Below are 144,179 nucleotides of genomic sequence, written 5' to 3' on the forward strand. Positions count from 1 at the left end.
TATCCATGACATCTTTTCCCTGGGCACATGACTACTCTATGTTTCCCACAGTCAGGTTTTGCCATGTGGCTGAGTTTTAATCAACAGACTATGAGCAGAAATGCTGTGTGTCATTTCCAGGCTCAGACTTTCAAAAAAAAAAAGGTAATTCCTCCACTGTTTCCCCTCACACTTTCAGCAGGTGGGTGTAATGATGCCCTGGTGGGAAGGGCAGATCCATTAGATGGAAGGAGCCTGGGTCCCCAGGTCACTGTAAAGAAAACCCACCAGACCAGGGAAAAACACCCATCTTAAACTCTTGCATATACAAGCAATAAAGTTCTGTTGTATTCTACCATTATACATTTGGTAGGTCTATTTTTTACCACAAACTAAAATGAAAACATATTTATAACTTTTTGAGCTCATTTCTCACTAGGGTATGCTACAAGTTTTATTATTTGAAATGTTTATCTCCATCACAAGGGCTAGACATAACTAATAATAAATTTGGCAAGTACAAAGAGCTGCTGATTGCAGTATCTGTCAAAGGGAGAAACTGAATATATAACTCTTCATTATATGACTTGAGTTTATTTTCCTGGAATATATCCAATCACAAAAGAATATTGTTTTCCTCAGAAAAACTGAGCCAAGTAGATTCTTCTTTATATCATACTGGTAAAGGAGAAAAAGCAATACTACTAAGTTCCAGTAAGAAATTTTCCCCATCTCTATGTTAATCTACCTTCATAATCATTCGGGTGGAAAAGGCTGATAAGACAATGTTGGGCAATTCTTTCTAATTACTCACTTTGAAATGTCTACTATTAACAGGACTGATCAATATTCTCATTATGCAAATGTTTCTTGTCTATTGTTCAACTTTCATATGACCACTGGATTATCAGAGATGTATGAGAATGTACTATATAACAGACACTATGAAGAGTTAGTAAATTTAGAAGACACAGATCCTTGCCTCAAAGATTTTACAATGTATGATTCATTCCAGCTAACAAATATACAAGGAAAATTAAACAGGAAAAAAATGTGTTTTATGGTAACCTGAGAACAAGATGGGAAAATCACCTTCCTGGTCCTATTGATAAAACTTAAATAAGTACTTTAAATATTTTATCACCTCAAAATCAATGCCATACATTTAAATTCCTTTGTGGGAGAGGCTCAATACAAATCCCCGCTGCTCCCACCCCCACCATTACCCATTCCAGAAACACCCTTGTTCTCAGGAGAACCTTAACCCTGCAGGCATTCGGTGGGTATTGGCTTCTAATACAGGCATCAGAGAATGCTGGGATGGACCCCTAACCTTGTGAAGTTAAAAAAAATGAAAATGTTGTATTCATTCAGCTCTACTCTACATAGCAATATGACTTTAGTCTAGTTCCTTAACCGTGCTAGGTCAGTTTCCTCATCTGTATACAATTATGACTGGATTAAATGACTGTCTAGCTCTGCCACTTGAGTTGTTGATATAATTATTTTGAGAAATAACATCAAACTGCTAGCTTCCCAGCACTCTCATTTTTTAAGATTCCATTGGACATAATAATAAATATATTCAGGCCTGGCACCGTGGCTCATGCCTGTAATCCCAGGACTTTGGGAGGCCAAGGTGGTCAGATCACTTGAGCACAGAAGTTCAAGACCAGCCTGAGCAACATGGCAAAACCCCGTCTCCACTTAAAGTACAAAAATTAGCCAGGCGTGGTGGCGCATGCCTGTAATTCCAGCTACTCGGGAGGCTGAGGCATGAAAATCACTTGAACCTGGGAGGAGGAGGCTGCAGTGAGCCAAGATTGTGCCACTGCCCTCCAACCTAGGTGAAGGAGTGAGACTGTCTCAAATAAAAAAGATATTCAACATTCGAGCAATTCGTTTCCCCAAATAAGTACTCCATATATAATTTATAATGCCAATCTAATGGCATAATAGAAGAAAACTCAAACTTCAGGATGGCTACTGAGTGATCATATGGACAAGACCAGATGAGTCCAGCTCCAAAAAACTTCTGTTATAGCTCATGTGCATTCACTCAACAAATATTGACTGAGGACTCACTATGTCCAGGACACTGCTCTAGATGCTTCAGTTTTACTGGTAGACAAAACAGACAAAAATTCCCTGCCCTTATGCTGCTTACATTCTAGTAGGAGAGTCAGAATTAATTAATTAATAAAAAATTAATTAATTAAAAAGTGAAAGTACTATGAGAAAAAAATTAAACAGGGGAAGACCGGAAGGTGGAATATAAGAAGGAGTCATTTTAATAAGATGATCATATAAGCCTTGTCTGGAGTTTAGCATAGAGTTCTATGCTAGTCTCAGTTTTATTGGTGATACACTATGTGCCCTTAGGCAAAGAATATAAAGTCCTGTGCCTTATTCACTCTTCAGATAAATGGATAAAGTCATAAACCCCACTCCTTGCCAACAACCCACTTCAGGAGTAAGAACTCTTGTTTCCTTGGAAGAAGACTGTGTCTACATCTAGGATAGGAATAAAAAAAATCAATAGAATCCAGAACATTCTGTTGTTGACAGAGAGCAATGATGCTTTCAAGAATGTCAACACAATAGAGGCTTTCAAGAACTCACACAAAGCCAGACTGTGACAATCCGAGCTTCAAATATGTAATAGTTATACTGTGGTTAATTGGAATATATTAAACCTATGAAAGATCCTGTGTTCATAGTGATACTCTAAGGTTAAAAGGTAATATAGGGTATTGAGAAAGGTAGTCATAATATAAAATGATAAAGTAATAGAATATATGCTATATTTTATTTTATTTACGTATTTATTTATCTTATTTTATTTTTATTTATTTATTTATTTATTTTGAGATGGGCTCTTGCTCTGTCGCCCAGGTTGGAGTGCAGTGGCGCAATCTCAGCTCACTGCAACCTCCGCCTCCCAGATTGAAGCAATTCTCCTGCCTCAGCCTCCCAAGTAGCTGGGATTACAGGCTCAGGTCACCATGTCCGGCTAATTTTTGTATTTTTAGTAGAGACGGGGATTCACCATGTTGGACAGGCTGGTCTCAAACTCCTGACCTCAGGTGATCCACCTGCCTCGGCCTCCCCAAGTACTGGGATTACAGATGTGAGCCACTGCGCCTGGCCTATATGCTACATTTTAATAAGTAAAAGAGTATGACTATAAGAACTTTGTTTCTTCTATTAATAATATACATCTTTATAAATTATGAATATATACTTTTTCTGTTTAGGCACAACAGAAAACATAGAGGAGGGAACCACTTCAGAAGGTTATGATAAAAATCCAAAGAGAGATAGGAGACAGTATTTTAGAAAAATTTTAACTCACCATAAAATGGAAAGGATTAGCAGTTGTCTCTTCTTCTCCCATTCAGGGGGAAATAAATATACATTTAGATTTCTCACACTCCTGGCAATGCTTCCACATCACTCTTCCTTCAAATCTTCACCTGCCATATTTGCTATGGACCCACTGCAGAGAGATGGGATAAGATCTATCCATTAATGAACTCCTTCTAGTTAAAACTTAGAGATTTTAGGTAATTCTTCTAACAGATGATCAATCCACTGGAAGCCCGGTTACTTTCCATACTTTATTGACACTTCACTGGGCTTCACAAACCTGGAACAGTCTCTTCCTCTGACATCATCTCCTGAACTTGCATACCACAGATGAATTTTTAAACATACAACGGAAAAACCTGAGTTTTAAGAATGGAAAAACCAAAGAAACACCAAGTATGGTCCTAAGAATGAAGCAACCAATTAAAGGGCACCCTTTGTCAAAGCCATCACAGCACTAACAGATCGTTGGCATGCATCAAGGGTTTGTTCTATAGAGACAGCGTGCTGAGGAGCTGAGAATGCCAAAAAAACATAAACCGCGATCTCTACCCTCAAAAAGTAAGCTGCAATTTTCCTTTTCATAGAAGCTACCCTCCAGAAAAAATAAACACACTGCAGAGAAACCTCTGTATCATTCCAGTGCCCAGTGGTCATACCAATGACCCAAGTATACAATGTGAGATCATGGGTAATGACTGCAGGATCCCTGAGGCAATCATACAAGTTTAGAGGAACTCATTTTGAATAATGTTCTGTGTGTATTTGCTGACAAACACTGACATTATGGCTACCACTCGTGGTGGCACAGATTCTCACTTCTTTTGCGTTCCTAGTATGAATGAACACTGTCTGTAAACATGGACTTCTTTTGTAAATTCACAAAGCTTTGGAAGCAAAAGAAATTATTTCTTAAAAAATAACAAACCTTCAATGGTTACAATTTCATTTCTGGGTGGGCCACTTAATGCCTCCAAATACAGCAATTTCCTTCTGAGCATGGTTCACTGTTTTTACCACCAACGAGCTAAATGCCATTTCCTTTCCTTGCACTCATCTATCAAAACTCTCTAATATCCTCAGAACTAGGTTAAGTGCTCCTGTAATACATTCTCAACACACCCTGAATGTTTCATTCAAAGTGTTCCTTTCAGTTAATAATTGTAGAATTATTAGCTACATGAATGCCTCCACTGCCAGATTATAGATTGCATATAGCAGAAATACCATCATTAAAGCTTAGCATAAAGCCTGGCACTTAGTAAGCTTAAATGAATAAATAATTGACTCTTATGTGATACTTATAATTCAGTACAACCACATTTCTTACCCTAAACCACTAACAAGTGACCAATGCATCCAGCCTTCGACATTCTCGCCTCCTTTTTCCCTTCTAAGAGTGCTGTTAGCATAGGAGAAAATTTAAGTGGTCAATGAAACCATATACAGTATGGTTTTAAAACACAGAGAAATGGTATAGCAGTACGAGATGCTAAATAAGAAATATCAATGTGAATTCATGTTATTTTTCAGCTCTATTACTACCAAAAACAGTCCAACAACAGCTGCAGAAGCTGTACTTTTGCCCTATGTTCACTCTCATATGTTTTGGTAGTATCCAGACTATGGTACCTTATACTATTCTTTACTATGAGGAGCAAGAACTCTTGTTTCCTTGGAAGGAGGTTGTGTCTATACCTAAGGCAGGAAAAATCAGCAGAGTCTGGAACATTCTGTTGTTGCCAGACAGCAATGATGCTTTCAAGAATGTCAACACAATAGGAGGCTTTCAAGGGCTCACACAAAGCCAGACTGTGACAATCTGAGCTTCAAATATGTAATAGTTATATTGTGGTTAATTGGAATATATTAAACCTGTGAAAGGTTCTATGTTCATAGTGATACTCTAAGCATAAAGGGTAATAGAGGGTGTTGATAAAGGTAGCTGTAATATAAAAGGATAAAGTAATAGAATATATGCTATATTTTAATGAGTAGAAGGGTATTAATATATAATACCCTTTGTTTCTTCTATTAATGATATATTTCTTTAAAAATTATAAATATATTTTCTTCGTGTAGGCACAACAGTAAACATAGGGAAGGGGACAGTGAGTGAACTGAGTCATACTGGGAAAAGCAGATATAGTACCCAAGATAGGGAGGACTGAGATCACCAATGACCACATACAGTTACTGGGAAGAAAGGGTGTTCAACATTTTATCAGCACCTGTGGTCGTGCGCAATTACCAAGTAAAAGAAAGATTTGACTGTGTATCAAAACTGATGAATTTGCTAAATTTCTAAATAGAGAGGATAATTACAGAGCCAATCCCCATCTCCTAGGAGAAAATAATCTTCTGGATGATCTTACCCATTATACTAAAATTCTTTAAAGAATGAATATGTTTTCATAATGCCAACATACCCAGGCATTAAAATATAGTAACAGGACAATGGTTCAGGTACTGCTGGCTATGGGAAATCTAAAGACTAAATTGTTTTTGTGATAAACACCATTTAAAAGTTAAAATCAGTATGAACAAGAAGTACTTAAGAGTCTTATGATACAATACATAAAACTTCACTATTAAAAGAAAAGGAACTCCATCTAATGTTCCTATAAGCAGGTCCAATATCTCAACTAATAATTAACTTGATATTCAGTTCCTATAACATCACATGAAATTACAAAATCCCGGAGAAAAAAAATTAAAATAATAAAACCCTAGGAAGCTATCAAAGTAAGTATAACACTTGGAAAATATAAAATCTAATACATGAGTATGAATTAAAATCATGGTGCTGATGTTTTAGGTTTAAGCATAACTTTAGAAATAGTTTTGAAATGATTGTGTTTGTGTATAGTTTATCCCCTGTTAAAAGAATCAGATATACTAGTTTGAGTATAATCTAAATTGCTTCAGGGAATTAATCAACTTGCAATTGTTGTTTAAATGCTTGGAAAGGTTGGATTTTTAAATTTTATGTATTTAATAATTCATCATCAAACCACATAGTGGTTGGTGTTGCTTTCCATGTTCAAAGATCTCTGGGACAAAAGACCTATCAATAAGAATTTAAAATATATAGAAAACTTCAGGCCTTAGGCTGCAATTGAGTCCCCACAAGAATATAAGTATTCATATACATTTCTGCCATGACTTAAAAGGTTACTTCAAACCTATATTCTAAGAACATTCTGCCAGAGCAGAGGTTTAGGCTTTGTTGTTCAAGAACTAAAATCAAAGATACTATGTAGGTACTTACATGCCAAGAGAGAACATTAATTTCAAAACAACTTTATAGATAAAATTTAAAATATAATAATAATGGAGTATAATTTTTTGTAATAAAAGTCTACTAATGAGAAAAATTGAACTCTTCTTTCTCTTCTTTAGGAGATAACATTTTGCTTAATTGGGGTTCAAAGTTAGTGCTCCTTGTCATAAATGTTCATCCGTTAATGATGAACAGTTGCAATTTCATCTTTGAAAATGTTTTTGTACACAGATAGGTACTGCCCAATACTAATGTCAGTCTATAAACATATTATTTTAGTTGGACATATTCATGATTAGAAAGCATTTATGAATTCTATTAGATTCTTCTCTTGATATTTGCTTTTCGGCATGTCATTACATTAATAACCTCTGATTGAAGGTAAGGTGAAAGTTCCTCAATTGCACAATTAAATGAATGCTTAAATATGGAAAGTCCCTTTGCATTTGAATTGAGGTCCAAAAGTGCTGCTGAAATATAATTTGATCTTGGAAATTACATCCACTGCAAGTCTGTGTAGGAGTGGAGATTTCACTTCTTGTTTTACCGTTTGGAAACATGAGAACTGATGACATTACTTGTGATTCAAATGTTAACTGTCATCAAAACAACTTTACCACAGTATAATATTTGCATGTATGTGATGTTTTACCTTGTAATTTTAAGTTGAATTCATTAAGAAACATTATGAAGTCTACCTTAAGTGTTAATTTCAAAGCCATATAGTGTTCCTTAAGAGTTGAAGCTAATTTTTCTCGTTCTGAAAAATTTTAATTTTCCCCTAAACACAAAAGTATCACACAAAACTTGACAACTACTAAGTTATCAAACTGCTGTGTAGTAGGGCAAGAGAGAAGATTAAACTCCTATTTCTGACCCCCCAAAAATACAGAACTGATGATGGTTAAATCTACAAGAGTAAATGAAGTTCACTGTTGATACTATTGGTTCAGTAACATATGGTAGATCTAAATATTTTCTCCAAAGAATGCTAATGAATAATGCCATGAATAGGGCTTCAACATCCTACATTTTGATATGATTTGTAAATTTGTCCAACTAAACTTTTTTTCTGCTTCACACATATTTTTACCACAATGAATTGTGATAAATCTTAGCAAATTCCATTTCAAGTTTCCTGGTTAGTTTTTCTCAACTTCTTTGAATATACTCCCCCTGAACTTGCAACTTGCAGACTATTCATAGAGACTAATTCTTTAGACACTTCAAACTTGGGATTGACTCCTTAAATAAAAAACAACTAAGTAGTATCAGTAACATCACTGACTCATCAAGAAACAAACAAAACCATTAAAATGAATTTTTCTCTGCTTTTTATTTGACTATTGATGTTCCTTTCAATGTCTTCAACTCTTTGAACAACTATTCTCCCCAACCGGCTAATAGTCTTAAACACGAGTATTTTCTCTGTACACATTCCTTCAGTTGCTGCAGTCAAACTCAGTTTAAATAACCTAGCACTGATAAACAGATTTCCTTACTTGACCCACAAATGAGCCACTCAAAACTTAGTGGCCTCATTTCAATTTTTTATTTTTGTAAAGAAATTCAACAGTGATTCTATTAAATGTTCTAGTTTATCTCACGGTTGCTTTCCCGTGAGTTGGAAATACCGTGACAGACCGGGCCAGGTGTGGTGGCTCACGCCTGTAATCCCAGCACTTTGGGAGGCCAAGGCGGGCAGATCACGAGGTCAGGAGATCGAGACCATCCTGGTTAACACAGTGAAATCCCGTCTCTACTAAAATTACAAAAACTTAGCCGGGCATAGTGGCAGGCGCCTGTAGTCCCAGCTACTCAGGAGGCTGCGGCAGGAGAATGGCATGAACTCAGGAGGCAGAACTTGCAGTGAGCCAAGATTGTACCACAGCACTCCAGCCTGGGCAATAGAGCGAGACTCCATCTCAAAAAAAAAAAAAAAAAAAAATACTGTGATGGATCTTCAGCCTAGTAAATGTTAATGTATATTTGTATTCTTTTAGTACAGCTGCAGTGTCAGTGCATAACAAACACAATGATTTGCCATCTAATTTAATAACAAAATAATCTACATGCCACCATGCCTAAAAATATGACATTTGAAGTTCACTTTTCCCATCTTGTTTTGACATGATGGGTATGCACTGGCAATAACAAATAAATAAAATGTTATTGTGGCAGGCCAATTCTCCCCAACAATCACACAGACAGGTCTGCACAGCACTTCAGTTACACAGACAGATTCCCACCGCACTGCCTTAACATTGAGCAAATAGTTAAATCTAGGGAAACCGGTGCCCAGACATCAAAGCTAGAAATGAAACGTATGGTCACTAGGAGCTTTGCATGGGCTTCTCCCTAACCTGGAGGAAGTCAAAATAATAGAGGCAATATTAAATTCTTAGTGCCGGGATCTGTCTGAGAGTCAAGGTAACAGAGGCAGCTGTTTGAATAAATTCATTGGAGAGTGCAAGGCAGCTCTCCAGACCAAGCTATAAAGGAGATAAGATAGAAATAATCACTCCAGTACCACCATAGACAAGCCTGAAAGTACTGGGGTCCTTTTAAACAGACTTAGCAAGCATTTTTTGCCTCTGACCTTGTAGTTGAAATAAAATTAGTTACTAATAGACTTAGGTGAATGATATACTGCATATAGGCACATAACCTCAACCTATATAAGCACTAAGAAAATTGTAACACTTTGAGTGAGTTGGTCTGATGGAATTATCTCTGACCTTCTCCCTGTATCCAGTTACAATAATAAATTCCCTTCTTTCCTAGTTTGTCTGCTTCTCATTATTGGGCCTCAAGAAAATGCAGCCAGAGCCGGCTTGGTTCTGGGAACACTGTGGTACAGTTATATGGACAGAATTCAAAATGCTGTCAAGTGATAACTATGTCACTTTAATTCGTAGTGCATGGAGCAGCAGTGCAGTGATGAAAATACCATATATGGTCTCTGTTGCAACTAATCTGTACTACCGGTAGTACAAAAGGTGGCCTGTAATCCCAGCACTTTGGGAGGCCGAGGCAGGTGAATCACTTGAGGTCAGGAGTTCAAGACCAGCCTGGCCAACATGGTAAAACCCCGTCTCTACTAAAAATACACAAATTAGCCAGCTGTGGTGGTGCACACCTGTACTCTGAACTGTTCGGGAGGCTGAGGCAAGAAAACCGCTTGAACCTGGGAGGCAGAGATTGCAGTGAGCAGACATCGCACCACTGTACTTCAGCCTGGGTGACAGAGTGAAACTGTCGCAGAAAGAAAGAAAGGAAGGGAGGGAGGGAGGGGTAAAAGAGAGGGAGGGAGGGAGGGAGGGACAGAGGAAGGAAGGAAGGAAGGAAGGAAGGAAGGAAGGAAGGAAGGAAGGAAGGAAGGAAGGAAGGAAGGAAGGGAAGAGGGGGAGGGAGGGAGGAAGGGAGGAAGGAGAAAGGAAAGGAAGGAAGGAAGGAAGGAGAAAAGAAAAGAAAGAAAGAAAGAAAGAAAGAAAGAAAGAAAGAAAGAAAGAAAGAAAGAAAGAAAGAAAGAAAGAAAGAAAGAAAGAAAGAAAGAAAGAAGGAAAGAAAGAGAAAAGGAAAGAGAGAGAAAGAGAAAGAGAAAGAGAGAGAAAGAAAAAGGGAAGGAAGGGAAGGAAAGAAAGGAATTGGCCAGACACTCACACCTGTAATCCCATCACTGGGAGCCAAGGAGGGATGACAGCTTGAGCCCAGGAATTCGAGATCATCCTGTCAATATGGAAAAAATCTCATCTCTACAAAAAATAAAAAATTAGCCAGGCATGGTGGCATGTGCCTGTAGTCCCTTCTACTCTGGAGGTTAATATGGGAGGATCCTGTGAGCCTCGAGTTCAAGGCTGCAGTGAGCTGTGATCGCACCATTGCACTCCAGCCTGGGCACAGAGCAAGACCTTGTCTGAAAGAAGAGAAAATACATAAATGATTAACTGTGATTATGTTCCAATAAAACTTTATGAACACTAAACCAATAAAACTTTATGAACACTAAAGTTGAAATTTATTTTGTCATAAAATATGACACATCTTTTAATTTTTATCCAACTATTTCAAAATGTAGAAACCATTCTTAGCTGGAAGGCCATATAAAAACTGGTAGTAGGCTAGAGTCAGACTGTAGTTTACTTACCCCTGATTTGACCTTACTTCTCCCCACTTCCTGGTTCAGGACCTATGATGATCTAGAAAGGTGCATGATCAGAACCAGTTAATCAGCATTGTTAGGCTCCTCTTCCAGGCAGGGTAGATCCTGCTTTATTAAAAGGATGATTATTTCTACTAGATTGCTAATAATCTAGTTCCAGCAGAACCAGTGATTGACCATTTTTAATTACCTTTTGGAAAGCCTCTAGTAATGTCTCAATTTTGACCTTTATTACAAATCTGTCAACATCAAAATCATTCCTAACTTGCCCTCTTTTTGTTCAAGGTGAGATGTGTGGTCCTGAGAAGATGCTGTTCAAATTATTGAACCAGATCCTTGATTTACTTGTGTCTCCCAGATAAGGAGGCCTGTGGAAGGATTTGGCTCATTCTTAACAAGCGAGGACTTCCAATAGCCAAGGAACCCCTAGTACACAGTTGGTGCTATGTTTACACTTTTTCATTTGAACCTAAGATCACGGGTCATAGAGAATGTGGCTTTCCAGAAACTAGAGCAGGGACTGCATCTCCCAGGTACAATTCAAGATCTGTCATTTATAAATAGTGATGTTCTCAAAGTTTGTATCTCATCCTTTTTCCCCCTGTCTCTGCCTGCCTCTTTCCCCATCCCACATTTTCTGGTTTTTTCCCTGACTTAAAATAGGAGAGATGTTGGGGAGGCTACCCCACTGGTTCAGTCCACTAGGTAGACTTGGTTTAATCATGCATATGGGAGGGAGAATGCTCAGGGTAAGAAGTAATAAGGATGTTTCCTTTGAATCCCTACTCCTAGCTCACTATATCAAACCTGTGTCTTGCTGAACACCCAAAGCCAATTATTATTACATGTTTTACATGTAATAAAGGACCGCCCTTTACACTGGCAAAAGCATATGCCAAGGCTAAAACATCCTTCCATTACGTGGGTGTGGGGAGGATAACCAGGGAGAGACCCGGCACAATGTGAGGTTATTAGTGGTCTAACAGAAATCATAGGGCTGAGGATGGTAAAGGGAAGGGGAGTGAGTTGGGGCCAGAGTCATAATGCTTTATGGCTGCCATCAGGTTTACAGAAGGAGAAACGTGCCCTCTAGTGGAATAAAAAAGCGTAACAGCTCTTAGTATTAACACTTCGGTGTCTACAGGTAGTCATTACTGGCTGAAATTCTGACACCATGTACTGGCATAATTCTTCTTACCAGCAACAACTAACACAGGTCACTTATTATATTCCGGGAACTGTGCTAAGTAAGTAAGCACTTTACAAGCATTACCTCACTTAATCTTCACAACTGTATGAGATAGATACCATAGCTCCACTTAAGAAATTGAAGATCAGAGGTTTAATTTGCCTAAGGTACTCTAGCTAATAAGAGAAGGAAAAGATTACATTTAAATGTTAAACCCTCCTAAGAAATCTGCCTCATAAAACTATGCACATGCACACAGAGAGAGAGAGACAGAGACAGAGAGAGAGAGAACAAGAACTAAAGTTTTGAAATATCTGCTACTCTGCTAATTTTTTCTTCTATCTTTTTAAAAATCATTTTATTAAAGTATGATTGATGTTGCTTTGCTCACTTTTAATAGAATATCTATTCTGCTGTGGCTTGGAATGAGCAAATCTGTTTCTGAATAAAATTCTATGTTTCCCCAGGTTTCTCTTTAAAAAATTATTGAATACTTGTGATTTAAAGCAGCATTGACTTTTTAATTGTTAGGGGCACCATCTTGAGCCAGGTCATGCACAATATTATTCCTCATTGTCACCAGTGCTTCTGGATCACCTGCGAAAAGAAACTTCTTTGTGTTCATTTCTGTTTTCTTTTACTTGTGTCCCCCACCCCCCAAAAAGTAAATTGTTCAATAAATTAAATATTATCTACTACTGCAACCTAAAATAAATGAATAGCCCTCTTAACATCGTTATTAAAATACTATATTCTGGGAACTTATTTTACACTAAAACATCACAGAAACCTCACGAAGAGTAGCTCTATCTCTGAACAAAAACAATAAGCCTTCATTCTACCTTTCATTACTATCTAAAGAAATTAATATAATGTGTTATTGCCATGGCATCAGGTTTTAAGGACTGGCTACTGGAAAGAAAAAAAAATGGTTTTAGTTTCTGAAAAAAAGTTCCACTTACTGCAAGCACAAATCAATATAGGGACTAACAAAAAATTAATATGCATTTTAGGTTGCATCAAAAATGCTAATCCCCTTCCTTTTGTCCACAGAATAAATCCAAAATTCTTGGCTGAGTATATCAAGTGCCTCAGATGGGCCCCCAAGTCACCTTCTCAGCCTCATTCATTCAGAGAACAAGTATTTTTGGAGCTTTTTACATAAATGCTAAGCGCTCTTCCAATTGTTAGGGATACAGCAGTGAATGAAACAAAGGCCCTAACCTCAATATTAATTAAAGAAAAATAAAGGAGGAAAGGGGCAAAGAGTAATGGTATGAGCAATGGTGGTGGTCAGGGTCGGCCTCTGGTAAATGATGTTTGAGCATACACCTGAAGTGAGGAAGTGAATCACGGAATATTTGAGGAAAGACTATCCAGGTGGAGGAAACAGCGCAAAGGTCTGAAAGCAGACACTCATGTTCATAGTAATTGAGAACAGCAAGACCAATGTGGCTGAATTATACAGCAAATGGAATGGTAGAAAATGCACTGGTTTTGTTAGGTGAGGGGACTGAAAGATATTGGCATACCATGGAGCTTTCTAGACTATGGCAGGAATTTCCATTTTACTCTGAAAAGAAGGCACAGGAAATTTTAAGAAGAGATACAACATCACATGACATGTTTGTAAAAGATTCTTCTTGCTGTAATGTGGAGAACAGAATGGAGAGGGCATTTTATTGCCTTAGAGGCAAAAGCAGCTTTATGTCTTATTCGTAGTGTCTCCTTCAACTAAATGTATTACCCCCTTGGCAATTAGTATTTTCTGAGCTCATATGTGCCAGACATACATTTTCTCATTTAATGCTCAAAACAAAACTGCAAAGTAGATATGAAAAAAGAGACGGAAAACAAAAAAGGCCTGGGCAAGGTCAGGACACTAGTCCACAGTAAAGAGCTAATAAAATAGTGGAATCATAAATCTGCTGTTTCTGAAGCCAGACTTCTTTTACAGCACACACTATTCTGATTCAACAAATTCTGTAGCAGGCTTTTCACTACTCAATCTTTGCACACATATTATCTCCTGGCTAGAAAAAACACCCTTCAAGCTGGGCGCGGTGGCTCACATTTGTAATCCCAGCACTTTGGGAGGCTAAGGCGGGTGGATCACCCGAGGTCAGGAGTTCAAGACCAGCCTGGCCAACATGGTGAAACCCTGTCTCTACTGAAAATAGAAAAATTAGCCGGGCATGGTGGCAAGCGCCTGTAATCCCAGCTACTCAGGAGGATGAGGCAGGAGAATCTCTTGAACCCAGGAGGTGGAGGTTGCAGTGAGCCGAGATCGTGCCATTGCACTCCAGCCTGGGCAACAAGAGTGAAACTGTGTCTCAAAAAACAACAGCAAACAAACAAACAAATAAAACACCTTCTACCTAATTTCTTTGATGGCAAACTTCTGTTCATTTTTCTGTATCAGCTCAAGTATCCTCTCCTGAGTGAAATCTTTCCCGGTTTTCCCCAGGCCACTTAGCTGATCCATGTTCTGTGCAATTCTTTATCAGTTGTTCTAGCTTCATTTCTCTGAAGCAATACTTACCTGGTTATAGTATACATTTCTCCATTTATATATTTCCTCCACTGAGTTCCTCATGATAGAGTGATGCCTTATTTGTGATCAACCCCCCACCCCAACCCCCACCACACACACACCCTAGAACAGTGCCAGTAGCCAAATAAATACTAGTCAAATAAAGTACTGTAATAAACTATTAAACATAGAGTCCCCATATTCTACTCTATGAATTCTGGACATCTGGTGCCACATTAAAAAAAAAAAATTAAAAGCTGGAAAGCATCTAGAAAGGTGAAACAATAATAAAGAAATAAAACTTTTACCACAGAAATAATTTAGAAACATTGAGCCTAAAGTATGGAACATTACTTCTGTTGATTTCAACAGAAATTGGGAAGACTGAAATATGTATATGAAATTGTCTTAAGAGGCAAAATTAAGAGTAAAATGTGAAGACAGAAATGTAAATCATGACTTAACTGAAGCAAGTATATGCTAAAAAACAAAGCATTCCAACTGCAGAGAATTTTCCACTTCCAGAATTGCTTATATAAAACTATATGACCATCTTGATGAAAAGTAATGAAAGGAATGCTCTATGCTCCTGCTATATTGAGGGTGCCATTCATGTAACTCCAGAATATATATAGTAGTCTCGATTTCTAGTTCATAAACTATATTATGAAGTTATCAAATTCATTAGATTTTGAAAATATTGGCTCAAGGTTTTTCACGGTTCCTCAGTTTTCTAAATGACCTGATATTTTCACTACCTTACCCGTATGCCCACATTTCTTGGACAGGCTATGCAATATGTTGCAAAACAAGGAGGGCAAAGGAGGATAAGTGAGACATTTTATATTTACTTTGTGATGATGTCTCTCATCAAAACCTTCCTACAGCCTAATCAACTTCTGCACTAGTCATCAATGTATGGTCTCTCAGCTTCAAATTCACCCCGAAGGGACTCTCCTGCTGCTTTCTGGCAGCTACACCATCAGTAAGAAGTGTGGGTGTGAAGACATCTGGGGCAGCTCTGCCCTAGCCATGCTTCGGGAATGTATTATTCTAGTGACTTTACAGACCTCATCCGGGCTGGTGATCACCTTCTGCCACCCTCCCAAAACAGACGCCTCACGCTCCAGATGTGCTGCCAGCACCAGTGCCCCTCCCCCAACTCCTTCTGCGTTTGCACACACTGAGTCACCAGTGTGGCTTCCTGCTGGCCTAGTAACTAAACGCCAGCACCGGTCTGAGCAAACCATAACTTTCACTGCAATCCAGTGGGCCACAGTTACCCTTTTTTCAACAAGGTCTGAATCCAGACTTTAGGCTCCCTCTTCCAAGTCTGCCCTTTCTTGGGTACTCTCCCTCAGCTAGTTTAAAACTTTTATATTAAACTTCCCTTGTTTAAAATCACGATTTGGTTTGCTTCTAGATTACACCCAAACTGATAGTGACCAACAAGCCAGGCTTGAAAAAGCAACACAATGCAAAACCAGTGCTGTGGTCTGCATGTGTTCCGTAAATTCATGTGTTGGAAACTTAATCCCCAATGCAACAGTATTGGAAGCTGGAGACTTTTGGAAGGTATTTAAGTCATGAGTAGAATCAATGTCATTATAAAAGAGCTTGGTGAAGGAAGCTGGTGGGTCCTTTTGCTTTCTGTCCCTTCCATCTGTAATGACACAAAGTTCCTCCTCTCCAGAGAATGCAGCATTAAGATATCATTTTAGAAGCAGACAGCAGCTATCACCAGACAGCCAAACATCTGCCAGCACCTTGGACTTCCCTGCCTCCAGAACTATGAGAAATATATTTATGTTCTCTATAAATTACCCAGTCTCAGGCATTTTGCTGTAGCAACATAAATGGACTTGACCCTTTATAACAGACTGAATTTTCCTAGATTTAGTCCTAAAGCTGTAAAATTGAATATATAACTGGTGAAATGGAAAACACTTAAAAACTCAAAAATCTCAGTTTTGAGGACTCAAGAGGTCAGAAGGCTACAGCTATGTCATCCAAAATACACAACTGTTGCTCCTATTTAATGAATAGGAGCAGCAACATCAAAAAAAAGAAATAGCTCCTCCAAAATAGATTTAATTTACCTCATTTTAGGTGGATTTTCAGGCAGTTGGAGTTGGGACCAATAGGTGGAGCACAGAGGATTTTCAGGGCAATGAAAATAGTCTATACTGAGACAGCCAGGTGGGAATGGGTCCCCAGAGAAACTCCAACAGGCCTGTGCACGGGGATGAGTGTGCACTGGGGTGGAGCCACAGAAGTTCATGCCATTTGCAGCAGGGAAAAGCCTGGCCCCTCCTCTTCCTGGGTGAAACCTGGAATTCTATCTGCAAAACAGGAAGCACACTAGTAGGGACTCTGGTTTTTCAGAGAGTCCCTGTTTCCCTTTTTTCCTTTTTGCCCGATAAATTCCATTATTCTCACCCTTCAAAGTGTCTGCAAGCCTAATATTTCATGGCTGTGTCACAAGGACCCAGCTCTTAGCTGAACTAAGGAGTAAGTCCTACAACAGCTTTGGTGCCCCCTGTGAGGCTTAAGAAGTGAATGAAATAGGGACTCAAAGCCTCTCACTATCCTAAGCCTTTTCATCGTGGGACTTCTAAGGGTAGGGGAAACTGTACTCATACCCCTGTCACTCCCAGGGGTCGGGGGCATTTTCATGGCCTTTTCCTTTCTGTTTTGGGATAGACAAGCAAGCAGGCCTTCTCACTCCTCCTCCCCTCCTGGTATTACCAGGGGGTCCTTGCTCCTAGAGCTCCCAAGATGGTGGTGGGCCGCTTCCAAGATGGTGGCAAGCCTCCTGTTCTCTGACCTGGGGTTCTTGGCCTCAGGGATTCCAAGGAATGGAATCTTGGGCCATGCGGTGAGTGAAATAGCTCTATTAGAAGTTGTGGGTCATGGAAGAGAATGTGGAACCCAATGACTAGTGTTCAGCTGGATTAGGACAAACCTGGGCACTTAGCTGTGCGGGAACAATGGCAAACCTTTAGTCTGATTAGGAGCAGCAATGGGCGCCTTGCTGGATCAGGAGCACAGTGGACACCCTGCTGGATCCGGAGGGATGGAAGTCAGCGGCGGGTCTGCGACTGCGGCAAACAGCAGTGGTGGACGGTGAGCAAAAGTTCAGCTGGAGCCGTAACAAACACTGACCAGAAGAGAGTGCAGTTGCAAGATTTAATAGGGTGAAAACAGAGCTCCCATACAAAGGGAGGGGACCTAAAGAGGGTAGCCGTTGCCTGGGTTTATATCCCGATCACTGTCCCTCCTGCTGTGCTCTCAAGTGATAGATGCTTGGCTATTTCTTTATCTCCTGTTTTTGCCTAATTAGAATTCTAGTGAGCTCTCTTTATTACCTGATTGGTCAGGTGTGAGCTAAGTTGCAAACCCTGTGTTTAAAGGTGGTTGAGGTCACCTTCCCAGCTAGGCTTAGGGATTCTTAGTCAGCCTAGGAAATCCAGCTAGTCCTGTCTCTCACTGGCTGGGGCTGGGGAATGCCATGAGATCTTCCCCTTCCCCTGCCAAGGGGTTCAACTCCAACAGATAGTAATTAAGCTTTTCTTCCTGGTGGAGGAACCAGTTGTATAAGAATAAGATGCTCTTCCTCAGGCATTTTTAAATTGTTTCTTTTCTTCCCCTTCTCCACCCCACCAGCAGTTAACTTTTAAGCAAGAATTTTCTTTTTAGAAGATGTTTTACTAGGCTAGGAATGATAAGGATCACTGTTTATATTCTCTGTAAAGTTTTGTGAAAAAGGATTTGTGAGGCTGGTCTTAAGCTGTAGCCAATCTGGTGTGCTTTGCACGTGTGTATGGTTAGTAGCAAACTTCGCTGCAGGCCTCCATCTTGTTTTACATCCTGGGGGTGTGGCAAGGCTTTGTTTAGCAATCCTGCCTTAGGGAAGAAGTCCTTTCTGGTTTGATATCTGCATGTTTTCCTAGCCCGGTCTCTTACAGGGCTCCACCAGGGGATTCAGTTTTCTCCTGCCTGTCTATGTAGCTATATGTGTTGTGTGGATGATGTCTGTAAAAAGAGCTCTAATTTGACCTAAAGAAATACAGCGCTTAGATCAAATATTTTTTAAAGGGAAGATAAAAGCTGTGGTACCTCTCAGTTCACATGACTTTAATCTTTGAGGAAACAATAAAATAGCCCTAAAGATTATTGGTTAAAAGCACATGCCATCAAAATGTAAATAGGTGGACTAAATTATGCAAGTTAGATGTAAGGTTTGCTAAGTGTTTTGAGGTTATAAGCTGCTTTTTGGGTTTTGAGAACTATCTGACTTGCCTGGTCCACAACTGTTAAGGCCTGGGGACATATGGAACTAACTACCCCTTCTATTATGCTTGAAGGAGTCAAATCTTGGTTGTACCTGGCATAAAATTAAAACAACTTACCAGGTTTTACATTAAAGTTAAAATTGCTAGGAGTTACCATTATAACATGTAACTGAAACTACTATAAATATATTTACATACAAGATGTGTAAGAACAGTAAAATGTGTTTTTTAGTAAAAGGTTATGAGAAGGCATGGAAATGTAAGTTTTTGCCTATGGATAAAGGATTGTTTTAAATTAGATAAGATAAAGCTGAAGGGTCAAACAAGTGGCAAAAGGATTTTAAGAATTAATCTTGCAGAAGAGGTTCTCTGTTTGAACATATTGACTAAATTTTAAAAAGGTATTATATGTTTTTTCTATAAATTGAGCATTAAAATAAAAGCACAACAAGGTATTCTTAAGGTGCTAATCTGCTCTTTAGCAAAATTCATAAAGGGTTATAAAAGGTTTTTGTTTCTTTAAAATTTTGGAGTCATCATTTTGGCAAAATAAATAACTTATGGTAATCTGAAATTCTATTTCATAATACCAAGTGCTTTGAACTTCTAACATACTTAATAGGCTTCCCCAAAATCAAACTTCAGTTTCAAAATTGTCTTTCCTGATGCCTGGCTTTTTGGATGGATCAGAGGGCCCCTGAAACATGCACAAAAGAGGTAAACATGGTTATTTGACATATTTAGTTACATGGGATTGCCAAGATGATGTTCGATCTTCTTTAGGTTATATTTTGGTGAATAATACTATTACATATTCCAAAATTATATGGGACTTCTAAAATTCTAATGTCTAAGTATATGCTATCAAACATAATTAAGGTTGTAAACCACAGAGATAAACTTGTCAATTATGTTTCTAACCATCCTGGACATTTTGCTAGTGACAATTATTACCTTGTTTTAATCCTTTTCAAAAGATGGTTTATTATAAGCCATAGGACTCTGACAGGTGCTCTCAAGTACAGGTTTCTGATAACTTTGGAGATCGTGACATTGGAATTAAGGAAAAATGTACAGGACTCAAAGAGCTGAAGTGTTCATGAATATCAGGCAAAACAAGAGTTCACTAAATGGACTGAACTCAGGAAACTGAAGCAAATCTTTTTGATTTTTGCTTCGAACATTGCTGATCCATGTTTTGTTTCTCAAAGTCAAGGAAATTTATTTTACACTCCTATGGCCTTTAATTAAATTACACTCCTGTGAACAAAAATTTGGAGTATGTTTGTTTCTCTCTGCCTGGTTCCTCTAGAATTTGGAAACTATCTGTGAGTATTCTTAACTTATGGCAATATAGTTATTTGGATCAGTGCAATAAGGATCCACTTTTCTTTTGCAACAGGATGCAATTGGAGAAACTGGTTATTTTACTAAGGCATTGACTGGAAGGGTATGCTTCCCTTTAAGGAGTCAATCTTCACTTGCAGAGCTGCTAAAAGCCCCATAGGAAGAACTGGCCTCATACCCTTGCCTACACAGTCCCTGTACAGGGTTCCTGACCTGTGATCAGTAAACAATGTCACTTTATAACAGGCCTAGGAGCTCCAAGTTTATCTTAGGACCTTAAAAGGAGAGAATCACCCAACTCACAGGTAGTTGAGGATACAAACCCATGGCTGGGCTCAGCTTTAAAAAGTCTCAACTGAGATTCCTTGTGGAACAGAGTTCCATCAAAGCCAATTCAAAAGGACTATGTAGAAATAATTACTCTTGCTGCACCTTATGCGAATAATCAGGCCAATTATAAGACTAAAGTTCATTTTGGAAACCACTTAGTCCTACGATGATTTATGTTTTTTAAAGAAAAATGAGGACTGGTGACAGAGAAATTAGGTTTCAAAAATTATCATACATTTGTTATTAAATTCTCAACTCATTAGTTGTTTTTAAGTTTTCACCTACATTTTAGAATAACCCTACTTGTTCCTGTGAACCAACCAGCAATCTCCAGCTGCAGCTCAGAAAGAACAGAGGAATGGGTAACGTAAAAATCTGGATCAATACTCTAGTTCTGAGCAGTTATCCTGCAAATCCTGCCAGTTGATAGGAATAAATAGGATGCCCATCACTTGGAGGTTTCCTTTATGGGAAAGTAAGACCAAGGGAGCTAACCAAAGCCAATCACAATGCACCCAAATCTTAGCAGCATAACTATAGCCACCAGTTATCTGGATGTATCACAAGACATCCTTTTCTCTCCCTTGTTGGAGGAGGACTCAACTCCACAGCTTCACCTTAGCATTTGGCTTATAAGAAGTCCATGCAAATCCCCGAGACATATTTCTGTCCCAAACTCAATTCCAAGCTTCAGGTCAAAGCCCTAGGAAGGAAAACTGGATCTGAGGGATCCAGAGGCAGATGATAATGGAAAAGACACAACACAGGTGAATGTGGCTGATTGCTCTCAATTAAGCTACCCTTCCCATTTCATAGATAAAGGCCATGCTAGTATCCATGGCATAAATGAGGTCTCGGGAATTCAAGGCTATGGACAGCAGGGGAAACAGAACATACGAGGGAAGAGTGGATAATTCCCACCTCCAAGGTACCCTGTTAACATGAGTGAAAGCCGCTTTAACATCCGTGGCAGTACCTGCCAAGGTTGCCGGGACTCAGGGATACAAGGACAAGAGAATGCTCTTCCTTCTCTCTCACGTACCCTGGGTATCTGCTAAAAAGAGAACTAGGGATGCCTGCTCCCCTCTTTGTAGATGGATGGTCTTTCTTCTTCAGTTTGTACCCCTTTCAAATGCATCCTGAACTCCTAGGACTCCTTTGAAAAGAGGCTTTTTCTTTTTCCCTCCTTTGTCCTCTCTTCACAGAGAGGTAATTGTGTCTCCAAACTACAAGACACTCCCCTCAGATGCACCCTTCACAGTGGGAAAAGTTAATTTCCCAAACCTTAAACTGTTTGGCTTAGGACTGGGCTCAGGGGAAGGGAATCCAGAAGCCCAACATGCTGGTAAAAACATAAAAGTGTTTATTACGTCAGGCTTTTGACCTCTCTATCCCTGTGCAGACTGGTAAAAGGCCTTGGGATCTTTGAGCTGTCCTTACCTCTCCCTTTGTTTCGTTTTGACATATACTTTTTAATAACCCAGTTTGTCTATTCTTGCCCTTAGGCCATCAAACTCCAAATGGCCATGCAGCCAGAGCCTCCATGATGGCCCCTTCTGCTGGGAACCCTAAGACAGGCCTATGAGGAATCTCTGACTGCCGTTTTCCCAAAACAGCACCCCCTGTCAGGAAGAAGCGGTTAAGATGGGTCTTCGTCCTTATCCTTCTAACGGCAGTTAGATGTACTTTAGAGGGAAATGAGACAGCCAGGTGGGAAGGGGTCCCCAGAATCCAACTGGCCTGTACACTGAGAGGACTGCACACCGGGGTGGAGCCACAGTTTATTATACGTCTGTCCAAACTCACAGAATGTACATCAAGAGTGAACCCTGACGTGAACTATGGACTCTCGGTGATTATGATGATTCAGTGTGGGTTTATCAATTGTTCACCACTCTGGTGGCAGACAATGAAAAGGGGAGGTCGTGCATATGCAGGAGCAGGAGGTATATGGGAAATCTCTGTGCAGATTATTTTCCTCTTCATTTTGCTGTGAGCCTCAAATTGCTCTTAAAAAGGTTTAAATTTTTCAAAAAGTTATCAAAATGTTTTAAAAAAAGAAATAAAGGATTTCCAGAACCTCAAATAAGAATGTGGTCTCTTTATCTTGAACTTACAACTTTATACAGGAAACCAGGTTTAGAATATCAATCAGTCAATACTTAAAACCACTATGTAAAATACACTTTACTTTTTCTTGATTCTGTAAAGCAGTATAAAAAGTTCTATCATCGAGGAGATAAAACCATCAATCATCTAACATATTTTGATATACATTTCCTTGTCTAGGAATACAACATAGTATAAGAGGTACCATCCAAAATATTAAAATGAAATATAACAGGTAAATAAATGACAGGGGAAGGAAAAAGAAAAGCCAACTTACCACAGTTTGGTGGATAGTTAGAATGTTTAGGGACAAAATAAAATACTTGGTCAGAGCTTTAAAGAAATGTAGAGTAAGCTTTAGATAAAAGAATAAAAATTGAGTATTTCATGCATGAGAAATAATATACACAAAGGTGAGAATACACATATAAAGTTTGGGGGAATCTGAGTAAAGCAATTGAACTACAGCAAATTTGCTGAAACAAATCACTAAGGTTACAGTGGTGATACACAACAGAGTCTTGCCAAGACCAGTCACTCTGGCTTCTGTGTAAAAGACAAAGACAGGAGAGGTTAAAGGTTGAAATAGCTATTTGAAAATGAATGAACTAGTCCCAGTGAAGGTACTGAAGGGTAGATAAAAGTTGCTACATTGTGAGAAAAACTGTTACACAGAAGGGGCTGATCTAGGGTAAGGACAATGCAGAATACACTGGGAGGATAAAAAGCTAAGTTTTTGTTTTTGTTTTTGGTCCAAAAAAGGAAAACAATCTTAGGGACATATGATTACAAAGAAAAAAAGAAAAAGGAAATGGGAAAATAATAACTTCAAATATCACAGGAAAAATATCTAACAATATGCTCTACAATATGTTCAGGATTAGGCCTCAATTTACTCCAATCGCTGTATGATAGGCACTGCAATCCAACACATTTAATTAGGCATGAAATATCCAATTCATACATCTAATAGGAAGACACACAGTCTTGCACATTTGAAGAAACTTCAAGTGCTCAGAAATTATCCTCTGTATTGGCCTGTTGCTTCTTCTGTCTCCTTTCATGCTACTTGCCTTTTGACAAGTTCACTTCTGGATAGCACTTCTACCAAAAATGTTCTGAGATATACAGAGCGAAGGGTGGGACAGAAAAAAATGAAACAAAAATTCAAATCTACAAGATCAATTCCAGGTATCTATAACATAGAAATAAACATGGGACCTTGTCATGATTTATCTTCAGGCAACATTTTGGTATAACTACATATAATTTAATAACACATTATACACCATTAAATACTAAAACAATAAAAAAAACCCCACAATTATAAATTTCAATAAGAAATAACATAACTATAATGACATATACCCAAAACAAACCCAAGAAAACAGTGTTTTTTAATTTGGTCAGAAAACTCTATGAAGCTGAAATTAACTGTGAGAAAAAACTGAAAGTAGAGTTCTTGATAGTAAAGACAATATATTTCAGTCTTGACCCTTCATACTGGTCACACCATTGTCCCTTGATCTCAAATAGTCTTTTGAAATTAGGCTTTTTTGTTATATTTTTCATACTCAAAGATCTGAAACATCTTATTAAAATTTCTTACTTTTTTCTATTTAACATTTTCTCAACACATCTAAAAGAGTGAGAGCAAAAGATAAAAATTTTACATTCACAATGCAATTTAAAAAATTTTATGTTCTCATTTCTTTTAAATTCTCAACTTAGCAGTCTCCACACTATTATCCTGCTCTTTTCCCCTGGAAACCTAAAAAGAACCCTGAGATATTAAAATTGTAATTAAATCTCTTACTTAGAGTATTTCTTGAATGTTTATTACTTAGATTCGTTGTTTTTCTTAGTTGACTCTCCCAGAGATTTCTTATAAGAAGGTTGGAATGAATCATTTTGCTAAAATTAATTCCTTTGTTAGGTAAAGGATTAAACCTCTCCATATTTAAAACAAGAGAAAACAATGTTCCTTTGGTAAGTATAATCAAGTTTCTTAAAATACTGGCTATAAGATTTTAGAACAGGCTTATCTCATTTAGTATTGGAGATACAGTCTCATGAATAGGAGCACTAACCAAATAGGTGCTTTTCAGTCATTACAATTTCCAGGCATAGTATATATTATGTATGATCAACATATAATATTCAATTAGAAGTTACCACCTGATGCCTTTATCTCCTTGCCTTCTTTAGAACTTGTCTAACAGTGGATTTTTCTAGGCCTAGAACATGACCCACCCAGACCTACCTGATGTTTACCCACCTAAACTCTGCATTTTTAATAGTCAGGCATACTTTAATTTCAAAGTAATTCCTTGTTTGTTTATGCAGGCTATTTTCTATGAAGCAGACTATAATCAGAAAACAGTGTCAGTGGCAAAAACATCTCCACAGAATAAAGAAAACAAATCCGTTGGTGATTGCCTCTCAAACTGGTCAGAGCAGCATGGTAAAAAACTCACTGGCAAAAAAAAAAAAAAAAAAAAAAAAAAAAAAACAACAAAAAATCCCACAGAGCTCACTGTAGTGTTTGACGTGTCACCTCTAACAAAGATGTTAAATGATGCTTTATTAACTTGGAAAAAATGCTTTGACTCAATGTGCTTAGAAATTCCTATTTGACAATAAATCTACTGAGGAAAAACGCTATCATTTGGGTGAAGTGTTAATCTGTGCTAGTTATATATACACATTCTTTAATTTCATCAGGCTGTAATGTGCTGTATTAGTTATGTTTTATGACTTAATTCTCAGTTGTGTTAATAAAGATGCTTACTACTTATAAGAAGTATCAATAATAAGTGCTTGGTAAAAATTACAGAGCTTTGTTCGGTTCCAGCTAGAGACAAACTTAAGACTAGAGATTGTGTTAAAGAAAATACAACTCTTACAAAATTGCTCTAAAATACAGAGTTGCTTTCTGATTTTCCATATTCATTTTAAGTTTTAATTATCAAATTTCATAAAGCAATTGGCCATTGAGTCATAGTTTTCACCAGTTTGAGCTAACCCCAAAATTAAAATCTGAGAAACAACCTAATATTGAAATATTAAATTCTTAAATATCCCTCCAAAAAAAGGTTTGGAAACTGTCAAGCATTATCAATATTATCTTACACAGAATCAAAGTACTAATTAAATGAGGAGGTTCTCTTGAATGTCACAACATTCCTTTTAACACTGTATCACTCCACTATTAATGCAATTTTCAAATACAATGTATCTTAAATATTAAATTTATGAAAATTTCAAAGTAACAGACTTCTGCATAGATGACATATACAATAACAATTTTGATATTCCTTTAAGCTGTTTAAGTGATGCTAACTATATCTAAAAAAAAGTCTATTTCACATAAAAGATTTTGGATAAAAACCAGTAAGTTTCTTAATGATCCTGAACCAGATAATAAAATGTTGAGGATGCTGAAGAAGGTTAAATCCAGGTAGGCTTCAAGAATAGAAGTCATCCATCTTTAAATATGAGACATTTGCTGGCGAGAAGATGAAAGTAAGACTTTAGGATATATTGTGGATCCTCGCAGTTCACATTCTAGTATGTTGGCACAAAATGAAGACAGGTCCTAAAACCTATGGGTATTTTCAAGTTTAGTGTTTTAGAAATACATAATCCTTGAACCAATCAAAAAATAATGTATGGCTTATATTTACTTTGTCAGTTTAAGTAACAGAAAAAATGCCTATTTGTTCTGTGGTGACTATTGTGGTAACAGTTTCATTTTCCTCTTCACATTTTCGGTGACTGTTCTCCATTGGTATCATCAACCAGGTCTCTCAGGCGAGATAAATGGTGCAAAGCCCTTCATTAAAAAGTATAAAACACACTGTAAACCAATTATTAAGAACTGAATAGCCAATGCAGACAGCAAAATAAAATAAAATAAAGTTGATTATTAACTTCAAAATTGGTATGAGAAGTAAATTTATATAAACGTTGAGACTTATTTCTTATAAAACCTTGAGATGTGAATAACTGAGGGTTAAAATAATTTAAAGTTCTATAAACATTTACTTTAACAATTACATTTTTTGACATTAACTTTTTTTAAGATAGTCTGCCAAGTGCCCTAACAAGAAACAATAGGTATCAGTTGTATCACACTTAACAAATACACTTTTTTCAAGTAATTTTCACTAGAGCTCTGTGAAATGACACCTTTGCTTTTGGTATCCTGTGTATTAGTTAAGAAGTAAAATACAGAAATTATTTTTAACATTTATATTCAAGATAGCTATTTTTTAAATAGCATTTAAGGATTAGTTACAGATCTAAACAAAACTCATTTTTATTGAGTGTAGGAGAAGCTGCTAACTACTCCAACAAGCCTATATAATATGGTGTTATACCAACAACCTAGATTTTTCTCTAAAATAATGCCAAGACTGTATTGCAGGTCTCAGTGGAGAAAACTCAATCATTCCTCAAACCAAGAAAAGAGGCCCTTAACTTTCCAAGCCTTCTCTAATTATATTTTTTCAGTTTTTCTCTCCCCTATCTTTCAGTTCCTGGAGGACCACTCAGAAAACGTCAGTTAATTAGTCATATTTCAGATCTTTAATAAATATGAAAGATATTAAGGAAAAACAGAGTGACAATATAGTAATTAAGATGTGCAGGAAGGGCCAGAAGCAGTGGCTCACACCTGTAATCCATGCACTTTGGGAGACTGGGATGGGCAGATCACCTGAGGTCAGGAGTTTGAGACCAACCTGGCCAACGTGGTGAAACCCCATCTCTATTAAAAATACAAAAGACAATTAGCCAGGCGTGGTGGCAGGCGTCTGCAATCCCAGCTACTCAGGAGGCTGACGCAGGAGAATCGCTTGAACCCAGGAGGTGGAGATTGCAGTGAGCCAAGATCGTGCCACTGTACTCCAGCCTCCAGCCTGGGCAACAAAAGCGAAACTCCATCTAAAAAAAAAACACAATTAAATGTAAAAAAGAAAAAAAACATAAGCTGTGTAATAACCTCTAATGTCAGTAATTTCCACTTATGGTGAGCAGAAAGGTAACGACTACAACACTCTATTCTATAGTCTCTAACACATAGAAGTTGTTCAATAAATGTATAATAAACTGCATCTTCCAGTTTATCCAGGACAAGGAGATGGAAGGAAACTAGTAGCATTAATTACTGCATGTATATCTATTTCCCTGTACTCTATACTTCTTGGACACTTTTACTCAAATGTAATAAGAAGACTCTCAATTCTCCCACCTTTCTTGGCAACTTCAGTTAATTTTTGAGATTCCCACCTTCATTGACTAAGTGACAATAATTCACCCAAAGCTACTAACCAATCAGAGGCAAAATAACTAAAATTTTAAAACATTCGGCTGGAGGTGGTGGCCAGTCCTGTAATCTCAGCACTTTGGGAGGCTGAGGTGGGTGGATCACCCTAGGTCAGAAGTTCAAGACCAGCCTGGCCAACATGGCGAAACCCCATCTCTACTAAAAATACAAAAATTAGCCGGGCGTGGTGGCATGCACCTGTAATCCCAGCTCCAATGAGTCTTCCTAGAGAGCACATGTTTCCACTTAAAGAATATAAGAAAACTGAGTACTTAAGGGACTAAACAAAGGCCAGACTACTAGCTTACAGTTCCCTATGGGTAATGAAAGATATCTTAAAACTGGTTAGCCACCCAAATTATTATTATTATTTTATTATTATTATACTTTAAGTTCTAGGGTACATGTGCACAACGTGCAGGTTTGTTACATATGTACACATGTGCCATGTTGGTGTGCTGCACCCATTAACTCATCATTTACATTAGGTATATCTCCTAATGCTGTCCCTTCCCCCTCCCCCCTCCCCACAACAGGCCCCGGTGTGTGATGTTCCCCTTCCTGTGTCCAAGTGATCTCATTGTTCAATTTCCACCTATGAAGCCACCCAAATTATTAAAAACAAAAACTGTTATTTGAGGAATGTAAAGAGCCATAATAGGACTTTTAGCTTAGGAAAGGCCAATAAAACCTACAAAGTATAATCAGTAACTTTTGAAAGATTTTGGAAATATTTTAGAAATTTTGAAATACATTTGAAATAGCTGAAGTATGAAAAGATGACCATATAGCTAACCAGAATATTTTGCAGCCAGAAAAAGGAATTCTGAGAAAGAATTAAATTTAAATTGTCCTTAAAACAGTTAATCTTGAGACTGAAAATAACTTTTCTAAGTGTAAGCTTACTTCATTACAGTACAAATGTCTTACTGATAATACTTCTGAATGTAAAGACAAATTAAGAGTGCTCCAATTAATACAACAGAATTAATAACTAAAGGCCATGTAACAAAACATAAAACTTACTCTCTCTAAAAATGAAACTCCATATACAGGTAAGACTTGATTGCTTATAGTAGTAAAAAAGTTACTATTAAAAAAATTCTAGCAAATGGTAAAAGCACTTATAGATCAGTATTGATTTTTGTGGTGATTTAATGACTTGCAATACAGTGTTTGTTTTCACCAGGAAAAACATCTAGGATATGTACATTACCTCAGAAAACACATTTAGGTCTGTGACAAGTTCAGTATCAATGCTTTAAAGAGCAATGGAAAACCTATGGTCATTCACCTCAAATTTTAAAGCAGAATGAAGTCTTCATACTAGATGATCAACTGAGGCCCTGTACTTAGTCTCAATGAATAATTCATCACTATTATTAATGAGACGAGTGTTAAAAATACAGACTTTCAAATCAGACTACCTAGTCTGAATCACCCTTCTTCCTCTTACTAGCTATGCAACACTGGACAAGTTACTTTACTACTCCATGCCTATTCTCTGATCTGTATTATGAAAATAATAATAATACCGCATAAGGTTGTGAAGATCACATGAATTATATTCAATAACACTTAGAATACTGACGTTTGGTAAATATTCAATGTTAGCTACTACTATCATTATTCACTGAATTCTATTAGGTATGGAACATTATACCCCAGTACTATGGCAAGCTACAAACAAAGGTGCATTATTTATACCCTAAAGATAATAAATTAAGTAGAGAGAAAAAAATTATCTTACATGATATATTTTAACTATGAAAACTATATACACATTTGTGACAATTAGATTCATAAGTTTACATGTCTAGTGTTTTATTTTTCCACCATTTCCTTAGATCACAGAAGCCTAAGCAAATTCTCAAAGTTTAAAAGGCAGCCACGTCAAACGGTGTGATTAGAGCAGAAACTTTTAATCTCAGTATTTCCTAAGCTCAGTATTCCATCTTCTGAGGACACTTTATAGTCACACAAAAACTCCAAAATAAATACCATTCTTTTCTGTCGATATTATGACTATAGAAACAACTTGTATTTTTCTCCATTTTATTATTTAAGATAATGTAACTAAGAAAATTAGACCTATCTTTATATCCAGGTCATTATATCTACTTTAGATTTCTGTAGTGATGTTCCAAATAATGATCCATTTATTATTAAATTTATTCTAGGGAGAATATATGAAAACACATTTCATACAAGTTCCTGTTATAGGATACTCACAAAAATACTATCATAAATTGTTGCTATTACTACTCAAAAATGAGTCATTCATATCCATTATATTTTAGAGGTCTAAGGCTATCTCATTAGGTCCTTAGGACATTTTGAATGGAAAAAGCACAAGTTTAAAAGAAAACAATGTTTTTTAGTGTAATTAAACAGTGTGCTCCAAGAAGCTTAAATATGCCTAGTAGTGCTACTCTTAAAACTACTTATTTCTACCCTGTAACTTTGATTTGAGTCAGAGGAATGGCTAAGATGGATTCACATCCATATTAGTAAAGAATACTTACTTCTGAAGCGACCTGGTAATAGGAATCATACTTTCCTTCAACTGTAATTTAGAGAAATCATCTTCTGAAACCTATTATTAAAAACACCAAATATTAAAAAATATTAAAAATATTATATAACTATAAAATTAAATGGTATTTACAATGTGATTAAAACATTAAAAAATATTTTCTACATTTCCAAAGAATTCTAATAATTTTCAAAAGAACATTAAATATTTTTATTTTTCATTTATTGTAAAAACATTCCAACTAACAACCATTTTTCAACTGTCCTAAAGTATACTTCTACACATGTGTCCATTAAAAATCAAGTCTTGGCTTAAAATTATGACTTTACTGAACAGGTTTGTATCTCAATGATGTTTAAAACAAGAGGGGAAAGAAGGATAGATTACATATTAACGTTATGATTATTAGAATGTAAGGACAGAAATTAAGAAATACAACTCAAATGAGCAGACTATGAAGGTTCTCAAAAGCTGATCCACTCATTTGTAATGAAAACTGAATTTCATATATCTACTGAATAACAATAAAACAATGACAATAAAAACAGCCATCATTTATTGAGTATTTACCATGTACCAAGCACTATACTAAGTACTTTATATAGTTTGTCTCAACAAACTATATATATACACATATATCTATCTATATTTTTATATATATATATATATATATATATCTTCTCAACATCCTCACTGTACAGAAAAAGAAATTGATCAATAAAATAAGCCCAGCATAGAAAGACAGACACTAAATAATAATCTCACTTCTAGGTAGAATCTGGGTGTGGGGACAGGGGAGTTGCAGAGATGTTTGTCAGAGGATACAACATTTCAGTTAGGTGAGAAGAATAAGGTCAAGAGATCTATTCTACAACACGGTGACTAAAATTAAAAACAACATATCGTATACTTGAAAATTACTAATGGAGTAGATTTTACATGTTCTCCACAAAAAGTACGTGAGGTAATTAGCTCCCCTAGCCATTCCATGATGTTTCAAAACATCATGTTGTACATCCAAAATATATATATATTGTCAATTAAAAATCAGTAATTTTTTAAATAGGAAACTGAAACTAAAGAGGTTAAATGATTTGCACAAATATTGCACTTGCTAGTAAGTGACAGAATTATAATTCACTATCACATTTGGGAAAACAGAAACTCTATGTTCTTAAACACTATACCTTTGTGGGAAAAAATTCATCATGTAGAATGGCAGTCCAAAACAGAAACAGATTTTCAAATTCCCGGGAAATACACAAATTGAAAAAATAAAATGGCTTTAAAATAAAACTTGATATGACTGTATTCATAACAGCCAATAAACACACAGCAACAAAATTAAATTTCAAATGACAAAGGTGTGTGGAGGAATCTAATGTTGAAAAAGTTTTCCAGGTCTCCCCGAATATAACTACCAGAAGATGGGCCATATAGATTAATTTTGTAGAGCATTACAAAACAACTCTTAAAACCCTTTGATACTATAGTTGTAACATCATCATAACTAAATAAGATGTTGGATTTATAACCATAAGTTAAATAGAACAATCTGTTTAGAGATAAACACCTACAGAAATCAAACAGAATTAAATGTTGAGTACATTACTTCCTAACAAAAAAGAATACTACTGCCACTTACAACATGTGTATATGGCATGCTTACTAACATGAAACTATAAGTAGGTCTATTAAGAAATGTAGAAAAAATCTTTATACAAATTCACAAATCTCAATTCATAAATCATGTTTGTGCTTACTTGTTTAATCTCTTCTTTTGGCTCTGTGGCCTTATTTTGATTAAAACGTTCTTGTACTGCTTGAAGGTTAAATAACATTTGTTTCAGGGCTTCAACAGGACCATGATGTTTGCCTCCAGAAAGAGTACAGCTCTAAGGTTAAAACAGTTGATAGTATAAGGTTAACCATCCAAACTCAGGGAAAGAAGAGTTTTATTTTGTATTAATTTCCCCTAATAGAAAACCAATGTAAAAATCCAAACAATATATGTCAATATTTTAAAAAATCAAAATTGTAACTCACCACTTCCCTATTCCGAAGCCCCAGGTGAAGTTACTTAGAGACAATCATGATTAACAGTTTGGCATATCCTTTCTAGTCACTGCTTTTTTAAAATAAATAATGCACGTTTATATTTATGACAAATTAATTTAGAACATTCAAAATCACAAATTTTAAATGAAATGAAAGGTCTTCAGAGGACAGGTAAGCCAACATGTTCTTTTCAGCTGATCAAGGACCAAAATTTCAAATACAGTATTCTCTGCACACTTTAAAACATGTTTTTATAACAGAATGCTAGCTTTTCACCTCTTCATGAGCCATACGTTCCTTCTACCTAAATAACACTCACAGCTCGATTACCACTGACCTTATTTGTGTTCAAAGAATGCAGCAGTGCTTCAGACACATAAGATGGTCAGGATTCTTTTAAGATAATTGGTGAGGGATATTTTAAAATTTCTTTTTAAAAGTCTTATCAGTCTATTAGTTTACATCTTTCAAATGAGTTTCTGTGTCCTAATAGCTATTTACCACGTAGCAAATAGGACTCTACAGATGTCTGTAATTTAATATATTTTAGCATAGACTGTGCACCATAAGTACTATTTAAACTTCAATTCTATAGAAAGTTGTTGATTAGCATAAGATACTCAAAGTAAGCAGTATGGCTAAAAAGATTTTAAAGACATTTCCACAGTTACAGAACAGGATATAAGAAACAGGGAGTGAAAAGGTAAAATGCCATAGCCATTGTAGAAAACAGTACAGGAATTCCACAAGAAATTAAACATAGAATTACTGAATGATCTTGCAATTTCCCTCCTAGGTATATATCCAAAAGAAGTGAAAGCAGGGATTTGGGTAGATATTTGTATACCCATGTTCACAGCAAAATTATTCACAATAGCCAAAAGATGGAGGCAACCCAAGAGTCCAACAACGGGTAAATGAATAAACAAAATGTGGCACATACATACAATGGAAAATTGTTCAATCTAAAAAAGAAAGGAAATTTTGACAAATGCTACAACATACATGATCCTTAAAGACATTATGCTAATCAAAATAAGCCAGTCACAACAAGATACATATATAATGATTATTCTTATACAAGGTTCCTACAGTACCAAGTCCATAGGGACAGAAAGTAAAAAGCTACTTACCAGGGGCTGGGGAGAGGGGGAAATAGGGAGTTAGAGTTTAATGAGTACAAAGTTTCAGTTTGAGAAGATAAAGTTCTGGTGATGGACAATGGTGATAGCTACACACAATGTGAAGGTACTTAATGCCACAGAACTGTACACTTAAAAATGATTAAAATGGTAAATTCTATGTTATGTATATTTTACCACAACAATATAAAAACATTAAAAAAAAAAAAAAAAAAAAAAAAAAACAGGGTAAAAGGATCCAGTTAGGATATACTCCTACACCCTGGGAGACAGCATCTGAGGCATAATCTCCAAATGTTCTGCATCCAGCCACTATCTTATTTTAGAACTTCGGCTGCCTTATGCCAACCATAATAGTTACAAAAGGCTGCCTCTGGAATTTATGCCTGAGCTGAGTGATTTTCATGCAAAGTAGTGGTCACAGTATCAAAAGAAGACAGAAAACTAGAAAACATACGAACTGTTTGTGCCACTGTTAATGAATGTTTTAAAAATATTGTATGGATAATACAATTTGTTCTGAGACTTGTCATTGACACCTGCTAGTAAATGTCTCTGGGTACATCTCTGTATATCTCTGACTCTTAGAACCATAGTGACATTTCATACATTCAAAAAACAAATTATTTAAACCAAGCAGAACAAGAGGAGAACCCAATATACAGTCATCGCTGGCTTCTTGGGAGACTGTTTGCAGGACCTTGTGTGAATATAAAAGTTCAAGGAAGGCCGGGTGTGGTGGCTCACGCCTGTAATCCCAGCACTTTGGGAGGCCAAGGTGGGCGGATCACGAGGTCAGGAGATCGAGACCATCCTGGCTAACATGGTGAAACCCCATCTCTACTGAAAATACAAAAAAAATTAGCCAGGCGTGGTGGTGGACGCCCATAGTCTCAGCTACTCAGGGGGCTGAGGCAGGAGAATGGCCAGAACCCGGGAGGTGGAGCTTGCAGTGAGCCGAAATCGTGCCACTGCACTCCAGCCTGGGCAGCAGGGTGAGACTCCGTCTCAAAAAAAAAAAAAAAAAAAAAAAAAAAAGTTCAAGGAAGTTCAAGTCCCTGATTATAAAATGGCACAGTATTTCTATATAACCTATGCATATCTTCCTGTAAACTTTAAATCATCTCTAGATTACTTTTAATAAATAATATACAACGTCAACAGTACATAAATACTTGCATACTGTGTTTTAAATTATGTTTTACTGTTGTATTGTTATGTTTATTATTATTCTCCACATTTTCAATTTGCAGTTGGTTGAATCTACGGATGTGGAACCCACACATACAGAGGACCAACTGTATACAAAGACAAATGAACCAACTAACAGTATTATAAATAAACAGCACAACCACACCAAAGGGAGTTGGGAAGAAAATAATTAACCTAAGTAACTCTGGAAAACAGTATTTTGATATGATGTTATAAGGCTAAAGATCAAAAGAGCAATATTTAGCTGGGTGTGGTGGCTCACGCATGTAATCCCAACACTTTGGGAGGTTGAGGCAGGTGGATCACTTGAGGTCAGGAGTTCAAGACCAGCCTGGCCAATATGGTGAAACCCTGCCTCTACTAAAAATATAAAAATTAGGCGGGTATGGTGGGTGCCTGTAATTCCAGCTACTCGGGAGGCTAAGGCAGGAGAATTGCTTGAACCTGGGAGCAAAGGCTGCAGTGAGCAGAGATTGTGCCACTGTGCTCTAGCCTAGGGAGACAGAGTGAGACTCTGTCACAAAAAAAAAAAAAAAAAAAAAAAAAAAAAAAAAAGCAATAGACAAATAATGTAATCTAGTTAGTAAATTCGTTAATTAGAGGAATATGGGTTAGCAATTCTAAAACTACTTTGCATGTATAATAAGACTGAACAAACAAACTTACTGTAGATAATGAAAGGATTCTCATAGGAGGAGAAAGTTACAAATAGGGAGTGGGAAAAGCTAAAACAAACCATGGTATTAGACTGGAATCAGAGGTATCAATACAAACTCATGATTTTATACATATATGTGTTTATTTATAGGTACACACACATATACACATATATGTACACAGATCAACAGATTAAAAAATGTACATATGTGAGTATGTGTGGGTTGGTAAACTTGTTTCCTAGATCTTCCTGCTGACATAGTTTATAATGAACAACACCTTAGTAGCACTCAGCACAACTAATGCCTAGATCCTAGTTTCTAAATGCCGTTTTCCAACACAAAGAACCATGGGTCCTCAAAGAACTGCTCAAAAAAGAATGGAGACATGTAAAAAGGACACAGGAGCCAACATGAAGGAACTCCTAATGGCCTAACCTGAAACAATTTCAACAGCAGCATAACTAATTATACTGTACTCTAAACCAAGAATAAAATAAATTAGTGAATCTGTATAATATAATTTACTAAACAAATATAAAGGAAAAGATAGTTTTTCATTATACAAGGTTTTCAGTTAATATAGAAACAAGACAGGATTCACAAATGGATACTAAAATTAGTAGACGAAAGTTTGAGGAGAAACAGGATATCTGCAAAGTCTCAAAGTTCTTTCTAAGATATTTAATAATTACAAGTAGAATCAGTATCTTTACTAAGGATAAAGATCACCTTTAACTAAGTGTTCAAAGTTAATACAACCAGTTTTTACATATTCTATCTTTATTACATATTACTATTATTGCATTAATTTATCAATATATTAATGATATAAATATATAATGAGCATGATGCAGTGAGAACAGCACATCACTTCTTCAGCATTCTTGCCAAAAATGCATAACCTCATTCTAATCATGAGAAAACTTCAGACAAATCCAAACAGAAAACCTCTACAAAACAAGTGACTGATCCTACAGACCTGCAGATGATCTGGCAAACAAAGAATTCAAAATAGCTGTTCAAAGAAAACACAGCAAACATCAACAAAACACACAGAAAATAATTCAGAAAGATGCACAGATACCAACAAACAAACACAAGAAACATGAAAAACCAAGAAAATATGACACCACCAAAGGAATATAATAACTCTAGTAACAGACTCCAATGAAAAGGAAATCAGCAGATTGGTGGGAAAAGAATTCAAAATCTTTTTTTTTTTTTTTAAATCAATGATACAAAAAAACCACAGAGAGATAATTTGACCAAATCAGGAAAACGATTCACAATATGAGCAACAAAGTCAACAAACAGAAAACATAAAAAAGAACCAAACAGAAAATATGCAGTGAAGAATTCAATGAATGAAATTTTAAAATACAATAGAGAGCTTAATAGACTTGATAAAATAGACAAAGAATCTCTGAACTTGAGGATAAGTCACTTGAAATTACCCCATCAGAGAAGGAAAAAGAGTAAAGAAAGCCTACAAGACTTGAAGGGTACTATAAAATGAACAAATGTCTTACCATGGGAATTCCACAAGGAGAAGAGAAGTCAAAAGGCACAGAAAACCTATTTAATGAAATCATAGCTGAAAATTTCCCACATCTGGGAAGAGATATGGACATTCAAATCCAGTAAGCTCAATGGCCCCCAGTAGATTTAAGCTAAAAACAGCCTCCCAGAGGCACATTATGGTTACACCGCAAAGGCAATTCTAAAAACAGCAAGAGAAAACCATCAAGTCACATGTAAGGGAGTTCCCATTAGACCGACAGTGGATATCTCTGCAGAAACCTTAAAGGCCAGGAGAGGATGGGATGATATATTAAAAGGGTCGAAAAAAATATCACAAGCCAAGATACTATGTCCAGCCAAGCTTTCCTTCAGAAATGAAAGAGAAATAAACTCTTTCTTATGTAACCAAAACCAACAGAATTCACCACTACTAGACCTGCCTTACAAGAAATGCTCAGGGGAATTCTACATCTGGAAGCAAAAAGATAATCACTATCATGAAAACACATGGAAATATAAAACTTACTAGCAGAGGGAAAAGAATAAAACACTACTACAGAAAACCACCAAACCATAATGATAATATGAGGGGAAAAAAGGAAGAAAGAACATATAAAATGACCAGAGTACAGTAAACAAAATGACAGGAATATGTCCTCACTTATCAATATTAACCTTGAATGTGAACAAATTGAATTCCCCAGTTAAAATTTGAAATGGACTTCCTGAGTAGATAAAAATAACATTGTCCAACTATATGTTGCCTACAAGAAACTCCATTCACCTTTAAAGATACACATAGACTTAAAGTGAAAGAATGGAGAAAGATATTCCACACAAGTGGTAACCAAAAGCAAGTAGGAGTAGCTTTACTTATATAAGACAAATCAGACTAAGTCAACAATTGTAGAAAGAGACAAAGAAGGTCATTATTATGGTTTAAGATTTCCCATTACAACTTACCTTTAAGAAATAATCACTTGTGGAATATAAATTAGTATTATCCATTACTGCAGCATTATTCACAATAGTCAAGATACAGACTCAACTTAAGTATCCATCAACAGATAGAAGGGTAAAGAAAATGTGACATATATATACAACAGAATATTGTTCAGCTGGGCCAGGCGCAGCGGCTGAAGCCTGTAAACCCGGCACTTTGGGAGGCCAAGGCGGGCGGATCACAAGGTCAGGAGATCAAGACCATCCTGGCTGACACGGTGAAACCCCGTCTCTACTAAAAATACAAAAAAAAAAAAAAAAAAAAAAAAAAAAAATCAGCCAGGTGTGGTGGTGGGCGCCTGTAGTCCCAGCTACTCAGGAGGCTGAAGCAGGAGAATGGCATTAACCCGGGAGGCAGGGCTTGCAGTGAGCCGAGATCGCACCACTCTTCTCCACTCTGGGTGACAGAGCAAGACTCTGTCTCAAAAAAAAAAAAAAAAAAAAAAAATATATATATATATATATATATATATATATTCAAAAAGAAAGAAATCCTGTCATTCGTGACAAAATGTATCACTCTGGAGGACATTATGTTAGGTAAAATAAGCTAGGAGCAGAAAGATAAATATCATAGTTCCCATTTACATGGGAAAGCTTACTAGCTTATCTCATAGAAGTAAAGAGTAGAACAGTGGTTACTGGAGACTGGGAAAGGTAGGAGGGAGGTAAGGAATAGAGAGAGATTGCTTAAAGGATAAAAAAATTATAGCTAGATAGAAAAAATAAGTCCTAGTGTTCTAAAGCAGTATCAGCTAACTATAACTAACAATAAATTATTATATATTTCCAAATACATTAAAGAGAGGATTTTTGAAAGTTCCCAACACAAAGAAATGATAAATATTTGCGCTGATGGTATGCAAATTACCCTGATTTGATCACTGTATATTCATGGTGTATCACATCACCATGTATCCCAGATATGTATGATCATTATGTGTTAATTTTAAAATCTTAAATATTATAAAAAATAATATAATCAATAATTCTGGAAGGAATTATGTGTATTTGAGAGGAGATTTGAGTCTCTTTTACTTTAAATTATCTAAGTAACTTAAAAATTAGTATCTACATATTATTCATAAATTTTTTAATAAGTTTTAAAACTTTTAATTTCACCTACCTGATTATCATTATTTAGAAAGTCTTCAAGAACCCCTGTAGCACTCTTTGCCCTTGAAGTTTGTTGAGGACTATCATCAGAGTTAACAGGAATAGGAGATTTGCTAAACAGGATTTAAAGGATGCAAGATAGTAATTACGTTCCCAATTTCTAAAAAGTAAACAGTACATGATTTAAGAATTCTCATTTAAATACAAGTAATCACCAAGAAATAATCATCATGGATATGATCCATATTAATGTTGTATGGTAATTCCCTTACCTTCTCCCTAAACTGATACCAGAATCCAACCCCTTCTTATCTCCCTGCTTCTCTTTTCAAGTTTTAAGTAAACACTATGAAGAAACTGAAGATATCAGCATTCAGCTAAACAAGGCCTGAACTATAGACTATGCTCCACAAGTTCACCTTGTTTGAAATAAACAGTACATTTTTCCAATTAAACATTGTTACCAGATAATAATCAACAACCCCATGAACTATTAAAAGTTTTTACTAGAATGGCAGTTAAATGTTCTCCTACTTGAAGGCAACAGAACAGACTTCCCCTTTATAACTGGTATTAACATAAAGGACAGATTATTCTGGAAAAAGAATTCTGAAATTAACATTCCTGCATGCAATCTCAGTCCCACTCATTGTATGACCTTAGGTAATTTATCTGAATTTCAGTTTCAACATTTGTAGTCCCATCTATCTCACAGATATATTGCATAAACTGAATTAATTTTCTATGTACCTAGTACATTTAATAAATACCCATTTTTTTCCTGATATTCACGGGGTAGTAGAGGAAAGGGTATCCCCAGCAAAAATAAGAATGTTCCAAGAATCCAATTCTATTAATCACAAAAATGAATTCAACCTATTTCTCTCTTATTCTTACATCACTATAAGGTATGTTTGTAACTCAAGAACTCAGATATCTAAGAATCTTTTTTTAACATTTACACAATGCTGATGTTTTTCTTAATAAGCATGCTTCTTTATTGACATATTTGATTTCTAATTCACAAGCTCTTTCATACTATCAGGTAGTCCTTTCTCCGATTCTTTACTAACACTTTGTAGATCTGCCCATCTGTTATTAAAAAACATTTACCACACTGTTGAAGACGGGTAAAGAGTACATAGAGGTTCATTATGTTATTCTACTTTCGTAATTTATTTGAGCTTTTCCATAATAGCTGTTTTAAAAAAGCAATGATCTGATTGTGGTTTTGCTCTACCACTTAAAATACTACCTTGAGTACTCCTATTCCATTTTGTTTTTGATGACAGGTTGATAATAATTTGTCAATCTCAAACTGAGATCTATTCCTTCTCAGCAATTCATCACTAGTTTTATCTACAAACATTCCCATCACAATATAAATTCAGTCTTCCAAATTGAATTGTTATATGCAAGGTACTCAGCCAAACTATTGATAGTATTAATTATACAAGTTAGAAGTTACATTATCAAATTATAAAATACATTAAGTACATTCAAAAATTTTAAGCACCTCTGATACTACTTGCTTGCCCATTTTGGTTCCAATTAAAATCAAAGTATTGCAGCTATGATACTTTATTAATACACAGAACAAGTGATAAAATAAGCAACTAGGAAACAAGAAGGATAAGAGAAGTTAAGCATTACATGAACTCATTATCAACCTAAGTTTAAATATATATATCTCAACATATATATGAAATATATGATATATATGTGATATATATGAAATATATATGGAGAAATTAAGCTAAAAGGAGAAAACAAAATATTCTAGATAATCATCATCACTACTAAAATTTATAAGAGAGCTCATTCTAGGTCAGAAACTTTATATTCATTTTCTAGTCAAATTAATCCTCACAATAACCCTGAAGCAGACATTATTTCTCCATCTTTAAAGTTTAGAGAAGTCAAGTAAATTGTACAAGGCCATAGGTAGGCTTCTAAATTGGAATTATAGTCAATGTCTACATTCTGAAAACAGACAATCAACTGAGAATAAAAAAAAAGAATCCAGGAACTAATAGACTCTGTCTATAACAGAATGAAAGTTTAGACAACTAAAGATAATAAATTATCAAAGCCTAAGGCATGATATGGGGTTAGCAATAAGGCATTTCTGATAATAAAAAATGTACCATCATTTAAGGAAAACAACAACTAAAAGGGAAAGTAAAATGTAAACAATAAGAAATCTGTAACTCTAGGCCAGGCACAGTGGCTCAAGCCTGTAATCCCAGCACTTTGGGAGGCCGAGGCAGGAGGATCACGAGGTCAGGAGTTCGAGACCAGCCTGGCCAACATGGTGAAACCCCGTCTCTACTAAAACTACAAAAATTAGCTGGGCATGGTGGTGCAGGCCTGTAATCCCAGCTACTGGGGAGGCTGAGGCAGGAGGGCAGGAGAATGGCTTGAACCCAGGAAGCGGAGGTTGCAGTGAGCCGAGATGGTGCCACTGCATTCCAGCCTGGGTGACAGAACAAGACTCCATCTCAAAAAAAAAAAAAAAAAAGAAATTTGTAACTCCATTATATGGAGAGAATATAGAGGAACAGAGGAAAAGCTTTAAGTCAGAAGAAAATAACAAGAATTTCATAACCCTACTCTGCAAAATAATTGTTTCTGGTTCTAATCCCTCATATTAAGATGCTTATCAATATTTTATAATGAAACAAAATGAACACGTAACCAAGACAGATGTTATATAAAGTACCTAAGGTTATGAAACATCATACCATCTTGTGGTAATAAACGAAAAATGAAATTTAAAGCAAGTAACACAAAGCTATGTTCTATGGAATTACAATATTATTAATCACCATTCATTTAAATATAAATCAGATATTCACATGACATTTTTCATTTGGAAAACTAAACAGTTTTTCCATTGTCACTTACTTACAAAGTAACAGGAATATTTTCCCATGATCTTTCTGCTTCAAGTTTATCTAATGAGCAAGGACTGTCATCCTTTTTCATGGACTTTGGTAATTCTTCAGTACACTGCTCTAGATTTCTCTTGGCCTTCAAGATAAGCAATTCAATTTTGTCACCTAATTGTAAAAGATGACTATTAATCCTTAAAGAAAAAAATTAATGTAAAGCATAGCAAGATCTCACAAAGTCAACAAGAGTTCTGATCATTTGGAATGTACATTCATCTATAACAGCAAATTATGTTACAATGTGACATCTCAAGCAAAGAAAAAAATGGGAGAAAAGACATATTCTAGGTACAAAATGCTGTATGTGAAGATTATAAGCATTTTAAAAAGATGTATGACATGAAAACAAAACATAAAAGCTCCCAGATATCACATCAACTTACAGCATTTCTTTTGGTTTAAAAAAAAAGAAAAAGAACTATAAGCTATAAACAAAGTATTACCACTGAATGGCTTTGTGGATTGTCCTGGGAGAAGTGGATTCTCACATTCACATTGACTATGTTCAAAATCACATTTGTATTCATTAACTAATTCTTTATCATCGCTCAAGGAATTTGAAAAGTTTGAGGGTTCAAAAGCATATTCAAAACAATCTAATTTATTCATAAGCTGAGAAGTTCCTTGTGCCTGATGACTGTGTCTATGGGAACACTGATCATCTTTAAATATTTGACAAACCCTTTGACTATTTGCATCAGGTAGCAAGTCTTGATTGTGGAGCCAGACTGGGTATTTGAAATCAGGTATACTAGTTATCCCTGAAACATTAAGGTCAGATTTCTGGCTAGTGAGCCATCTTGGATAATTCTTTTCAAGACTGTGTTCTGAACTGTCCTTGAAAGACGATTTCTTGGGAAAAGACAAAGATGATTCAGAAATGCAATTATTAGTCCTATTCATAAGTTTTGGGTTTTTTAGCCTACCACATTGCTTTCCATTTATATTTGTGCATACAACAGGAGTAACAAAGTTATCCTTGCCCACGGGAGTGGAGGGTCCTTGAAAATTTGGATTCTTCTCAACGTCCGATGAACCCAGTCTTCCATGGCATTTCTTGTTTTTCTTGTTCGTTCGGTGACTCGGTCCAACATAAGTATAAGAAAATGATCCATCTGCTGGGAGTCTTAATAGATCATCAGTTGTTAGGCTCATGGAGTCTATGTCATTAATAGTCTGTCTTCTACAGGAGATGAAGTTTGAGTGCTTTTTGTGATCAAGGTTTTCAAAAGCTGAAAAACAAAGAACAGTTCTGTTTATTACATACAAATATTTTATAATATCCAACAGTAAATGAGAATTAAGAATTTAAGAGTCATTTTGCTGCTTTCCCCTTATCCTCACTAAAGTTTCGATTAAAAGTATAAAAAGGTATAGGTTGATAAAATAGGATGTGCTTTTCTCACGATTCTTCATTCTGTGTTAATTTCTGCATGTTTCTCTCCAACCTCCTGAATTTTCCTGTGTTCTCGAATTTACTGTTTCTTCAACTTTTTTCATCTAGACATATTTGATACACTAATATAATCACAGTAACACTGGTCACTCAATATTGGCTGTAGCTTAGAAAAAAATATGCTATTAAACTAGGTGGAAAAATAACTTGTTTTCTCACCTACAAACCCTGCAATGGCATGGATTACACATAGATAACAGCTCTTCTCATTCTTTTCTTCTGGAATATACTGACCACATACCCCTAAGAACTGAACACAAACTTTTTCTATTCTAGGGTCGTTCTGTAAGTGTTCAGTAAAGTAGTAATTGGCTTATCAACAACTGCATTTTCCAAACCTGTCTTCAAGGAAGCTTTATTATGGACAAACTCTTAACATCTTGTGAATATTACTGTTCCATAGAGAATTATATAATCATTTTACAAAAATACCCAGATCTCAATATTATAAGTTATTTTTACTCAAAAATAACAAAAATAATGTCAAACTTTACAATACTACAGTACATCTCTCAAATGCTTCAAAACATATGAACATAAAGAAAACATAAAAAATAAAAGCATACCATTGTTTGGTTTGTAAATATAGTTGCAGAACTGTGACATATTAGTAAAATCCTCATCAATGTTAATTTTTCCAGTACTGGTACCAGGATACATTTGGCTTAGATCAAAATCATCAATATAAGCCTGTAGAGCTTGAGAAGCAGATCTGTACAGCTTATCTTTATAGTGATAAGAGCCATCAGAATTAGAGGAATTACTATCACTCAGGCTGCAGCTTGCCAGCAGCGAAGATACTGAAGATTCTCGAGAACAAAGTCTATGTTTTGTCTTTGATTTTGCCATGGCTTCTTCACAGTGGATTATTTCTATTCATTTCCCTTAAAAACAACTGTAATACAAAAACAAAATGTTAAGGTGCCAATTAAAATAGTGACCATATACAAACAAAATTACTAAATATGTAAACCTTTCATAATTTTCTTTAAAGAATAAAATCCATTATCTATAACAGACACTCCTTGTTTGGAATTGTAGATTTTTTGTTATCTTTATTATTGTGAATTTCTTAATCAATGATTTAGAAAACATTTTGTGAGTACCTACCACGTGCCTGGAAGTATGTATACAAAAATAATCTGAGAATATACATGGAAAAGACCAAGGAAAGAGTACTCACTCCTTAAAAAGTCCTAAAAACTACTTACGAATAGTCTTTTCCCTTATGGTGATATATTCTATGACATCACAATACCTAAAATTCCCCTATACACAATATTTTTCAAATCATAAGCCTACCACCATGTGCTGCAGATAATAGTGCTCAATAATTTTTTAAAGCCATCAAATGAAGTATTCAAAAGAAGAAGGAACAAAGGAGAATATTTACTTTCAATGTTATAAATGCTAGTACATTTACAACATTTAACTGTAAATAAACTGTAGGTCTTATTCTGGAATGAGCTAGCAATATGCACGTTTCCTAACATAGTTAATAACCATTTCCTGACCTTCGTTTTTTGCTACCACCCTCCCTATTTTCAATTCTTATGTTAAATGGATTCAGCTCACCTCTTTTAAAGGAAGCTTAAATAATGTGAAAATCAACTCAACGTGTTCTTCTTACTGCTTGTCCGTTCTTAAAATTGAGAGAATCCCTGTCCACCTCAGTACAGTAATAGGATGCATATTTGAAAACCTAAGAAATAACAGAACGAACCGGCACTAATTCAGTCCATGATGACATTCTTTTTAAAATTAAAGCAATTGATTTCCTATACTAAAAAAGTATTGTTGAGGACTTAACATATGCTATGATGTTATAATGTTTAATTTTTGGCTATAATTTTAGAAATATTTAAGTTATAACAACTTGTAATCTTAGTAACTATTAAATTTGGCTTTAAAATATCGAAACTTTTCTTATTAAATAAGAGACAAAGTAAAACATCATCCTACCACAGCGTTAGAGCATACAATGGCCATTACAAGAGATCTGACCGTGGTCAGTGCAAATGGCAGAACATAAGGAGGTAACAGTTGTTTCGTCTCATTGATTTCTCTGAATGCTGTAATACTGGTATTATCTCTGACGAATGGCTAAACTAAGCCAGCTTCACCTTTTTCGTATCCCTTTTATTTAAAGAAGTTTAAATTCACTCAAATAAATTTGTTTGGATAAGCCTGACCAAACGTTTTCCCTCTTTGAATGCCGAACAGGCTACTGATTTTATTTTACAAAACCTTAAAAGAGAAAGCTGTTGTATTGGTATCCGTAAGTGGATGATAACATTTACTAGTTATTTCAGCACACAGGACAGACAAAAAGAAAATGCAAAATTTAAGTTTTATTATGAAAAGTTTTCCAACTTTTCCCCAAAAGTGTACGCAAAAGTAGAATCATTCAATAAACCCCTATGCACTCATTATCCTGCTTCCAACAATCACTGAACAGATCCCAATTGTGGCTGAAGGTGGGTATGGACCCACCCACTTCTTCCCACTTCAGCCACAGGATTATTTTGAATCCCATATATCTCACGCAAATCCCATATATCTTACCATTTCCTCTGTACAGGCTTCAGTTCGAATCTTCAAAAGAAAATCCATCACGCAGAAAAACAGAATTTTAAACTTATTGACAAGAAATTTCAACTACCTTTGATTCAAAAACAGAACGTTCAGTGTCAAATAGCCAATGGGAATATCGCACAGGAAATTAAGAACAACTCTTGGAAATAGCTGTGACTCCTAAGTTAGGAAAGGGAACGTTTGTTTACTCAGCAGCAGAAAGCCAGGAACCCACGACTGGTCAGCGAAGGTCGCCCGCACCCCGCGCTGCGCATCTTTCCCCTACCGGGCGCTCTGAATTCCAACTTTTCCAGCCCCAATCAGGCGACACCCTCCCTTTGATGTTCCACCGCCCGGCAGTCACAGACACAGACAAGGTCTTCAAAGAGGTGCTTTTCACTCCGAAACCATTTATTCAGCAACCAGGGCGAGCGCCGCAATGGACTGAAGGAGAAGTGTTCGGAAGCGACAGACCCAGAGCGCAAGCCTCTTCCCGTCGCCGCCTCAGGTCCCCAAACGCCTGTGTCAGGCCCCTCCGCCGCGTACCGCGACCCTGCCTCGTCCGGGGGGCACTCCCCCTACAGTGTTCCTCCTTCCACAGAGACTCCACAAGCGCCCTCCCTCAGGAAACGTCTCCTCCTCTTTCCTCGCCACTCTCCTTTCGCCTTTTCTCGGCTGTCACAGGATGGGACAACCCTCGAAAAGACACCGTCCTTCCCGGCCTAACTCACCTCTAAGGCCCCAAAATAAAAATAAAACAAAACAAAAAAACCGCACACTTCCACAGCTCTCCGCCGAAAGCTCAGGCCTTTACCCAACTCGAGACACCGCAAAGCATCCCGAACCCGGACACCGCCCCGCCTCAAGGCTCGCCTCACTCGCAGCTTACTCAGCCGTCACAGCAGAGCTCAACGCCCGCCCTCGCTTTCAAACCGCCCCAACATGGCGCCGGCCTGCGGTGCGCACGCGCGGCAGTGGGGCGCCGGGCGCTAGGGGAGGCGAGGAAGCGGCCAGAGCGGAGAAGAGGATGCTGTGGAGCGTTAGGTCGCGACCCCTGCTGGAAGGTGCTGTTTCTCCCTCCTTTCTGGGGCTGGGAGGGGGCGGATGTGGGCTGCATCCAAGTCGCTGCCCCCCACGCCCTCCCAACCTCCGTCACAGCTAGTCTTGGCCAGTTTGCGCGGGGACTGGCTGATCTCCCTTCGGCCGGCCCCGGGGTCTGCGGGAGGGCACTGGATGGGTAGGGAGACTTAAGGGCGCTGGCGGTCGTCGTTCCGGTTGCTGAGAGTCGGCCCCACAGCTCCAGTTTTTCCAAGTGAGCTCAGCCTCCCCGCTTTCAGAGCATCCCCCGCCAAAAATAAGACATCATCTCAGCTAGTAGGCAGCCTCCCTCACCACTTCTTTCACTCCCTCTTCAGTGCCTTTCCTATCACACCCCGGAGCCTCTCACACACAAAGCAGATGGGAGATTGGAGAGCCGAGTTTAGCCAGGGATGGGATTTAACAAACTCCTAGGGAACCTTGATTCCCAGGGAAGAATAGCAGTGACCCAGCACGGATTGGGTACCCAGTCAGGCAGCCCAGACAGAGGGACATTATACAAACAGATGTAAAGACTAACATGTGTAAACCTGATTGCAAGTCTGGAAAGAATCCAGTTTCAACCAATTGGTGTATACAAAAAAGAGGCCATCCCAATCTTGGTTTATGTTTATTTTCCACTGACCCTATGAGTGAAGATATCCTTGACCATGACTCCATCTGAATATGTTCCAGCTCATCCGATGTTCCATCACCAGGTAATACAACTGTAGTCTTACTGTTTGTGCTTTCTTCTTTTTACTCTTTGTGGCCTACTAAATTTTACCTTCCCTTTTCTCTTAACAAATGAAAAAGCCCGGAAGCTATAACGTTCAGTTTAGTGGTTAAACACAAGTCTATTGTGGCAGTAATAGTTGGTGATTTGAAAATAAGACATACCCTCCTAGCGGTATGTCCCAATAATCTTCAAAGTGTCTGGATCAGTTAATATCAAGTAGGTTTCTAATAGGAAATCAAGAACGGTGTTTTATGCTAAGACAAGCCCTGTTCAGGGATTAAACAAGGATTGTTAATGACATGAGCTTAAAAAGTTAGATTTTGGTATCCACGTTCCACCTAAATGTCTTTTTAAACTGAGTTTCTTTAAAACGGTTTCTTGGCCGCGGCCGGTGGCTCAGGCCTGTAATCCCAGCACTTTGGGAGGCCGAAGCGGGTGGATCACGAGGTCAGGAGATCGAGACCATCCTGGCTAACACGGTGAAACCCCGTCTCTACTAAAAAATAGAAAATATTAGCCGGGCGTGGTGGCGGGCGCCTATAGTCCTAGCTGTTGGGGAGCCTGAGGCAGGAGAATGGCGTGAAACTGGGAGGCGGGGCTTGCAGTGAACCGAGATGGCGCCACTGCACTCCAGCCTGGGAGCGAGACTTCGTCTCAAAAAAAAAAAAAAAAAAAAAAAAAAAAAAAGTTTCTTAAAGATTCTAAGTTTTATCTTTTAAAGTTTTTTGTACTAACTTTTTCTTTCATCTTGGGGCGCATATATAGCAAATGTTTCCTAGTGAAGACAAAGTATAGACAAAGGGCATTGAGAAGATATAAAGGAAATTATCAAATATATTACCTAATTCATGGATCTAAATAATTCTACTTCTGCTTTGTTTCCTCGCAGGTTAAGAAATATGGAGATTTCCACAGGGATTTGGAGAGGAGCCCCAGTGGTTACTAAAATTCTGAATTAAATCTGTGAGGAAAGGTAAAGAAACCAGGACTCTGCTAGGAAAAAGGAGGTTATAATAATGGTTTACTAAAACTTTTCAAATATAGAGGCTATCAACTACTTGTTGTGCCTTGCTGGAGAATTAAATAAGAGAAAATAGATTTATGTCCAACCTAAAGAGTTTTAGGTGAGAGCTAAGGAAGAAATGTTGTAATAATTAAACTTTAAGAAGGTTTATTTAAGTGCTTAAGGAGGCAGATCTTTGGAGACTTTTTTAAATGATGGATTTACATGTGTCCATTTTTTAAAGAGAAACTAACCATTTTGATAACCTAGTAAAGGGCTCCACACTGTTTCAAGCATTTTTACATATATTAATTCTCATAATGATTCAGTGAGATAGATATTATTATCCCCATTCTATAGATGTGGAAATTGAAGTTCAAAGATTAAGCAATTTACCCAAAATAATATAGCTGGTGCTAAGTGACAAAGTCAGGATTTGAATCCAGTTCTGCTTTCAACTTACCGGCCAGCTTCCCCTAACTGAAAGCTGGATGATGAACCAAACGACCAGTGAGACTACAGCTTCCTGAACTCATTCACAGCAGAAATAGTATCTAGTATCTTACTCAATTGTTGTTGCTACACCTACCATGGTGCCTGTCTCAGTCCTTTTGGGCTGCCATAAGAAATTACCAAAGACTGAATGACTTGTAAACAATAAATTTAATTCTCAGCGTTCTGGATCGTGGAAGTCTGAAATCTGGGTGCCAGAGTGGTTAGGTTCTGATGAGAGCCCTCTTCTTGTTGCAGACTGCTACCACTTCTGGCAGTGTCCTCACATGGCAGAAAGGGCCAGTGAGCTCCCTGGGGTTTCTTTTGTGAGGGCACTAATCCCATTCATAAGGGCTTTGCCCTCATGACCTAATCATCTCCTAATATCACCCTGGGAGTTAGGATTTCAACATATGAATTTTAGGGAGACATAAACATTCAGTCCATTGCAGTTTCTAACTTCAAGTAGGGTTTAGTACATTTAAATTCAGTTGATTTAAACTTGATCCTATCTGAGGAGGTGACATTTAAGCAAAGATATCTATGAAAGAGTTATATGAACACATTGCAGAAGAAAGTGACAAGCAGAAAGAACAGCAAGTACAAAGAACCTGAAGTCAGAAATTGCTTGATTGTATTTGAGGAACAGCCAGGAGATCAAATGATTGGAGCTAAGTGAACAAGAAGAAGCCCGGTAGGAGGTATATTTGAAGAGGAAGCCAGGGGCAAGATCATGTAGTGCCACTGGCTACTCACTTTAAAAAGATTAATCCTCAAGAACACATAACCAACAGCTCATGATGCTTCAGAAGAGAAAGGATGCATGATTAAACTGTTAGAAATTAAAATTATTTTTTGAATGTCTATAATATGCCAGGCACTGGATAGAACCTTAAGCATATCATCTCATTTAATCCTCACACTAATTCTACAAGACAGATATTATCCTGATTTTATACCTTGAGAAAAATGGAAAAACAGAAATACTAAGTAACATGCTTCACAGAATTAATAGGTGGCAGAGACAAGATATGACCCAGGTTTCTGATTCCAAAGTCTAGATTTTTCTACTATACCACAGTTTCTTGTTTGAAAGACTGTAAGCAGAGATGGGTTCATGCATACATGCATTCATCAAGTAATTGTGTTCATTTCTATGTGATAGGCACTATAGAAATAATATTAAAATGTAAGATAGCACTTCTTAAGTTTTTATATGATTATATTCTTACCAGTTGTTTGTTTTTAAAACTTTGCAGACAGATGGACTACAAGGCAATTGCCCAAAAAACTGTCCAAGAAGTTTTAGGTTATACTCAAGATACATCAGGCTGGAAAGTGGTTAAAATTTCAGTAAGAAAATAAGTTAAAATATGTTTCAAGAGTTTGTTTTTAAGTAAGAAACAATTCATTGTAAAGATTTTTTTAAAGTATTTTCTGTGCCAGGTGCAGTGGTGTGCACCTATAGTACCAACTACTCAGGAGGCTGAGACAGGAGGACTGCTTGAGCACAGGAGTTTGAGGCTGTCATGCACTATGATTGTGCCTGTGAACAGCCACTACACTACAGACTGGGCAACATAGTGAGACCCTGTCTCTGAAATATATATATATATATATATATATTTTTTTTTTTCTTTTACCAACCAGAAAAAACGTTTTTTTACTTTTGTTTTTCATTTTTATTTTTCCTGCATTTGACAGCTAATTATTTGTGGATTTTTATTCCCCTTTGAGAAAAAGATAACTGTTTCCAGTAAGGCTTCTAGAAAATTCCATGGAAACCTGTGAGTACAATCTTCTATTTGCAAGTACTGTTTTAAATTCAATGCCATTGATATATCTGGAATTTCAGTGCTGCTTCATTAGCTATAATAAATTATTTTATAGTAATAAATAGAAATTATTGTCACTAGGCTGAAATGTGATATTAATACAGCAATTAGATACCATCTAATCTTCTATTTTCGAATCTGATGACAATCAGATAAAAAATCTCTTATAATTACTAATTCACTAAAATAGGAAATTTTCACTTCAAGAAATAATTACTATAAGAGCAGATTGGTATTTTCTTGCTAACAGTAATATTTTATGGAATTTTAAACCCTTCATATGTCCATTAAATGAACCATTAACAAGTAAAGTTTATTTCTTCATTTTATTTTATTTTTTTGAGACAGGGTCTGGCTGTCACTAGACTGGAGTGCAGTGGCATAATCTCGGCTCACTGCTATCTCTGTCTCCTGGGCTCAAGCAGTCCTTCCACCTCGGCCTCCTGAATAGCTGGGACTACAGGTGCACACCACCACGCCCAACTAATTTTTATATGTTTTTGTAGAGATGGGGTTGCCCAGGCTGGTCTCGAACTCCTAAGCTCAAGCGATCTGCCTGTCTTCGCTTCCCAAAGTGCTGGGATTACAGGTGTGGGCCACTGTGCCCGGCCTACTTCCTCATTTTAAATATGCATTTTTTTCTGTGTGCTTCTTTTAAATATACTTTTAAGGATCAAATTATTTCAAATACAAGTACCCTAAGGGAAAGTCTGTTGACTTTTTTTAGCTTAATCTTTCAGAGTTCATTTATTGCTCATGATAGTACATCAGGGCCATCAGATCATCATAAATTTTATTCATTTCCTTTCCTTTTGGTGTCCACTCCTTCTTTCAACTACCTCATTTTATGTTTCTTGGTTTTTTTAAATTTCACTAAAATTTACCTATATTATATTTCAACTCAATTTTTTACCATTGGACAAAGCTGATATGCTTTCTCCCACTCACTTTAACAATTATCAGGAAAATAATCCCTACCTTATCGAAATAATGATTCCAATAGAGGCACTTTCAAAAATAAACTGAGGGAGGAGTGGGTATGGTCAAGCCTAGGTACACTAGGGGAATTAACTTTTGGATAATATGGCTTTTTGGTATCTTACAGATCAGACCAGTGCAGACAGCAACCTTGGCATTTTTTAAAAGCTTGGAAGTTATTCATTTAGTCTACAAGTAATTATTGAGTATTTATATACAGGGTGCTATACAAATGCCTAGAGCCAAAGAATAGGTTCTGTTAAGCTGTTCTAAAGCTTTATTGGAAATTTTCATCAGAGGTATTTTACTCTTACATGCAAAACTAAACAGTTGGTACTTTTTGCACTCACAGTTTGAGTGAAATTTATATGCACTGTGTACTAGGTATTTATTGGTGCACAACAAATTATCCTATAACTTAGCTACTTAAACATTTATTATCTTATGGCTTCTCCGGATCAGGAATCCAGGAACAGCTTTGCTAGGTGCCTCTGCCTCAAGGAATCCACAAGGCTGTAATCAAGATGTCAACTGGGCTTAGGTCTCATCTGAAGACTCGATTGAAGGAGGCTATGCCCCAAACTCACTCACATTGTTGTTGGCAAGATTCAGTCCCTCACGGGCTTGTTGGACTAAGGTCGTCAGTTCCTTGATGGCTCTTGGCTGGAAACTTCCTTAGTTCCTTGGCATATAGCCTCTCCATAGGGCTATTCAAAACATAGCAGTTTACTTCCCTCACAATGAGGGGGCTAGGAGACAGCAAGAAAGAGCAAATAAGGCAGAAGCCAATGTCTTTCTGCAGCCTAATTGCATAAGTGACATCCATCACTTTTGCAATATTCCTTATATTACAAGTGAATCACTAGATCCAGCCCTGACACAAAGGGAGGAGATTACACAGAATGTCAGTACCAGGAGGTGGGGTTTATTGGGGATCACTTTAGAGGCTGCCTACTGCACAATGGTTTTGGAAAACTGTCTTTTGATTCTGTTTTATAGTTGAGCTATAGTCTATTAAGTATCAAACAGCTTTAAATTTAACATTGATTTTAAAAGTACATGAAGCTCCATTTTACATGCATATTTTCTCCAGCATGACTCACTGCCTAGCCTAATTTTGTACATTTTTATGTACGTAAGGAGAGTATAATGAAAGTAGTTTATATTTGTCAATATGTATTTTTTTCAAAATCAGCTATGGCAAGTATTTAGGTTCTTGTAAAATAAATCAAGCAGAATATGTTAGCTCATTTGAAGTTTACCTTCCCCAACCAGAAGTGAAAAAAAAGTGAGATTTTTATCAAATAGGGAGCAAAGATAGGGAACCTTAAAATTTTTTGGTGCTTCAAACAAAGCTTCATGGCTTTATTTTAAAAGTCAGGAATAAAAAGGAAACAAGAAATATGTGCATATGAATTTAGAATGGGCAACTAAATATAAACACTATACACTTTGGAGATATATGGTAGGTCCAGTGCAGTCTGCCAAACTAGCATCTGAGAGAAATGTAATACCTTAAAATGCCTTTTGGAAAAAAAGTGGGTTGCGCTGTCAAATAAGTTTCTAAAACACTTCATACTATATTATCTTTTTATTTTTCTATTTTCTTTTTTTGAAATAGGGTCTTGCTCTGTCACCCAAGCTGGAGTACAGTGGTGCCATCGTAGCTCACTGCAGCCTCTATCTCTCACCTAAGCCTCCCAAGTAGCTGGGACTACACGTGTGCACCACCACACCTGGATAATTATTATTATTATTTTTAGTAGAGATAAAGTCTCACTGTATTGCCTAAGCTGACCTTCAGCTCCTGAGCTCAAGCACTCCTCCCATTCCATCCTCCCAAAGTGCTGGGATTACAGGTGTAGGCCACCATGCCAGGAAAGATTCACTCTAAGGTTCAGAGAAGTCCTGAAGTAAAAAATTTGTTTAACTTCAATTCAAATTTTTCCAATTTTTCCAATTTCTTTTTTTTTAACCAAGAAGGTGCTTATAAAACGTTGGCCAACAGAAAGGATGATTGACCTCAGATTTGGATTCTGATAGAGGCTTTAAGTGACCAAATATGTACAGAGAAAAGGAGGTTAATTTTCGTTATTATTCTGTTGCCATCCTAGTGCAAGCTGCCATCATCTCTCAATGGATTATTTTAGTAACCTCCTAATCTCCTTGTGTCTACTCTTATTCAACTACATCCCACTCTTCACACAATGGCTAAAGTATATTTTTAAAATTATCATTCAGATTGTGTCACTTTGCTGCCTAAAATCTTCTAAAGGTATCCCATTGTATCTAAAAGTCCAGAAGAATTCTGCAAACTGAGACTTTGGGATAAGATGGGAGATAAGAGGCAGGGCCAATATGCAGCTCCCACTTGGACATACAGAACAGCCTGTGGGGTCTCACACCATGAACTTGTGCTCCAAGAACTACTGCAGGAACATACCAAGAAAACCAAAGGAATACACAGACCTTTGAAAGAAGCAGCACACCGCTGCAAATTCCATGAGACAGGTGAAAAACTGTGAGTTCCCAAAGTGTGGGAGGGGGAAAACCTGCCTCCAAACACACATCCCCACTGGGGAATCTGAAAATCCAGATCATGGGAGAGGGATATAACCATACCTAGAGATGAAATGTATTTAAGAAGCTGAGTGAAATATAAAAGCAAAAGCAGTGGCAGGAAGTGCTTTGCAGGCACTCTCAGTGTCCAGCTTGAGCCCAGGGAAGCCATCCATGACTATATGTCACAGGGGCCCTCAGAGAAGGCAGCCAGTGGAATTAGGGAGGGGTCACAGGGTGAAAGAAACTCCCAACTGAAATTAGGAATAATTTTGATGAGGCAAAAATTTTGTTGAGCAGAATCAGTGGGGTTGGGGCCGCCCGGAGTGCTGCAAATGGGAACTGCTACAGACACAAGTGTGGGAGTCACCACCAACGGAGTGGGCAGGCAGGGAGGGGCAAGTTCCAAAAACCTTGCTTACCTTCTTAGCAGGGAAGCTCATGACCTGGGGCAAAGTCCGAGTAGGGCACTATGGGAGCAAGACCGGCCTCACCAACTGCGTGGGAGCTGGGTGAGACCCTTCCTACCTGCTATCACTTATTTCTCTGCCAAACTATATGACACAGCAGAAGGCAGCCACAGTTGCCTCTATAACATAACCCCATTGGCTGAGGACCACCCCCCTATTCCCCACAGTGGCCACAGCAAGCCCTTCCCAAGGAGAGTCTGAGGCCAGATCTGCCTAATCCTGACCCCACCTTATGGTATTCCTCCCCCCTGGTAATCGAACACAAAAGACAGAAACTCTTGAGAGCTTTATGGCCCTGCCCATTGCCTGAGAAACCAAAATACCTACCCTGGCCAACTTGGGGCAAGCTTAGATCCCCCTACTACTGGTGCTTTCTTGAAAGCACCACCTCCTGGCTGGGGGCCAACTAAGGCCATTACAGCAACTCATGACAGTATAACCCTTATCCTAGGGGAAGACAAGAGCTACTTCCAGGATGTTCCTGGAACATCCTGTCTAACCAGAGGTCCTGAGTGCGTCCACATGACATCTTCACTGCACCATAACCAGCATTTGAGAAAGCCAGCACCCGAAACATATCTACAACCAAGGACTCTCACAAAGTCTACTTTACTTCCCTGCCGCTTCCACCAGAGCAGATGTGGTATCTATGGCTGCAGACCTGAAGACTGATCACATTACAGGCCTCTTAACAGACATTCCCCAGCCACAGCCCAGAGCCTTGTAGCCCTGCTGGGTGGCTAGACCAAGAAAAGCAATAACAATCACTTCAATCTGGCTCTCAGGAAGCCCCATCCCTAGGGTAAGGGTAAAGAGCATTCCACTGAAATAGTAGACCCAAATAAGAAGAAACAAAAAAAGTAATTCTGGTAATCTGACAAAACAGGGTTCTATAACACCTCCAAAAGATCATACCAGTTCTCTAGCAATGGATCCAACCCAAGAAGAAATCTGTGGGTTGCCATATAAAGAATTCAGAAGGTTGATTATTAAGCTACTCAAGGAGATACCAGAGAAAGATGAAAAGCAACTTAAAGAAATTTTTTCAAAAATACAGGAAATGGATGAAAAAATCTCCAGAGAAATAGATATCATAAAAAAAACACAACTTCTGGAAATGAAAGACACAGAGAAATACAAAATGTACTGGAAAGTTTCAACAACAGACTAGAACAAGTAGAAGAAAGAACTTCAGAACTCAAAGACAAGCCTTTCAAATCAACCCAAAGACACAGAAAAAAAGAATTTTTAAAAGCTGGGACCAGGCACAGTGGCTCACACCCATAATCCCAGCATTTTGGGAGGCTGAGGTGGGTGGATCACCTGAACTCAGGAGTTTGAGACCAGTCTGGGCAACATGGCAAAACCTATCTCTAGTAAAAATACAGAATATTAGCTGGGCATGGTAGTGGATGCCTGTGCTCCCAGCTGCTTGAGAAGCTGAGATGGGAGGATCACTTGAGCTTGGAAGGTGGAGGTTGCAGTGAACCAAGATCACACCACTGCACTCCAGCCTGGGTGACAGAGTGAGACCTTGTCTCAAAGAAACAAAAAACAAAAAAAATGGACAAAGCCTCCAAGGTATTTGGAATTATGTTAAATGGCCAAACCTAAGAATAATTGGTGTTCCTGAGGAAGAAGAGAAATCTAAAAGTTTGCAAAACTTATTTGAGGGAATAATTGAGAAAAACTTCCCTGGCCTTGCTAGAGATCTATACATCTAAATATGAGAAGCTCAAAGAACACCTGGAAAATTCATTGCAAAAAGATCATCACCTAAGCACATAGTCATTAGGTTATCTAAAGTCAAAATGAAGGAAAAAATCTTAAGAGCTGTGAGACAAAAGCGTCAGATAACCTATAAAGGAAAACCTATCAGATTAACAGCAGATATTTCAGCAGAAACCTTCCAAGCCAGAAGGAAGTGTTGTCCCATCTTTAGCCTCCTGAAACAAAATAATTGTCAGCCAAGAATTTTGTATTCAGCAAAAGTTAGCTTCATAAATGAAGGAGAGCTGAAGTCTTTTTCAGACAAACAAATGCTGAGAGAATTTGCCACTACCAAGCCAGCACTACAAGAAATGCTACAAGGAGTTCTAAATCTTGAAACAAAACCTTGAAATACACCAAAATAGGACTTCCTTAAAGCATAAATCTCACAGGGCCTATAAAACAATAACATACACACACACCAAAAAAGGTATTAAAACAATAACTAGCATGATGAATAGAACATTACCTCACATCTCAGTACTAACATTGAATGTAAATGTCTCAAATGCTTCACTGAAAAAATACAGAATTCAGAAAGGACAAAAATTTATCAACCAAGTATCTGCTGTCTTCAAGAGACCTAACACATAAGGTCTCACATAAAATTAAGGTAAGGGGGTGGAAAAAGATATTCCATGCAAACGAAAACCAAAAGCAGCAGGAATAGCTATTCTTATATCAGAAAAAAACAGACTTTAAAGCAAAAACAGCTTTAAGATACAAAGAGGGACATTGTATAATAATAAAAGGATTAGTCTAATAGGAAAATATCACAATCCTAAATATATACACACCTAACACTGGAACTCCCACATTTATAAGACAATTACTACTAGACCTAAGATACAAGATAGACAGCAGCACAATAATAGTGGGAGATTTCAATACTCCACTGATAGCACTAGATAGGTCATCAAGACAGAAAGTCAACAAGGAGACAATGGGCTTAAACTAGTAGCATATAACAAATGGACTTAACAGATATTTACAGAAAATTCTTTTTTTTTTTTTTTTTTTGAGACAGAGTCTTGCTCTGTCCCCCAGGCTGGAGTGCAGTGGCGTGATCTCAGCTCACTGCAAGCTCTGCCTCCCGGGTTCCTGCCATTCTCCTGCCTCAGCCTCCTGAGTAGCTGGGACTACAGGCGCCCGCCACCGCGCTCGGCTAATTTTTTTTGTATTTTTAGTAGAGACGGGGTTTCACCATTTTAGCCAGGATGGTCTCCATCTCCTGACCTTGTGATCCACCCGCCTCGGCCTCCCAAAGTGCTGTGATTACAGGCGTGAGCCACCACGCCCGGCCTTATTTACAGAAAATTCTACCCAACAACTGCAGAATATGTGTTCTTTTCATCAGCACATGGAACATTCTCTAAGACCATATGATAGGTCATAAAACAAGTGTCAATAAATTTAAGAAAATCAAAATTACATCAAATATCCTCTCACACCATATCTAATTTGTTGACACATCATTATTCTCTTACAACCCTTTTTATTTGTATAGGGTCAGTAGTCCTCACTTTCAGTCTTCATTTTAGTTGAGTCTATTCTCTTTTTTTGCTTAGTCCATCTAGCTAAACATTTATCAATTCTGTTTATCTTTTTCAGAGATACAACTTGTGTTTTTGTTGATTTTCTTATTTTTCTATTCTCAATTTCAGTACTTTCTACTGTAATCCTTATTATTTCCTGCCTTCTGCTAGCTTTGGGTTTAGGTTGCTCTTCTTTTTCTAGTTTCCTAAAATTAAAGGCTAGGTTATTGATTTCAGAACTTTAAAAAAAAAAATAGACATTTACAGCTATAAATTTTCCTGTAAGTACTGCTTTTGCAGCATCCTGTAAGTTTTGGCATGCTGGGTTTTCATTTTTATTTATCTCAAATTATTGCCTAATTTTTCTTTGACTTAATTTTTCTTCTTTGACTTACTGGTTATTTAAGAATGTTTTGTTTAATTTCTGCATATTTGTGAATTTCCCAAATTTCTGTTGTTAAAATTTAATTCCACTGTGATGGAAAAAAATACTGTGTAAAATTTCAATCCTTGAATTTGAGACTTGTTTCATTGCCTGAATGATGGTCTCTCTTGGAGAATGTACCAGATGCACTTGAGAAGAATATGTATTCCGCTATTTTTAGGAGTATTCCATAGGTGTCTCTTAGATCTAGTGTTGTTCAAGTCTTCGATATTCTTGCTGATTTTCTTCTGATTGTTTCGTTCACTATTGAACATGACCTGGGCCTGGCGCAGTGGCTCACGCCTGTAATCCCAGCACTTTGGGAGGCCGAGGTGGGCAGATCATGAGGTCCCGAGATCGAGACCATCCTGGCTAACACGGTGAAATCCGTCTCTACTAAAAACACAAAAAATTAGCCGGGTGTGGTGGTGGGCGCCTGTAGTCCCAGCTACTTGGGAGGCTGAGGTAGGAGAATGGCTTGAACCTGGGAGGGGGAGCCTGCAGTGAGCCGATATTGCGCCCCTGCATTCCAGCCTGGGCGACGGAGGGAGACTCCATCTCAAAAAAGAAAAAAGAAAATGACCTATTGAGGTCTCTAATTATTATTGTGAAATTATCTATTTCTCCCTTGAGATATGTCCATTTTCTCTTTATGTATTTGGGCTCTATCATTAGATGAATATATGTTTATAATTATTACATCTTCCGAACCGGTTAACCCTTTTATCATTATAATATATCTCTCTTTATCTCTGCTAATAGTTTTTATCTTAAAGTCTACTTCATCTGATACCAGTAGAGTCACCTCAGCTCACTATGGTTCCATTTGCATGGTGTATCTTTTTAAGACCTTTTACATTCACCTATATGTATCTTTGAATTTAAAGAGTATCTTTTGTAGACAGCAAGCATATAGTTGGAACTTGTTTGGGGTTAAAAGAAATACTGTCGACAATCTCTACCTCCTGAGTGGCTTGTTTAATCCTGTCACACCTAATGTTATTGTTATGTGGTTGTATTTATGTCTGTCATTTTTCCTGTATTTCAAAAATTTATTTTGTTTTCTGTATGTCTCATGACTATTTTGTTCCTCTGCTCTTTTACTATCTTTTGTATTAAGTAGGCTTTGTCAAGTGTAACATCTTTAATTCCTTTAATAATTTTTTGAACTACATTTTTTGGTTATTTTCTCAGTAATAACTCTAGGAGCTACAATATATATTTTAACTCATCAGAATCTACTGCAGATGTATACAAACTTAATTCCACTAAGATATAAAAGCTTTACTTCTATATAGTTCCAGCCCCTTCCCCAACATTTTGTACTGTTTTTTGTTGTACATATTATGTCTACATATGTTACAAATACCATATTGTTATAATTATTGCTTTATATATTATATTTTAAAGAAGTTAATAGGAGAATACAAACATCCTTAAAGATATTTCTATCTTACCCTTCTAAATACACATATATATCTGTAAGAATACATCTATATAGGAATATAGCTGTAGAAATATGTTCTTTCTTATTTACCATTTCTGGTTCTCTTCATTTGTTTCTATGGATTTGACTTACTATCTGCTGTTATTTTTTTATTCAAATATAGCTTTATTTCCATCCCCCTCTGTTGTGTTTATTGTTAATTATGTCTATATGTTATAAGCCCAATAAAATGTTATCGATATTGTTTTATGAAATTGTCTTTAATCAGTTAATAGAAGAAAGGGGAAGAAATATTTAATTATACTGTCTTGTAACATTAGGTACACACTATTGTTACTGTAACTCTTTATTTGTAAGGATTTGAATTACTATTTTGTGTCTCTTCCTTTCGCCTGAAAAACTTCCCTTTAGTATTTTTTGTAAGGCAGGACTACTACCAATAAATTCTCTCAGTTTTTCTTTATCTCAGAATGTCTTTGTTTAACCTTTATTTTTGAAAGATAACTTGGCTGGATATATAATTCTTTTTTGGTAGCTTTTTTTCTTCAACTCTTTAAATGTCATTTACTTCCTTCTGGCCTCCATTGTTTCTAATGACATGCCAGCTGTCAGTCTTATTATGGTTCCCTTCTATGTAATGCCTTTTTTTTTTTTTTTAACTGCTTTCAAGGCTTTATTTTTATTTTCGCGTTCAGGTTTTTGACTGTGATATATCTGGAGGTGGATGTTTTTTCACCTGTACTACTTAGAATTCAATGAACTTCTTGAATGTAGTGTTTTCCTACAAATTTGTAGAAATTTTAGTTATTATTTTATTTCTATATTTTTGTGCATATTTTTCTTTTTCTCTATCCTCTCTTGTTTTTAGAGACGGGTCTCACTCTCTTATCCAGGCTGGAGTGCAGTGTCTGTTCTTTCCTTCTGGTACTCTCAAAATGTGTATGTTGATGTGTTTAATGGCATATCACATTTCTCTGAGGCACTGTTTATTTTTCTTTTTTTTTTTTTTTTTTTTTTTTTTTTTTTTTTTTGCCTGCTTTCCTTAGTTCTTTGAACAGATTTACAATCATTGCTTTCAGTTTTTTGTTTTTTTTTTTAGATGGAGTCTCACTCTGTCGCCAGGCTGGAGTGCAGTGGCGTGATCTCAGCTCACTGCAACCTCTGCTTCCCGGGTTCAAGCGATTCTTCTGCCTCAGCATCTCAAGTAGCTGAGACTACAGGAACATGACAGAACACCCAGCTAATTTTTGTATTTTTAGTAGAGACAGGGTTTCACCATATTGGCCAGGATGCTCTCGATCTCTTGACCTCATGATCCACCTGCCTCGACCTCCCAAAGTGCTGGAATTACAGGAGTGAGCCACCGCACCCATCCAAATTTTTTACATAATTCCAACATCTTTATGTGATAAGGCCCCCTAAAATGTAGTTTCTCCTGCTTGCTGTTTTTCCTAAGTATAGGTCACACTTTTCATGTTTTTTTGCATGACTCACAGTTTTTTGTTGAAAACAACGTTTTAGGTAAAATATTGTAGCAACTCTGGATACTGACTCCATCCACCCATCCTGGGTTTGTGGTTATGAGTTTGATCATTTGTTTATCTGTTTGATGATTTAACTGGACTAATTCTGTGAAGTCTGTTTCCGCCACAGCCTCTAGCCTCTGATATCTCTGCTCTGACTTTTTACTTGCAGTTATCTTTTAGCCTGGCTTCCCATGGATCACTCCTTGGTCAACATAAGCCATTTTGTGGTAATTTTTACCTTCTACTGTCAAATATGTATGTGGATTGAAGACTGCTTTTGTAATTCAGGGAGTTTTGTGGTTTTGCTCTGGATTTAGCCAGAGACTGGTAGCTTGGAAGTTTTGTCACCAGTCTCTCCTTAGACGGTGCAGCCTTCAGCATACACAGTCTTCTAGACCCAGCTATGAGTATATTTTATTTTACAGTGGATAGAATAGATTATTTTCCCGTCAGTGATGCATCAAAGGTTGTACTATACTTATGTGCCTGAGTCAGTAAGGCATCAGCTCTTTGCTAATCAATCTGAATGTGGCTTGGGGAATACTTACAAGTCTGCATTACATCTTGCCCTGATTGGTACTGAGTAGGAGAGCCTGTGCATAAACACAGCCATCCAGACCCCAGGGATGAGTGTGCTCTTAGTGGGTCACTTTAGCTGTATGTTCTCTGCTTCTCTCTGTTAAACTTCTGGCTGGTCCTCTTTGTTTCTTTGTTGCTATTAGTTTTATGCAGCTATTAACCTTCTAATTGTTCATGAATGAAAAAATAATTTCTGCCTTACAGCCATATAATATAACTGTAATTTGTACTTTTCTTACCTTTACAAAGTGACTGGAAAATGAAAGATTAGCCACTGAGTGGACACCCTAAATCAGGGGTTGGCAAAGTTTTACAGTAGAGGGACAGAGAGTAAATACTTTAGGCTTTGCAACTCATATGGTCTCTTGCAACTACTCATCTCTGTCATTATAGCACAAGAGCACCCAGAGTTAACATATAAATGAATGAGTGTGGCTGTGTTTCAATAAAGCATTACAGTTGACCCTTGAACAATGTGGGAGTTAGGGGTGCCAACCCACCGTGCAAAAATCCCATTGTAACTTTTGACTCCCCAAAAACTTAATAACTAATAGCCTACTTATAGAAAGATGAATTTTGAAATAAGGTATTTATTGCAATGCATATTTAAATAAACCTTGCTACTTCCAATTGAATATTAATGTATTGAATTGCTGATAGTACCTTTAAGTTTTCTTCATTGCTTTTTGCTAAATTAGCCTACCTTTATGCTTTGAAAGTATTACATTTTCAGCTTAGACTAAACTTTGTAAGCTTTGGATTTTCTTGATTTTGTTAACTGTAGATATCGTGTTGAAGGGATAATTCCAGAATCAGCAGCTAAACTATCTGATTTCCTCTACCAAACTGGAGAGAGAGTTACATGGGATAAATCATTGCAAGTATACGATATGGTACACAGGATTGATTCGGTAATTTGTTGTTTAATACTGGACTTTTAGAACATTAATATATTTTTAGTTTATACCTTAGTGAGTTGAGTTTATTAAAACTATGTTATGTAGACACAGTATTTTATAGTTTCAAATTGACTTGAAGTCTTTAGAAAAGCTTTAAAACTTCCCTACTTTCCAAGAGTTTAATTCCAATTAGCTTTATTCTGCTTGCAAATGCATTATTACATTTTGAATCTGGTAACCTCTCTTGCAATGTGTGCCGTTTGTTATAAGGGAACAGAACTCAGGGATTCACCTCCATTACATGGAAAACAAAAGTTAAGTATGTCTTATTGATGGGAAGTCTGTAGATTTATTTTAGTCATATTACATTAGATATTAGGATACTTACAATCATAGCAGAAGGTGAAGGGAAAGTAAGCACATTTTACCATGACAGAGCAGGAGAGAGAGGGAGCAAAGGGGGAGATGCCACATATTTTTAAACCATCAGACCTCATGAGAACTCACTCACTATCATGAGAACAGGAACAATGCAGACACATACCATAAGGACTTAAAGAACAAACGGCATATAATGTTTAAGAGTAGGTGTATGAGTCCGTTCTCATACTGCTATGAAGAAATACCCAAGACCGGGTAATTTATAAAGGAAGTATGTTTAGTTGACACACAGTTCCACATTGCTGGGGAGGCCTCAGGAAACTTATAATCATGACAGAAGGCAAAGGAGAAGCAGGCACCTTCTTCACCGAGCAGCAGGACGGAAACCACCCCTATGATCCAATTATCTCCACCTGGTCCCCGCCCTTGACATGTGGGGATTACAATTCAAGGTGGGATTTGGTTGGGGACACAGAACCAAACCACATCAGTAAAGATAAAGTAAGGAAATAACATTATATAGAAGGTTGAAGTTTAGGAACACTTTCAAATATATTATCTCAGTTAAATACATACAAAGAGAGAGAATAAAAACAAAGAGAAAATAAAGGTAACTGGAGTAGAAAGTTGAGAGAAGAGAGACTGTGAGAGGAAAGTATGGTTTAGAGAGAGACAGAAGAAAGGATCAGTATGAGGTAAGGGCAGAATGAAAGCTCAGGAGGAGAAAAAATGAATGAAATGACAGGAATAATGATACATGTCAAAAAGAGGTTGCATTAGTCTGTTTTCACACTGCTATAAATAACTACCTGAGACTGGGTAATTTATGAAGAGAAAAGGTTTACTCGATTCAGTTCTTTTTTTTTTTTTTTTTTTTTTTTTTTTTTCCTGAGATGGAGTCTTGCTCAGTTGCCCAGGCTGGAGTGTAGTGGGGGGATCTTGTCGCACTGCAAGCTCCGCCTCCCAGGTTCACGCCATTCTCCTGCCTCAGCCACCCGAGTAGCTGGGACTACAGGCACCTGCCACCACACCTGGCTAATTTTTTATTTTTTTTTATTTTTAGTAGAGATGGAGTTTAATCATGCTAGCCAGGATGGTCTTGATCTCCTGACCTCGTGATCCACCCGCCTCGGCCTCCCAAAGTGCTGGGATTACAGGCATGAGCCACCGTGCCTGGCTGACCCACAGTTCTATAGGCTTCACAGGAAGCATGCATGACTGGGAGGCCTCAGGAAATTTACAATCATGGCAGAAGGTGAAGGGGAACACCTTGGCATGAGGTAACAGGTAACTCTTCTGTTACCATGGCAGAATAGGAGAGAGAGGGAACTAAGGGGGAGGTACCACACACTTTTAAACCATCAGATCTCATGAGAACTCACTCACCTATGAGAACAGCAATTGGGAAGTCTGCCCCATGATCCAATTACCTCCCACCAGGCTGATCCTCTATTTCAACATGATATTTGGGCAGGGACACAAATTCAAACCACATCACAAGTAGAAACAAGGATGAAGAAGTGGGATAAGTGATTCCAAACTTTGGTCCAGCACACTATAGATATCTCATTTATTTATTAAGGCCATTGTAAAAATAACCACCTGGGACTGAGCGCAGTGGCTAACACCTGTAATCCCAGAAATTTGGGAGGCAGAGGCGGATGGATCACCTGAGGTCAGGAGTTCGAGACCAGCCTAGCTAACATGGTGACCCTGATTCTACTAAAAATACAAAAAATTAGCCAGGCGTGGTGACATGTGCCTGTGACCCCAGCTATTTGGGAGGCTGAGGCAGGAGAATCGCTTGAACCCAGGAGGCAGAGATTGCAGTGAGCCAAGATCATACCATCACACTCCAACTTGGGCAACAAGAGTGAAACCCCGTCTCAAAAACAAACAAATAAATAAATAACCACCTGAAGGGATGGAGGGATGATTCTCCTCTCTTCCAGTAATATGTCCATTCCAGTTGTTTGTGTCTTCTCCATCTTAGGAAACCTGTTTCTGGGGGAATCCTGACTTTGTTCCAAACTCTCCCAGACTGATGTTTATGTTCTTTTGACTAATTAATTCACTTCACAAATACTTCACAAATACTTCACACTTCACAAATACTTTTTGAGCAGCTACTGTGAACTCCATACTGTTTCAGTTCACTAGGGACACATAAGAGAAGAAGACAGAAATTGTCCCTGCTTGCCCAAAACTTATATTCTCACCAGAAGAGATATAATAAACAAATAAACAATTTGTTAAAACTTATCGGATAATGAAGGCTAGGATTGGTAAGGATAAGTGTTATGAATGATAATAGTATAGGCAATAACCAGGAGAAATTAATTTATAGCTAGAGAATTGGGAAAGGCCAGTCTGAGTGAGAGACATTAGAAACCTGGGTAACAAAATGGAGGTTGGGGAGATAGACATGGAAAGATCTGGGAGAGAGTAGCAGACACAGGGGAAAGCAAATACAGAGGTCTTGAGGTGGAAAGAGTTTGGCAGTGTTTAATCAGAAGATAAACAAGATCTGTGGGGTTTGACCATAAAAAGCAAGGAGAAAAGTGGTTAAGAGGTGAGAGGTTAGGCTGGGATCAGATTCTGCAAAAGTATCAAAGGTCAGGGGGAGAAGTTTTGCTATACATTCAGTGGGAAGCCATTGGTGTGTTTTAAGCAGGGAAGTGACTGATTTGATTTACACTTTTAAGAGACAGCTGCTGAAAGAAGCATGGATTATAAGGGGGTAAGAATGAAATCAGCACAAACAGTTATGAGGCTATGAGAGTAATCTAAATGAGACATCATAGTGGCTTGTGCTAGGGTTGTAGACATGGAGAGGGAGGTGAGTCAGGAAACCCAAAGATACAGAGATAGAGTCAATAGGGCTTACTGATGCAGGCAGAGAGGAATCAGATAAGTCTTCTAAAACTGGATTGTAGTGAAATTGCACAAATAAATTTCCTTTGGGAAATTAATTGAACTATATACTTAAAATAGGTGAATTCATGGTATGTATATTATACTCAATAAGCTGTTTTTAAAAATGAGTCCTAGATTTTTGGCTAATAGTAGCTTTATTTAAAAGAGATGAGAAACGTGAATGATGGAATGAAACTAACTTTTATGATTTTCACAAATGATTGCATTTGTAAAATTTCAGATCACTAGGCCTTTAGTTCATTAAGTCTCCAACCTGTATTTCATTTATCAAACAAAAATAAATAAATAAATAAATGTCCCACATATGTGCCATCAAATTATCATTTATTTAGAACTCCGTAATTTTACCTACTTTTATTAAACTCATCTTAAAATCTAGGAGAGAAGAGTTGTAGAAAAGCCCATGAAGGTAAATCTGTTTCATCTTGTAGAAAGTCCTTGATCTTCATCTTGTAAATCAGTTTTATTTTGTAGAGAGGAAGTGCCTATCCACAAAAAACACATGTCCATGATCTTCTTGGGATTTGAACATTCAATTTGAGAACCACTGGGCATCACAAATGAAAATCCAAAAATTTAACTATTTCATTCATCGTTTTATAATACTAATCATACAGTTCGATTAGCACTTCAGGTATTTCTATTGTTGTTTCAAGCCATATGGTATAATAGAAAGAATACTAGACGTGACATCCAAAAACCTGAAAACAAATTCAGAGAGATTTTGTGACTTACTCAAGGATAATGCAGCCAATATGTGGTAGAACGAGGACTTGTACCTGGTCTCCTAATTCTAAATTAGAATTATTTTCCCTTTCTGTAAAGATTTATAGTATTCATCTCCAGGAGTATGTTTTATTTACTTATTTATTTTTATAATTATTATTCTTTTTAGAGATAGGGTCTCACTCTGTTGCCCAGGCTAGTGTGCAGTGTTGTGATCAAAGCTCACTCTAGCCTCAAACTCCTGGGCTCAAGCGATCGTCCTACCTAAGTCTCCTAAGTAGCTGGAATTACAGGCATGTGCCACCATGCCTGTTCAAGGATGTGTCTTAACTGCCTCCTTTTCAACCTATTGGTGAGGGAGAGAGTCCCACTCTAGGGTTATGGGGATGGTCAAACACATAATACCCACCAATGGACAAGTGAAGTAGATTGAAGTTTATTAATCATTGGTCACAGACCAAGAAGGGAGAACAAACTATGCGACACAGGGCAACATAGGAACAGAGTGAACACCTAGGGGCTGTGGGAGGCAGCTTTTGTGTCAACAGGGTAGAGTGAGCCCGGGTTCCTGCAGAAGAATGTGATTGTCTTGTTTGAATGATTCCATGGGCCAGCAGGGAACTGAGACCACTAAACAGGGATAAATAGTAACCGTGCTGGTCCTGTTAAGAAGGAGGATTGTTTGGCTAGGGGATCTTATCTGCAGGAATGAAGAGAGAAAGGAATGTGTAGTTAGGCCATTCAAGACCAACATTGGTCTTTAATTTTAGACCTTACACTACAGGGTGCTAAATCAATGTATTTTTCAGAATATATTACTTAACCTATGTGGAGTAGTAGAAATAGTGCTATATGGGGAATCAGGAAACCTGGATTCTATTTCTTTACTTATCTCTAGTTGTGAATGTGATTTAATCTGTTAGGCTTCAATTTCTCCATCTAAAAATGGAAAGAGTAGATGATCTCAAGATTGCTTCTTGAATTTTCTACACTCATAGATTTAATGCTCCTTTAACACTCAAAATCCAAGCTGATTTGGTGATGAGGTCTTAAAATTTCAAAGCCCTGCTTTTTCCAAATGGAGGCCAATCATATGCAATAAAATTTGGGAGGGAAACAATACAAAGAATAGATATTAAATAATGGTTGTTTTCTTTATGGTTTGATTTGTTGCAGGACACATTCATATGTCATACCATTACACAAAGTTTTGCCATGGGCTCCATTTCCCCTCGAGACTTTATCGACTTAGTGTACATCAAGCGCTACGAAGGAAATATGAACATTATCAGTTGTAAGTTGAAGCATTTTGCCCATATCTTGGAATTACTATGAACCATTAATAAATGTTTTCCCTTTATTCACAGCTTCAAATAAATTATATTTATAATTATTTCCTTTTTAAGTTTACTCAGTAGGATCAACAAGTACACGTATCATGTAGATATGCCTGTGACACTCCGAAGGTGCCATTTATATAATGGTCAATGTTTACAACATCTCTTAGACTTTTGTAGCATATATCATGTAGTAGTGAATATAGATAGATACTTGTAGCCTAAAACTTCAAGTATACGTTTTTAAAATCCGAAGAAACAAAATTAATTGTTAGATATGATTTTATATTTGAATTGCTTATAATGAGCATATCCAGTAACTGATAAAACTGTTAAAGAAATTTCCACTAGATGGCTCTTTACATAAATGTGCTTTTATTTCTTTTAGAAACTGCAGGTTTTGATATATACCTATCCCCACTCCCAAATGTGTCACTCTGTAAAATGCATATGTGTAATTTTCTAACTTGCATTATTGATCAAAACATACCATTCCATACCGTGAGGATCTATGGACTCAGATAACTTAAGATAACTGATGGTGAAGGAACTTTGGTAGCACAGTGGCATAGAGCCCGTTTTTCTCTATAATTTGAATTAATTTCACTATTCCTACTTGGGACCAAGGACAATTACATTTTGTTAATTATTATTTCCCAGCAAGATTTCAGTTCCTTCGAGATATCTTTAGTACTCTACTTTTCAGAGTCCAGACTGCGTCGTAGCACTCATTCAAACCCAGTTAGCTCTTTCTTCAGCATGCCACTAAGGGCTGATGTTCATAATGTTCATATATGTTTAGTTGTCTCATTTTTGAAATGAGGGCACATATAATGTATTCATGGCCTACAACATAAAATAGTCTGTCTAAACAGATCATACATCTGTTATTTTCCACATTTTGAAAGCAGACCATTTCTATATAATTATTAGTGATCAGAGGGAAGCTAAAAAAGAAGTAGAGATTAAAATCAACAACTAGAGGTAATCAACCTCTAGTTGATAGTGATTTGGTGCACAAATCACTATTGAATTTGCTTTACAAGTTTCCATTGAATGAATTTTCGATCAGTACTCATAGTTTTCTTAACATTTCTTTTTTTTATCCTACCCTGTACCTTGCTATAAGCTAAATATTTTGCTTGCATTATCTCACTAGTGAGGAAACTGAAGTTCATGGAAATTAAGCAGTTAAGAAATTAAGTTACATAGCTAATAAGCAGCTAACCCAGAATTAAAACTCAGTTCGTTCTGATTTTCCAAAATAAGTGCTAACTACCACACCATATGCTTCATAAAAGACCCATACCTGTTTGTAGACTACAACAGATTTTTTTTAAAGAAGACAAGCAGAATTTCCATATTTCAAACAGAGAAAAAATCTTTTATAATAACATCACTTCTGGCAGTACTATTATAGGCTCTGTCAAGATAATGATATAAGTCATAAAAATGGAAAATTTATTCAACAACTCTAGTCTCCAAGTTAGTGTTTTACATTGTATTTCCCATGGAATTGATTTGCTTATGTTAAAATCATATCAGAAAATCCATCTTCTCTGTTAAGAGCAGGATTCAGTTGCACAGAATAAACACATATATGTTTTAAAATATTTTTAGAAAGAGTATATATATATTATCATAAATTAAATCATAAACCAACCCCCTCTGCATTCACATAGAATACAGATACTATGTTGCATAATTCTAAAATAAACTCTACTGATTTTCAGTTAGAGTTTGAAGTTAGTTACAGGGAATTGCAGAAGGGAGCATTTTAAAATATCGTTATTGACAGACCATCTAACCACTTCAAATATTTTACTTAAAAAAAAAACATGATTAACAAAAAAATCTATGAACCCAGGACCCTAGTAGAATAGTTTTCACCCAAAGCCAGTTAACGGTCTTCACTCAAACCCAGTGAGATTTAAGTTAGTTATAGGCATTAACTATTTTCTGAGATTTGAGCCATCTTTTGCTTCAAATCTCAGAAAATAGTTCAATGATACTTTTAACCATTTTTCTTGTATACAGAAGTTGACAGCATCTTTAGAAATACTAGCAGGAAAAAATTTAAGAGGACAATAGTGCTGATACTGGTATTTTCTCAATTTTGGCTTCATATGTGCAAATAAACATTCACATATATAAAACTAATGTTAATGCTATTAACCAACTTAAATGCTATATTATATATTTTTTAAAATATGCTGCTGGAAATAATTTTTCCTCTTTATGAAATAGGTTTCATTTTAATTTTTTAAAATCTCTTAGCTAAAAGCGTGGATTTTCCAGAATATCCTCCATCTTCAAATTATATCCGTGGTTATAACCATCCTTGTGGCTTTGTATGTTCACCAATGAAAGAGTAAGTGTTATTTGCACTTATTTATTTTAACAGGTTTTTTAGTTCAACTTGTGATTTAGTTCAAGATTCCTGGCTCATCAGTAGAAATACGTACCAGCATATTCTGTTGGGGGAAAAAAAAAACTGCCCCTAAATATGATTTTTAAAATAACTTCATATAATCATTTTCATTTTAAGTATAATCAGAATGGATACTTCCCTATAAAGTATGATCTGAGGTTTCTGAGAACAATCAAACACACACAAACATTTCCCAGCAGTTAAGCTTCCTTGATATTTTCTATTTCTCCATTAGAGTCATTTCTGTAAATTATTAAGGAACTTTTATGAATTAAAAATAAACTTTCCTAGAATTATAACACACATTTATCAGTAATGAATGCTTTACTTTGAATGAATTCTTCCCAATGGACTACTTACTAAGAGCAGATACCTGCAAAATGAGATCCAGTAGGTACATTCAGATAAAAGAAAAGCTGAAGAAATCAGAGATGAGTCACTGCCTAAAGGTGGCCTTGGGATAAAATGGCAGCATAAAATATACATATTTTGTAAAAGCATATACTCTAATTCAATGTATATCATTTCATAAGTTCCTTAAGTTTTAATGTTTGCTAAATGATTTTTTATTGAGTAAAAGATATTGGCACATGAAAACAGATGCATTGGTTAGATATAAATGTTTCAGTACAAGAAAAAAAATGTATGTGAAGGAAGCCCAAATGAAATTAAATTTTGGACCTGTATTCCTTAACATTTCCTCTACTGAATTGGAAAACTAAAAAACCTCACAATTATTCACGTTAATGTACAGGATTGTTGATACAGATAATAATAACAATGCGTGGTCTTTCTACCCATTTGTCAATTTTGAATCTAGGGCCAAGATTTTATTCTCCATAGCAGGAGAAAACAAAACAAATGAAGGGTAATTACACCAATTCAGCAAGGTAATCAACCACTGGCACGGACTATAGTTGGAAAATTTTACACCTTAAAGCGTGCTTCACTGGCCAAGTCCCCTTCTTGCACCTTGTCAATGCAGAAGTGCACTCCAGTAAATATTAGAAAGGCTTTCTTATGTGTGTAAAGCCATTGTAAACACAAAGAAAGATTTAAGACCATAGAAACTACTAGTAAGGACAGCAGTTCCCATTTATCCATGGAGATATGTTCCATGACCCCAAGTAAATGTCTAAACCCATGGATAGTACCAAACCCTATGTATACACCATGGTTTTTTGATCTCATAATCAAGGAGGCTACTAAGTGACTAATGGGTGGGTGGCCTATACAGCCTAAATACGCTGGTAAAGGGATGATTTCACATCCTGGGTGGGACAGAGCAGGATGATGTAAGATTTCATCACACTACTCAGAACAATATGCAATTTAAGGCTTATGAATTTTTCTTATTTCTGGAATGGGTTGACCTTAGGTAAATGAAACTGCAGAAAGTGAAAGAGAGGATAAGAGGGAACTACTCTGTTCTCAATCTAGCCATTTGAGGCACTGTAAAAATAGTCTAAACCTTGCATGGAGAAAAGTATAAGAAAATGGACACTCACGCTATTTGTTGGAACGGTCGTCTTCCTTGAAAATTTTATAAAACTATATTCTCCCTTGCACATTTTTAAGTTGACATTAAAATTTTTCATAGGGATTACATTGATGAAAAGTAAATTACATTGATGAAAAGTACAATTCCCAGCATGTGCTAAACATTGACTTTTAAAAAAAAAATGGTTATATCATCCTTATAAATATATCCAGTAGATTATAAATACCATAACTTGAAACCCACCATTAAATTATTCACTTTAAAATAAATACAACTTTTAACAGTCAGAAAATTTACATCATTCCTTTCCTCCTTGAACTCACATTTCTATTTTTCCCCTCATATAATTTTATTCTAATAGAATATATTTTATGGTTTGAATTATTTCATAGTCATCCTAATTCTTTGCAAAAATGACATGTGTTTAAAGTTTTAAAATTTGTTTTACTTCCCATAACTCTACTGTCTAACAACTACAAATATATATATGCCTTCTGGATTAAGTTATCATTACATATTGATCAAAATTAAAAATATGTTTATATATAAATATTAAACGTAGTGCAAACTGTTATTAGAAACACATATTTTATTATTAGCAAAACTGAAATAGCACTTACTATGTGCTAGGCACTGTTATAAACAATTTGCATATATTGACTCATTTGATCTTCAAAGTAACCCCATAAAGTAGGTAGTATGACTGTGCCCAATGGGCAGGAAAGAAAGTGGAAGCCCAAAGAGATTAACTATCTGAAGGTTATATATAGGTAATAGCAAAGCTCAGTTTCAAACCAAGGCAGACTAGTTCCTGAGTCCACGCTTTTAACCATTACACTCATTTCATTTAACTGTGGGTGTATATTACTGATAAGACAGCATTCAATATCAAGTCTACTGGTGCTTTCATTTTAAGAAAACTGAAGAAAATTTATTAACATAAATGTGTTAAAATGGAGAGTATAATTCCAGCACTGTCAATTAAATAATTTCTGATTTAATAATAATTAATAAAAATAAATTTCAGAATTATATAAAAATATTTTTTATTTTATTTTTATATAAAAATTTATGAATTATATACCATAAATTATGTAGTGACCGATCATCAAAAAATAGTTATCATTAAAAAAAGACCTGGCCAGGCATGGTGGCCCTCACTTATAATCCCAGCACTTTGGGAGGCTGAGGTGCGTGGATCATCTGAGGTCAGGAGTTCAAGATCAGCCTGGTCAACATGGTGAAACCCCGTCTCTACCAAAAATACAAAAATTAGCCAGGCATGGTGGCGCATGCCTGTAGTCCCAGCTACTCGAGAGGCTGAAGCAGGAGAATCGTTTGAACCCAGGAGACTGAGCTTGCAGTGATCCCAGATCATGCCACGGCACTCCAGCCTGGGTGACAGCGTAAGACTCTGTCTCAAAAGAAAAAAAAAAGACCTGTTAGCTGACAGCTCAGTTAGATCCTTCAGTTTTACTGGAAAAAAAAAAAAAAAAAAATGGCATGACTTGGAAAAGATTTTTTTCTCAATCTGCTTCTACTCAGATTTTCCCTTTAGCATATCAAAGATTTTTACATACCAAGGTAAAGCACCATAGTACTATTTAGTGTGGATAACAGGTATGCCTTTGTTGTATAAAGCAAGAGAAGGGCGATTTTGAACAGGCTGATAGGAAAGAAAAAGCCCACATCTCCATCAGAGACATATTTACACATCAGATTAAGGAAAAAATGCATATGGAAGTTAGAGATTTGAAAACTTATTCTCTTAAAAGTATTCATCCTTTCCTACCCCAGTGTGAAGATCGGTGGGCTAGAATATAAAATACCACTTAGAGTGCAGTGTGGAATTAACATGTCAAAAAGCTTAATGCAAAATCCTTTGACCTAGAAATTCTAAGTATTTATAAAAGTGTAAATGGGGCTGGGTGAGGTGGGTCACACCAGAAATCCCAGCATTTTGGGAGGCCAAAGTGAGAGGATCGCTTGAGGCCGGGAGCTTGAGACTAGCCTTGGCAATATAATGAGACCCTGTCTCTTTAAAAAAAAATTTAAATCTAGCCAGGCATGATTGGGCATGCCTGTAGTCCCAGCCACTCAGAAAGCTGAGGCTGGAGAATCGCTTAAACTCAGGAGTTCGAGGCTGCAGTGAACTATAATCACGTCCCTGCACTCCAGCCTGGGCAACAGAGTAAGACTGTGTCTCAAAAAAAAAAAAAAAAAAAAAAAAAAAAAAAGCATAAATGGATACATTACAAAGATATTTTATTGCAGCTTTACTTACAGTAGCCAAAAGTGAGAAACAACCTAAATGATAGTCAATAAAAGGACTGTTAAATAGAATAGAAATACTGTCTGTAGCCATGAAAAACAATTAAGTAGATCTGTATGTACAGACACAGAAGGAAGTTCATAAGATAAAAATAAAACTAGTTGCAGAAAAATGTCTCCATTAAAAAAATAAAACTCTATTTATATATGTGGGGTACATACTCATTTATGTACAGATGTATGCTGTCTTTGTATATGTGTGTGTGTGTATATATATATATACACATATATCTATATAGACAGTCACCTGAAAAGATAACAATTAAAACTATATACAGTGATTATCTCTGGGAAACAGGATAAGGGAAATAAGGGAGGGAAATTTTTCTTTAATTATGAAAAATTTATATTGTTTAAATTTTCATAATAAGCATACATTACTGTTAGAATTTTTAAAAGTCAGTAAAATGACAAAAAGAAAAGGGTGCCTAAAACTGAAGGTTTTAAGAAATATTCTAGCCACTTAATATTTTTAAGTACAATTTTTAAGTATGTCAATGGTGAATAAGAATCCTGCTCTCCAAAAACCTGTAAATTCAGTAGGTAAATCTAAAAATTTCTTATCTTTTTTTTAACTCTTCTTTTGCTTACAGAAACCCAGCATATTCCAAACTAGTGATGTTTGTCCAGACAGAAATGAGAGGAAAATTGTCCCCATCAATAATTGAAAAAACCATGCCTTCCAACTTAGTAAACTTCATCCTCAATGCAAAAGATGGAATAAAGGCACACAAAACTCCATCAGGACGTGGATTTCGTCATAATAGTCATTCATGATACCAAAAGAAGAAATGAGGCCATTCTGCTATAAAATCATGTGTAGTAGTTATTGCAGTTTACTTCTAAGTCAACATGCATAAATAATACTGTTAAACTATTCTAAACAGTATTCTTGTACACATTGCTGAAGATAGTTCATAAAAATAAGAACTCATAGTTGTACAAGAATATGGCATTAAATACAGTTTTTAATCTCACATAAGAATGATGTTAAATAACAAGTGTTATTAGCATATTTTCATCTTTTGCTTTTGTCCCTGTAAAATCCTCTGTATAAGAACCAATAAGAAAGCAGATACAGTCAGAGGTCAGCATTAACTAAAGGTTAAAATATACTTTAAATTGCTTTTCTTTCACTTACTGCTTAAATTGAGAATTGTAGGAAAAATGAACATAAAAATTGAAAAGAATTCCACTAAAATGTATGACTAATGACATTTAGAATTTTAAATGGAATGAGTCATCAAACAATTTCTGATGTGGCCAAGATGCAATAGCCCATTCCTCCCAAGTCTTTCCTCTTAAAACTTAAAGACCCTGCACATAACACAACAAACAAGCATAGGAAAACTCAAGCATAGGTGGAAAGAATGCAGCAAGCTATCTATGGACGTTGGGACTTAAGGAATGACATTCAGTGAGTTCTCTGGGTTTCCTTATTGCCTCCCACATATCCCAGGTGGGAAAGACACACACACACACACACACACAACTGCATGCATGAAAAGCCTTCTCCTCCTAGTCATAGGACCAGGCGCCTAACAGAACAAAAACCCTTTTTTGTAATGCCCACCCTACACCAGCCAAGCATCAACCTACAAGCCACCCCCATGGTTTCAGTGTGGCAGAGCAAGGAGATACTTTTCCATCCTACCCACCCCCATCCCACAGAAGCAGATGGGAGTGCCCTGACACACCCCTATCCTATGGTGTCTGCAAAGCTGAGCAGGGAGCTAATCTCCCATCTTCTACCTGGCAGATGTAGGCAGCACTGATTGCCCTTCCAGGTGATGTAGACTGACCAAGCAGGGAGCTGATTTTCTGTCTTCCACTCAGCAGAAGCAGGAGGTAATATAGGTAGTATGAGTGAAGTCCAGTGACAAAGACAGCTTCCACCCCTAGCTGGCAGCAACGAGACTTAACCAATGTCTTAGTCCATGTTCTGTGGCTATAACAGAATACCACAGGTTGAATAATTATAAAGAAAAGAAGTGTATTTAGTTCACAATTCTGGAAACTGAGAAGTCCAAGAGGCTGGTACCGACATCTGGTGAGGGCCGTCTTGCTACATCATAACATGGTGGAGGGCATCACATGGCATGAGGGTAAGAGCAAGAGAGACCTCACTTTTATAACAAAACCACTCCTGTGATAGTAACATTAATCCATTCATAAAAGCAGAGGGACATTCAACCCATAGCAACTAGGTAGTGCAAAGAAAGACTAGTGACCAGGGAGCTTCACTACCCTCTCCCACCCCTACTCCCACCCCTGGAGTCACCAAGGCCCAGCAGGATGCTAAGCCTCCATCCCCACCCTCCATCAGGGTGTAGTGGGAACAGTGACCCACCAAAAAAAATGTCCATGTCACATCCCTGGAACTTGTGAATGTGACCTAATTTGGAAAAAGGGTCTTTGCAAAGATAATTAAAGATCTCAAGATGAGATCACCCTGAATTATCCTGGTGGCCATAAATCCAAAAACAAATGTCCTTATAAGAGATACACAGAGGATAGAGACATGGAGAAGAGGAGAAAGCCATGTGAAGACAGAGGTAGAGACTGGAGTTTTACAGCCACAGCCCAGGAACACTTGGAGCCACCAGAAACTGGAAGAAGTGAAAAAGGATTCTCCCGTAGAGCTTTCAGAAGGAGTGTGGCCCTGCTTTCAGACTTCTGGCCTCCAGAGTTATGAGACAAAAAATTTGTTTTTTTAAGCCACTAAATTTGTGGAAATTTGTTATAGTTTCCATTGGAAACTAATATACCCTCTCTGGTGTTAGCAGGGTTCAGCAGGGATCTGAGCCTCCATTCCCACCTGGGTATCAACAAGGTGAAACAAAGAGGTAGGACACGGGCCTAGGCAGCACTCCATTTCCTTGTCACCTCCCCTGTGTCATCAGGTTCCATTGGGGAGGTAAGCTTCCAGTCCCACTGGGAAGCAAAAAGGATGTGCAAATCAGTGCCCCCCTTTGCCAGGAGGATGTCAGCAGGGCCAGAAGGGGAGCTGAACTGCCACCTCACCCATCTGCAATGAGAGGCAGTCTGTGCTCTACTTTTGCCAGAGTGGTGATGGCAGGGCCCAATGGAAGGCTAAACCAACACATCCACCCAGTCCTCATACTACACCTGAACAGCAGGACTGCCTGCTAAAAATGAAGATTAAATAGGATCCAGAGGTCTTCAGAAAGAAAAGAGCATTGGAATGGGTAAAAATAAACTGTTCTCGTGAGTATATTAAATCACCTTTGATGGGTGACAAAGGTTTAAAAACAATTCAGTGGAACAGCCTTTCAGCAAATGGTGTTGGAGCAGCTGGACATTCATAGGCCTTGATCTAACCTTACGCTAAGTACGAAAATTTACTTAAAATGGAATATGGAGCTATATGCACAATATAAAACTATAAAATATTTAGAAGAAAAACACAGGATAAAATTTTCAGAACCTACAACTAGGCAGAGATATTACACTTGACACCAAATCATGATTCTTAACAGAAAAAAATGACAAATTGACCTTAATCAAAGTTAAAAAAGAAAAAAAGGTATACTACGTGAAAGACCTGAGAGGATGATGGAAAGATAAGTGATAGACTGGAAAAAAAATATTTGCAAGACATTTCCAACAAAGTACTTGTAACTAAAATATATAAAGAGCTTTCAGAACTCAACTGTATAAGAAACAATCTAATTAGGGACAAAGACATGGACATTTCACTAAGATATCCATATCAAAAGATGTTCAGCATCATTGGCCATTAGGTAAAGGCACATATCAGTACAAGCTTACCAGAATAGCTAAGTTTTTTTTGAATAGTGATAACATCAGGTGGTGGCAAGGATTTGGAGAAAATGGATCACTCATACATTGCACCTGGAAATGTGAAACGGTAACTGCCTCTCTGGAAAAGTGCGGCAGTGGCTTGCAAATCAAACAAATACTTACTGTACAACCCAGCAATTGTACTCTTCATCCCATAGAAATGAAAGCATTTACACAAAAACATGTACACAAATGTTGATAGTAGCTTTATTCCAAATAGCCAAAAACTTGAAACAACCCACATGGGTGAAGAGTTAAACTGTGGTAATCCATACACAGAATACTACTAAGTAATAAAAAGAACAAACTATCGATGCACACAACAACTGGAATCATCTCAGGGGAATAATACTGAATAAAAAAGCCAATCTCATAAGGTTAAATAGTGCATTCTTCCATTTATTTAACATTTTTGAAATGACAAAATGATAGAGATGAACAGAATTAGTGGTTTCTGGGGTTAGGGAGGTAGTGGGAGGAGAAGAAAGAAAGTGGCTGTCGCTTTGAAAGGGTAGCAGGAGGGATCCTTGTGATAAACCTGCCCTGTGCATTGACTGTGGTGTGGTCACATGAATCTATACATGCAATAAAACTGCATAGAATTAACACGCATAAATGAGTGCATGTAAAACTGGTGGTATCTAAATAAAGGCGGTCAAAATTCAAGTGTGGGAACATACAGAAATACCATTCTCATTAAGAGTAATTAGGTCTTTTCATGGCACTCACTTCAAACTCCTTTAGTAATCACCCTCTAGCTTCAGAAGTTTGTCTTCCAGCCTTCTTTGCATGAGAGAGGATGCACAGAAATCTGGGGATTGGGGACCTGTGGGAAGAAGAAGGGCACAGTGGGGGAGAAGCTGGAAGGCACATAAAAAACCACTACAATTTAAAAGAGCAGCATAACTAAAGGGAGACTGTCTTCTGTTCCCAACTCTCTTCCTAAATCTCCTGGGATTCTGAGTGTTATTTTCCCTTTTCTACTGAATGTTCGGGAGACATAATTAAAGTTGTAGTTATACTATGATTTAGAATATGCCTAATTTTGTGAGTATGCAACTTTTACTATTTTCCAATTTAGACTTTACTCTTAGAAGAATGTGAGCCTTTTAGCCACCCCTAAACTTCATAAACATACAAATAACCAAATTATACATTTTATAAAATATATATCCCAAGAAAGATAAAAATCTTGAAATCAGAAAGCCAAACATAAGTTTTTTCTTTGTCTTACAGATAGGAAAATTGGATATTTAATTAACCTGTCTCCTATTTAAGGTAAAATGTAAATAATAATAGCAAACAAATTAAAAGGAAATAATACCAGGTACTGTATCTTTGATTCCTTCTCCTTGTCCTGTCATCATCTCCATATATTATGGCATTTTGTCACTTCGATTACTTCTAAATAGCTAGGTATTGCAGAAGGTACCATATATGATAATAACTATCACATAAAACAGAAAGGTTTAAAGGTAATACTGGCATCCAAATAATATGACAAATAAAAATAATTTAACAATTCTGAACTTAGATTTTTCTATAAATCTTATCTTTCTTACCATATAACTCCTCCAATACTTTCAGATATTCAGACATTAGTGGACTTACCAAAACAAAAATGTTTATATTTAACTAAATATAGTCATAAATAGTCTTACCAAGAAATTATCAAGACTATTTATGCCCCATGTCCCTTTTCAATGTCCCTTCTCTACCATGATTTTGGACACATAATATTAATGAATCAGAACAGTAGATTCCATGGCGGGGGGGGGACATTATTATATTAGTTAAGAAAATGTTTGGCTGCAAACAACAAAAATACGATTTATAGGGGACATAAATGTTGAGAGGTTTATTGATCTCATACAATAAGTCTGGGAGTCTGCAGTAGAGATCTGACATGATGGCCTAATACTGTCATTAGGGACCAATGCTCTTTACAGCACTCAGTTCTGCCATACTTAGCTTATAGCGTTTGTCTCTCTGGTGGCACTGTACCAGTGCTCTAAGCAGGAAGAAAAAGAGTGAAAGGCAAAAGATATTTTAGCTGAGTTTAGTCCTATTTCATAGCTTTCTTGGGAACCCCCATACACCAACAAAGATGCTTACATCTCATTAGCCAGAAATGGAACACTGTTCACATCTGGCTGCAAAGGCATCTGGAAAGGTATTCCAGTATCTATAGTAAAAAAAGCAAAGAAGTTCCACTAGAGTGCAGAAATAAAGTAGTACAACTTATATTTATATTTATATTTATTTTTTCAGAAAATTAATTAAGCTTTACTAATACAGAATATGCAGCTTGACTTTACTATCTTATTTATTAAAACTTATTTTGCTATTTCAGTGGTTATCTTAGGGTTTATATTATACATCTCTAACTTACCACAGTCTGTCTTCAAGCTGTAACCCACCACTTCATGTTTAGTTTAAGGGCCTTACAATAATATATTACCATTTATATACTTAAAATTATGTACTTCCCCTCCTGGCCTTTGTACTATTGTTACCTTTTACTCCTACATACATTGTAACCCTCCAATGTATTTTTAATAATTTTTATTTTTGTTTTATATAGCCAACTTTTAAAAAGACACTTGGAAATAAGAAACAAAAAAAGCTTTTAAATATACCTACATTTCTGGTGCTCCTGATTTCTGTATGTAGATCTGTATTTCCATCTGGTGTGCTCTTCCTGCCTGTTGGACTTCCTCTAATTTTATGGGTACTGTAGGTCTACTGGGCATGAGTTCTTTCATATGTATGCCTTATGTTCTTATTTTACTTTTTTAAAAAAAGATATTTTTGCTGGGTTTGGAATTCTAAGTTAACAGACTTTTCCCCCACTTCTTTACTTCATTTGAGGATGTTAGACCACTGTCTTCTGGCTTCCAATGTTTTCAAAATTGTTGGTTTTGCTTGTTTTTCTCTAATAGTATGTCTTTTTGAAGGGATGGTGTTTATCACTGGTTTTAAGAGCTCTGATTAGGATATTCCTTGGTATAGTTTTCTTCATGTTTATTGTACTTGGGATTTGCCAAGCTCTTTGGACCTGTGGGTTTATAGTTATCCTCAAATTTGGAAAAATTTCTCCATTGTTTCTTCAAATATTTTTTACATCTCCCACACTCTTCTTTGGGGACTTGAATAAGACATATATTGACCAGGCGCGGTGGCGCACACCTGTAATCGGGCCAAGGTGGACGGATCACCTGAGGTCGGGAGTTCGAGACCAGCCTGACTAACAAGGAGAAACCCTCTCTCTACTAAAAATACAAAAAATTAGCCGGGCCTGGTGGTGCATGCCTGTAATTCCAGCTACTCGGGAAGCTGAGGCAGGAGTATCACTTGAACCCGGGAGTGATAAGAGGAGACATATATTAGCCTGCTTGAAGCTGTCTCATAGCTCACAGATGCTCTGTTTTTTTTCTGTTTCCTTCTGAATAATTTATTGCTCTGTCTTCAAGTGTACTAATTTTTTCTCCAGTACTATCTGCTGTTAATTCTATTCAGTGACTGAAATGCAGCATGATACATGAGATATTCAACATTTTATTATAAAACAGGCTTTATATTTGTTTTGTTTTATTTGAGATGGAGTCTTGCTCTGTCACTCGGGCTGGAGTGCAATGGTGCGATCTTGGTTCACTGCAACCTCTGCCTCCCAGGTTCAGGCGATTCTCCTGTCTCAGCCTCCTGAGTAGGTGGGATTACAGGCATGTGCCACCACGCCAACTTTTTGTATTTTAGTAGACATGGGGTTTCACCATGTTGCCCAGGTTGGTCTCGAACTCCTGAGCTCAGGCAATCCACCCGCCTCGGCCTCCCAAAGTGCTAGGATTACAAGCATGAACCACCCCACCCAGTCCAGGCTCTGTAAACAGGCTTCGTGTTAGATGATTTTGCCCAACTGTAGGCCAAAGTGAGTTGTTCTGAGCATGTCTGAGGTAGGCCTAGCTAAGCTATGATGTTTCATAGATACATTAAATGTATTTAACTCATGATATTTTCAATTTACAATGGCCTTATCTGAGCATAACCACATTGTCAGTCAAGTCATACATATATTTACTAAAGTAGATCACTTTGGGGACCATAAGACATCTCAAAACTCATTTTAAAAGATTCTATAGTAGGGCCAGGGGCAGTGAGTCACGCCTGTAATCTCAGCACTTTGGGAGGCTGAGGTGGGCAGATCACGAGGTCAGGAGTTCAATATCAGCCTGACCAACATGGTGAAATGCCATCTCTACCAAAAATACAAAAATTACCTAGGCGTGGTGGTAGCTGCCTGTAATCCCAGCTACTCAGGGGGCTGAGGCAGGAGAATCACTTGAACCCGGGAGATGGAGGTCGTGGTGAGTCAAGATCACACCATTGCACTCCAGCCTGGGCAACAGAGTGAGACTCCATCTCAAAAAAAAAAAAAAGATACTGTAGTACAATTGGTCTGGTCTTCGTTCAGCGTTCCTAGACACCGAGCTCCTAAAACCCATGGAATTTCCTAAACAACAGGAGTGCCTTCATTATTCATGGTAAGCCCTGAAAGTGTATGCTAATGATGTGACCCACAGTGGGCCCTAGACAGCTAATGCTAACAAGATGATTTAGGATGGAGGTAGCTCATGCCAAAAAAATAACCATGATTAGGGTGTTGAGACTTTGAGCCAGCCTGATGTCCAGGTAGAGGAGGGAAGCTGGAGATTAAGTTCAATCACACAGTAAAGATTTTAATAAATCATGCCTACGTAATGAAACCCCAGAGAAAACACTGGACTTCCTGATTACTTGATATGTTTTATTTCTTGACTTGGGTAGTTACACAGTTGTTACTATTACTCATTAACATGTCCATTTATGCTTATGTACCTTTCTATATACAGATTTTAAAATAGAAGTTTTTTAATATTGAAAACAATCCAGATTTGATGGAAGACACAAATCTGCAGATTCAGAATAAACCTAAATCCATGATAAATCTACAGCTAGACACATAATAAAAACTGCACATCTCCAAAGGAAAAGATATTATCTTAGAACAGCTCAAGAGATGTCGGTTCTAAATCTAAAGCTCTAAGGACATAATTTCAGAAAGTATAAAGAATTTTACCTAGAAGGAACATCTGACACACAAGAAAAAAGGTAAGCTCCCACCATGTCCCATCAAAAAAGATAAACGTTTGGGCAAATCTAAACAAACATTGATTATATAAAATACTAATAATATCCAATTTGGAGATTCAATAAAGAACTTGTGGAATTTAATTAGAATTAATGTTATTTCAATACCTTTGTGTTATTTGGAAAGAGGGTAGCATTTTTAGATGTTTAAGGATAATCAAAAGTACTTGTAACATTCACATTCCAAATCAGTAAAGGGAAAAATATATGATTAAATAGAAAATCCAGCTGATACCAAAAGACAGGAGGAGAGATAAAGGTGAGAAAGAAGCATAACATAGAAAAAGAAATATGGTAAAAAATAAGATGGCAAAAAATAAATCCAAATAAATTTGTACTTTGGCACTACAGTGGAATAGACACTTTTTAAAAGTGTTCTCCCAGTACGAAACACTAGATCTTGGAGAAAACAGACCTCTTAATTCATTGCTGGTTTGTACCATATAGGGAAAATCTCCAGGCCTACACTCAAGACAGAAACTCCCTCTATATTATACACTCAAGACAGAAATAGAAAAAAAAAATACCCTCTACACTCAAGACAGATACAGAAAAAAAAACTTGAGCTGAAACAAAAGCAAGAAAGCAGCAGGAAGCATCAAGCAAGAAGACAGCTTGAAAGATGGGGTTTATCCCTGAAGGCAGATAGCTTCGGCCTGTTAGTTTGCAATTGACCTGCAGAGACAAAAACCTTCAGCTAGTAGTAAGGGTTAGGGAGCTTAAACTTAAGACAAGGCATTGGCATTCAATCAGGATCCTCAAAGGTGAATAGAGTATGCCAAGGAGTTTGTACCACCTCACCCAGAGAAGCAACGAACTCAAATCATACTGAAGGGAAACACACAACTTAGGTCCTCTGTCTTCTCACGGATTAACACATACTCAAGGAAATAAGTCACAATATAGGCAATAAATAATAACCTTAAATGTAAACTTATAAAAACTTAAAATATTGAAATTATCAAAAATATCAAATATTTGACTTTTAAAAATTAGAAATAGACTTACAAGGGACTGTAATCAGTAAATAGGAAGTTAAAAAGAATCAAATGAAAAATATATTTATTGAAATTAAAACCATCATTGTTTTCAACAGCAGGTGAGATGCTACTGAAAAATGAACTAGTAAACAGAAAGATACAGCTGATGAAATTACCCAAAATGCAGTAAAAAGAAACAAGAGGATGAAAAATGTGAGAAATTAAAAGACATGAAGGATACAGTAAGAAAGTCTATCATTTGTATACGGTCCTAGAACAGGGAAGAAATATTTGAAGAGCTAGTGATTGAGAATTTTACAGAACATGAATTTAAAAATACAGGAAGAAGCCAGTATATGCTAAGAATAAAAAGAAATTCGCACTTCCAAATAATACAGTAAACTTGCAAAACATCAAAAAGAGATAATCTTAAAAACAGAGAAAAAAGATCCCATAAAAAGTTGATTCTGAGACCCAAAAATGTTGAGACTAACTTAAAACCACAAAATAAGTAGCATAACTGTGACACAGCCCCTACATTCTCAATCTATGAAATGTATTTTTAACTATTTTACCTTCTCTTTCTAAGCTGGACAAAACCATTCACTTTGTTTACTTAGCCATTTTTTCTTAAGACCCTTCTAGGAAGTTCCTGAAATCATTACAAGGATTATAAAATGTTTTAATGAATTATTTACAAAAAGTTATATATCCCTTCCATAAGTTTAATTACCTTACTGGAATACTTCATGTAAAAAAATACTATGTTCCTTGATTCAGAATACTAAATATTTGCATGGTGAACAATTTCTGATGTTCTTGCTCCAAGTTACTTTTCTTGATAACCTCAAACTACCTATTTAAAATCTTCCGTGTTAGCGTATTTTCAAATTCCAAGGAATCCAAAACTAAGTTAAAATTTCAGATCTGGGGCTGGGCGCAATGGCTCACACCTGTAATCCCAGCACTTTGGGAGGACAAGGTGGGGGATCACCTGAGATCAGGAGTTCAAGAATATCCTGGCCAATATGGTGAAATGTGGTTTCTACTAAAAATACAAAATAAAAATACAAAAATGTGCTGGGTGTGGTAGGGCATGCCTGTAATCCCAGCTGAGGCAGGAGAATTGCTTGAACCTGGGAGATGGAGGTTGCAGTGAGCTGGGATCGCGCCACTGTACTCCACCCTGGGCAACAGAGTGAGGCTCTGTCTCCAGGAAAAAAAAAAAAAAAAAAGGAAAGAAAATTTCAGATCTAGAAGAAAGTATTTTTAAGCTACTCTTTGGTTCATATTTGTGTACGTTATTTTTAAAGTCTCTTCTTTATATGTGCAAAAATTATAAACTTGAGACCATGATACTCCCATATTGGTGCTGGGGGATACTTTAGTATATTCTATAAACATCCTCTATGTCTTGCAAATTATATAACACATTCTCAATCTTATATCCAATTTTTAGTTTAGCAGGCAAAAGAAGACAGTAACAATGGGAGAAAGAAGACGTCCACCAATTTAGTAATGGTCTATATTTGTGGTTGTTATGACAACCTAATATCATCTCCAAATGTAGGCAAGATACAAAAACATGTAACTCAGTGCTTTTAGGCCCTTCAAACTAGCTGGAAAGAAATGGACTTCTTCCATTATCCAGTATGCTTATAGGCCCATCACCTTGCATTTCTGGTGTCCATCTTTCCCTTAATTTACTTGCATGGAGAGTTCCTTCTACCACTGTTCTCTCACTTCAACTCCCCACCCTGGCCCTAGCCAAACCATTCATTCATTCATTCAATGTTTATTGAATGGCCCTTGTGTGCTGTGTATTGTGGTAGATTATTGGTGTATGAAGAAGCATTAATTGAATATAAATTGCTTTGGTATTTTAAAAGTCAACATACTAAATGTAATGTACTTTAGTCAAAACTGTCTATATTTTTAATAGGTTAGTTGGCAGTAGGATTTGCTATTTGGTTATATCCTAACAGGCTGCATTTGAGATATTCCACATATCATAGGAAAAAAAAAATGTGTCCTTTACCATAGCAACGATTTGGCTATTTTTTATATACAAGCATATACATCTCCCCACCAATTCATGAAAAATATTCTAGGTTGACCATGTATTCTTTTTATTGAAAAGCAATATAAAGCAGCTTTAGACAGAAAAGATAGTATTTTACATTATTTCTTCTGTTATATTTTTATGCTTTGTGCCAGAATTTACTTCCTGCAACTGTTCTTGCTTTATCTCGAACAGTTTACTCCATTATTGAATATCTATTAGTGTTTTAATATAGAAGAGCTTAATAAACTGCTAATCTGAAAATAATGGTATTCCCTAGATTTTCAGACTTTTTTGCTGAATATGCTTATTTATGTCCAATGTAGAAATCTGATCCTGTTCTCTTCCACTCTGCCAGCAGTTCCTTTTGTACTACTTCTGGTAGTTCATAGAAAACTTGAGGATCAATGTCAGAAGGGAAAGTAATTTTCTCATCAACAGAATCTGGCTCTCTATTTTCTGTAAGTCCTTCATGAGAGTCTGTTGCTACTGTTTGCTTATGGCTATCTGTAGTGTGGTTTTTGGAGAAAAGTTGCTCACTCTGCAAGTTTGGAAATGAATGAAAAGCAGACACAGCAGGGTTTGAATTTGTAAAGTGGAATCCTTGAGGTTCTTTAGGTCCTTGACTCATTCGTTCATCTTTTAATCTATTATCTAAATAATATGAATAATCCTTTTGGCTAGACATATAAGAAGAACTACCGCTATTTAAGCCTGATGTTCCTGGTTCACAAGGAGATACAGAGGATACCTGTTTGCGACTGGATAAATGATCTCTAGGATTTATGGGAATATCTTGCATTTGTTTTTTAGAAAAGAAAGATAATACTCCTCTAGAGGCATGTAATGGACAACTCACACTTCCTTTCCCTTGAAATTTTTCCCTAGATTTTCCAGAAAGGATTTCTTCTTGAATATCTGTTGGAAGCTGCTTAAAGACTTCTTGATCAACACCTTCAGGAAGTGAACAGAGTGGGAATTCATTAATATCTTTTCTTTTAGAAAAATTTGTGGTATCTAGTGGATACTCCCTAGTTCTTGTACTTTCAATTCTTCCACTTGGTAAGAAATCCCAGTTTGTTTCTTTGTCTTTGGGAAAATCTTCCATATGAGTGTCTTTCATTTTCTAGAACACAAGAATAACAGATTAATTTAGATATCTGATATGTTTTAAATATCCCTGCTGCTGCTATGTGCCTGTAGCTATTATCTGACATGTTTCTAACCTACTCAGCAAATTCAACTCTTTGTGGTCTGTTCCAAATAACCAGAGATCTACTACCACAATTAGTCACACTATTTTGTGAATCTTTACCCACTATTCCAGGAAGAGGTTTCCTTCCTAGATAGCACCGAGACAGAGGTAAACATGCATTTGGAGACCTGGGAAGAGTGTAACAATCATGCAACCAAACTTTCAATTCTATAAATACAAGAATGGTGGCCTAGAGAACACAAGTTCACCTAAGGGTATTTTTCAGAAAAACATACACATACAACAGCATCAAGGGCTAGTTTTCCAAAAATTATTATTCTAAAGGGTAACTTTTAACAAAAAGATAAAAAAGTCTATAACAAAAACCCAACATCATCAAGATATAGTACGAGTTTATATTTATATAAAAATTTAAAGACATTTTCAACTCTAACTTGTGTAATTTTCCTATAGTTTTTCATTTAAATGTCTCCTCTAGTTTTAAGCAGCATAAAAATATAAACATAGTCAAATATAACTCAGTAAACATCAACACAATATGAACTCCAAAAAAGTAAAAGGAGTAGAAAAGATTCAGGCCCTTATATTTATTGAATACCTACTGTGTGACAAATATATACAAGGTACTTTCACTTATATTTACTTCTCTAATGCCACTATAAGTGAGTACTTTTAATTCCAATTTCACCGAATAAAATGTAAATAGAAAACACTTTTTCAAATTTAATAGATGGAATAAAAAGGGTCACAGAAAAAAGTAATTTGAAGACACCATTAATTCACTATTTGCATACACTATACTGTTCTCACTTTAAACTTAAATGAAAATGAAAAGGTTACTAAAATTATACTGACAAAACAAACAAAAAAGTATTTTAAATTGAGTTAATTATAGGCATGAACAATTTAGTAAAAAATAATTATTTTTAAGGTAACCCACATTTACTAAATAGTGGTCTATTAGTAAAGGGGTTTTGTTTTAGTCGTCTGAAAATGTGACTGGCCTCTGCCTTTCTATTGTCACACTGTTAACTTTACAACTGTAAAATCAGTAGTCAATTCTATCAATATCGCTATCAAAATTGACTACTATTTCAAAACCAAGAAAATGTAAATACTTTAACAAAAGAATCGTGGGAAAGGTACTGGTAACTCATATGTCAGCTAAAAGACAAAAAGATGTGACTTCTAATACCTGAAAATATTTTAATACTTATGAGCTAATCCATCATATTTTTATAGAGCACATATTTTTATAAAATGTGTTAACAATTCCAAAATAGAGAACCTCCATGATGGTTCTCTCTTTTATCCAGTGATGCTTATGTTTTCTTCTTAGATCACAGTATATTTAAGGCCAGCAACCGTAAGATAGGTATTGTAAACAAGTTAATTACCTAAACAATATCACCCAAAAGAATCTCTAAACTCTATCAAAAAGACAAGCACTTAGATTTGTAATTTAACCACACAAATCCCATAAGGGTATACTTAGAAAACTGAACAAAAAAGAGTATACTTACAAAACTGTGCTTGCCAGAGCATGAAGTTGTTGATAATGATGGCGTTAAATAATAATCAATAAGCCCTCTCTTAGCAGTATTTACTGCTTTAAGGTTGCAGAAGCACACACTTAGAAGGGTAAGGTGAAATGGCATCTTCACATTCACCATATTTCGAAAAAGTTTCATTAGTATATCAACCATTGGGGTCATCACATCATAATTTCCTAAATAAAATGTTAAGAAGATAATAAACATAATTAATATTAAGAGCATAATATATTTTATATTGCTGAGATTAAGAAATTAAAATCCTAAATAAGTATCACTGGGCATCTTGACATTATATAACAAATTAAGACATTTCAACATTAATACCAAATGGTTAAAATTTTTCAAAAGATTTGAAATATAGTATTTCTGGTTATAGTACAGTGATACGGTCAGAAAATCCGCTCTCAAAAAGCTACTATAAAACTGAACATTGTCAAAAACAATCATTTTGGTGGAAATCTGGAAATGAACCAAAGGCAAACAAAGTAAGAAGTACTGATTTATGAACAGCTGCTATATGTTAGCTAACAAAGTAGGAGACTTTGTCTGGGACTTCATTGTCTGGGACCGTTCGAATGCCCCTTTACATACCTCAGTTGGTACAGGGTGAAGGCTGCAAAAGTCAGCAGTTTCACTTCTAGAGGAGACAGACCTGATTTGAGGCAGAGGGCAAAAGCCCACACTTAGCAACATTGCCAGTAAAATGAGCAAACTTGATAGGAAATGAATGGGAAGATCCCACAGCTCTGCTAGTCTGAGGCTTTAGTTGTGGTTGGGGTGAATGACAGATCAGTGGACCAGCCAGAAATGTCACCAGGAGATTTGGAAATGAGAGAACCAAAGAGGGACTACATAGGCTCCCCTCACAACCTTAGCTGACTAGGAGGCTACATGCAAATAAACGGAAGGCCACAGAGGGCCTAAGCTCTCCATACACTCATTGAAAGGGCTACATGCACGTCACGGGGAGATAAAGAGGGCCTAGCAGAAATTAAAATTCAAGAAAAACTTGAAAATGGCCTAATTTTTTTTCTTTTATACTTTAAGTTCTGGGGTACATGTGCACAATGTGTAGGTTTGTTACATAGGTATATATGTGCCCTGTTGGTTTGCTGCACCTATCAACTCACCATTTACATTAGGTATTTCTCCTAATGCTATCCCTCCCTCAGCTCCCCACCCCCCAATAGGCCCCGGTGTGTGATATTCCCCTCCCTGTGTCCATGTGTCCTCATTGTTCAACTCCCACTTATGAGTGAGAACATGTGGTGTTTGGTTTTCTATCCTTGTGATAGTTTTCTGAGAATGATGGTTTCCAGCTTCATTCATGTCCCTGCAAAGAACATGAACTCATCCTTTCTTACGGCTGCATAGTATTCCATAGTGTGTATGTGCCACATTTTCTTTATCCAGTCTACTACTGATGGATATTTGGGTTGGTTCCAAGCCTTTGCTATTGTGAATAGTGCCGCAATAAACATACACGTGCATGTGTCTTTATAGCAGCATGATTTATAATCCTTTGGGTATATACCCAGTAATGGGATGGCTGGGTCAAATGGAATTTCTAGTTCTAGATCCTTGAGGAATCGCTACACTGTCCTCCACAATGGTTGAACTAATTTACACTCCCACCGACAGTGTAAAAGCATTCCTATTTCTCCAGCATCTGTTTTTTCCTGACTTTTTAATAATCGGCATTCTAACTGGCATGAGGTGGTATCTCATTGTGGTTTTGATTTGCATTTCTCTAATGACCAGTGATGATGAGCATTTTTTCATGTGTCTGTTGGCTGCATAAATGTCTTCTTTTGGGAAGTGTCTGTTCGTATCCTTGGCCCACTTGTTGATGGGGTTGTTTGCTTTTTTTCTGTAAATCTGTTTAACTTTTTTGTAGATTCTGGATATTAGCCCTTTGTCAGATGGATAGATTGCAAAAATTTTCTCCCATTCTGTAGTTTGCCTGTTCACTCTGTTGATAGTTTCTTTTGCTGCGCAGAAGCTCTTTAGTTTAATTAGATTCCATTTGTCAATTTTGGCTTTTGCTGCCATTGCTTTCAGTGCTTTAGTCAATGAGGTCTTTGCCCATGCTTATGTCCTGAATGGTATTGTCTAGGTTTTCTTCTAGGGTTTTTATGATTTCAGGTCTAACATTTAAGTCTTTAATCCATCTTGAGTTAAATTTTGTGTAAGGTGTAAGGAAGGGATCCAGTTTTAGCTTTCTACATAAGGCTAGCCAGTTTTCCCAGCACCATTTATTATATAGGGAATCCTTTCCCCATTTCTTGTTTTTGTCAGGTTTGTCAAAGATCATCAGATAGTTGTAGATGTGTGGTTATTTCTGAGGCCTCTGTTCTGTTCCATTGGTCTATACATCTGTTTTGGTACCAGCACCATGCTGTTTTGGTTACTGTAGCCTTGCAGTATAATTTGAAGTAAGGTAGTGTGATGCCTCCAGCTTTGTTCTTTTTGCTTAGGATTGTGTTGGCTATGTGGGCTTTTTTGGTTCCATATGAAATTTAAAGTATTTTTTTCCAATTCTGTGAAGAAAGTCAGTGGTAGCTTGATGGGGATAGCACTAAATCTATAAATTACTTTGGGCAGTATGGGAAAATGGCCTAAATATTTTAAGTCCTTTCCAACCCATACACTTATCCACTGGCAGAGGCAGACAGCTTCCAGACTGTAGTGTTTGAGCAGAACCTTTGCCAAACATTGGCTAACCATGAAACTATACAGACATGGGCAACTTCCCAGAAGCCCATATTAAAATAAAAATTTGAATTAAAAAAAAAAAAAAAAGAACACTGAGCAGAGAAATCAGTGGCTACAGAACCCAGGGGAGGTAGATTCTGCAGATTACGTTCAGACAAGTTACCTAAAAAAAAGTACAGGAAAGAAAAAAAAAACCCTACAAGAAAAAATTTTAAATCCACAGTTGCTACAATACATTATCTATGAGGTCTAGTTTTCAATAAAATAGTTCAAAACATGCAAAGAAACAGGAAAGTGTGATACATATTTGGGGGAAAAAGCAGTTAACATAAATTGACTTTGAGGTGGACTTAGCAAAGACTTCAAATTCATTATTATAGATATGTCCAAAGAATTAAAGACAACCATGTTTAAAGAATTAAAGCAAAATATAATGAGTACAAAAAAAGGAGAATCTCGATAAAGAAACAAAACCAAACATAAAAACAAAAGACAAACAGAAATTCTAGAGTTAAAAAGCACAGTAACCAAAACCAACAAATCACTACAGGGGCAATGGCAGTTATGAGATACAGATGAATCAGAGACCTTAAAGGCAGCTCAATACAGATTATCTACTTTGTAAGAAAGAACAGAAAAAAAAGATTGCAGAAAAATAAACAGAGCAGCAGAGACCATCATAGGGTGGAATCGGTGTAAGGATAAACATATAGACCAATGAAACAAGAAAGTCAGGAAATAAACTCTTATATTTATGGTCAATTAATTTTTGACAAAGATGCCATGGTAATTCAGTGGGTGAAGAAAAATCTTCAACAAATGATGCAGGAACAACTGGATACCCACATGCAAAGCAAAGAATTAAGTCCCTTACCATATACCACACATAAAAAATTAACTCAAAATGGACATAAACATAAAGCTTAAAAACTATAAAACTTCTAACAGAAAACAGAATATGTGACCTCTGAGTTAGGCAAAGAATTTTTACATATAACACCAAAAACACTATCCATAAAAGAAAAACCACACTACTATATACCGCTAGAACAACTATAATCGAAGAGACTGACAATACAAATATTGGCAAAAATATGAAAAACTGGAACCTTCATATATTGTTGATGAAAATGTAAATTATTACATGAACTTTGGAAAAAGTTGGCAGTTTCTTAAACAGTTCATGTTCCCATATGATCCAGCAATTCCACTCCTTAAAATCTACCCAAGATAAAGGAAAACATATGCATATGCCCATCCAATGACTTGCACTTAAATGTTCTTCAAAATGGAAACAATCTAAATGCCCATAAAGACTCATGCTATCAGTTATCACAGTTTTGTTCTCTTTGAACTTGGAAAACATTCTTAAATGACTCTTTACTTATCTATTTAAAAACCAGGCCAGGTGCAGTGGTTCATGCCCATAATCCGAGCACTGTGGGAGGCTGAGGCAGAAAGATTGCTTGAGCTCAGGAGTTTGAGACCTTGTCTATCCTAAATGTCAAAAAAAGTTAGCCAGGTCTGGTAGTATGCACCTACGGTCCCAGCTACCCGGGAGGCTGGGGTAGAAGAATTGTTTGAGCCGGGGAGACGAAGGCTGCAGTGAGCTATCACAGCACCACTGCACTTCAGCCTTCGTGCAGAGCAAGACCCTGTCTCAAAAAATAAATAAATAAATAAATAAACAAACAACAAAGTTTTCTGGTGAAAATTCCTGATAGAATAAAAGCATTTAATTGCTTGCTAATTCCCTGTGAAGACCCTCCATTTTTGGAGCATATTTCTAGTTCAAAGTTGGCTTGTTTAAGAGTTCAACCTGCTAATGAAACTGTTGGAAAACTAGTCCATACCTGTCCCTAACTTCTGAATTATATGTGATGGAATAGGGCACTGACGACTCTCACGACCACAGTGCTTCTCAGAGGGATATCGACGGATTATTAATCTTACTGTATGAGGCTTCCTTCCATCTTGGCATACTCTAAAAATAAAGAGAAAGTGGAAATAAGGAATTAGAAAAGTATTACCTTTTTAAATTATATAACACCTCATTTATCTAAAGGTGCCAGATTTTGTTAAATATAACAATTATACATATAGTAGATAACAAAATAGTAAGCAATAAAGGTCCCTGAGTATCCAAATAATCATCGCAAAGTCTATGCACTAAAACTCTGAATGTTTAGATGTCAAGCTCTCAGGCCTCACTCAGAATTGAGTGCTGTCAGAAATAGAAGAGATATAAGATATAATCAAAACAAGTTGTTTTATAATACAAATTCAAAACAAAACTAAAAGCAACCAATTTTTTTTTTCAAGATGGAATCTCGCTCTGTTGCCCAGGCTGGAGTGTGGTGGCACAATCTCAGCTCACTGCAACCTCCACTTCCCAGGTTCAAGCAGTCTTCCTGCCTCAACCTCCTGAGTAGCTGGGACTACAGGCACGTGTGACCACACCTGGCTAATTTTTGTATTTTTAGTAGAGAGGTGGTTTTGCCATGTTGGCCAGGCTGCTCTCGAACTCCTGACCTCAGGTGATCCCCCACCTCAGCCTCCCAAAATGCTGGGATTACAGACGTAAGTCACCACACCTAGCCAAAAGGCAGCAAATTAAAATCAGCAGGAAATTTAAGAAACTGAATCATTCACTAACAAAAGCAAGTAAGTGAAAAATAACAAAATAACTTTTTTCAAACTTTTTTCTTATGAGATTACCAAAAAAAAGATTTTTTTTTTACAAAATGAGATTACTCTTGTTAAAGAGTAATCACTATTACCATTATATGATAGCTTATTAGAGCAATATCTTCAAAGATCATATGCTATATTTAGTATATAATTAATATACAATATGTGCACATGCATTTTTAAAAAGAGTTTCATCCAATTGTCTTGGTTTTGGTATTGAAACAAAGGTTTTAATTATATGACAAATTCACTTAAGAAGTACAAAACCTAATTAATGGAAAAATAGTCATTAAAGGATAACATTTCCCCTTTTATACACATGGCAACGCATATAAAACCAAATCTCAGACATAAAATGCAAATATTGCATATTGTTAAACACACTCAACTTGAAGATTCTGATCTGAAAAAAACAGTTTTGGGCCAGGCACGGTGGCTTATACCTGTAATCTCAACACTTTGGGAAGTTCAGGTAGGAGGATCACTTGAGCCCAGGAGTTCAAGACCAGCCTGGGCAACATAGCGAGACCTCATCTACAAAAATTTAAAAATTAGCTAGGCTTTATGGCAGGTGCTTTCCCAGCTATTCTGGAGGCTGAGGTGGGAGGACTGCTTGAGCCCAGGAGGCTGAGGCTGCAGTGAGCCATGATTGCACTATTGCATTCCAGCCTGGGTGACAGAGCAAGACCCTATCGCAAAAAAATAAAAAATAAAATAGTTCTGTATTAAATAAATTTTTTCTATCTCTTATTGCTTTGTGACAAAACTTCTCGATGGCTGCTTAACTAGGATAATAAAATACCTTAAATGGCTACTAGTTTAAATATCTTCCAGTTAAACGTGTTCTATTAATTATGCAATTCAAAGAGTATGATATGCTAATTAAGACACATTAGAAAAAGGCTGAATCATAAGCAATATTAAACTAGTGCCTAGAAGATGGATTAAAAATAATATGGTTTTTACATTTCTTACATACCTATAGTATTAATCATAACATACTCTAGAGAAAACAAAAGTAATTATACACAAATACACACAGACACTCCTGTAATTTTTTTTTTTGCAAGTCACTTAGATGGTGTTATAATTCAGTCACTGAAATAAGGGCCCGTGGTGTGGGAGAAAAGGAGCTGGCAAGCAGAGATACAGATAAATGGTTAATTTCACAGGTTTTGTATTTCACAGGTTTAGAGCACCTGGTCTCACTTCTGGGTTGACTCTTCAAATAAGAGAACCTGTAAAACTTATACTTCTTGCGGTTTTTCTACGTGAAGAACTGTCTCCAAATGTTAGGCATTTCAGAGTAGTCTTCTATTTAGCTGAAGCAAATGACCCAGTTTCACTAGCATACGCGCAGGCCCAGCCTGAGTCATATCACTGAAGCCCAGTCATACAGCCAGCCCCAGCTGCATGCAGCCAACAATGAGCTACATGGCTCTGCTCAAGACATTTGAGCGCCACGTTGCATACAACAGCAAAGTTGGAGGAAATTTCACTTCATCAGTTTTCTAAGACTTAGAACCATCCAAAAACCATTTTCTCTAAATACAGTTAGTCCTCCTACAATCATTAGAGAAGCACACCTACTCTAAACTGTTAGAGCCCTGAAACCACAATTTGAGAAATTTCTAACAAGAAAAGCAGAAACAAAGAATGGGAAGAAAACAGATAATACTTGTTTGTGGAATATGAATATTGAGAAATACATGTATAATGACAAGGAGCACCACAAAATTAAATTTCCTTTTCAGTTTATCTTGTGCTACTCATATATTTATAACCCCAGGTGATACTCTTCACATACAGATCAGAAACCCTGCACACACCTGCAGTCACTCACCCTGCTCACACATAGCCCCAGCCAGCCATTCTTTCCTTCGACTCTATTTTATTTTACAGTCTGAGGCAAAAGAGATACAAGGGTTCTTCTGCTTCTTCCTTCACTGTTACTTTAATAATTTCCTATCCCCAACAATCACAAATTTATATAGCTGTTCCTGTATCAGGAGTTTTAGAATTATGACAGTATTATTCCTCTTTGCATTTTTTTCTTCTTAATGAAATGCAAGTAACTATTAGCAGAGATAAATGGTTATTTTCACACGTTTTGTATTTCGCATGTATTTGTATTTAGCATGGTACTAACTTAATGAAATTCAAGTAACTATTAGGTTGAGGGCAAAGGCTTTGCAATTGCCACAGGGAAAAATTAAAACTTCTTCTTCTCACCTGAAGACTAGAATAAGTCTAAGAATGTTAGAAATATCCATAAAACCCCTTTAGGTAACCATCTGCAGCTTTAGATCCATAGGACAACCACACTGTTACTAGAATTAAGACTAATGAATTAAATTTAGGTAAGAGCCCCTATTACCATCTTTACAATAGTTTATAATGCAGAGAAATCACATGATAAATTATTTTTACATTGTTTACTCTCCAGATAATCTGTCAGTTCCAAGATGGAACATCAAATATTCTTTCTATATACCGTATACAGAATGAATATATAGGATGACTTGGCAAAATGGATTGAAAATCACCTGTTTAAAAGACTAGCAAGTAGTTCTTCAATCTTATTTTTAGCTTCAACTTCGGATGAACATTTTTTAAATGAATCTTCTTCACTAAAGGACTATCAAAGAAGCATAAATAAGGATTAGTGCAAACTCTAAGAATTATATCTAATTATTATCAGTGTATAGTCAAATAAATATTCAATACATTCTTTACTAACTTACCTCTTGTCCTTAGTTTCAGCCATTTAGTTCACTTTTATATTAACTGTTTTTTAATCTGCAAGCTACTGTACTCACTAGAAAGTTAATATCAAATATTACTAAATTAACAGTTAATATAAAACAGTTAATAAAAAATAATTCAAAGTTAAGAAAACTCTAAAGCTCTAGTACCAACTCCAAGCTTTATTGTATGATTATGGCAAGACTTCTTAATCACCTAGGACTTGAATCTAAGTTTATCCTTGGACAAACTTAGACTTATATCCTTGGACTATATCCTTGGACCATATCCTTGGACCAGTATATGGTCCTCAAGTTATTTAACCTTTCTAAAGTACAGTATCCTCATCTTGAGAGAGAGAGAATGGAAGGAAGGAAGGAAAGAAGAAAGGTAAGAAAGAATGGACAAACAACCGTACTACCTACCTTGATGCTTCGTTGTGAAGATTAAATGGACTAATGTATTTCAAGCACTCAGGAAAGTGCTTGTCCCATAGCAAAAAAATCAGTCAATGTTAATTGGGTGATTATACCTTTCCCATTTGCTAAATCACTGGACTACTCTGAAAACAAGATTTTTAAAAGATTAAAATATTTTGCCTCATATATGCATTATAGGCTATTAAGTTGCACTGTCTTCAATCATAGTAGCTAACTTAAGATATCAAAATATCAATGCTTAAGATTCAATTTAAGAATACTTATTAATCCAACCTATTAATAATAAATCAGCCTTCTAATAGGAAAGAGATCACATACTAAGCAAACTAGAATAGTAAGAACATGGTACTGTAACTAGAAATCTTTATCTCAAATAATGTGATAACCAGTACTTAATTAAAATAAATATCATCGTGTACCTGCGGTGGTCCTGAGGGTATCACAGGGGAGTTATCCTCTCCAAAACTGAGCTTCTGGATACGCTGAGCAAGTGAAATTCCTAATTCTTTTTCTAAAATTTTGGATGAAAAGGTTTGGAGATCATGCACACTATTGATACCCAGTGCTTCAAGACATTTGGCAGTTTTATAGCCAATACCTAAATAAAAAGAAGTGCATACAAAGTTAAAAATAGCTTTTCTCCTTAAAACAAAGCTAATTAAAATATTATAAATATATCAATCATATCTTTAAATTCAGTAATTTACACAGTAGTCCCCCCTTATCCACAGGGGATACATTCTAAGACCTTCAGTGGATACCTGAAACCATGGACAGTATCAAACCCTATATATATACAGTACTGTTTTTTCCATTACATATATACCTATGATAAAGTTTAATTTATAAATTAGGCACAATAAGAGGTTAACAATAATAATAAAATAGAACTACAACAATATACTATATACAAGTTATGTGAATGTGGTCTCTGCCTCCCTCTCTCAAAATATCTTAGTATTTTCAAACCACAGTTGACTGCAGGTAACAGAAATTGTGAAAAGTGAAACTGCAGATAACGGGGGACTACTGTATTTTGCAAAGATCAAACTCCATTGCAAACTAGGTTGCTGTTCTTCCACTCAGGGCTCCTGAATTATATGCATCTCTTTGAAGTCCTCACAAAATGCAGTAAAACAAAATGAATACAGAGACAGTCAATAAATGCTGTCTTACTAAAATAAAAATTTTACTACCTGTTATGTAAAATTCCAGAAATATTCAGAAATCATGATTATTATTAATGTACAAAAAGGCTGCCACTAGAGTAATTAAAATGAATTAAGTGTACATATTAGGTAAACTAACTGGTTCCTATATGCACCACCATATATTTATCCATAAGTCATATCTAACATTTACCATCCAGAATACAGCTATGAGCCAGAAAGCAAACAAAACAAAAAATCTTGCTAGCAAAACTGTCACAAAGTTCTTGCACTAAAATTCAGTCATACTTTATCCACAAGAGAAAACACTCAGGCCATTTAGTGTCTCCTTATTCTTTTCATTTAAAAATAATAATTCCACAGTTATCTGATTTTCTTGCACAGGAAAAGCCTAAGTTGGAGGAGATGGCTGTGTAGGGGGAATTATGAGAGTGACAGATTTTTCACGCAAAAATAAAAGGCGGCTGGCAATTTGGAAATAAGTGAGAAAGCAGAAAGCCTGTTTAAAAAAAAAAAAAGTTACAAGAACTCAAAAGTAAAGCCAAGTAATAATGTTTTGCACCAGTATATAGTCCTCAATTTATTACAACCTGACATTGTTCTTCAGAAGGCAGAACCAAAGTCATCCACAAAATTTCAAATTATAGTTATACTATACTAAGGAAGTCAAGGCAGTGTATAATACATTTTGGAATCACACAAGTATCAGTTAAAAATGTGAAGTTTGACATCTAAGTTTCAGAGGTATTAGAAATTCACTTCCACAGAACTCTTTTATAACATCTTATTCCCCAGCAATACCACAGAAATGTAGTTCAACATATCCATTATCAACGGTCTATAAAAACTTGGGTATTTGATCTGCAAAGAAACAAACTTGCACCATGACCTAAATAGGTCACCAAACTCCTCATGGAAATCAGTTTCCTCATCTTTAAACTGAGGAACTTGGCCTAGATGTTTTGGAAAGTCCATTGTAGCCTTAATATTTTATATATAATCCCAAAAGAGACTTAGTAAAAGACAAACTCCCCTCTCTAGAGGCAATGTACAGTATAAGAGTATGACCCAGGGACTGGAAATAAAGACCGTATGTTTCTAGGCTATAACTTTTATGACCATATTCTAACCATCCAAAGTAGATAAAATAAGAAAAGTACTTTCACATAGTTCTTAATCCAAATTTGCTTCAGAAAACATTATGGTTTTTTTTAGTTTTTTCCAGGAACCAAGTATACACACACATACATGCACACACTCACATACACCTCTACCTAAGAATTAATTACACTGTACCTATAATTTTAAAATTAAAGAAATATAATAAGACATATATGTACTTTTCAAAGATATTTGTCTTACCAGGTATTTCCTTTATGTGATTCAAACTAAGAATAAGATGTTGACAACTTTCCGGTAATAAGACTGTTTGTTGATTTGGTTTAAAGACACCAGAAACTAATTTTGCCAACAGTTTATTAGAAGCCACTCCAGCACAGCCAGTGAGCCCCAAGTGATTATACATGGCTTCCCGCATCTCTGCTGCAATCTGAGATCCAATAAGTAGTCTGATGTGCAAGATGTCATGCAGGTTTATAGCTTTAAAAACAACAAATGTCATTCAAAGTCACAAGAAAAAAACTTTAAAATTTTGTTTTTTACAAAATAATTTTTAAAAGGTAGAAGGCTTAGTCTATATCCAACCACCACCACCACCACCACCACCACCACCACCACCACCACCACCACCACCACCACCTGGTATGGTTGCAATGTTTGTCCCCTCCAAACCTCATGTTGTAATTTGATCCCTAATGTTGGAGGTGGGGTCAAATGGGAGGTGTTGGGATCACAGGGGTGGATCCCTCATGAACAGATTAATGCCCTCCCTCAGGGATGAGTAAGTTTCTCACTGTATTAGCTCCAGAGACAGCTGGTTGTTAAAAGAGCCTAGCACCTCCCCCAGCCCTTGCTTCCTCTCTCACCATGTTATCTCTGTACACACTGGCTCCCCTTTGCCTTCCACCATGAGGCGAAACAGCCTGAGACCCTCACCAGATGCAGAGGCCTAATCTTGACTTTTCCAGCCACAAGAATCATGAACCAAATGAACCTTTTTTTCTTTGTAAATTACCGAGTCTCAGGTATTCTGTTAAAGCAACACTAAATGGACTAAGAGACCACTGCCACCCTGTTATCCACTTGACTAATCTCTTTCATGCTTCATAGGAATACTGTAAACAAATTCAATAAGCAAATTCCAACAGCCTGTGATAGTGACTGTATACTGGGAGTGCTTAATAATTAACACATTATGGAAACTGATCTCATAAAACATTCCTACTGACATTAACAAAACTTTTACTCATATTTACCTGTAAGTAAGCATAAAAGTACTATTATATAACAAGAAAGCTAACATTATGCTTTAAAGATCTAAATCTTAACCATGCACTAACTATATATGCTGCTGAAAACAATCTCTGACCTGTACATAGTTTTAGAGCTCTTTTATGAAAAGTGTAAGAAAATTATATAAAAATAAATTTGCTTTAGGTGTTAAACAGTGTTGGAATTACATGAAACCATCCTAACCTCAAAGAGATTCACACTAAAAGTATTTAGAGATGAAATGTCAGGATGTCTGCCATTTGCTTCCAAATAGCTCATCAACCAACCAAGCGATCCATAGAGAGGACAAGAGAAAGCAAATGTGGCAAAATAACAACTAGTTTATCTACAAGAAAGGACATAATGAGCTGGGCGCAGTGGCTCACGCCTGTAATCCCAGCACTTTGTTTGGGAGGCCAAGGCAAGCAGATTACCTGAGGTTAGGAGTTCAAGACCAGCCTGGCCAACATGGTGAAACCCCATCTCTACTACAAATTTAAAAATTAGCCAGTGTGGTGGCACGTGCCTGTAGTCCCAGCTAGTTGGGAGGCTGAGGCAGGAGAACCGCTTGAACCCAGGAGGTGGAGGTTGCAGTGAGCCAAGATTGTACCACCGCACTCTGGCCTGGGCGACGGAGTGAGACTGTGTCTCAAAAAAAAAAAAAGAAAAGGACACAATGGGTATTTGTTGTACTATTCTGTCAACTTTCCTGTAGGTTTGAAAAAAATTTTAATAAAATCTGTGTGAAAGATGAAGAATTAATCAGTAATTCCACATTTCCTTTTTGGGATATAAAACCTAGCTCTCTATAATGTACTCTAACCAATAAAATCTAAGTTTGCTTTAAAAATTATATAGAAATATATCTGAAATACTCTTGCTACTTAGCCCTTGTAAGTTACAAATGAGCACAAGTACAAAAGATACATGAAAAGCTCCATGTATTATAGAAACTGTAGTTTTACTGCTTTTCTTCTGTGGAGAACTATTCTGTAGACTGATGTCTAGTTCTCAAAAAAGAGGATAAGAGGAAATGCATGGGGAGGCTTAAGAGCAAAAGGGTCAGACAAGTCTTACACAACAGCAGAGTAACTTGTCTTGTATGTGGTATGATAAGGGAGTCACCAGCAGAGTCATAAGATGTCTGAAAGCCTAATTAGATATTCACTGGTGCTTACTACAGCTTATTTTCAAATGTAAATATCCCTGGAAATACCATCATTCATTCATATCTTAATACATGAAGGAGACAAACCATTCTGCTTTCTTGCTAACTTTGACAAAGATTATTTATAAATAAACAGATTAAATAGGAGCTTAGAGAAGATTCTGGCACATGGCAGAAAAGCCTGGACAACATTCCAAAAGTGCTAACTTGGGAAGTCAGAGAGCAACATGAGGGTCTCAGGGGAATCGAAGGGAACATGTAAAAGACACATCAAAGGCAAATCTAGCCTACCTGAAAATTCTGCTTAGAGACTGTCTTAGAATAATCAAAAATTATTCCAAAAAGCATATTAAGAAGCCAACTCTTGCAACTTAAGAATGACCTAAAGAGGTAAGGCTTTTTGTTTCTTTAAGAGATGGGATCTTGCTCTGCTGCCCAGGCTGGACTCAAACTCCTGGGTTCAAGCAATCCTCTCAGCTCAATCTCCCAAACAGCTGGGACTACAGGGGCGATCCACTGTGCCCAGCTGGGTATAGCTTTCTAAAATGGGAACAGATGCACTGTGTCAGACGAAAACTCTGCGCAGATGAATGCTCTGTGCAGATCAACAGGAACAAAGGTCTGTGCAAATGAAAAGTGCACAGAGCATTGAGCTACATGTCATCAAAATCTTAATACTTATTATGGAATAGCAACACCTAATTTTAGCTGTTCTAGACAGAGTACTGGCTAAATGTAACTCTACCTCCAACAAAAGTCATGAAACTTTCAGAATCACACAGCAAATTCACTGAACATTAAGAAATGTATGTACTTTTAGTTAGTAGGTAGAATCAATAAGAACCCACTCACACTGATTATTGTACACATGACCCGACACAGTCACCGCAGAAAGTTCATCACTTTGCAGCTGCTGTAGTCTCTTCTCAACCATTTCTGTTACATCCACAAAATTTTCATCAAATCCAAGTCTCTCAACAACTGGACTAAATTCTTCCAGTAATTCTAAATTGAAATAATATTGGAGCACAGATGTAAATGAAGTTATAACTAGGATAAATTTAACTATCTAGTGCTTAAAACTATATCAAATTTATTGTTAAAGGTTTTATATACATTCATAGTTCCATAATATCTTTAATAAAGCCCTCAGTTAACTGACTTTTTTTCTGTACCACATCTTGAGTAGAGGCAATATTTTCCAAAAAGTCTAAAAATGGCATTCCTAGGGCAGTTATTCATGGCAATATATTTAGCTCAATCTTCTACACCTATAATTTTTGTATCTGTAGTACATTAAATATCAATGCTTACAGTAAATTGGTGACCTTGAAGAAGTGTGTCAAAGAATAAACTATAGGCTGCTCAGGAAAGTTAAAAACAAGTAATGGTATATTTTAGCTATATTTTCCCCAAGAGTTTAAAAGAGGCAAAACAAAATAACATTAAAAATTTCCAGTTATTACTGAAGAAAACAGAAAGTCAGTCAACTTTCAAAATATACTATAACACGGTATTTTTATTAGCCCAAGCATATTCCTTAGGACAGAGAGGCAGAGATGAACCACAACTTACAGGTATTCAAATGCCCATCATCTAGCACAATTATCTAGTTCTTAGGTCAAATGTTTACTAGACTGAGCTAAACCAATATTCAAATTAAATTCAAAAAAACTATCAATTTTCATATATTAACATTGAGACTAACAACTTAAAAATCATTGAGAAAGTTTTTCACTTTCCTCTGAATCACCTTCTACTGACACCAGCTGGATAAGAGAAAACAAATGCAAGTCTCTTGGTATACAAAAATGCATAGATTCTTAAGGTCATATAATCTGAAGCTCAGAAATAAAAGGACTATGTCATTCCACATAGATCACGTTTTTTCACAAATACCAAAAGTGCTTTTTTTTGTTGATGTCAACATTGACAATGTAAGGGGAAACCAATAAAGATAACAACGTGACACAGTAAACACCAAAAATCACTCCTGAGAAAACTATTACCTAGAGAAAACTATTACCTCCTCTCAGGACAGATGGACAATATGTCTGATCATAGAAAATCATTATTTTTCATTTCCTTCATCAATTTCTGCAATTTATTTTCTAAAGTATATACCTGATATGCAAAGTAACTTGTAGAAAACAAAAGAGTTTATCAAAAGAATGCTACATAAGAAAAATAAAGGATAAGTTTTTAAGTACTAAATAGAAAAACAAGTTAAATACAGAATCATGCACGAAGCTGGTGGATCACTAAATACTGACTGATTTTAGGTCACAGGACAAATCCCTAATTATTCCATTCCTGAAGGTTTTTGTTGTTGCTGTAGTTTTAATGAGACAGGGTCTCACTCTGTTGCCCATGCTGGAGTGGAGTAGCACACCACAGCTCACTACAGCCTTTACTTCCTGGGCCCAAGCAATCCTCCTACCTCAGCCTCTGGGACTATAGGCACATGCTAACCATCCAGCTAACTTTTTTTTTTTTGTTTACTTTTGTAGAGGCAGGGTCTTGCTATGTTATGCTGCCCATGCTGGCCTCACATGATCCCCCCACCACAGTCTCTCAAAGTGTTGGGATTACAGGCATAAGCCACCATGCCCAGCCTCCATTGTAACCTCTTTCTTGGTATCAACTTCATAAGCAAGATACATTTATTAAACATATATAGGGCCCAAAAGAGGAGTCTGTAATTAAAGAGAAAGGTATATATGCAGTAGCATAAAAATATGAAATAAATAATAAGGTTATATATTATAAACAGGTCAGAGATAAATACAGTAAGGGCCTACATTGGCTATGTTCCTACTTCAACTCAGAAAAATACTGTGAGAAAAATTGATAAAATAACTTTTCTAAAAAAAAAACTTTTTTCAAAAAAAAATGACACAAAAAGTACCAAGTACTTAGAAAAAGATGAACAACCCAAATAAAAAACAGGTGCAAGTGAATAGGTTAACAGAAAAGATACATAAATGACCAAAAATATATTAAAAAAAGGCTCAACCTTACTCATGGAAAACTGCAAATCGAAACAATGATTTACTCTTCTTCGACTATGAAGCAAAGATTTTTAAATCTAACACTCTTGTACATACTAGCAATATGTTGCGGCAATCTCAAATGTAACATATCCAAACATTTAAATGCAAATCATGTTTGATCCAACAATTCACTTCTAGGAAATTACCTTATAGAAATCCCCTTAAAAGTATGCCAACATTTCTATACGAAAATGTCTAAGAGCAAAAATCTGGTAACAGCCTAATAATCCATCACTATGCAGGGAAACCATATAAATTACCATCCAAAACAAGACTTTTTTTTTAGTGAAAGAAGGTGCAATTACTAATCATGTAGCAACAACAGGCATAAAGTTGGACGTACTGTCTTCGTATCACTGAAGAACTGGTTAAATAAATACGGACTAAATACAATGAAATACTGTGCAGGCATTAAAGAGAGTGAGAAGATCTCTGTGAATGACACGGAAGATCATTAAGCTCAAAGGCAAGCTACAGAATTGTATATATTATATAATCACTTCTGTGTACACTAAAACTCAAATTTTTATTTTTTCTCCACAGGGAAAGTTCTAAAAACTAAAGTTTTAATATTTAGACACAATTTTGCATAATAAAAGCAGTGATATCCGGGAGTATAATCTTGTCTTTTCTGCTTCACTATCCCTTCTTCTTTCCTCCCATTTCAGCACTACACTTTTCCCACCACAAGTTAACCAATGTTAAAAACCTGTAATATACCCTCTAATGTTTCTCTTCTTGTTCATATGTAGACATACACATATATATGAGAGGAGGCATTTAGGCCATCATTTTACACATTTGGAAAAACATGATACATCATTTTGTACCTTGCCTTTTATTCACTCAACAAAGCCTATCTCCATCAGTCAAATAGTATTGTACCAATGCATTCTTTTTAATGGCTATATAATATCCATCATACAGATGTCTTAGTTTATTTGGCTATTCCTCTTGATGGACATTTTTCCTTCCATATATTTGACAATCATAAACCATGCTACGATAAATATTGTTGTACATATGTCCTTATGTACTTGTGGTTCTCCTTTTTTAAGAGACAGGAGTCTCACTCTGTCATGCACACGCAGGCTGGAATGCAGTGACACAATCATGGCTCACTGCAACCTCGAGCTCCTGGGCTGAAGCAATCCTCCTACCTCAGCATCCAAAAGTGCTGGGATTACAGGTATGAGTCACAATGCGCCAGTCTCATGATTTTATTTCTATTTGATAAATTCCCAGCAATGATCTCACTGGATGGAAGAACATTTATCTTTAAACTCAGTAAGTGTTCTTGATACTTTTTCTCACATTCCTTTTAATTTTGGGTAAGTATGATGGATATAAAATATCTTACTAATTCAAATTTCCTTGGCCACTAATAAATTTGAGTATTTTTTCCTTATAATTGTTAGACACTGGGTTAAGTTCTTCTTGTCAACTGCCTATTCATATTCTTCATCCTTTTTTATTAGGTTTCTTTTTCCTGTTAATTTCTAAGAGCTCTTTGTATATTATAGACATTTAACCCAGTCATCTGAAAATTGCTGTGATAAAAGAAAAACAAAAAAAAGTAAAAAAGACAAATAATTGCAAAGCTGATCATTATGCATTTTTACACTATATATTAAGTAACTGAGGTTTTTGCAATTAAAAGTAATTGTGAAAGCCACAATTACTTTTGCACCAATCTACTATATTTGCAATGTGCCAGTGCACACTCATTTTTATTTTTCCTGTAATTTACTATAACACTAAGATTTAAATCCAAACCTTAGCATGGGAAAGTTTAGCTACATTGTAATATTTAGTACATATATAAAACCTAAGAAAATATTAATATATCCAATATTTTTATTAATATTTCATAAATCAATTTTTAATTATGCTGATCAAAAGTTACAGAAGCCTCTTTCAATTATCATGAATGCATTAGAAAACAACATTATTTCTTCATAATTCATTTAAACTTAAAATTTTAAAGACCTGGCATCTTTTACAGTACAGTTTCCCATTTTCTCACTTTTAAACGTTGTTTTCCATTTTTCCCTGTTATATCAACATCAATCATAACAGAGTTAAAATTTCTTCCAACTATACATCTTCTTAAAAATACTATTCACAGCATACAGTTATCCTTTTACATAATTTTTAAAGTTGACAAGACCCAAAATAAGAAGTTATTAGGAAAAAGCATCTTATGTTATTTTTACATTTACTAAAAAATTCATGTAATGAACAGGCATCCTACATAAAAATTAATGCTAAAAGTATATTGCTTATCATTTGTACCTGTAACCTTATAAGACATTTCTCTGTAGCGGGTCAGGTCTTCTCCATTAACTAATACCAGCTGTGGACACTTTTCTTTTGCATCTCTGACGTTCATAAGTTTCTTAACTCCAAGTTTCCTAGCTTCATAGTTGCAGGTAACCACCAAATATTTCTGTTGAACCCCTATAAAAATATTTTAGGAGAAACTCAAGCACAATTGAAGAAACATTTAAAGACATTATTAATTCCATATTACATTTGTCTAAGTTGTAAGACAGTTTTGATAAGAAGCAAAAGCCCTGTCTCAAAAAACACAGCCTCCATAAATCAAATTTCTAGAATGCAGAAACATTAGGTTTTCAAGCTATCTCCTAATTATGAATTATAATATACCAATGTATTATTTTTCCATACCCCACTTTTAATCTCTGGTTGTTTTGTCTCCTTGAAGAAGGAAGGTTATTATTAAATAACAAAACACTGAATAACACAGAATTACAAGTTAGATCAATTATTTATATACAAAAGGCAATCTGTGTATTACATTTCTCAAATTTAGTAAAAATGAACCTAAATCGATATATTCTATGGAATCTTCAGTGATAACATACAAACCAAATCTCTCTAGGATTTTTTTTCCAGACAATATAAAAGCAGATTAATTTATATTGCCATATAATAGGGCATGTTCTACCAAAAAAAAAACCAGATGAAAATAATTGAGTACAACTAAATACTGGTTGCTGCTAGAAAAACTCAACTTCTCTTCTGAGTAATTTGCTAATATAAAGCAATATAAAATATAATATGTACATGAAAGATATAAAACAAGTGCCGGGCTACAGCAATTTTTAGGGATCTAATAGTTACCTACTACTTATTCAACTGTTCTATCAAAAATGATTAAATAATCATTTATTTACAGACTGCATAAAAAGTTCTAGTTTATTGGTGACTCAAGAGTGCTAAAAATTATTTGCTCTTCTCTTTTTATACAAGTTTACTACTTGCTTACCACTGTAAGAGTAATGTTCACCTAAAATATGTAAAATACAAACATGTAGAAAAAAAAGGTTATGTCCATTTCTCTGTTAGACATTGTTTCTAAAATTTTGATGTCATAAACAAGGCAAAGAAATGTTATTTTTATATAAAGTTTTTTCATATATCAGGTAACGCCCAAAATATAATCATGGAACCAAAGGTAGTAGTAATTTTAGACTCCACAGTGAACTATTTAAAAAAATCAGATTGGTAGATTTCTTAACTAAAAAAGGAGTTTTTTAATAGAGCATTACATTATATGGCCTCATCACTGCATGTCACTAGCCTGAGTTTGTCATATATTTGTTGAGTATAAATGAAAGACTACTGGTCGGGAACGGTGACTCTCGCCTGTAGTCCCAGCACTTTGGGAGGCCAAGGCAGGTGGATTGCCTGAGTTCAGGAGTACGAGACCACCCAGGGCAACATGGTAAAACCCCGTCTCTACTAAAAACACGAAAAAATTAACCGAGTGTGGTGGCGCACACCTCTAGTCCCAGCTACTTGGAAGACTGAGATAGGACAATCACCTGAGACCCAGAGGGAAAGGCTGCAGTGAGCCAAGATCGCACGACTGCATTCCAGCTTGGGCTGGAGTGAGAACCCATCTCAATAACAACAACAAAAAATGAAAGACTACTTTAGTTTTCCCCCAAAAACGCGGAGCATTCACATCCCTCACTTCCCAATAATCATTCATTCGTACTTAATTACACTTTTTTTTATTAAGCATTATCCACAGAACATCTTATATCACAGTGCTACTACTTAGAAATGCCTTCAGGAGAAAAAACTTAAGGCCCATGATTCTAACTTCTTGGCAACCTTTAGGAAGGTTTTAAGATCCTAGACTCACCTTGGCATAGCAAAAACTAGTCACCCCTTTGTTCTTCAGTAAAGCAGCTATGCTGGATTGGGATTTATTAAGCCAAAGTGGGCACAAGAGGGTAGCAGCAAGTGAAGCAAAACTGTTCTTTATGGTTATACTAAAGGAAGAATCTTTCCTGCATGCATGAAAATCTCTTTATCTTTCTCAATTTAAAATATGAATAATAAAAATGATAAAACGAGCCAGTATATCAACAATATCCAATATAAAATTTATTTTGGCTTTTATTTAAAAAGCTGCTTATGTTTTTATGGAAAGTTTGCTGTCTTAGTAAAACTAAGGTTTATGTTCAAAATCCAACTAGTTTGTTAGACGTTACACAATTTAAGAGTTAATTTCAGAAAGGGAAGGACAGATGAACACTTCCATTAAAATGTAATAAGAGGTTGTTTTTTGAGAGGAAAGCCTGTAAAATTTCAAATACTGAGAAAAAGAAATCTGCCCAGCAAACTAAGCTACTAACCAGCAGAGAAAAGTAAAATTTATTCTGCTTTCTCTTCATTTGTTCTGCCAACTACACTATTCTCAGATTCACCACTTATTAAATGAGGCTTGTAAAATTTACACTTGGTAGTGAAGCAAAAATGACCAGCTATAAAGCACTGTAAGAACTGCTTCCAAAATCTTTCTTAATAAGGTTAATAAATCAGTATATAATGAGCATGAGTTGCTAATCTAATCACTACGCAATAAAAATATTATAAATGTACAATTACCTAAAGGTTTGTCTTTTAGCTCTGGATTTGAGATCATTTCTACTTGTGCATAAAAGCAATCCAGATCCACATGTACTATGACTCTGGATGAAGAATTTCGTGTGGGCAACACTTGATCACGAACTCCTGCACAATATGCAAAGAAATAAAAAGAAATTCAGGATGCTTATTATCTCTGAGCAACTCACAGTTCCTTAAAACGTGGTACCTGTGAAGGAAGAATGCAGAGCGATGTTAGTTTTTTCCTGGATTATGTGTGAAAGCATTGAAATTACAAAGACATGAAACTCTACTTAGAGTAGGGTTTTCAGTCCTCTTAATTACTGTTTCTTTGTGCACTGCATTTTTCTCAGGATAGTAAAAAGTTTGAGGGGAAAAAATGTGATAAATAATGGATGATGCAAGAGCTGATACTATCACCTGAAAGTTTATAGTAGCTTTTAGTGTAAACCAGAAGGGGGAGAAAAGTTGAAATGACATTGGTTTTCACACAACTTGAAAATTATTCTAAGCAGCATGCCCTTACATTTAAAACAACAACAACAAAAACTGAAATACAAAATGGCAAAAGACAACCAATGGGTACCAGTGTGGGCTATTTTTAGCTCCCATGACAGCAGGATTACCTGGTTTAATGCTAAATCGCCAGTGCCTAAAACACTGTCTAGGACATAACAGACCATCAATAAATATTCACTAAATTGAAAGACTGAATAGTTCTTTGATTTTAAAAAGTTGTTAGGTCATGTGCGGAGGAGGGAATGACAGAGGCGACTCCTTCTCTCAACACTGGCTAAAAACAAGACAGGCAAAATACAATACAATATTCTTGTTGGGATCCTGGAACAGAAAATGAACATTAGCAGAAAAACTGGTAAAATCTGAATAAAGCGTGTAGCTCGGTTAACAGTATTATACCAATGTTAATTTCCTAGTTTTGACAAATGTACTGAGTTTATGTCAACACTAGGGGGATCTAGCTCCGCAACTTTCAAGTAAACCTAAAGCTGTTTCAAAACTTAAAAAGGCCAGGCACGATGGTTAAGTCCTGTAATCCCAACACTTTCGAAGCTGAGGTGAAAGGATCGCTTGTGGCTGGAGTTTGAAACCAGCCTGGACAACACAGCAACACCTGATCTAAAAAAAATTTGAAAATTAGCCAGGTGTGGTGGCCCGTGCCTGTTGCCCCAGCTACTCGGGAGGGAGAGGCTGAGGCAGAGGATCACTTGAGCCCAGGGGTTTGAGGCTGCTAGGAGACCTTGTCTCTAAATTAATGAATGAAAGAAAACCAGCAGGAAATGAGAACCGGTGCCTTTGCATGCAGGCCCTGAGGTGGGCGGTACAACGTAAAGACCAGACCGGAAAGTGGGTCACCGGAGACGTGACCACAGCGGACCTGACTCCGCCTAGGTTCTAAGCCATCCTTCCTGCCAAGACTGAGAACCGGGTCCCACCTTCTGCCAAATGAGCGACAAGGTCCTCAACTTCTCCAAACTTAAAAGGCCCAGAAGCCTCTGCAGTTGTCGTCTGGCTGGCTGAGGGATTCCCGCCCCACCTGGCCCCTCACAGAGGACGATGCAGATGCACCCTCGACACGCATTTGTAGTGTGGACACGCCCCACCCTACTCCTACTGGGTGAAGCCATTCCTCTAGAGGTACCCGCCGCGTAACACCAGGCAGAAGGAGGCAGCCCTCTCTTAGAGGGGCCGAGCGGGGCGGGGACGGTCGCGCCCCAGTGGCCGCCGCCCAGAGCGTCCGCCAGCCCCACCCTTCTTATTTACACCCAAGGAGGCCGCTGGCTCCTCTGGCTGCGGCGCACCCTGCGAGCTGGCTGCCGCCCCCACGTCCGCCAGTTCCATGGGCCAGGCCTCGGTGTCGCCCTCGTCGCCGCCGCCTTCCTCCTCCGGCCCCACCCCCAGCTTCTCCATCCCGCCGCTGCCAACCGCAGCGCTACTTCCGGCCGCTTCCGCCTGGTCTCCAGGGAAACCGGGGGCGGCAGTCTCCTGCCGCTCCGTACGTCGCGCCTGCGCAGTCGTGGTCGACCAGCCTGTTGCCCAGAGTGACGCGCATGCCAGGGAATCGTAGAGGTCCACGTGCAGGAGTTTTTCCCGCTGGGTGGAGGCCGGAAGCGGAGAGATTGAAAGCACAAGTGACTATTTGTTTTATTTTTATTTTTTTGAGACGGAGTTTCGCTCTTGTTGTCCAGGCTGGAGTGCAATGACGCAATAACGGTTCACTGCAACCTCTGACCCCCGGATTCAAGCGATTCTCCAGCCTCAGCCTCCCAGGTAGCTGAGATTAACAGACATGCGCCATCACGCCCAGCTAATTTTTTTGTATTTAATAGAGACGAGGTTTTGCCATGTTGGTCAGGCTGATCTCGAACTCCTGATCCACCCGCCTAGGCCTCCCAAAGTGCTGGGATCACAGGCATGAGCCACTGCCCCTGGCCTAACTTTTTTTTTATTTCTTGAAGGCTTTGGAGTGAGGCCAACATCACCAATTTTAACTTTTTATCTTTGTTCTGTTCGGCTGTTAGCAAAATTGCAAATCCCTAGACCTGATGATTAATGTGATGGGGTGGGAAAGAATATAAATGATAGTAAGAGAGAGGTGGCCTTGTAAGACTCATATGATTAGCAACTATGTTAAGGTTTGCTGTGTTTTGTTTGTTGTTGTTTTATTTAAATACACTGTGACGAATTCAACCGCAGAATTTTTAACATCAAAACTGAATAGGATTTGATACATGAGTGTTGCAGTCAGACAAAATCTCCAATCCAGACTCTCCATCATGCTATGTGACTTTGGGCAGGTTACATAACTGCTGTGAGCCTCAGTTGCTCTACTGTTAAAAAAAAAAAAAAAGTATTGAGACTGAATGAAAGGATAAAAGCTACCATATACTGTAATATTCTAATGTATATAAAACATGTGGCACATAGGAAGTGCTCAGTAAATGTCAATTCTCCTTGCCTTCTATTAGGATGCCATGTGTGCACATGTGTTGGTGTGGTGTGTGTATATTTTACAGTAGATGAAATTTGGAAATTCCTCCCTGCCTGTATGTAAGTATATATACTATATCTGTATAAATACCCATATTCACACACATATTTTGTTTTTTGTATGATTCTACTTCTTATCAAATAAAATTTTAGAACCTTGAGAAACCCTTCAAAGCAGCCATTCCCAACCTTTTTGGCACCAGGGGCGGTTTCATAGAAGACAATTTTTTCACAGATGGAAGGGAGGGGGATGGTTTTGGATGATTCAAGTGCATTACATTTATTGTGCACTTTATTTCTATTATTATTACATTTTAATAACGAAGTAGAATCAGTGGGAGCCCTGAGCGTGTTTTCCTGCAACTAGACTGCCCCATCCGGGGTGATGGGAGACTGATAGATCATCAGGCATTCGATTCTCATAAGAATCATGCAACCTAGATCCCTCGCATGCGAGTTCACAACAGTGTTTGGTCTCCTGTGAGAATCTAATGCCGCTGCTGATCTAACAAGAAGCCGCACTCAGGCAGTCATGCCGGCAATGGAGAGTGGCTGTAAATACAGATGGTGCTGCACTCCCGGGCCGCTACTCACCTCCTGCTGTGCGGCATGGTTCTTAACAGGTGAGGGACTGGTTCTGGTCCATGGCCTGGGGATTGGGGACCCCCGCTTTAAAGGATATGTTGATGCATCCATAAAGAAAAAGGAATAACAAGCAGAGCTGGGTCTCAGTGGTTTGGAAACGAAATGTTCCTCTTTGCATATTTAATTCTTAAACATCTAGACCAGTTCTTTCAGTCTCATATCTAGGTTATAAATTAGCTATTCAGAGAGCTATGCTGCTATCTTTGTGAATGCCGTTTGGTAAATCTAGATAGTTGTTTGGTGGTTTTTCATTTTATTTATTTATTTATTTATTTAGAGACAGAATCTCAGTCTGTCTCCCAGGCTGGAGTGCAGTGGTGCTATCTGGGCTCACTGCACCCTCTGCCTCCTGCATTCAAAAGATTCTCCTGCCTCAGCCACCTGAGTAGCTGGGATTACAGGTGTGTGTCACCACACCCAGCTAGTGGTTGTATTTTCAGTAGAGACAGGGTTTAGCCATGTTGGCCAGGCTGGTCTCGAACTCCTGACCTCAAGTGATCTACCCACCTCGGCCTCCGAAAGTGTTAGGACTACAGGCATGAGCCACCACAGCCCAGCCTAGATAGAGAGATTTTGAATTAAGTGTCTCTTTTTCCACTAAGTGCTTCTTGGACAACATTCAAGGGTCTGATTACTAATAGGCAACCGAAGTTTTGTTTTTCTTTTCATTCTTCCAGATAGAAAATGATATAAATACTAAAATACTATGGCAGATGAAAACAGTCTCTCTAGAAGAACCCTAGATTCACTAGCATTCAACATGTTGCTTAAGTGAGACAGTGTTAAAAAAAAAAAAAAAAAATGCACATAATCAAGCCCTCTTTAGTTATTGCATGTATTTCCCTGTCCGTTGTTTAATTTGAAGAGTGGCTTTTAATTTCGTGGAAGGATAGAAAAGTAGACCCTTGGAAATCCTAGGGGAGCAAGCAGGGCTTTATGAGTGTGTAACGTAGGCAGTCACACAGGGCTCAACACTTGATTTCATATTCTGCTGTTGTCTTGAAATTCTTAATTTTTGAACAAGGAAGCCCCACATTTTCATTTTGCCCTGGACTCCAGAAATTATTTAGCAAGTGCTGGAAACAAGGAAGAGAAGTAGCACTAAAAAGGACACTCATAAAACACCTGTATGTCAAGCACAGGGCTAAAAGCTTGAAACAGGTCATTTCATTCAATACAGTAGCACTAGAAGGTAGGTGTCAGCATCTTCATTTTATCAAAGATGAAACAGCCTAGGAGAGATTTACATGCTTGCTCAAGGCTATGAATCTAGCAATGGCAGATTCACTTTTCAGAATTTTCCACAGCGAATAATTCATTAACAATGTTTTCTCTATAGAGGAAATCAGTTAGGTCTGACCATTTTCCTCACTGCTTCAAACACCAGACAACTTGCAGTGGGGAGAATAAACATCCCTCAAACGTATTAAGAGGCACAAAAATAAAATTTACATAAGCTAACATGTGTCTCTTTGTTGTGGAATGTTTTAGGAAAAAAGGATTTTGGGGTTTAATTCTATAAATCGCTACTCCCAGTTTTAGTTAAGAGGATCTAATCTAGAATAACTTCAGGAAATAGCTATCTTGAGCTTGGGTCATAACTGTATATTTAAGTGCCAAATGAGGAAAACAATTTGAAGGCAGAATAGACATAATTAATTAAATAATAATACGGTCAAACAAAATTAATGGAGGAGCATGGGTTTGCAGAGCATGGCTAGTGGATAAAGAAGCTGGAGGCATTTTAGAGCTTCAGAAGTCAAGACATGCCAGCACAGTGGCTCACATCTGTAATCCCAGCTACTCAGGAGGCTGAGGAAGGAGGATTGCTTGAAACCAGGAGTTTGAAGCTTCATTCATACATTATTATGCAACTGCACTCCAGCCTGGGCAACAGAGTGAGACTCCATCTTCAAAAAGAAACCAAGAAAGAAAGTCAGCACATTGTGAACTTAAGTACATTTAAAAGGATAAGCATGAACTCCCATGTCAGTGGAGGGTAAGAAATAGGCATTAGTGGTTACTTCTCTCCTGTTAGCCAAATTGGCCACATATGGCTCAGAGGAAGAACTCTAGACGATGTTCAAGGTCTTTCATATGAAGAATGTGAGGGTGTTTGTGAATGTCTGTATTTTATGTTGGTGGGTGGCTAAGTGGGTAGAGATTGACCATGGAGTCAAAGGAGCAATTTGAATTGGCAAAGGCACAAAGGACTTGATTTTGTGAGGTCTTTGGCCTAATGCCGTCGTTCTCAAGCAAGATGATTTTGTTCTCTAGTGGATATTTGGCAGTGTCTGGAGATATTTTTGGTGGTCACATCTCTGGTGTTGGAGCTCTGTGCTACTGGCATCTAATGGGTAGAGGACAGGGATATTGCTGAATATCCTACAGTGCAAAGACAACCCTTTATGACAAAGAATTATTCATCCCAAAGTGTCAGTTCGTCCGTGGTTGGGATACCAGTAGTGTCTACCCCATCTTGCTCCCAAACTAGCCTCTTCAGATTAGGGTCTCCAGTTGTAATGAAGAACTGGTCTTCAGTTATGTGCTTTTAATTATAAATAGGACCAGGTTTGGCGACTCATGCCTGTAATCCCAACACTTTGTGAGGCCAAGGCAGGAGGATGGCTTGAGCCCAGGAGTTTGAGATGAGCATAGTGAAACTTCGTCTCTAAAAAAAAGTAATAAAAAAAAAAGTAACCAGGCCTGGTGGGACATGGCTGTAATCCCAGCTACTAGGGAGGCTGAGGTGGGAGGAATGCTTGACCCTGGGAGGTTGAGGCTTCAGTGAGCTGTGATTGTACCACTGCACTCAAGCCTGGGCAATAGAGTGAGACTCTGTCTCAAAAAAAAAAAAAGAAAAGAAAAACAAACACACACACACACACATACACACAAAAGAAAAGGAAAGAAAAGAGTGTATAAAAGAAGAAAATAAGTATTATTTAGTTGCTTTTCACTGTGGGAATTTACATTCTGATACTAAAAAACAAATGGAACGCATTTGCTAGAAAAGAAATTTAAGAAAAATATCCACGGCTTGGCGTGGTGGCTCACACTTATAATCCCAGCACTTTGGGAGGCCAACGTGGTATGATTAGGAGTTCAAGACCAACCTGGCCAACACAATGAAACCCTGTCTCTACTACAAATCCAAAAATTAGCTGAGCATGGCCCTTAATCCCAGCTACTCAGGAGGCTGAGGCAGGAGAATCACTTGAACCTGGGAGATGGAAGTTGGCAATGAGCAGAGATCCTGCCACTATACTCCAGCCTGAGTGACAGAGACTCTGTCTAAAAAAAAAAAGAAAAGAAAGAGAAAAAACTATCCACACTTTTATGGAGCTTATGAATTGCCCTTAGGGTAAAAGGCTAATGAGTCAGAAATAATTTGAAAGGCGAAGAGACTGAAACCAGAAAACACAGGCTTCAAAAGGTTAAAAGCAAAGTATAATTATGCTATGCTGGCTGTAGTACAATGTACATGTCCTGCGGTATTTACTTACCTTTCATCTACGGGTCTCAAACCTTTAGCATAAACATTTCAATTGTCACAAAGAAACCTTTTTTTTTTTCCACCATCACATTGCACACCATAACTGCAGTTTGCAGTTTCAGGTTTACTCTGTGTGACCTAAGAGTATCTGCTGCACACCATGTGATTGGGGCTAAAAGAAGGTTTAAGATGCTGGTTTTTCTAACAGTCAGCTTCTTGCTCTGACTTTTCTTTGTGGTGCTATAGAAGTCTGGTGAAAAGCCTGCATAGTCATTTCAGTAATGATATTTTAAATGTTGTTTGCCAGGGTGTGCTCAATGGACCTAGCCTTGTCATTTTGGATGGAGAGAGGTGCAGACCAATGTGATCACAATACAAGTCATTTGGTCCTAGTTTGTAAATAAAGTCTGCAAGGTTCAGCCATTGAAAGAAAGAAACTACGTGGTGTCATGTAGAAAGTGCAAGCAGATCAGTAGAGATCAGTATACTGTTTTAAATTTATAGATATTTAACTTTATTTTGTAAAGTACCTCTTTATCTGATTGCAAAAGTAATTCATTATTATTATATAGAATTTGCAAAACATAGGCCTTAAGAAAACAATGGAAATAGTCTGTAATAATCCATAATCTTGATGCTCAGAAAACCATGCTTTAATCATTTTTTCACAAAGCATGACAAAAAGAAAGTTGCGGTTTTTTTTATTCTTTTTTTCCGAGACAGAGTCTCACTCTGTCGCCCAGGCTGGAGTGCAGTGGCACGATCTCGGCTCACTGCAACCTTCACCTCTTGGGTTCAAGCAATTCTCCTGCCTCAGCCTCCCAAGTAGCTGGGATTACAGATGTGCACCACCATGCCCCACTAATTTTTTGTATTTTCCACAAATAAATTTGTGTATTTATTTACCAAACCACAAAAACCACTATAAGAGGCATTGCCTAAATAAATGACACAGAAAACCTTCAATCCATTTATTTATTTTTAATGTTAATTTGAAGAACATGAATAAAGACAGTCTCAACTTCATCTTGGAAATGCTAATAAATTCAACCTAATAATCTCCATTTTTCTGGTTTGAGATTAATATAAACTATAAAGAAAAGTAATGCTTTTATTTATAGGACTTTTTCTTACTGTTGCTTCAAATACTTCATTGAAGTACTTATTAATCCTAAAATTACTGCTTCTGTGTCTACTTAAATTTTTTTTTTCTTTTTATCCATTGTTTAAGAAATCCTACTAAAACAAAAAGGTATAAGGCATAAAGTTAAAATCCTTCCTAATCCCTACTCCACCTTGAGGTGACCATTGCTAACAAAATTTGATGCATTTCATACTTTTATTTACAATATACTTAATATAGGGAAGATACAATGAAAAATATTCTAATTCACATGAGTGTGATCACACTATATATACTATTTGCATTAGACTTTTTTGCCTAGTATACCTTGAACATCATTTCCTTTCAGTGCACAAAAGTTTACTGCATTCTTTTTAATGGCTACATTGTTTTACCAATTCCATAATCATGGACACTTATTTGTGATTTTTTGCTGTTACTGGTAATGCTGCAGTGAACATTCTTGTTCATGTATCTTTGTGTCCTTCTTTATGAGTTTGATCCCACCCTTCCCTAAGACAGATGGAATCTCCTAAAATTCTATAATGTTATATTTTCTAAATTCTCCATCATAATCATATATTAGTTTTTCAATAATAAAAAAAAAAAAAGAGGTACTGGCTGGATGCAGTGGCTCACACCTGTAATCCCAGCATTTTGGGAGGGCAAGAAAGGAGGATTGCTTGAGTGCGGGAGTTCAAGGCCAGCCTAGGCAACATAGCAAGATCCCATCTCTACAAAACTTTAAAAATTAGCCAAGCATGATGGTGTGTGCCTGTAGTCCCAGCTCCTCAGAGTCTGAGGTGGGAGGATTGCTTGAGCCTAGGAGGTCCAGACTACAGTGAGCTATGATCATGCCACTGCACTCCAAACTAGGCAACAGAGGGAGATTCTGTTTTTCAAAAACAAACAAAAAATGAGGTACTTAAAAAATTACATTAAAGTTAGATGTCTATAAATTAAACACAGTGTGCCTGATCTATGTTAATCTGCTTGCACTTTCTATACGACATCAAGTAGTTCCCTTTCTCTCAATGACTGAAACTTGCAGACTTTATTTATAAGCGCATTATGACACATGAGGCCTGTCGGGTCTACCTCCAAATGTTCTCTCAAATCCCTCTACTTCTCTTTGTCTGTACTGACACTACCCCCACACCTGCCCCCAATCTATATACATACAGTTATCTCTGGCTTGGCCTACTGTGCTGGGCTCCTAATATCTGCTTCTTACAATCTGTGAGCCTTAGGACAGCCAGAATAATCTTTTAAAAATGTAATATCTAATTGCCTTTTCCTGCAAAAGAATCCTTCAAAGGCTTCCTACAATACCTAGGGTAAAAATCAAACCCTTTGCTCGCCATGGTCCTCAGGCTCCATCTCTTCTCTACTTCTCATAGCAAGTGACCATCTTTTCCCATACTTGGGCTGCTCTAGCCCCTTTTCTTTCTTTCTTTCTTTCTTTCTTTCTTTCTTTCTTTCTTTCTTTCTTTCTTTCTTTTTTTTTTTAGACGGAGTCTTGCTCTGTAGCCTAGCTAGAGTGCAGTGGCACCATCTCGGTTCACTGCAACCTCTGCCACCTGAGTTCATGTGATTCTCCTACCTCAGCCTCCCGAGTAGCTGGGATTACAGGCATGCACCACTATGCTTGGCTAATTTTTGTATTTTTAGTACAGACAGGGTTTTGCCATGTTGGCCAGGCTGGTCTCGAACTCCTGACCTCGGGTGATCCGCCTGCCTCAGCCTCCCAAAGTGCTAGGATTGCAGGCGTGAGTCACCACGCCCGGCCTCTAGACCCTTTTCTATTCTGGGTGCATATATTAGTTATGGGTTGGATACCCAGAGGCCAGGAGAGCCAGTGGTATAGTTTTAGTCTGAACCAGAAGGCCTGAGAACCAGGAAAGCCGATGATGTAAGTTCCAGCCCAAGCCTAAAACGTCAGGCGAAGACTGATGTCCCAGCTCAGACAGTCAGATACAAGGTGCAAACTCTCCCTTACTCAACCTTTTTGTTCTGTTCAGGTTTTCAGTGGATTGGATGACGCCCATCCACAGTGGGGAGGGAAAACTGTTTTACTCCGTCTGCTGATTCAAATATTAATCTCATCTACAAACACCTCGAAGATACTCCCGGAATAATGTTTAACCAAATATCTGGGTCCACCATGACCCAGTCAAGTTGACACATGAATTAACCATCACAGGACAATTTTCTGCCTCCAAATCATCCTGAAGTTTGGAACGTTTTTCACAGAACTGGTTTGTTCTCTTTTTTGAGTTCTCTGTTCAAATGTCAACACCTCATACTGACCTTTCCAAACTGCACTGACTCAGAAGGCCTCCCCCAGAGTTACCACATTCTCTCATATCTTGCTGAGTTTCATTTATAACAGTTATCCCAATATGTAATTATCTTGTTTATTTACAGCTTACTTGTTTTTAATGCCTCTCTCTTCTATTACAACATATTAGGGTGGAAAATTTGTATGCCTTGTACTTTATTAGAATCCACCAAAAATATACTTGCAGTAAATAAATATTATTTCTTTCTTGGTTTTTTTTTTTTTTTTTTTGAGATGGAGTCTCGCTCTGTCGCCCAGGCCAGAGTGCAGTGGCACGATCTCTGCTCACTGCAACCTCCGCCTCCTGGGTACAAGCAATTCTCCCACCTCAGCCTCCCGAGTAGCTCAGATTACAGGCGCATACTACCATGCCCAGCTAATTTTTTGTATTTTTTTAGTAGAGACCCAGTTTCACCACGCTGGCCTGGCTGGTCTCGAACTCCTGACCTTGTGATCTGCCCACCTCGGCATCCCAAAGTGCTGGGATTGCAGGTGTGAGCCATCCCACCTGGCCAACAAATATTATTTCAACGTTGGTGGAAAAATTGGACACCTGGAAGATGTCAGATTTTAAAGTCTGTTATAAACAAATTTTCCTTACCAAAAAATTCCAAACACCGTATGTAGATAAGCCCTCCTGTGGGAAGGCTAATCTCCCCCTTTCCTAATCTCCCCTTTTTTGCTGGTGGGCTAGACATAGTGACTGGCTGCTGAAGAATAGAGTATAGAAGGAGAAGAATATGCCGGGTGCAGTGGCTCACGCCTGTAATCCCAACACTTTGGGAGGCCAAGGTGGGTGGATCACCTGAGGTCAGGAGTTCAAGACCAGCCTGACCAACATGGAGAAACCCTGTCTGTACTAAAAATACAAAATTAGCCAGGGTAGTGGCACACGCCTGTAATCCCAGCTACTCGGGAGGCTGAGGCAGGAGAATCGCTTGAACTCAGGAGGCGGAGGTTGCAGTGAGCCGAGATTGCGCCATTGCACTCCAGCCTGGGCAACAAGGGCAAAACTCCATCTCAAAACAAAAAAATAAAAAGGAGAGGAATAGGACCAGCCGCAGTGGCTCACGCCTGTGATCCCACCACTTTGGGAGGCCAAGGCAGGTAGATCACTTGAGGCCAGGAGTTTGAAACCTGCCTGGTCAACATGGCAAAAACCCATCTGTACTAAAAACACAATAAATTAGCTGGGCACAGTGGTGCGCACGTGTAGTCCCAACTGCTTGGGAGGCTGAGGCAGAAGAATTACTTGAACCCGGGAGGTGGAGGTTGCAGGGAGCAGAGATTATACCACTGTACTCCAACCTGAGTGACAGAGCAAGACTCTGTCTCAAAAAAAAAAAAAAAAAAAGAGAGGAATAGTAAATTTATAGTGGAGAAATCTGCAGTCACTAACTTAACCAAATAACCACATGGATGTATCCCTTATAAAAGGTAATCAGAAGGGCACAGTGTTGCTTCTGTGGAATTCTTGCCCAAAATGCATAACCTCAATCAAATCATAAGAAAACATCCAAATTGAGAGGTGTTCTACAAAACCAATGTTCATCAAAAGTGTCAAGGTCGTGAAAGACAAGATGTAGCTGAGGAACTGTCCCATATTGAAAGACATTAGGGAAACATGACAACTAAAAGCAATGTGACATTTGGATTAAATTCTGAAACAGGAAGAGGACATTAATGGAAAAAACTGATGAAAATACAAATAAAATCTGACGTTTATAGAAATACATTAATTTTGGTTTCTACTTAAATTTTGTTTTTTAAAATAATTTTTGTAAAGATGTGGCCTTGTTAGTTGGCCAGGCTGATCTCAAACTCCTGACCTCAAGTCCTGGAATTATAGGCATGAACCACTGCATCCAGCAATGTTAGTTTCTTAGTTTTGACCAAAGCGACAGCATGGTGATGTAAAATGTTAACAACAGGTGAAACTGGTGAGGGGTTTATGAAAACTCACTTTATTATATTTGCAACTATTCTCTAAACATAAATTTATTCCAAAATAAAAAGTTTATTTAAAAAAAATCACAAACCAGAATCTAAATAAACCACAATAGTTTTTTCAAGTTTTTTTCAAGTCACAAATAAGAGAAGAAAAAACTAAAATAGGAAGTCTCTCTAGAGGCCAGATGCTGTGGCCCTGGCTCATGCTTGTATTCTCAAGCATGAGCAGGTAGGCAGGTAGGATGGGGAGTGGGCAGTCGAGGCGATGGTGTCCTGAGGTGGGAGGTTCAGCTGAGCTAGGGAAGGTCAAGACTACAGTGAGCCAAGATTGCACCATTACACTCCAGCCTCGGCAATAGAGTGAGACCTTGTCAAAAAAAAAAAAAAAAAAAAAATTTATCTAGAGAAATACTTATATGTTGCTACGGGTACTCAAAAGTGTAATATAAACCCTGCCTTTTAATGTTACTAATATAGACATATTTGATAACTACTATCCTTTGAATTGCTTAAAACTTTTTTAAACCTCTTAGGTCTCAGTTATTCTTTTTCATTTCTGTCACCATGCTGTAAAATCTTTAAACAATGCTATCATTAGAGTTGATGTCTATGTAGTGTTTATAATTGAAGAATATTTTTGAACAGATTGGTAGCAAACAGACAATTACTGCTGTTGAAATAATCACTTCTTTAAAAACTTTCTACATAAGATGATTGTTACTTGTCTATAAGCTTTGGCTTTTTTTTTTAATAAATGCCAGAAAAATTATTAAGAAATCAATGGTAGGCCGGGCACGGTGGCTCACATCTGTAATCCTAGCACTGCGGGAGACCAAGGTGGGCAGATCACTTGAGGCCAGGAGTACGAGACTAGCCTGGCCAACATGGTGAAACCCCATCTCTACTAAAAACACAAAAATTAGCCGGGCATGGTGGTACACACTTATAATCCTAGCTACTCAGGAGGCTGAGGCATGAGAATCGCTTGAACCCAGGAGACAGAGTTGCAGTGAGTCAAATTTGCGCCACTGCATTCCAGCCTGGGTGACAGAGTGAGACTCTGTGTCAAAAAAAAAGAAAGAAAGAAATGGTAATGAGTACCTGATGTCAGAATTCACAAATTATGTGAAGGCCAAGGAATCTCCTATCCATCTGAGGATAAGAAAAATGGAATGTTAGCCATGGAGTCTTCTGCCAGTGTCTGAAATGGTTCCTATTATAAGGTAGCAACTATGCAAGAATAGGAGAAGTTTGTTCTTTTTGGTCACTTGGGCAGTTAAATTCAATTCGGTAATGCCATTTGCTACATTCACTTGTGTAATGACAAATTAATTAATAATCTACCATAGAAAATATCCTGGTTTTGGATTTATAAAGAATTGCCTGAAAAATTGATACTTAAGACACTAAAGAAAAAACTATTGACTTGATTTACATTTCTTTACCTTCATGGAACCACAGATCAAAGTCATGAAAGACAAAGAGTAAGAAATTGTCCCAGTTTGGAGGAGACTAAGTAAATATAATAAATAAATCAAAAGTGAGATCCTGGATCAGATTCCAGGACAGAAAAAGGACATTAGGGGAAAAACTGGCAAAATGTGAATAAGGTCCATTACTTAGGTTAATAGTTTTGTTCCAATGTTTATCTCCTAGTTTTGATAATTATACTATGGTTATATAAGTTGTTAGCCTTAGGGGAAACTGGGTAGAGAGTAGATAACAACTTTCTGAACTATTTGGACAACTATTTTGCAACTTCTGTAGTCTAAAATTATTTCAAAATAAAAATGTTTTTAAATTACATTGGAAAATTCCTCAGGAAGTTGTTACTTCAGAGAGAGGCATAGTATTTCTCAATGTTCTAATTGAGTTTTTCTTCCAACTTTGAGGCAGAACGTTGTTTCTTCACTTGAGCAGCAGATAAAGTGCAGTTGGCTTGTGCTTTAGTAGTATGTTGCACGAAAGTGTCTATTTTTAAATACTAGAATTATGCTCTGTACACTGAGATGTTGATACTTTGAGAGGCCATTGAAAAAAAGGTTCAAGTTTCTCATATTTATGTCAGAGTATTTGCTCATTGAGAGGAATATTAGGCTGATTTTCCCAGATAAATTAAAACTGAGGGATTTTTTTCCTTCTATTTTTTTTCTAATCAATTGCATATAGTTGAATTTAAATATGTTAAACGTAGGTATCATGTGACTTTACTGTGATCCAATGGGGGAAGTAAATATTTAGGAATTTTGCTAAACTGATTATGGGAGATTCATTCTTTGAGATTACCCTGTAAATTACAATCATTAAAAGTAGGCCCTTTTGGCAGCTCAGCAATTATACACTATTTTATTATAATGACCATTCATTAATCATCTACCACATGCCATTAAACTGTCTCTAGTCTAATACAGAATCCAGCAATGAAATGTCCCATTTCCTTAGAGATGAGGAAAAGGCGGCTCAAAGAAGTTAAATAACTGGCCTGATCTAGGCTTCAAACTCAGACTGGACTGTCTCTATATGTCTATTTACTGGTTGACCTACACTGCAACAAATTCTACCCTTAGTGAATTGTGGCATAATAAGATTCCAATATAGAAGTCTTCTGACTTACTTGAAATACCTTGTTAATTTTAAGAAAAAATATGATATTTCATTTGAACATAGTCATAGGTAATTATATTTTCTTCAAAATATAGAAAGTCAAGAAAACCCAAAGTCTTCTAGTAATTAATTGAATTATTAGGTTCTGTTAACAACAGAATATATTAAGCTAAAAATTATATATTTTGTAAGTACACTGACTTAATTGTATCAAGATCCTAGAACGCATTTGAAAAATGTATAACTGTAGTACTCTAAATGTATTTTGTTTAAGCAAGAAAAAATATCAATGATCTGAAAGAAGTAACCTTAATGTTTACTTTCAAAAGTCTACTTTGGCCTGGGCGGTAGCTCACGCCTATAATCCCAGCACTTTACGAGGCCAAGGCTGGTGGATCATGAGATCAAGAGTTCGAGACCAGCCTGACCAACTTAGTGAAACCCCATCTCTACTAAAAATACAAAAATTAGCCAGATGTGGTGGTGCGCACCTGTAGTCCCAGCTACTCAGGAGGCTGAGGCAGGAGAATTGCTTTAACCCGGGAGGCGGAGGTTGCAGTGAGCCGAGATCACACCACTGCACTCCAGCCTGGGTGACAAAAGAAGACTCCATTTCAAAAAAAAAGAAAAGAAAAAAAAAGTCTACTTCCCTTGGCCCTATATTTACCAATCAGAGCTGTAGTGAAAAATTTATGGGTAATCTCCATGGCTGAAAAGTATCCTTTCAAAGCAGAAATAAATAATTACCCTCACTCTGATCTCATTGAAAGTTTCTAATGAAATATTTAATTATGGACTTCAGATATGGGAAATATTTTCTAGTTGATCTTTTATTCTAATACGTATGCTCTGTAATTGGATTGAGTGACAAAGATCATTTACCTGATAAAGAGGGCAATTAAACTTTGTGGCTATTGTTGCTTTCACCTTACAATTAAAAGTGACATAATTAGATCCTATACTTTAGCACCCTGTTATAAGATACAGGTTTAAACCTATCCCTTACATCAGAAGTTTCACACCATCTGACCCTGCAGCCCTTCTCAGTGGAGCTGATGTGCATTAAAGTGGTTCTGATATCCTCTTTGCCTGAGCAGACAATGTTCCTTCAAAGCTCTCTTATAAACACAGAACACCAATGTTCCCTACTGGAGTTTTCAAAACTAAAGTGTGACCTAGGTGATCAGTTTCCCAAACATTCCTGGTCCCAAGAATCACCAGTTATCATTAAAAGTAAGTTATCTTAGGGACCTCATTGAGAAATTATGATGAAATAGATTGTGCAGGGCCTTGAAGATCTGAATTTTAGACAAATGTCACTGGTGATCAGACATATTTGAGGCATTGGTCTCAAATTTCAAAACAGTAACATACAATAAAGCATCAGTCACTCCTGTGAGGTGTTATTAGGGTACTGGAAAGAATATGAACTTTGTTATTAGATAACCCTCATGTGTCCCCATTATGAATCCTTTAACCTCTCTTTTAATGTCTGTTTTAAAAGATGATAATATCTATCTCTCAAATTTATTGTTAAGTATTAAATATAAAGGATCTGGATTTGTGATAAAGTGTGGCCTGGGAACCAGCAGGTAGCAGTTGCTAAAACCTTGTAAAAAAAAAAAAAAAAAAAATCTGCAGAATCTCAGGTCTTTTCCCAGACCTGCTGGATCAGAATATGCTTGTTAAAACAATCCCCAGATGATTGACGTGCACATCAAAGTCGGAGGGAGGCACTGACCTAGTCACTAAGTGTTCAGAAAATGCTAGATTATTTCCTTCTCATTATGTTTCTTGTACCAAAATTTCAATTCAGCTGGGGCTCAGTGTCTGTCATCGCCGCTACTTACTGTTGACTTAAGTCCATCGGGTACACTTTGAGCTCTTGCATGAGGGAAAGGCATTCATAAATAAACAAATGCATGGACTGGAAATCAGGCTACTGCAAAAGGTAACTGAAGATTTCTCTCTCAGACCTTTGCCCTCACACGCTGCTGCAGGCGTGAAGCTGACAACACTCATTTTTCAGTCTTTTCTAAGCCTGGTTTCACAACTTCTTATATGGGCTTCACTGATAGTTTCCTACACAGTAACCATAGAATTGTTGGTAGCAGGGGAGACCTACGGCTAATAACTAAACCTGTTACTGCTTGAATACAAATTGGGGGAAGGCTTCATGAAAAGATTTTGAGTTTTTTTCATTTTCAGAGTTTATCATTGAACCCTGTGGAGTCAGAGAATTAGGCAGAACCTGTCTTACTGCATCAAAGACATATTCAGTAATTGCCTGTAAGATGTATGGCACATGTTAGTATATGACAAATGAAAATGAAGATTATATTTTGAATTTTGGGGGTTCACTGAGGGAACAATGGGAAAGGCTTGCTGTTGCAATTAATGTTTTTGCTGGAATAATTTTATGAAAATGGCACATGAATTTAATATTGCTTTTAAAATAAATAGACTCACTCTCAGATTTACAAATATTTTAGCCATAGAAAGTCTTCTCCAATGCCTTGAGCTTCTTTTTCTTTTTCTTTTTCTTTTTCTTTTTGTTTTGTTTTGTTTTTTGTTTTTTGTTTTGAGACAGGATCTTGCTGTGTCACATAGGCTGGAATGCAGTGGTGTGATTTTGGCTTACTGCAACCTCCGCCTCCCAGGCTCAAATGATTCTCCTGCCCTGCCTCAGCCTCCTGAGCAGCTGGAATTACAGGTATATGCCACCAAGCCTGGCTAATTTTTGTATTTTTAGTAGAGACGGGGGTTTCACCGTGTTGGCCAGGCTGGTCTCAAACCCCTGGCCTCAGTGATCTGCCTGCCTCAGCCTTCCAAAGTGTTGGGATTACAGGTGTGAACCATTGCACCCAGCCCTTGTGTTTCTTAAAGAATTTGTTGTCCAACAGAATTTATTGAGATCTGGTATTTGTAAGTGTTCTATCACTGATATATTCTTTATAAGAATATTCTTCACCTGAGGTCAGGAGTTCGAGACCAGCCTGACCAACATAGAGAAACCCTGTTTCCACTAAAAATACAAAATTAGCCCGGTCTGGTGGTGTATGCCTATAATCCCAGCTACTCAGGAGGTGGAGGCAGGAGAGTCACTTGAAACTGGGAGGCAGAGGTTGCTATGAGCAGAGATCACGCCATTGCACTCCAGCCTGGGCAATAAGAGTGAAACTCCAACTCAGAAAGAAAAAAAAAAAGAATATTATTTTTTATTTTCCCTTTAACACCAGTGAACACCTATCCTCAGAGGCTTCTGGTTACACTATAGTCTGCAGCTAAGCCCACAGCTTGACTTCAACCATAACACACCTCTTGCATTTTCCACGGGTCTTATAAAGTTTTAAGGTGTATTTTCACTTACGATTCGTTAGTTCTTGGAGAAAAGATCTGTATATTGAAAAACTGACACACCAAGCTGGGTATGTTAGAATTCCACGTGGTAGGTCTTTGAATTCACTGTCATCATAGTATTGCAAATGGTGAGGTAAGCATATATACTCCTCTTTCAATAACATAGATTCAGCAAGATTAATGAGGCATGCCTTGAAATTGAGGAAATAAAGAAAGAAGTTTCTTTTGCTAAAATCAATGGATTATCATGGCCAAGTGTGGTGGCTCACACCTGTAATTCCAGCACTTTGGGAGGCCGAGGCGGGAGGATCCCTTAAGCCCAGGAGTTCAAGACCAGCCTGGGCAACATGGCAAAAATCTGTCTCTACAAAAGAATACAAAAATTAGCTGAGTGTGATGGCACACGCAAGTGGTCCCAGCTACTGGAGAAGCTGAGATGGGAGGATCACTTGGGCCTAGGGGTCAAGCCATGATCATGCCACTGCACACCAGCCTGGGAGACAGAGTGAGACATTGTCTCAAAAAGAAAAAAGGACAATTTTCTTTTTGGTCTAAATATTTGGCACAGAAATCACTGAGTGTCCTAAAATTGATAATTTATAATGGTTATTGGTTTTAATGGCTATTACTTCTACAAAAGAGATTGGCAACCATTTTCTATAAGGGCCAGATAATAAATATCTACGCCTTTTGGGCATAAGGTCTCTGATGTTTATCACAACTATTCTACTCTGCTGTAGTAAGTGAAAGCAGCCATAGAGACAAAACGTAAACAAATGGGTGTGTTTCAATCAAACATATGGACACTAAAATTTGAATTTCATAGAATTTTCACAAATCACGAGGTATTCTTTTCTTTCTCACCATTTAAACAATTTAAAAACCACTATTAGCTCAGAGTTTCTACAGGAGACAATGGCTAGGGGATTTGGCCCTTGGGTCTAATATACCACAGTTCCCCCCCAGACAACTGAAGCCTGTGAATTCATGCTTGAAATCAGCCTTAAAGGTCATCTAGTTCACTGGCTTTGGGATTAAAAAAAAAAAAAAAAAGTTTTGAACCAATGAGAGCGTAAAAAAAAAAAATAAATAAGTTAAAAAAAAAAAAGGAATGCTTCTCTGGTTAAACGGGGACAGGGATAGAAGGCACGCCTGGCATACTTCCTGCTTTGCTGTTTTGGGCCCAAAATACTTTTCCAGAATCCACAGAAGAGTTTTTAAATCACTGATCTAGTCCAAAACCAATTTTTCCAAGAATAGTCAAAGACTGCATAGCTACTTAGAGGACAAATGTGAACCAGAATTCAAGTCCACTGATCTGTGTATGAAATACTACATGAAATTCTTCTCAACTCTATTAAAAGTCTTGTGACATTGCTGAATGGCTTAATGGCTGTGCTCCTATCACTGCTTTTATCTTTTACATTTGATTTTGAAATGATTCAGACCTACAGAAAAATGTTAAGAATAATGGGAAGAACTATCATGTATCCTTTACCCAGATTTATCACTCTTTAACATTTTGAGACACACACACAGAAGCACACACAAGCACAATTACTTATTTTTTCTTAACTATTTCATTTTGCACATCATGTCCTTTATTCCTTAGTATTTCAGTGTGTGCTTCTTGTGTCCTATCACTTTTTAAAGCTGTAAATCTGTCGGCACAAACTTTGTTTTTACTGCAATCTAACCATCAAGTTTATATCCTTTCCTAGTCTTACTTTTATCCAACATGGTACATGATATGTTTCTCATATACTATTGCTTTTCAAGTGTTTTTATGCCATTAGTTTTCTCATTAACTTTCACCTAGCTATGTAATAAGGGTTTCCCAATTTTTCCTCTTTCCTCATAGCTTTGCTTCTTCAAACACATCTGTACATTTTCTGTACATTTCTGGTAAGAGGGGAGCCATAACTGAATCATAACTGTGCTCCACACTGTAGCCTCAAACCTACCCCTCAGAGCTCAGCTGTTATTTTCCAAACCATTGTAATTACCCTCCCATTCATATTACAATAAAGCACTGGTTATTTTATTACTTTTATTTCTATTATTAGCTTTGAGTTTAAGTGTAGTGTAGTTTCAGTAGTTAAAGGAAGTATCACTTCCTTTAGAAGTAATTCATGCATATAACTAATGATTCCAAGCAGTTATACTTCCTGTTGTGTGTGTTTTTGTGGCCTATATAGAAATTTGCTGGAATGAGAGGATCTGAGTTTATGTTCCAGTTCTGCTCTTTACCAGATAGGTAATTTTGTTTTTGTTGGGTTTTTGTTGTTTTGTTTTTTGTTTTTTTTTGCTTTTTTTTTTTTTTTTTTTGAGGTGGAGTCTTGCTCTATCACCCAGGATGGAGCGCAGTGGTGCGATCTCTGCTCACTGCAACCTCCGGCTCCCGGGTTCAAGCGATTTTCCTGCCTCAGCCTCCCCAGTAGCTAGGACTACAGGCAACCGCCCCCACACCCGGCTAATTTTGTATTTTTAGTAGAGATGGGGTTTCACCATGTTAGCCACGATGGTCTCAATCTCCTGACCTCGTGATCTGCCCATCTCGGCCTCCCAAAGTGCTGGGATTACAGGCGTGAGCCACCGAACTTGGCCCCAGATAGGTAATTTTTACCAATCACCTTGTATTAGTCCATTTTCACACTGCTGATAAAGACATACCCAAGACCTGTCAATTTACAAAAGAAAGGGAGATTTAAGGGACTTATAGTTCCATGTGGCTGGGGGCCTCACAATCATGGCAGAAGGTGAAAAGTATGTCTCACACTGCGGCAGACAAGAGAAGAGAGCTAGTGCAGGGAAACTCCCCATTTTAAAACCATCAGATCTCACGAGACTTATTCACTATCACAAGAACAGCACGCGAAAGACCTGCCCCATGATTCAATTACTTCCCCCCAGGTCCCTCCTGCAACACCTGGGAATTCAAGATGAGATTTGGGTGGGGACACAACCAAACCATATCACACCTAATCTCTCATAACCTTAGTTACCACATCTAAAATGATACCCGACCCATCTGTTCTCTAAACTTCTGCTTTGTCTATTTCAGGAATTCTTGTGAGGAAAAAATAATAAAGTAAACATGAAAGAGCTTTATAAGAAATACCAAAATTTTTAGAAACAGTAGATATCCAAGTATTCAGAATGTGGAAGGAATCATAGAGATTATCCAATCCAATTGGGTTATTACGTTACAGATGGAAACTAAAAACCAGAAAGAATTTGCTCACAATTCTAACTCTTGGGCAAAAATCAGGTTTTCTTGTTCCTAGACCAGTACCTTCTGACTTCAGCAAACTGTCTTCCTAGGCAGAGTCCACTTCTTAGTGGCTCAAGTTTATCCTCTCTGTATCATGGTTTGATGTTGTAAAGAACACAAACAGAAGAGCCAAGTATTTTTTTAAGCACCCACTGTAGAGAGTTTAAATTAATATAAAATTTAGAAAAAGCTAGATTATTTAAAGAAAATACACAAGAATTGTAGGTGGCTTAGAATTATATTTAACATTATTTGAAATATGCCAGTATATTATTCTTGTCCACTGAAGTGCAGGTTTTGTAAAAGTGTCAACAACCAGGATCTATATTGAGCTTGTATAGATTAGCCTTTAGTTCAAGCTCGATAAATGACCAATAAAAGCTGCCAATAATATTATCTTTTTTCAGTTAACTTCGTTATAAGATATTAAAATAGTATAACAGGTTAATTGCAGATTAGTCATGCCTGAAACCCAGCTGAGTATTGATCTGAAAATTTAGATTTGCAATTATTGAAGAGGATGCTGTCATAAGTTGTAGATGAAATAGGCAACAAATTAATTTGTCTATAGCGTTAGGTGTTGGAAGAATACTCACTTTGACGTTGGGTTGAATCTACTCTTTAGTCCATTCAAACAGATCTCACTGGTTGAATATAAGTAGGTTAAAAGATTGGCAAGGCTTGAAGTCCACAAATCTGAGGTTTTTGAACTGTTCTGATAGCAAAAGTCTTTGTATGCCCTATTTAATTCAAACCTTTTATTCACGTGAATTATATGAGGAGATATTAGTAGATTTGAATAAGAGAGAAGACTGCAGTTTACAAAGTTCAGGGCATTTGTCTTAAGATGATAGAATTGAAGAGGCCTCCAAAATGTCTGTCAGATATAGAACCTTCATAATCTGATATACCAGAGTAACCCTACTGTCAGTGAAGGTTTGAATGGCCAGATCCAGGATTTTATAGATATTTTTATAGGTAATAAATTTAGGATAGCACTAAAAATTATTGAATTCTCAGAGGCCTCATGTGAGTTTGTACCTCTAGCTGGCTAACTAATCATGGAAGTTTTTTTCCCAAGATGGAATCTAACTCTGCCACCCAGGCTAGAGTGCAGTGATGTGATTTCAGCTCACTGCAATCTCCACCTCCTGGATTCAAGCCATTCTCCTGCCTCAGCCTCCAAGTAACTGTGACTACAGGGGGATGCCACCATGCCTGGCAAATGTATGTTTTAGTAGAGACGGGGTTTTGCCGTGTTGGCCAGGCTAGGCTCCAACTCCTGACCTCAGGTGATGCACCCACCTCGACCTCCCAAAGTGCGGGGATTACAGCTGTGAGCCACTGCACCCAGCCGGTTATGAAATATTAAACTTTAGAAGGATAAAGTCAGTTTTGAGGTTTTTACTGATCTGTTTTTAAATATCTGGAGAAAATTTCAGAAATGAATCAATATAATTTATAATGTTGATATAATTTATAATTTTATGTCAAAGAGGGTATTCTTCCAACATCCATGGGCATTTTGGCTGTGCCTCCAGCTTATGATTTTCAATCAGAACATTTAAATTATTTTATTTTTACATTTAATGATTCCCTGACCTCCCCACATCTAAAAGCAACATGATAATCCTTCATCAATTATAGAGGTTATGTTCCTGAATGGGACTGTGGTTGGCAAAACTATTATTGCTAAGATCATGATCACAAAGAATATACAGTTTTAGGGGGAAAATGTATGCCATAAAAATATTATATGCGTTTTTAACTCAGTAAATAAAAGTAGAAGTCATCTGCTTTTGAAACAAACCATATTTGTTGGCATTCGTACCCGCTCTGGTATTTTCCCTGAGTCACCTTTCAATTCTTCAGGGAAAAATTCCTGAGCTTCTCAGGTTAGCATCACATTATCAGACTATAGCTCTATTTAATGCTTTTGAATCAACCCTTTCTGCCTTGAAATTTACTGTATCTTTGACTTATGCTTTCCTCCATTTCTTATAAGTTTCAGCAAATGCCTATGTAACACCCAGCCTTTTTACAAGGTATCTAAATACTTAAGTATTGGAGGAGACAGGAGGGAGTCTGATCTTGAAAGCGTCTGCAAAGAAGGTGGGACAACAACCAGAGTTCTCCATGAACTGCGTTTCCGCTGAGCTGAGCAAGTCGGCCTCAAAGGGAACAGAACAGCCACGTGTTTACATAAGTCAATCACAGAGTTTTATTTTTTTTGTTGTTTTTAAATCTCAAAGCCCATAGTTAAAATCCCCTCCAGATTCTACTAACTCAGAAATAGATCCAAGAAGGTAGAAAATGTTTTGATTCTCAACTTTATTATCAGTAAAAGTAGTTATGGAGGGAAAAAAGAAGTGTTCTCCTGAAGTCTCCTTCCTACACCTCTCACGGCTCTACCCACGGTGAATTGGAAATGAAGAGCCCCATGTGAACAGCAAACCTGATTCTTCCACTTAGTGGCAGGGTAAGAAGCCGGTTCTGAGAGAACAAAGGCCTGTCAGAGCCTGCAGGAGGCCGAACACACCTGCCAGCTTACTGGTGAGAACTTGAAGCATAGTGAGCCCACAATGCCTTGGGGGGAGGAAACCCAGAAAGGATTCTAAAGGCTGGGCCACAGCACCATTAACCCCACATATAGCCTTATGATTGTCAGACTCTTCTCCTCTCACTAATTAAAGAAACATCTATTCTTGCCTTGGGGAAGAACAAAGATCGGGGGTGGTGCTGTGGAGAGACAGAGAGAGAGAGAGAGAGAGAGAGAGAGAGAGTGTGTGTATGTGTGTGTGTGTAAATACAGCATCTCTGAAAGAGGAGAGCAGAACTCTTCGTTATTCAAATGGCAAAGAGAAAAAGGGTTTAAAAACTCTCCCCTCTCTAGGTTGATTTTTTGTAGTGACAGGGTTTTGCCCTGTGGGCCAGGCTGGTCTCGAACTCCTGGGCTCAAGTGATCTGCCCTCCTTGGGGCCTCCCAAGGTGCTGGAATTCTACACCTGGCCCTGAAAAGACGCTTAACGTTACTAGTCATCAGGGAAATGTAACTTAAAATCACAATGAGATGCCAATACACGCCCATTGAAAGGCTCACCGGTTTTTTGTTTTTTTTTTTTTGAGACAGAGTTTCCCTCTGTCACCCAGGCTGGAGTGCAGTGGTGTGATCTCAGCTCACTGCAACCTCTGCCTCCTGGGTTCAAGTGATTTTCCTGCCTCAGGAAAGTCTCAACTTAAAAAAAAAAAAAAAAAAAAAAAAAAAAAAAACTGACTCTACCACATGAAGATGAGGATATGGAACAACCAGAACACTTAGACACTGTTGGTAGGAATGCAAAATGGTGCAATGACTGTGGAAAGTGGTTGGTAGTTTCTTAAAAAGTTCAATATACATCTATTATGTGTCATTCCTCTTCTAGGTATTTACCCAAAAGAAATGAAATCATATGCTTGTGTAAAGACTGCAAATATTCATTGCAGGCTTCTTACCAATAGTCATAAACAATCCAAATGTCCATCAATATGTGAATAGATATATTGTAGTACAACCATGTAGTGGAATACTACTCAACAATAAAAAGGAACAGAGTATTGATGTTCGCTATTTACCACAACATAGATAAATCTTAAAATAAATTGCTGAATGAAGGCTGGCATTGTGGTTTATGCCTGTAATCCCAGCACTCTGGGAGGCTGAAGTGAGAGGACTGCTTGAGTCCAGGATTTAGACTTGGAGACCAGCCTTGGCAACATAGTGAGACCCTATCTGTACAAAAAAAAATAGCCAGGCATGGTGGTACTGACCTGTAGTCCCAGCTACTCAGGCAGCTGAGGTGGGAGGATCGCTTGATCCTGGGAGGTCAAGGCTCCAGTGAGTTGTGATCACACCACTGCACTCCAGCCTGGGTGAAAGAGCAAGACCCTATCTCAAAGAAAAAAAAAAAGGAAGAAAGAAAAAGAAAAAAAGTAGCTGAATGAAAAAAGTCAGGCCAAAAAAAAAAAAAAAAGTACATACTATATAATGCCATTTATGTAGAAGTCTGGAACATGCTAATTAATTGATGGTTACAGAAGGCTCAGTGGCTCTCTGAAGAAGGGGTTGGAGGCAGGGAAGGTTTGCCAAGGGGTAAAGTAAACTTGAGGCTGGTGAAAACGTTTGTTACCATGTCTATGGTATGTATATATGTTAAGGATGATAAAATTGTACTCTTTAAATGTGTGTGGTTTGGTGTACTTCAATTATACCTCAATAAAATTGAAAACAACAACAACAAAATACATTGAAAAAGCTAGCACTTCAGAATCTTTCAATTTAGGTCCTTTCCTGGCCCCATTACAGAGGAGGAACCTTTGTCACTTAGAAGGCATATACCAAGGAATCTACTCTGGAAAATTTTATCATGAACCTCTTGCAGCCTACAGTTGACTAAAACTAAAACTATAGCTGACAGTCAAGACTAGACCTTGTCTGATAAAATGCATATAGTCAGCTCTTGGTGGTAGGAGAGTTATTATTCAGATGTATGGCTTAATCAGCCACCCAAGATGGGTTATCATGTGTCACTGTAGGAGAACATGAATGTGATCCTAAGTGGGTTCAATAAACCCATAGGTTAAAGAGGTGACATCAGTAGTCCTATTATCAGACTATGTGGATATGGTCAAATTATAAAATAGTGCTGTAAGTTCCATCAAAGGAGGAATTGAATGTAATTATTACTTGATGAGGCTCCTGAATTTCTTAGATTCATTTACCAGCTGCAGGTCCAGGCATCCCAATACACTACTATCATTGCTCAAATTGTTTTGTGGCTTTCAAATGTGTTTCAAGCAACAGACCTTTTAGTCAAGAAAATCTCCAAAATCTCATTCAATACACCCACCTCAATCACCACCCCTGCTGTGCATAACAGAAGAATTTTATGACTATGTATTTATTTTGTTTACTTTTTAATCCTCATATAATCAATAAAAGTAATATAACTAGAGAATAATGGCCACACCATTTCCCAAAGAGAATTTGTGGATGATGGTTGACGATGTATCGACATCAGCATTCATTTCTATATCTTGTCTGTGTGAAATTCCAGATTCACACAGACAAGAAGTTCCAAATGGTGGTGGGTTTTTTTGTTGTTTTTGTGTGTGTGTGTGTGTGTGTGTGTGTGTGTTTTAACCAGTGCCAGTTGAAAACTGAGTATACTCTCCTTTTAAACTGATTCAGAAGCTTCAGAGGATGACAACAAATATTTGCCTCTAAATTGAATCACTAAGGATATCTAACAATTGATTTCATTCCTTGTAAAAACAAAACAAAATAAAATTCAGGGCCAGGCGCGGTGGCTCACGCCTGTAATACCAGCACTTTGGAAGGCTGAGGCGGTCGGATCACCTGAGGTCGGGAGTTCGAGACCAGCCTGACCAAATGGAGAAATCCCCTCTCTACTAAAAATACAAATAAAATTTGCCGAGCATGCTGGCACATGCCTGTGATCCCAGCTACGCAGGAGGCTGAGGCAGGAGAAGCACTTGAATCTGGGAGGCAGAGGTTGCAGTGAACCAAGATCGTGCCATCGCACTCCAGCCTGGATGACAGCGAGACTCTGTCGCAGAAAAAAAAAAAAAAAAAATTCAGGCAAGAAATACAAAAATTTAAAATAAATATCTGAATGATCTAATGTGAAAACATCACAATTCAATATACTGTACATTTACTTGTTACTGATAATTCACGATGGTACCCACATGTTCTAAGAGTGTTTTTAGTTGTACAATTTTATGTGTTCAGACTTGCAAAAACCTAAATTAAAATTGAGGAGAAAAAAACAAAAAGCTAAGTCAGAACAATCAATAAACATTAAAGCAATACAAAAACTTTAAATATACTAATCCAGATGGCAGAAAAGTTGTGGTGGTCAGAATCTTAGGTGCGACCCTGAAGAGCTATAGATTTGGTATACTCCCCTGCCCTTTGAGTGTGAGCAGAACCTTTCAATAAATTTCCACCAATGCAATATGGCAAAAGTGATGGGCTGTCACTCCTGTGATTATGTTATGTCAGCTGGCAAAGGTAAAGAAATTTTGCAGATGAAATTAAGGACCCCAGTTAGTTGGCTTTATGTTAATCAAAGGGAAATTATCCTTAGTGGGCCTGATTTAACCAGATGACCCCTTTCCACAAAGGATATCGAGATGGAAGTCAGAGGCTCTCCTGCTGGTCTTGAAGAAACAAACCATCAAGAATTCTACAGCTAGCTGGCCAGATGCAGTGGTTCACATCTGTAATCCCAGAACATTTGGAGGCTGAGGCAGGAGGAACACTTTAGTGCAGGAATTTGAGACCAGCCTGGGCAACATAGTAAGACTCTAAGACTCTGTCTCTACAAAAAATACAGAAATTAGCCAGATGTGGTGGCTATGCCTGTAGTCCCAGCTCCTCGGGAGGCTGAGGCGAAAGGATCTCCCGTGCCGGGGAGGTTGTGGCTGTACTACGCTGTGATCGTGCTACTGTACTCCAGCCCCAGTAATAGAGTGAGATACTGGCTCGAAAAAGGGGGTTCAGTAGCTGCAAGGAATGAACTGTGCTAAGCACCACATGTCCTTGGAAGAGGGGTCTGAGCCTCAGATGAGAATGTAGCCCTTGTCAACACCTTCAACACACCACACCCAAGAGCATAATATTCAGAGATGAGACTGATGGCAATGGCAGGCCGTCCGGAGCGGCTGCTACCGTCATGCTGGCTGCAGCAGGGAGGCACGAGCAGTGGCAGCAGGGGTGGCTGTGGGAGCAGCAGTGGTGGCCGTGGGTGCTCTGTGCCCTGCATTTCCGATGGAGCCAAATGTGCCACCCCTACCTCGCACAGCTAAGCAGGACCTGCTGCCAGGTCTGGAGCCTCCACCGTGGCCTCAACCTCACTGCCCGCTGCATCCCAGGAGCCCACGAGCACCCAGCTGAGGGCGCAGCCGGGCTCACAGGCCCGGCCCTGGAAGCACTGGGTTCATTTGTGTGGGGATGGCCAGGGCCAAGGCACTGTGGGCAAAACGTGGAAAGGAGGCACCCCCAGGGCTGCGCGGGGTTCCACTGAGCCTGCTGGAGCCAGGGACAAGTGGAAGCCCCGCCCCTTCTGAGTTGGTGGGGCAGGAGCTCCTCAGGTGCAACTGCAGCCGCTCAAGCCTTCTGTGACCTGAGCGCCCCTGTTCTGTTGGAGCCAAGAGTTCCTCAGGCCCAAATGCAGCTACCCAAGCCATGGTTGCCACCCAGGTACCCCTGTGCTCTTAGGAACCAGGAGCAGGCAGGAGCTCTACCCTCCCAGGCGCAGCTGCAGCCACCCAAGCTGTGACTGCGGACCCAGAGATCTCTGCACTCTTGGGGACCGCTTCCCCTGCAGGCTTGGAAGTGCCTGCTCCCACTGTCTGGTTTCTCCCCACTGTTGGCTCCTACTCCGATTGCCCAATCCAATCTTGCAGCAAAGTTGGGGCCGAACACGAGTGCTGTTGCAGCCCGGTAGAGTGTGCACAGGCTTGCGGCAGTGCTGACACACCAGCCCCCTGCCCTCTCAGACCCCTCTCCAGACTTTAGGTGTGGACAAAGAGGAGAGGGAGGCCAGGAGGGTGTTGAGGGCACCCCAGCACTGGCCTGCAGGCGGCCCTTGGCATGAACAGCCTGGGCATCATGAACAATGGCAGGAGGCATTGGGCCCATTGGGCCTGAAGCCTGGGGGCCAGGCTGCCCATCCCAGGGGCCAGAGTGGGAATTTGTGGTGCATTCCCCTGGGCCCGCCCATGGCCACCCATAGACCAAATCAGCACACACTTCCTCCCCTCTGAGGCCCATACTCCCACCTCACTCAGCCAGACTTGAGGTGAGGATGGAGAGACAGGACAACCAGCTTCTGAGAGGGGCTACCCTCTCTGCTGAGAGCTGAGCACTCACGGGGAAGATCTGCCTAGCAGAGAGGAGCTACTCTGTCTGCTGAAAGCTGAACACTCATCAGGACACCCTGGCTGTGGAGAGGAGCTACTCACTGTGGGTCTCCTCTGAGCTGTTCCATTACTCAATAAAGCTCCTCTATGTCTTGCTCATCCTCCACTTGTCTTCTTACCTCATTCTTCCTGGATGCAAGACAAGAACTCAGGACCTGCTGAATGGCAGGGCTAAAAGAGCTGTAACACAAACAGGGCTGAAACATGCCCCTTGTTCGCCACATTGAGGGTGACTAGAAGAGAGAAGCAGAGAAGAGCTGCAACCCTTCAGGGAACCCAGACCTAGAAGCTCCCCAAGCCAGGGCTGTGACACCCTCTTTAGGGATCTACGGTTCCTGGTGTCTCCAAGCTTTTGGGCACCACTGTATTCCCCGATGTCAGCTGTGGAAGCTGCTTATGGTACACCTGGTCTAGCTGCAGCATCGCAGGGAGCCAGTGCCTGTGCTGGGCCTGGAGCTGCGCGCCCCACTGCAGCCAGCATGCTTGGCTATACACAGTAGCCAGACCCCACGCTTGCTCACAAACCCCTCACTGCTCCGTGCCTGGCTCACCCTTGGCAGACATGGGATCCAGGCCAGTAGTGGAAGCTTAGTGCAGCCTGCCAGGCGAGTGGGCGGAACAAGCCCAGCAGGCCAGAGCAAAACTCAGGCAAAGGCACCACTGACCACAGAGGTTTCCAGCTGGCAAAGCAACGCCCCAAGGATCCCATGACAAGACCATTAGAGGACCCAGTTAAGCCATTTCCACACTCCTGACCCATGTAAATTGTGTAATAACAAATGTGTATTGCTTTAAGCGACTAAATTTGTGGTAATTTGTTATCTAGCAAAAGAAAACTAACACAGATGCTTTATTCCCAGGCAAATAAATACTGAGAACAGCTCAGGGCTGTCATTCAGTATTAACATTTCTTTAAGCTCAGAATTATAGCTGAGCATGATCTCTAAAATGCAGCTCAGTTAGAGAAAAATACAATATGAAGAGTCCTTCAATATTACACTAAGAACCTGAGGAAAACAAAAAACTGCTTGCTAAGCTCTATGCAAAAATGAGTCAAGCCAGCAGCATAAAATGACCTCCAATAAATTAAAAGTTGATGTATGGCTGGACGTAGTGGTTCACGCCTATAATCCCAGCACTTTGGGAGGCAGAGGCAGGTGGATCACGAGGTCAGAAGATTTAGACCATCCTGGCTAACACAGTGAAACCCCGTCTCCACTAAAAATACAAAAACATTAGCGAGGCGTAGTGACACTTCACTGTAGTCCCAGCTACTCAGAAGGCTGAAGCAGGAGAATCGCTTGAACCTGGGAGGCGGAGATTGCAGTGAGCCAAGATCATGCCACTGCACTTCAGCCTGGGTGACAGAGCAAGACTCCGTCTCAAAAGAACAAAAACAAAAACAAAAAATATCATTGAGACAATTGTCAGAACTTGAATGTCATCTGAGGATCATAGTAATATATCAATTTTAATTTCTTTATTTTGATGGTTACATTGGCATTATTAAGGAGAAAAATGCCTTTATTTGTAAGAATTACAAATTAAAATATTTGGGGTTATAGAAGGTCATGTTAACAATTTTATTTTAAAATAGTGAGGAAACAGATGTTCTTGCAACCTTTCCGGAAGTTTGAGATTGCTTTAAAATGGAAAGTATACAAAAAGCTAAAACTTGGACTTTAAAAAAATTATGCATTTGGGAAACCCCTCAAGTAATTCCCATGAAGCACTGTTTTAAAAGTCTCTGTTTTGCCCTTTCTCCAGAAAAATAACACAATGTTTAATGAAACTATTTCTTATCTATATGGCAACCATATAATTTTTTATTCATTTTTAAAACTGTAAAATTTATCATTTTTTAATGTGTGGTTTCACTAATTACTTGTTTCCTTTGTGATAGATCATGATTTGGTTTTGAAAAGTTTGCAGAAGATATATGCTAAAATAAGAACAGATTTCTCTTTTTATATTTTCATGCATCTATTAATTCTCCATTTCTCTCTAAAATTAGTTTGATGCCAGGCATAGTGGATCACGTCTGTAATCCCAGTACTTTGGGAGTCTGGGGCAACAGGATCACTTAAGCCAGAAGTTTGCTATGGCAACACAGCAAAACTCCTGTCTCTACAAAAAATTTAAAATATAGAAATTAGCTGGGCATGGTGGCACATGCCTCTGGTCCCAGCTACTCAGGAGGCTGAGGCTGGGGGATTGCTTGAGCTCAAGAGTTTGAGGTTATAATGAGCTGTGATTGTGCCACTGCACAATCACAAGCCTGGGCAAGAAAGGGAGACCCTATCTCAAACAAAATAAAAAATAAAATTAGTTTGGAAGTTTTTCCTTATGCATCCTCATGTGCTATTTATTATCGAGGGCCGGTTAATTACAGTATTCTACAAATTGCGGTGGCTAACAATAAATCTAGTATAGATGTTAAAATGTTATTTTAGTGTACACTGCAAAGCAAGATACAATTGGAAAACCATTTCTTTCTGATCCTAAGTTTAGATGCTAAAAAAAATCAATTTCTAATCCTAACTTTTAAAAAATTGCTACTAGATTCCAAGAAGTATCATCTTCCTATGTATTTACTCCAGACAAATGGCATGTTTAGAAACATTTGTAAACATTTCTGTTTATATGTCTTTTAAAGAAAAAATATTTCTCATTAAATGTTTTGATATTGCTTTAATCTTTTTATTTACTTTTATCTTCATGAAACTCCTATATTAGAATTCCCTGATTAATAGATGAAGGAGATGAGTAAGGGGAAGGAATGAGGGCATAATTCTCACTCAAAGAGCAAGCTTTCCTCTCTGTCTCTCCTAAGACTGCTGCTCTAACATTCAGCTCTGTAGTCATTGAGCCTACAGGGACTCTGATTTTCTAGACACAACTCTCCTTCTTTAACAGGTATTTTTTTCTCCCTTCACCAAGCCATCAGACTTGCCAGTGAACACCAGGAACAGTTCAGAGCTATCATTCAGTGCTAAAAATGTATTTTAGCTCAGAATTACAGCCGAGAGCAATCTCTGAACCTCAGGTGACCTAAAGGAAAAACAGGAAGAGTCCTCCAATACTATATACTAGGAGCCTGAAGAAGATAGTAAGCTACATGCTGAAAATGTCGAC

The 144,179-nt window shown here is 37.4% G+C and overlaps 3 protein-coding genes across 17 annotated transcripts; 1 reads left to right on the top strand and 2 right to left on the bottom strand.

Annotated features, from left to right (window-relative positions):
- Positions 1-22,588: 22,588 nt before the first annotated feature.
- Positions 22,589-47,102, bottom strand: C18H18orf54 (chromosome 18 C18orf54 homolog). Of its 8 annotated transcripts, none has more exons than XM_050767879.1 (9): positions 46,887-47,094; positions 45,157-45,283; positions 44,148-44,476; positions 42,569-43,357; positions 42,083-42,233; positions 39,182-39,284; positions 32,225-32,356; positions 30,451-30,521; positions 22,589-26,431 (listed from the first exon to the last, which is right to left on the bottom strand). In XM_050767879.1, the coding sequence occupies exons 3-9, from the start codon at positions 44,428-44,430 to the stop codon at positions 26,359-26,361; spliced, it is 1,602 nt and encodes a 533-aa protein (XP_050623836.1). In that variant the 5' UTR covers positions 44,431-44,476; positions 45,157-45,283; positions 46,887-47,094; the 3' UTR covers positions 22,589-26,358. The 8 variants fall into 8 exon arrangements, with proteins under 8 accessions (XP_050623836.1, XP_050623835.1, XP_050623841.1 ...); XM_050767878.1 differs by having other exon boundaries at positions 46,147-47,094; XM_050767884.1 differs by having other exon boundaries at positions 43,109-43,357; positions 46,147-47,092.
- On the top strand, positions 47,095-76,258 carry STARD6 (StAR related lipid transfer domain containing 6). Of its 5 annotated transcripts, none has more exons than XM_050767892.1 (9): positions 47,095-47,219; positions 47,929-47,951; positions 48,861-48,944; positions 50,726-50,819; positions 51,171-51,253; positions 63,374-63,500; positions 68,709-68,826; positions 71,147-71,240; positions 75,726-76,256. In XM_050767892.1, exons 4-9 carry the CDS (start codon positions 50,730-50,732, stop codon positions 75,907-75,909), a joined length of 696 nt encoding a protein of 231 aa, XP_050623849.1. In that variant the 5' UTR covers positions 47,095-47,219; positions 47,929-47,951; positions 48,861-48,944; positions 50,726-50,729; the 3' UTR covers positions 75,910-76,256. The 5 variants fall into 5 exon arrangements, with proteins under 5 accessions (XP_050623849.1, XP_050623848.1, XP_050623851.1 ...); XM_050767893.1 differs by lacking the exon at positions 47,095-47,219 and adding an exon at positions 47,242-47,467; XM_050767891.1 differs by lacking the exon at positions 47,929-47,951.
- A 10,978-nt stretch (positions 76,259-87,236) lies between these two features.
- Positions 87,237-113,322, bottom strand: POLI (DNA polymerase iota). 4 transcript variants are annotated; one of them, XM_050767873.1, is made up of 10 exons: positions 113,077-113,322; positions 111,257-111,382; positions 108,626-108,790; positions 104,130-104,282; positions 101,081-101,317; positions 98,969-99,147; positions 97,911-98,002; positions 94,527-94,657; positions 89,926-90,131; positions 87,237-88,312 (listed from the first exon to the last, which is right to left on the bottom strand). In XM_050767873.1, exons 1-10 carry the CDS (start codon positions 113,183-113,185, stop codon positions 87,494-87,496), a joined length of 2,217 nt encoding a protein of 738 aa, XP_050623830.1. In that variant the 5' UTR covers positions 113,186-113,322; the 3' UTR covers positions 87,237-87,493. The 4 variants fall into 4 exon arrangements, with proteins under 4 accessions (XP_050623830.1, XP_050623833.1, XP_050623831.1 ...); XM_050767876.1 differs by lacking the exon at positions 113,077-113,322 and adding an exon at positions 113,039-113,057; XM_050767874.1 differs by lacking the exon at positions 113,077-113,322 and adding an exon at positions 112,711-113,009.
- Positions 113,323-144,179: the final 30,857 nt, after the last annotated feature.

Source organism: Macaca thibetana, chromosome 18 (assembly GCF_024542745.1).
Source record: "Macaca thibetana thibetana isolate TM-01 chromosome 18, ASM2454274v1, whole genome shotgun sequence".
In the NCBI taxonomy this organism is placed as follows: domain Eukaryota; kingdom Metazoa; phylum Chordata; class Mammalia; order Primates; family Cercopithecidae; genus Macaca; species Macaca thibetana.

Excerpts from the sequence above, each read along its gene's own strand:
- POLI (XM_050767873.1), bottom strand. The coding sequence starts at position 113,185 with ATGGAGAAGCTGGGGGTGGGGCCGGAGGAGGAAGGCGGCGGCGACGAG. Across the intron at positions 104,283-108,625 it reads AATGTCTTATAAGGTTACAG|AATTACTGGAAGAATTTAGT; the intron begins GTACAAATGATA and ends ATTTCAATTTAG. Across the intron at positions 98,003-98,968 it reads TACCCTCAGGACCACCGCAG|TCCTTTAGTGAAGAAGATTC; the intron begins GTACACGATGAT and ends CTTCTTTGATAG.
- STARD6 (XM_050767894.1), top strand. The coding sequence starts at position 50,730 with ATGGACTACAAGGCAATTGCCCAAAAAACTGTCCAAGAAGTTTTAGGT. Across the intron at positions 50,820-51,170 it reads GGAAAGTGGTTAAAATTTCA|CTAATTATTTGTGGATTTTT; the intron begins GTAAGAAAATAA and ends TGCATTTGACAG. Across the intron at positions 63,501-68,708 it reads TGGTACACAGGATTGATTCG|GACACATTCATATGTCATAC; the intron begins GTAATTTGTTGT and ends GATTTGTTGCAG.
- C18H18orf54 (XM_050767880.1), bottom strand. The coding sequence starts at position 44,430 with ATGGCAAAATCAAAGACAAAACATAGACTTTGTTCTCGAGAATCTTCA. Across the intron at positions 30,522-32,224 it reads CAAAAGAAGAGATTAAACAA|GTTTCAGAAGATGATTTCTC; the intron begins GTAAGCACAAAC and ends TTTTAATAATAG. Across the intron at positions 26,432-30,450 it reads ATTACCAGGTCGCTTCAGAA|GGCTTTGCACCATTTATCTC; the intron begins GTAAGTATTCTT and ends TTTTTAATGAAG.